This window comes from Chenopodium album, chromosome 12, assembly GCF_948465745.1.
Source record: "Chenopodium album chromosome 12, dcCheAlbu1.1, whole genome shotgun sequence".
Lineage (NCBI taxonomy): Eukaryota > Viridiplantae > Streptophyta > Magnoliopsida > Caryophyllales > Amaranthaceae > Chenopodium > Chenopodium album.
The window spans coordinates 51,836,715-51,970,942 of NC_137845.1; the positions used below are offsets into that span (position 1 = coordinate 51,836,715).

The following is a 134,228-nucleotide window of genomic DNA, read 5'->3' on the forward strand; positions in this document are numbered from 1 at the left end:
ACTATGTGACTGGACAATTTTAATCTTGACTGATATTATTTAACCCCTGAAAAAAATCACTTAATTCCTAACAAAAATTCAAGTACATATGTATCAGGTTATACAGTATCAAAACTTGAATAATAAACTTTACAAAATTAATAAAAAGATGAGATTTTAAACTTACATCAATATCCATCTTGTCAATCTCATCATCAGTGGGATAATCTTGAGGAATCCTGGACATTACATATCTATCTTTCTCATCTTCAACTTTCAAATTAATGCTAGCGGATTGTACACCATGGCCTTCCTTCTTTTCATCAAAATCTTCATCATCAGTATCTTCAAGCTTAAACACAATGCTCTTAATATGAAAAGCTTTTAAAAGAGCATGTTCACTTTTGCCAGCATATTGTTTTGGTATAGTCTGAGGATACTGTTTTAGAGTACCATAATCCATATTTTCTACAACAGACTTAATCCTCTCATTCAGACTTTCACAAGTCCAATTCATTATAAATGGCTTCCTATCTAAAGTGGTCCCAAACTCAAACTTTTGCAAAAAAGCAATTACAGACACAACCAGACAACCATTTACTGTTCTTGATTTAGTTTTCCCTTTCTCTTCTGCCTTCCTCTTCAAAACAAATGCCTGAAAGTCTGCTATTGAATCACATAACCAGCCCAGTTGTAAGTTTTTATGAAACGCATATCTTTCAAAAACTTAATGATGTTAAAATTGGGGGACTTATCACCCATTGGAGCCAAAAAATTAGATACAGCAAACATAACAAAAAGTTTGTTGAATTCATAACCCCCCTCTCTACATTTCTCAAACAACTTTTCATAAGTACCAAAATTGACATATGTCTTCTTCTTCTTACTTTGAATAGCTTTTTCAGATTCATCTCCAGTTTTCTTCTTCTTTTTCTTCTTTGTTTCAGATTCATCTCCTTTTTCAGATTCATCTTCTTTATCCAAACACAAAAACTTCTTCCACTCTAACTTCAAACCCTCATCAGGATTAAATCCTTTCTTGATTTTAGAAATCTCTTTCACAGCTAGATCGGTATAAGGAATACCCAACACATCAGCAATATCAAAACTATCAATATGAATGGCATGTTCCTTTTTACCAACAATCAGATTTCTAGCCTTAGGATTATATGAGTTACTACATAACTGTACAACTGATGGCTAATATTTTCCCTCAAATTAATAAGCAAACCACCAAAACCAATTTCTATTACATCCTTCTTTTGCTTCTCACCTAAATCTTTCAGAATTAGACAAAGTTGATTAGCACCAAAATTATTAGCAACTTCTAGGTCTGAAATATTATCTTCAGTAAGAGAACTGAAAAATTGAAAAGTAAAAAATCACATTAAAATTGTAAGCTGACTAAAACATTCTTATTCCTGACAATAATTATCTTATCCCTGATAAAAGTAATCTTATTTCTGACTATAAATATCTGATTCTCGACAAAAATAACTTCATTTCTGACCAAAACAATCTAATTCATGACAAAAATATTGTATTGTAAAAAAAAGCTATCTTATTCCTGATAAAAGAAATGTTATTCCTGACTAATGTAATCACACATATATCTTATTCGTGATTAAAGTAATCTTATTTCTGATTGAAACAATCTTATTCCTCACTTATGTAATTTAACTTCTGACAAAAATAACATAATTTCTGACCATAATAATCTTATTCCTGACAAACATATAATATTATCAAAATAAAATAATCTAATTCAAGACAATCTAATTTTCAAATATGATTTATCACAGAATAATAAGCTAATTTCTAATACAAATAATTTAATTCCTGACAAAGTAATTGTGAATCCTGACAAAAATAGTCTATTATCAAATTACAACAATATAATTACAACAACAATAAGCTAATTCTACTCAAGAATATTCTACATCAAAACCAGAAAAGCTGTGTTTCCTAACAAAAATATTCTATAATAAAACAACAAATACTATATCCAAACAAGACTTTTTGCGAAATAAATTGAATAGAATTTCACACCTAACAGCTCGACTTCATGTAGAACCAGGTTTAGGACCACGCTTCTTCGATGGAGTTTCAGAATGATCCCTACAAAACAAAATAATAACTTAAAAAAAAGGATTTCAAAAAAAAAAAAAAAGTATAACATAAAAATAATTAAAATATAATAAACCTTTCAGCCATTGCAACTGTCTTCTCATGTTTTTGTCCTTGTTTACTTCATTTAAGATAAACTTTTAAGGGCGAAAAATCCTTAATCGACGAAACGTCAGGCATTAATGGAGTCGAGAATGACGAAAGTTAGGGTTTATATATAAGAACTAAAAATTAAGTACATGCAAATAAAATTAAAGCTGAAAAATGAAGCAGTGATGCGAATTATTCGGGAAAATGGAGTTAATTCGATAGTAATGGGGTGTAACTGACGAAAATAGTGTGAAAATGCAGAAAACGTGGGTAAGAAGAAGAAGGAGAAAGGTGGAACATTGTGTTTGATTTTGATTTTTTTTTTTGTATAAAAAAATTCATAGATATTTAAAGTTCGGGCTGCGCACAGGCTAAACTTTAAGTAAACGGGCTGAATGCGGGCCAATTACTAGAACGGATTCACGTGAGTCCCTTCTACACAATATTTTTCGTTTTATTAAAGTTCCAAGATTTGTGCGCAATAATTAAAAGGTAGTCTATAGGTCAATCTGAATTGTTACTAAATGTCATATGAATAACTTCTTACCAACCCCCCCCCCCCCCCCCCCCCATTTATTTATTTATTCACATATAAATATATATTTGAGTAATAATTACTCTGAAATCAATTTGATAACATGTTAAGCTATAAAAAGCTTCAAATTATCAAACAAACCAAAATTTCTCGCCCCCTCTTCTTCTTCCTCTAAATATTCCCTCTTGTATAAAGCCTTCAAAAATTTGAACATTATTATGAGAATTTCTTTGGTTTGTAGCTTCTTGTTACTCTTCGTTCTACAAAATAATTTAAATGCCACGTTTTCTTTTGATCGTTATGATATTCAACATGTTGCGATTTACAAGAAGATTCAAGAGAAGTTATCTCCGAGGCGTAGATTACAATCGATTAATAAAACAGTGAGTTTAATTTGCTTTTCTCGCTTTATAATGAACCATTTTCCTTTCTCTGTCTCTAAATAATGTTCCTACTTGATTTTTTTTTTTCTTTGTAATGAGACAATCTACGTTAAGAAAAACATTTAGAGACCGAGAAAATGAAGTCCATCATTAAGTTCATTGATATTATGAAATGCTTGTAACTTATTCCATGTGGTTTAATCAATAAAAGGAAAAAGGAATAAAAATAATAGTCTGTTTAATGTTTTTCAAGATCATCTATTATGATTTTATTTATTTATAATTTAAGACCTTTTTATTTTTTATTTTTTTTGACATCATAATTTAAGACTATTTTAACAAAGTAACATATACAGTAGTTTACAGTTGTTTGAATATTTGAATTTATAAAATCGTGTAATATTAAGCTCACATTTAAGTTCTTAGATATTGAATTGTATTTAATTTTTTTTGAAAAATGATATTGCTTTGCTATGGAGTACTTTAAAGTTTAAATGACATATAATAGTGCATTAAAATTCTAAGTGACGCATAATACGAAATAAGTCACAAGTGTCGTATTTTTGGATTAGACGAATCTTTGTTCAAGTACTTGTATTAGGTGTATAATACCATAAATCCCATTAGAGTGTAAAATCACATTGAGTACAAAGATTATTATAGAATCCCCCAGATATCTTTATATTTGGTAAGTAATCAATTATGATAATTAATAAATCAATTAATTGATTTAAAAAAAATTAGTATATCATCAACTTAATATGATGCATTGTTATACTCGGCGTGTTGCCTATGAATAATGTATGAATCTACATTCCATAAAAAGATTATTGATATGCTAATTCGAACCAAATTGACCAATTTAATATATATAAGACTAATAAGACTGGTCTTCCATAGAAAATTGTAAAATGTAGGACAAATGGCACAATGCCCTTCTACTATGTAATATAAAGGGTATAATCCACACATCTCGCGTAAAGAAGTTACACAAAGAAAGTTCACATTACAAAACATGTGATGGATACATTTTTCATAATACAAGTGTAATATTTACATTCAAATATAGGATGAATACTTAGAGAAAAGAGTGGCCCATTAAACTGCCTAGGATGGGCCCATCTAAATTTAATTAAAAGTTGTTAACTTATTTATTACAAAGTTGCAACTTTATTTGCATTTTTGTTTATCTCATTAATAAACTCGGAAATTTTGTGATGGTAGGAAGGAAGAGTGTTCTATCCACAAGGGTATGGTGCGGACCCAAGTGGAATAGAAGACAGTAGTGATGCTATACTTAAAGCAGTATCGGATGCATTCCAAGTTCAAAAGGGTCTTCGTTTGTTGCCTAATGTTAATGATTTGGGCGGTGTTGTTATTGATTTCCAAGGTGGGAATTATGTTATCAACCAACCCATTCCTTTTCCTCCTCTTTCTGGCAATGTTGTGGTAATTCACTTTCTCCCACTCTTTCTTGCTTATACATCCATTTATTATGGAATATGCGACGTTTAGTTCTTAATTTTTTGAACAAAGAAGATCTTATATGATTGCATTTTTCCTTATGTGTAAATCACAAAAGATGATCATGTTAAATGAATGATAAACATAAAAGTCTAAATGATGTAATTGTTTTAGGTAACTTTGATCTATATCAAATCATGTTAACGAAAGTAGAGACTTCGTAAATCTATTTCAATATATACGAGACTATGACAATCCAATACTAGTATAAAACTTAGCACTGTCAAAACGGTTTGACAGTTCGATTTTGGTTCGGTTTGAAATCGGTTCGGTATTAAATCGGGTCGGTTTGAAATCGGTTTAAGTGTCACGCGGGTCGGTTCCAGTTCGGTTTAAATAGTTATCGGTTCAATTCGGTTTCGGTTTATTCTTGAGCGGTTTTAATTCGGTTCGGGTTGTAAACAGTCCGGGTAGTAAACGGTTCGGTGCAGACGGGTTGCAGTTTGTTAACGGTTCGGTGTAAACGGTTTTTATCCCGATTCAAACAGTTTCGAGTTGGAAACGGTTTCAGGTTAGAAACAGTTCGGTTCTTTTTTGGTTTAGTTTATAACTAGTTCGGTTTTTTTTCGGTTCTGTTTATAATTGGTTCGGTTCTTTTTCGGTTCAGTTTATAACTGATTCGGTTCTTTTTTAGTTTATTTTATGGCAGGAGGATTTTTAGTGGCAGGAAGATATTTTATACTATGATAATAATTTGGCAGGAAGATATTTTATACTATGATAATAAATTTTCAATAAATATTAATTTGGCAGGAAGAATTTTTGTACTATGATAATTAAATTTCATTTAAAACACCTTTTAACTTGATTTTAATATTCTCTTTATAGTAAGCAGTTTGTAGCCGATTCGTTTATAAGCGGTCCGGTTCATAAACGATTCGGTTTGCAAGCGGTTCGGTTTATATACAGTTCGGTGCAAACGGGTCGCTGGTTGTTAACAGTTTGGTGTAAACGGTTTTTATCCCGGTTCAAACGGTTTCGGGTTAGAAACAGTTCGGTTCTTTTTCGGTTCGGTTTGATTTCAATTCGGTTTAAAACTGGTTCGGTTCATTAACGGGTTCGGTTCTTATACGGTGTAACGTTATTCGGATCGGTTCGGTTTCGGGTTCATTCACATACGGTTCGGGTCGGTTTTCGGTTTAAAAAAACGGTTTTTAATCAGTTCGGTTCTCATTTGGGTCGATTTGTTTCGGGCAGTTAAACGGTTTCGGTTTGAAATTTGACAGCACTAATAAAACTAAACCGAAAGACTTATCACCTTACAGAGTAATATAAATTGTGTTTGGCACCACTTTGTCATAAACATGTCTAGGATCTGTGAAACAGAACGCTGATTTTAACAATATTTTCAGCCTAATTTAAAACATAATGATAAGTTTTCTTGGAAAATGCTCTTGTGCATACTATTTCACATAATCACACAAGATAATGATGCCACATTCCAACGGCTAGCTTTATATTTGGGAAAGAGTAAATATTAATTGGCTGACACATACAAACATTTGCACAAGAAACACTTATGTACTGATACTATCAAATTCCCTTCCTTAATCCAAAAGCCTCCTTTAGGGCTTGTTTGACATTATTTTTAGTTTTTTGCTTTTATGAAAACCAAAAACCAAAAACAGGAAACAAGAAAAAGGTGTTTTTACTTTTCTGTTGTCAGTTTTTAAAATTATTATGATTTTAATAAGTTTATATAATTTTTTATTCATTATAAGACATATATCATATACTTTTAAAAACCAAAAAAAAAAAAAAAAAAAACAGAAAACCACATCAATGCCAAACGAACCCTTAATAATTAGTTTTAGACTAGTCACATTTCTTTTTTTTGAAAGAATTTTAGACTAGTCACCTAATTATAAATAACTTGATAAAAATTGCAATTACTCTGTATTACATAATATCTAAAATAAGTAAAAATATAATTGTGTTCACAATAAGGATATTACAACAATCAATACTCACATATAGTCACAATCCTAGGCTCCTAGCAAGCTAAATATAGCAAATTTTCCTTTATCACGCATGTATATTCAAATTGTTAATCTTGCAAATTTTCCTTTATCACCCATGTATATTCAAGTTTGGTTAAAATTTTTTGATCTATTTTTATTACCGCATTTAACTTATATTATCTAATCTGACTTGTGAATACATAATTACGAATGAACATATTATTTACAAATGACAAATTAAATTATCTCAAAATAAGAGTATCTAGTATATGTAATGTACATGTTGCAATGTTGCATCTACCTCTTGCCCATAATATCTTATATTCATATGAAAGCTGAATCGCAATATTCACAAATCTTATGCGATTTAATTTACATGAATTCCCAAATTTCTCCTATCTTTAGGTGATGTGATTAGGTTACTTAAATGGTAGATGAATTTTTTTATTTTGAAAGAACTCAAATGGTAGATGTATTGCACTTGTTAATTTGTTGTACGTTACTTCAAATCAACATCCTTCTACCACTCCTTAATACTCCATATAAATTAATTACTCATCAAAATATTTCAATAATGTGTTCTGTACATGTGAAATTATGGAGCATAAAAGGTAAATGGGTAATTTTAAAATAGAGTAGCTCATGCTTTGCTTAATACTTTGCTTAATAAGGATACCATTTTGGAATAATTTTATACTAATTCACTACTATATTTTAATTAGCTCATAGTTGCTTAATCAAATAGACATTATAATTTTTGTAATTTCTTTCCTTACAATTCATGATGGCAAGTTGGTGTTCTTCTCTTTTTTCATACTCCTCCTTTCATTGTATTTATATAATTAACTCTTTCAATAATCTTAAGTGACTCAAAGAGCAAACGTACTCAAAATGTTGAAAATAACTTAAATTTCTCTTAAATATAAAGACATGCATGAAAATTTCTTTAATAACAAATGAATCAATTCAATTCAAAGCACATTATTAAATTGTTATCCCGTGTTGGCTAAATAATGTACTTGTACGTAGTTAGTTAAAATTTGTCATTCTACATTATTTAAGATATAAGATTAAATTCTGTGTATGTAACATTGATTTTACGATTTTGTGTCAACAATACTAGGTACGAGGAGGAACAATAAGAGCATCAAATACATTTCCAGGAGACCGCCATTTATTTGAACTTTCTTCTAAGCCTTCCAAACACCTCCATATAAACTCCACCACTAACACCCAAAACCAAATCAGTGGTATCCAATACGTAGACATCACCTTCCGTGACATACTCTTCGACTCGAGCTTCCGTGGTGGTGGTCTAACCATCGTCGACTCAGCTCGAATCCGAATCACAAATTGCTACTTTCTCCACTTCTCAACCCAAGGTATTCTAGTCCAAGGAGGCCATGAAACCTTCATTTCCGACACTTTCCTAGGACAACATGAAACCGTAGGCGGTGATCCAGGGGAGAGGCAATTCACAGGTAATACTGTAACCCTAGGGTTGATTATGTAACGATTACAGTTTTGTACCTCTGTTAATTTTTAGTTGCAACAAAAGAATTTTTTATGTCTCATAAATATTATCTCTTTATTGCAACTAAAAATTAACAGAGTTAGTACAATATGAGTGTTAGCGATCCCTAATTGAGCAGAGACTCCTTTCATTACTCACAACAGGCACCGCCATCGACGTTGGCAGCAACGACAATGCCATCACAAACGTGGTAGTATTCTCGGCAGCTGTTGGAATCATTCTCCGAGGCCAAGCCAACATGATCACGGGCGCTCATTTGTACAACAAGGCTACAGATTTCGGCGGTGTAGGTATATTAGTCAAGTTAGCTGGATTATCACAAACAAGAATTGATAATTGTTACTTAGACTACAACTCTATTGTCATGGAAGACCCTGTACAAGTCCACGTAACGAACGGGTTCTTCCTAGGCGATGGTAACGTGGTGGTGAAATCGGTCCAAGGCCGAATTTCAGGACTAAACATTGTAAACAACATGTTTAGTGGCGACCCGAGTAATAACAAGGCTATAGTAGAATTACAAGGAGAGTTTAACAAGATTGATCAAGTTGTTGTCGAACATAACAACGTAATCGGTATGAAATTAAAATCAACCGTTGGTAAATTGAGTATAAAGGGAAGTAATACTACTAAATGGGAAGCTGATTTTTCGAAAATGTTGCTATTTTCGGATAGGATAGCTCATTTTCAGTATTCTATTTATAGTAAGGGAGGAGTTTTGCCTGTTCATGGTGTTACTAATGTGTCAAATAATGTTGTTACAGTTGAGACTGATAAGCCTATTGATGGGGTGGTGTCTGTATCAGTTGATCAGTATAATGTTGTAGGAGAGGAGATTAATTAATTGAATTTGTCATGTAATTTGGTGATTATGCTTTAATACAATGATTAATATGCATATTTTAATAAAGTTTGTCCAATCCGCCATTTTTTTAAGTATTGACCATGGTTGTTGTTAGATCGTGAAAACTCTTTAAATTGGAATAATGTTGATAAGTATACAAAATATATTCATATATATCCTAAATTTGTTACAAATATTATCATTTTATAATATCTATCAGTTATTCTTAATTGTTATGAGTTATTTGGGTCGGAGTAAATTAAGTACTTTCATAAGATGACATATTAAATATTAATTATTTAATTAATTGATCAAAATTCATAGTCAATTAGTCAAAGTTCGTATATGTTCGATTAATTGCCCATTAAACTTCAAAAAAAAAAAAAAAAAAAAAAAAAATTATCGCAATCATATATAGAACTTTATAAATTCTATAAAAAAAGAAATTAAACATGAATATTATTGATGGAAAGAGTATTTAAGTTTTTTTTTTTTTTTTTTTTTTTTTTTTTTTTTTTTAAGGATGGAAAGAGTATTTAGTTTGCATAACATAGTTTTTGGGGTCGGGATTAGAATCCTGTTTTTAGGGCTGCAAACGATCCGGATCGAGTCGAGTTTTAGTCTGTTCGAGCTAAGCTTTATAAGAATTATTTGTGCTCGAACTATCTCGAGCTTGAACGAGCTTTTAAAAATCTTGTTTGAGCTGGGCTTGTTAAAAATTTGCCTTGTTCGAGCTTTGTTCACGAACATACTCGTTTGCATTTCATGTATAAGTTCAAGCTTGAACGGGTCTAAATCGGGCTTGATTAAATAAACGAGCCGAATTTATCATTAAAAGTATGGTTTCTTTCAAATTTTAACACATCCATTTAATTTTATATAAGATATTTATATTCTTTCTATAGAAAAAGGTAATGGCGGAGTTTTCATGACTTTACATGATGAAATAATTAGTACATTTTACAAATATGTATGAATAAAAGATTTATAAATTTTCAAGTTTTAATTTGCCGTGAAAAAACTTATAAATGGACTTAAACGAGTTGTTCATGAACGCTACCGAGTCGAACATGATGTTGTTCGAGCTGTGTTCATTTATGTGACGAGCTTAAAATTTTTGTTCAAGCTTGTTTGTTAGCTTAACAAACGATTTTTGACCAAGCTTTGACCGAGCTTGTTCGCGAGTAGTTCACAAACGTATTGGCTCATTTACGCCCCTACCTGTTTTACACACGGGTTTAGGAATATTTCCTTAGCTCACTAAAATACTTAGGAAACTTTTTCATCTTATTAAATTAAAGTAATAAGAAGACAATGAATGAGAAATTGCAACCAAATATTATTCCTAATTCTCAAAATTTTACCATGGAAGTAAAATTACGAAGAAAGAAAAACCAAAGAATCAATGATCTTCCAAAAGAGATACTTGCTAACATACTTGCGAAACTCCCCGCCAAAACCATCTTACGTTGCAAAACAGTTTGCAAAGAATTCAACAACATAATCATAAACCCGAAATTTGCCGAATTATACTACCAAAACTCTCACCTTAGCCTTGTAAGTCTCCGAAAAAACCCTCAATTTAATCATAACTTACGTAGTGATGATACTAATCAATTCTTCATGATGGAAGGCTACGACAAGAGTACTAATAAACACGTTAATTATATGTTCGAGTCTTCTAAATTCGAGCATTTGGGTAATTTCATGTACAACGAATGTTACAAGGTTGTGAATTCTAGTAGAGGAATTCTTCTTCTAAGAAAAGAAACTTGTAAGGGTAAATATACTGGCTTAGAACACTTTGTTAGCTCGTTAGCCATATGTAACCCCGTAACACGCGATTTTATGTATCTTGAAGATCCCTATTTGGCTAGCAAAACTACATCTTTATATGGTATAGGGTTTAGCCCTAGAACTAAACAATACAAGGTTGTTGGATTGTTGCACATATTTAATGGTACTAAAACCCATATTGATGTACCAACACTTTGTAGTGATCGTAGTGGCAAAAGTTATTGGAGACCAACAAACCAAGGTCACTTTGATCATAAAATAGGGGCTACAAATAATCCTCCTTTCGAGTTGGATGGAGTTTTATATTGGTTTGCTCAGGAGAGAAAATCGCGTGTTTTGACCTTGACAAGGAAGAGTTTTATCATCTCCCCTCGCCGTGTAGGGGAGATAATAAGAAACTAATTAGCATTGGGGTGTTACATGGATCATCACTAGGTGTTGGGGTTACGGGTATAGGAAATTATCGTTCAAGGCTCGAGTTGTGGGTGATGAAAGAGTATAGAGCAAGTGATTTGTGGAGGAAAAGTTATGTGATTGAGAATATGCTTGATGACAAGATTAATGAATCCGTTGTTAGTTTGAACATAAAGTTTGTTGAAGATTATGACAGTGGGATTTTTTTAATTCAATTGGAAGATTCATGTCACTTGATGACTTATGATCCTAGAAAAAAATGCGTCAGAAAGGCGATAACTCGTTGGGTTAATTCAAGGATGGATGTGCAATTTTATGTTCCGAGTTTTTTTCCTGATCTTAGAAACATCCGAAAGAGTACCTACATGTGAGTGACCATATTGTATTGTACATCAAGTCAAGTTTCTCTGATCTAGTCTAAGCATTCAACCTTCTCCGATCCGATTGAGGGGTGTGATGGAGAACAATATACGTACTACTAGGATACTCCCTCCGTCCCAAATTACTCGCAACGTTTTGACTTTTTACACTATTCACGCATCTCACTTTGACCATCTTTTTAGCTATTATATGAAAGCCAATGTAGTCGTGTAAGATGTTGTTGGGTCTATTTTAACGTATAGTCTCTAAATATAAACTTTTTATAACTTTTATAAATATATATTAAAAGATATCAACGGTCAAATATGTGCATCGGCAAGCGTGTCCAATCAAAATGTTGCAAGTAAATTGGGACAGAAAGAGTATATTTTTGTAACATAATATAATATTTTTGTTTATTTTTTTTTAGGGAATATCTTTGTGTATCTTAGATATTTTTACGTATATAATTAGTTAATATATGAAATCTTTTTATAATTCTATATTATATGTTTTGATCAATAGGAAATACTCTAATTGAGGAGTTTCACAGTATAATCTTACATTTAGCAACAATGATCAAGTGTGGTTTTTGAACATGAATGTGACGAAAATGGAGTTGAAATCAATTGCTGGTAAATATGAATGAGAAATACAGAGAAATATTATTGAGACCTAGATTTAACATAAATAGACTTGTCGATTAATATTAAAGATAAATGACCAAAATTTAGACTCTATTTATTATTCAGATTTACTACAAATTCAAGAAAAAATAGATCAGGTTAAGGATAGTCGTTCTGTTATTTGTGTCTATATGAACACAAAACTCCTTAGAAATTTAGTAACTAATCTTCATCATATCAATAGGTCTTTTCCCAGAAGGAATGGATTGAGTGTAAACTTGACCATAGTCCTTGAGCCTTTTGTATAATTGTGGCCTCTCTTCATTGATTAGTTCTTCTAGTGGGCCGATCTCTTTGTCTAGGCTTGGGATGAATAGCATGGCTAAGGACATTCGATCGTATTGTGGGTTTACCACTGCCTTGTGGGTTGGGCTCTTAAAAATACCTCGATATCTGTAAAAAATTAAAGTGAATATGACGTCAACCAGATAAATATTTTGAAAATCGCGAACATTAAATTAATTTTCTAATAATCAATGAAGGATGAAGGGAGTATTAATTTGTGGATAAAGGAATTGATTTTCTTAAAACTTAAAGCAAGGCATGTATATGTCAGAAAGACCTGCGTGGACCTAGTCCACAATAATGTTATTGTGGAACTCGAGGATTATACACACGCAACTGACATTATATTGAACATAGTGACCTTTAATTTTAAGATAGTAACCTTTATTAAAACTAGTATAACGTTTAATATTATTGTGAACTTAAAGTATAACATTAAGACCCTAATTTTAACATAGTGACCTTTATTATTCATATTAACCAGTATATAAAATATTTCATTAAAAAAATTCACCTCTTATAGCCTATATATATATTACCAAAATGACTTTTATTTCAACATAGAGACCTTTTTTTCTACTATAGTAACCTTTTTTTTTTACTAATAAAACAACCATAGTTTCCCTAATGTTAGTGGTCCACAATAAATTAGTGTGAACCATGTGCATTTAAGAATTTATGTGTATATGTAGTTAGTTTATTAACCCTACCTCCATCTGATCACCAACAAGGATGGTGAGGGCATGAGGGATGACAGGAACTAAATCTACTTAAATCATCAGTGAAAGTAATGAAGTAACTAAATCCACCCCTAGCTTGTGAACTCATTGGTCCACATACATCCGTATGTATGAGTCCCAAAAGGTCACTAGCTCTTTCACCTATACCCGTAAAGGGTGCCTTAGTCATTTTACCAAGCAAGCATGACTCACAATTTTCAAATGATTCATAATCAAATGTTAAAAGGAGTCCATCCTTATGTAACTTCTGGATGCGCTTTTGGTTAATATGTCCAAGCCTACAATGCCATAGGTAAGTTGGGTTTGATCCATCTATTCTTTGCTTTTTATGATCTATGTTGTAGACATGAGTTGTATAATCTAAGACATACAAGCTATTAAACAATTTTGCTTTAGCATATAACATATTTTCTTTGGAAATAAAACAACACTTGTCTCTTATTTCAAAAGAAAAACCTTCAGTATCTAAAGTTGGAACTGAAATAATGTTTTTGGTAATTGATGGAACATAATAACATTTATTAAGCACCAAAACAAGACCAGACAGAAGTCTCAAATGATAATCTCCAATAGCAAGTGCAGCAACTTTTGCTCCATTTCCTACTCGGAGTGTGACTTCCCCTTTTGCGAACGTCTTACTCCCTTCTAGGCCCTGCATGTTATTAACAATGTGAGCACCACAACCGGTATCCAATACCCAAGTTGAAGAAGAAGTAAGATTAATTTCTACAACAAAAACATTAGGTAACTCTTTACCTTCCGTTTTCACTGGTGTGTAATGGGGACACCCAAGTATGTGGCAAGACCACCTACCGCAATAGAAGCATTGGCTTCCCTCCTTCTTCAAGTACTCCTTTGAATGGTTGACCAAAAGGTTGACTAATGTCACTGTCGAGCCTTCATCATCATGAATAAGCTTGACTAGATCAAATCCATCATGGAGCGAGAATAATATAGTGTCATGCGCAAAGTCATCATCAAACGGCCTCCCTAGGATATCCTTCTGATTGAGTAATCCAATCAGTTCATTGACATGGAACCTAACTGACTGACCAGGCATGAGTTTCTTAGCCATAATCTTACAGTGGATACTGTAAGTCTCAAACCTTACACTGTCAGTCCAGGAGTAGTAAATCTGAGGGATCGAATTAACGACCTCTCTTACATTGTGGTCGTTGATGCCTCCACTTCCTAATGCCCCAAGGGCACCTCGACAGATGATACGAAGACATTTATGCATATTGGTCAACTCATAGTGCCTAAACCTTCTTTTCCAACAAGTTGGAATAGATTCTAAAATGAGATTCCTTATTTTCTCTGCATCCGAAACATCTTTCGCATGCCTTTCAGGAGTAAAACCAATAGTGTATCTGCTCTCAATGGGTATGTATAAATGAGCTTCAACCCTTTGACTTCTGAGAACATTTCTCAACTCGTTTTCCCATTCCCTGAAGTTTATGAGATTTAGCCTTAATTTCAATTTGTTTGGCAAAATAATGTTGTCGTAAAGGTTATTCATCTACAAACAAAAACAAAATGAGGCAAAGTTCAATAATTATGTTTAATAATTTTAAAGTACCATAAGCGATATAAGATTGGTAACTTTAAAGCATTTATTCAATATTAAATTGATCCCTATTGAATTAAATGATTCCAAGACCCTTTATTTGTGTAATAGTTGACCGAACTGAGGCCCTACCATCAAGCATTACATTTTCAAGGTGAGTAAACTCTTTACTGATTACAACTCTTGTAATTCTTGGTTGAATAATTAATCATCACATGTTTAATTATTACCCTTAGCTTCAAGGTTCTAAACGCTTTAGGTAACCTTTTTTAGTACAACCAATTAAATGTGTAGAACGTGATCTACCCCACAATTACCTATGATAACAAGTGACACTCTGCGGAGGCCGACCTATCACTCATGATCTAAGGATTGTTGGGTATTCAATTGGAAAAGCAACCTCAATATTACTGGGACGTAGATTTATTATGTTGTGATTATTTAGTGAACTCTAGCGCATCATCAATCAACATAAAATAAATCTAACATGCATAATCTACTAATGCATAAATAAAATATGACATAGTATGGCCCCTTAATCCTAAAAAAACTAATAAAGCAGAAAATGCTCCTACTTGAATCTTCATGGATCTTATCCATCTTATTCCTTTGGGCCTCCACTCCATTGGCTTCTTGGATCAACTGCAACCTGTAATATTATTCTATTCTATCTACTACTTAAATAAAATAAAATAAATTACAAAAATACTTAATGGTACGCAAACCGTATTTAGATTACAAAAATACGAAACGATGCGCATATCATATTTAGAATCTATGGGTCATACTAGTCTATATATAGCAATAAATAATATCATAATTATAAAGTGCCACATAATAAATCACTCATCATGCTTTCCTAAACTACAACATCGAATGTTCATAATTAAGGAAACATGGCTCTAAATATCTCATATTTTAATTAATTACTGCAATTAGATAATATTCACATATTATTTCTAACCAACCATAAAATATCATATATTTTATTTTAAGTAAGAAATAGAATCAAATCATATTTTAATTATGGAAGATAAATCATATACATTTTCCATGATTATCCTAACTAATTTAGGAGATTCTATCCTAATTGCTTAGCCAATCACATAATTTTGAATCACTTATTATCCAAAATTAATAATGGGATAATCTCATTAAATCAATTACTATCCAAATAGAATCTTTTGCTCCATAATTATCCTAACTTAACAAAATTAACAACTTTAACTTTGTTAATTATCTTTTCAAAATCAAAACTTATCTCATTAATTTTAATTTTGAAATCTGATTTTTATTAAAATTAAATAAAATAATTTTTTTTTTGAAATCCGTGCACCAGCCACCATGGTGTGGCCAGTTGAAGCCGGCCACGGTGGTCGTACACGGTGAGGTGTACGCTGCTTGCAGCAGTGCACAGTAGCAGTAGCAGTGTTGCGCAACCCTTGCACGGTGCTGCTGTTGTTGCACCTCCCTGACCCGCTTGCTGCCCCGCCCCGACCTCCCTCTGGACCACCTGCAGCGGCAGCCGCCGTGGCTGCACCACCCAGCCGCGGTTGCCGCTGCTAAAACCCCTTTTTTAATTTTAATTTAAATTTTAATAATAACAAAATAAATTTTTTTTGTTAAAATTAAATTAATCTTAATGTGGTCCAATTAATTTCAAAATTAAATCATATTCAATCTTGAAATTATGGTTCTTCATGAAATTAATCCCTAATTTAATTTAACTCTTAAATTAAATAATTTGATCACAAAAATTCATAATTTAGCATGAAATCAAATAGATTAAATTCTTTAATCACATAACTATCGAATTAAATCAAAACCAAAACACAAATTTCACAAATTAGGGTTTAGGGTTTCGAAATTTTCGAAATTTAGGGTTAGGGGATTCGAATTTTTCAAGTGGTTTAGGGCAAAAATCGGATCTCTTGATGGCTAAATTAGAGCAAATTAAACAACTTTTAATGATTCTATATTGTTAAATCACATTTAAAATAATAATTGACCCATAATTAAATTATTCTCCCTCCTAATTGAATTAAAATTTTGGACTATCAAAGAATTAATATTCAATATATGTTCATGCATAGGCTAACTGATACCACAGTAGGAGTTTATAGGTACGATTGCGAAAAACATGAATCATATTCATAAAGCACCTAATCCCAAGATCATGCATAAAACATAAAGAATTAGAATTAATACCTTTGTAGCGTGAATCACGTGTGATCGAACAAGAACAAGGGAGACAAAGAACCTCAAACATGATTCCTCTACTTGGTCCATGGGCACGGATTAAGACCTCCACTAATGCTAGTTAGTTGCAATTGAATCCTTCAATTAACCTTCTAAGGATAAGAACGAGCAACGAACCAACCACGAACCACCACACGCGCCACTAGGGGTGGCCGGCCGTGAGTCCAAGGGGAAGGAGAGAGAGAGCCGAGGGTTAGAGAGAGAGTGAGAGGGTTTTGGGATTTCTGGTTGCTTAATTCACAATTAACTGTTAATTGTTATGTCATACAACCCTAGGCATTGATCTTATTTATAGATCTCATCTCTAAATAAGAGTCCATGACAAAGCCCAAAACCTACCTCTAATCTAACTATGCTAACCCAATCCAATTCATGATTAGTTACTTGCTCATGAGGCCCATAAATGGGCCTCTAACTTGCTTAACCCAATACCCTTGTGTGTGACCTCATAGGATCCCTTCTAGTGGGCTTTGGACTATTTGACTAGCCCAAAGATCATTGATCATAGTCTAGCAACAGATAATGACGACCCAAAAGAACGAACTTATTATCTCCATAATAGTGATCCTTGATGTATCTAGTAATTGCACTTATTGAAGGCATAACTCCTTCATAAGTGCGCATAGAAAAGTAGAGTTTTAAAACCCTGGTACACGCACGAAGTAGTAACAACTCACATTGGGGATCATCAAGCTTAGCAACAGCATCCATTATCATAATGGTCTTTGAAACTCTCTGCGAAACAAGCTCACCACAGAAGGAGGAATTCGCACTGACAGGGCCACCCATCAACTTAACACCATGCCCAGGACGACCAATATCTGGAGGAAAGACACTGACGAGACGGCTACGAGGGTCCTCCGATGGCCAGAAAAGTTTCGTTTCTCCAACGTTGACATGGAGGCCGAGACGAGGTCCCTCCGCCAAAAGCAACTCTAAAACCTTTCCTACCGATAAGGTTTCACCAATAATAGTGTCGTCATCTAAATACCAAGCTTGCAAACATAAGTCAAAAGAATCCCTGATTTGGCACACCAATGGATGAAGAACCAGAGCAAAAAGCAAAGGGCCTAGAGGATCACCCTGTTGCACTCCCTGACATGACCATAAGGTATGCTCTCCGTAAAACAACTTGGCTGGAGTAGAGTAATAGAATTCAACCCATCGCGAGAGAGCTGGATAACGGAGACGAACCTCACGTAACAAAGCCGAACAGTCAACCAAATTAAAGGCATTCTTGAAATCCACTAACAACATAGAGAGGCTAACATCACCACCACGAGCCTCAATTAAACGATTAACAGCATGAAGAATAGCTTCACCATCCGCCGGCACCCCTACACCAAACTGAAGACCTTTTAAATAGCTTCCAAGACGCGTACCAATTAAAGCAGCCCCAACCTTTGAAACCAGACGCCTCCAAACGGTACCCACAGCAATAGGCCGAATACCACCACTAGGCTTAACAAGTGGCGTAAGAGGAGCACTAGAAATGTATTCTCCCAACTCAGGAGGACATTTTCCAGCAAGAAAAAGATCAACCACCTGCGTAATAGAATCAACCAAATCACCCGATCCGAAATAGCAAATGCAGCACCACTCAAACAATCCATAAGGTGTTGAGCATGCAAGCCGTCTCTACCGCATGAAGTGCCTCGTGGAAAACCCCTAATCTGATCCAAAACGACTGCAGGAGTAGCAATAAGGTGCTGATCAATGAATATCCGGTAAGATAGGAGCCGGAAAGGAAGGGTGCTTAGCTTGCAAATCTGCAAGTGTAACATCATTGTAAGGGGCAAAACCAGAAGACGAAAGAATCCTAACAATTATTATTATTATTATTATTATTATTATTATTATTATTTTTATTATTTTTATTATTTTTATTATTATTTTTTCTCTTTCCTACTAACAATCAAATACATCATCCGTTTTTTAATACTTGCAACACTTCTCTAAAATAAAAATGTCACAATACTTGCAACATACTATATTTGAAAAATTGTTTTAGAAAAAAAGTTTTACTATCTCCCTTATTTAAAACACATGACTCACTAAATTATGCTCCTAACAACCTATCCCCCCAATTTAAAGTATATTACATCATGTGAACCCCATTTTTCTTATTTACCGTGAAAAAATGTGTGTTGCAACTATTAAAAACAAAGGAAGTATATCCTAACTAACTATGCTTTATATAACTATTCAAAAAAATAAAAAATAATATGCTTTAAATTATAAAATTCATATTTTGGTTCCACCCTACAATTTTCCTAAAACTTTGTATAACATATGTTATTACGGTTATTACAAAACGAAAAGAGTAGTATGCAATATTAATTAAAGATATCTTTAGGTTGTACTAGGCGAGCTCAAAATTTAAGAAATAAGGTCGAAACACGGCCCAATACATAGCCTTCGAGGGCGGGATATTCTTAGATGCACCCTTGTGCATTTAAGTTGGTTGCACCACTCATCAAATACCCCCTTTTATACACCAAAAACACATATATACTATGTACTACTGGAGTATTGGTATATATTAGTTCATCTCCTTCCTTCAATCTTCTTAGCTTCCTATTTTATTTCTTTCCTTATTTCTTAACTTTTACATAAAGTTTTCTCTCTTTTTCCAAATTCTTTACTTAATTCTTAATTTTGGTTGAAATTTTCTCTCTACACTGTGTTTGGCATTTTCTTTTTATTTTCAGATTTTCTCTCTCCTCTATTTTTTGTATTTTCGTTGATTCGTGATGGATTTATTTGGAATCTTGAAGACATTGTTAATATAAGTTAGTTTATGTTATTGATTTATAATTTAGTTTAATTGGTTATATATTCCGAATTTGTGATTGATATTGCATATATAATTTTCGGGTATTTTGTCAATTTGTAATAGGTGATGAACACAAATTGATTGTAGTACTTTTCTCTTAACTTTTTTTTTCCTATAAAAATATTAATCAAGATTTTCATCAAAATTTAGATCATAATTTTCATTAAAATTTTATTCTCCTCTGTTTTTCCTCCTTCGTTCTTCATTTTCTCTCTCCTCCGTTTTCTTTATTTTCCTCTCTTGTTTCACTTTTTCGATTGATTTTGTTGCTCATTATTGAATTAGTTGTTATTCTCGAAGAGATCGTCAATGTAGGTTAGTGTTTTGTTTTGTTGATTGTAATTAGGTTTTATTTAGGTTATATTCAATTATAATTGTATTTTGTTTAATTTCTATCAATTTGATCTATGTATGAATTTTGATTTAATTTTTTTTTGTGGCGATTTTGTAATGAATTTCGATCAATTTGATTAGGTTTGTGAGCATGTAATTCATATGAATTGAATTTACGGCCTTTAATTATGAACATAAGATAATAGAAGAAATAAAAAATAAAATGATTATGAAAATATGAACGTATGCATTAAAAATATGAATATATGCATTTTAGAAAATGAACATACGCATTCAGAATATGAACATATGCATTGGTTCATTTTTTGAATGTGTGTGAACATAAGTAAGCATTTCAGAAGGTGAACATATACATAAATAATATTATGAACTCATGGATCTCAGAAAGTGAACATGTGCATTTTAGAAAGTTTACATAAGCATTTCAGAAAGTTTACAAAAAGGATTCAAAATATGAACATAAGCATTTAAGAAAGTGAACATATGCATAAAAAATATGAACATATGCATTTCAAAAAGTAAACATAAGCATTCAAAATATGAACATAAGCATAAACAGACAAATTGAGAACATTTTATAAACATTAAAAATAATTATCATATGAACAACAAATAATAATATTATGAATAATTTCAAAACATTTTATGAACATAATGTATCTGTTTGATTTTTCTAAATTTTTTTTAACAATACCAATAAAAATTTCGAACAACAGAGTATCGAACAATATTCAAACAAAATTCAGTGATATTCATATAAATTCTAACAAATTAAGTGAAATTTACATAAAATTACCTTTTCTGGGAGGATTCGTTTGATTTTTATCTCATCTCAATATCCATAGTTGTTTTAGAGGAGAAAGTGAATTGTGTTTGATAATAAGAGAGATTAAATCAAAGAGAGGAGGAATAAATTTCCGAAATTTAAGTTTGAGAGACGTTTTTTTTTAAAAAAAAAAAATTATATTTTAAAAGAAAATAGATGTTGAAAGTATGGTTTTGGATAAATAACAATTGGGTGGGTTGCGTTTTAAAAAATATGTTCAGTTTTCTGAGTGGGCTCGTTTTGGTTTGGGGCTTTTTTTAATGGGGTGCGTTTGAAATTGGGTTTGTGGGCTGGAGCTAGAATAGGTGCACAAGGGTGCAGCTTACAACAATTGCTCGGGGACTGCATTAGGTTGGCCCATGGGGTGGTCCAATAGCCGATTCATGGGTTGGCATGGGGATCTTATTTAATTTTTTTCAAGAAGGAAATGCACTACTAATTTTTTGTTAATTAGTATGCTAATTTTTTTTTTTTTTTTGAGAAATATTATGCTAATTTATTAGACTGATTTTTTTTTTCTTCATATTTACTGTCACCAATAACTTTACAAGTACAAAACTGAATACAAATTAATATAATAATTGACACAGCGGTAAAACGAAACTAAGAATAGTTCAAGTGGGCCTAAAATGGGCAAAAGGTTCACAAATTATAAGGTACACCATGGTGTACCTTAAACTGTGTGCACCACCAATGAATTGATGCCACGTAGTTATTAGTTGCCAGTTGTAGCTTTGTTCTTTTAAATTATTCTATCTCGGTATTTTCTCTCTCCTCAATATTTTCTCTCTCCTCTGTTCTCCTCACTCACACTTTCTTAATTTCTGGTTTTTTTCTCCTCCATCTTCTCTCTCTTCTATTTTTCTCTCTCTTAAATTAATTCATTAGTTTGTTTTTTATTTAATTTCTTCATCATCATTGACCATTGTTGATCACCATAGATTGAGATCCTTCATCTCCTCCTCTTACAATTCATAATTTCTGATTTCTCTCTCCTCTATTTACTTAAATTCATTCATTATTTTGTTGTTGGTTTAATTCCTTCATCACCATTGTTGATCATCATCATCATATATTAATTTCAAAGTTCGTTTTCTTCAACCTTCAATTTGAAGCTTTATTAATGGAGTTTTTGTAATGAAGTGAAGTTAAAAATGGAGGATTTGACGTGGAGAAGGTGGTTAAGCGGAGATGATTATTTTCCGACGAGACTCCATTATCTAAATCACTATGGCTGGGTTTGAGTTTCGAAATATGTAGCTTTTATATTATTTTGATTTTTTAGTGATATTTGTGTATTCTATTATGAACAGTTCTGTTTTTTTGTTATATTTTGATTTTTGAACATTTTAAGTTTAAAATATGAACGTAGGATACGTTTCCTATAAATATTTTTTTTTACTAACATGTATTTTTGTATTTATGAACATCTTAATTATAATTCTGAACAAGTGATACATTACTTATGAACTATTTTTAGATCTATGAATTATGTAATCATTTAAAAAAAAATGGCATTTTGTACTTTATAAGGAGAGTGTAAAGGCCGAGGAGCATTCTCAACAATGTCTTCAGGTGCAGAAGTTTTTAAAGGGTGTTCAATAGTTTGTGGTTGGGGTTCATAAGTTTTTATAGGGAGATCAGAGATATTTGTAGGGTGTTCTATGGTTTGTGGTTGGGGTTTAAAAGTTTTTATAGGGGGTTCATAGGTATTTATAAAGTGTTCAGTGGTTTGTGGTTGGGGTTCAGAAGTTTTTATAGGGAGATCAGAGGTATTTGTAGGGTGTTCTATGGTTTGTGGTTGGGGTTTAAAAGTTTTTATAGGGGGTTCATAGGTATTTATAAAGTGTTCAGTGGTTTGTTGTTGGGGTTCAAAAGTTTTTATAGGGAGATCAGAGGTATTTGTAGGGTGTTCTATGGTTTGTGGTTGGGGTTCAAAAGTTTTTATAGGGGGTTCATAGGTATTTATAAAGTGTTTAGTGGTTTGTGGTTGGGGTTCAGAAGTTTTTATAGGGAGATCAGAGGTATTTGTAGGGTGTTCTACGGTTTGTGGTTGGGGTTGGGGTTCAAAAGTTTTTATAGGGGGTTCATATGTATTTATAAAGTGTTCAGTGGTTTGTGGTTGGGGTTCAAAAGTTTTTGTATGGGGTTCAAAGGTTTTTGTAGGGTGTTTAGTGGTTTGTAGTTAGAGTTCAAAAGTTTTTGTAAGGGGTTCAAAGGTTTTTGTAGGGTGTTCAGTGGTTTGTAGTTGGAGTTCAAAAGTTTTTGTAAGGGGTTCAGAGGTTTTATAGGGTGTTCAAATGTTTTTGTAGGGTTTTCAGTGGTTTGTGGTTGGGATTTAGAGGTTTTTGAAGGTGGTTTAATTGTTTTTGAAGGGTGTTCAATGGCTTATAATAGGGGTTCAGAAGTTTTTGTAGGAAGTTCAGCAATTTTTGAGGTTTTTTGTGTTATCAGAAGTTTCTGGGGGCTTTTGTGTTGCTTCTGGTGTCTCATAAGAAGTTTTTAGGGGCTTTTCTATTGGCTCTTGTGTCTCATCAGAAGTTTTAGATAGCTAATTTGAACAATAAATTACTTATACATTTTCATCCTCTTTTTTTTTTTTTTTGACATCATATTTCCAAAAAGTAGAAGTAGATAATTTCGATTTTCTACCAAAAAAAAAAATTGAAAGAAAAAAAAATCAAAGAGACAATTATATCGTAGAATATAGTTTTAATTTTACAATTTGTTCATGAGTGATGTTTTTGTGTGTTTATCGTCTTTTGCCATGGTAGATTGTAGTTTTTAGAGAGAGAAAAATGGTGAGAGGAGAGAGAAAATACAAAAGAATTAATTGAGAAAGGGTTTTAATTTGTGAGAAGAGAGAAATTTTTTAAAATGAAATAAAAAATAGATATGACAGTTAGAGAGAGGAGGAACATTTATTTTTTTTAAATAAACTGAACTCCAAGTGGGCTTCTTTCGTCTTGGGCTTCCTCTGTTGGGCACAGATTGGGCGTGGTGCACCTATTTCTAAACATAATATTGCAAAAGGTTAGGCTGGGCCCAAATAAAAAATAGGCTGAAGCCCACTCCTAACATGAACGGGCGGCTGGGTTGGGTACCGACTAGGGATGGCAATGGGTCGGATCTGGACCGGATCCGACTGGATCCATATCCAGATCCGTTTTTTCACCCTAGATCCATATCCGATCCGGATCCGTCGGGTATGGAAAAGGAGGATCCATATCCATACCCGTTGGATCCTACGGATACGGGTCCAAAACGGATCTTGCACATTGTACCTTTTTTTTAAGCAAAAAATTTAATTTTCAATTAAAACAATAGTTCAACTTTCAAACTGCAATAATGCAAGACAAGTTATACAAATCTCAATAATCCATTAACACTATACAAACAAGTACAACAATTTGTGAAATATGATGAGCATCCAGAGTCCATCTCTCATGAAGTCTTTGGGCCAACTACCAAGAGGGCTGAAAAAAATGAAAAAACGAACAATGAGCATCCAGAATCCAAAACATGCAATTATTGAAAAAATGAACAGTGAGCAACAACCATATAAATTCACTCATTTGGATAATATACTAACAAATAAATTATAAAGCATTAACACTACATACCACAAATCAATGCACTGTAAGTTAGTTGCGGACTTGCGGTCGTCGAAAATTGCTGTTGGAGTCACTTGCGGAGTTGCTGCGGCGGAGCCGTGGATCCGTATGGGAGAGACAAAGAGAGAGGAGAGAGGAGAGAGAGTTAGAGAGGTGTGTGAGATTTTAGGGTTTGGGGGTTTGGTAGAGTTAAGAGTCAGAGAGACATCAACTCATGTGGGGTGTGGGCTGGGCTTGTATTTTAAAATAATTTTAGCTTTAAAAAAACGGGTAAACGGATCCGGATACGGATATTTGAGTCAGACCCGTATCCAGATCCGTTTTTTTAGGACAGGATTCGTATCCGACCCGGATCCGTCGGGTCCAATTTTACAAGATCCATATCCGTGAAAACGAATATGGATCTACGGATTCGGATCGGATACGGATCCATTGCCATCCCTAGTGCCGACAGGCTCAGCCCAAAGCTATCTTTTTGGAGATATAGATTGAACAAATTGAAGTTTTTGGAGATTTTTTTAACTTAAACAATGTCACTAACTCTCTTTAGTATGGTCGGAGACTCGGAGTGTCATTCACTATAGCTAGTAAGCCTAGTGTGGACAAATTAGAAAAATTAATTACTTTATCTACTTATGTTGGTTCTTTTAAAAATAATTCGAGTACAATGCACCAAACATATTTTTTTGACATACGAAGTATATGCTTAATGAACGAAAATAAAATTACAAATTAAAGAGTAAACTCGGTAAACTACCTAAAAATATAGAAAAACATATTACTACAAGTCTATAATACATACTCGTACTATATACTTCTTCTATTTTTTTTTATTATTGCAACATAGGGGTTGGGTACAAATATTTTGGTAGTGGAAAAAAGTAAGAGAGAGAAAGGTAAAAATACAAAATTGTCCATGTGACATATTGATAAACTAAAAAGTAAGTGTGAAAAAGTAAGGGTATGTTGGGTATTTGTAGTGCGAACACAAATAATTTTTTTCCTAAAAAGGAAATGGTGTAATATTTGTGAAACTTCTTAAAAAGGCAAGTGGTGCAATAATAAAAGAACGGAGGAAGTATTTATTTTGTAGATACAAGTATATTTGCATACAAATCATTCATAGTAAGAATTATTTGGCCAAGCGCCTTGGAGAAATTGTAATATACACTCAGGTATACGATACATCTATGGGGATTTTGTTTTCATTTTGATGATTGTTTTTCATTTAATCATAAATAAAGTGCAAAAACTAACTTTGGATTAGTTAAATACACGGTAAACCTAGTGTATATAAAATATTTTTAGCTCCTTGCTCGGTGAATTTGATGAAAAATTCAACTTGATTACTTGAGTTATGAATTACTAGTTATAGTTGTTTGTTAAACTAACCAATTAATTAAAGTTGGTTAATTACAGTTGTATGAACGTTGTCACGGACCGGTATATACATTTTTAGATCTTTCACTATACAAAGTACGGAGAGTATACCTAGATTTATGTTTTTAACATGACTAGATTTTGCACAGATAAACAAAAAGCAATTTCCTATTAGCTGAAAATTCAACAGTTTGAAGTTTCTTTTCACAAACTTCACCAGTCATTATTTCAATAAAGAAAAAAAAAAATCATCGAGAAGTTTTACCATGTCAATTTCTTACATTCAAATTAATCAACTCAACTCTCACCAATTATTTTGTCCTTTTTCATTTACAAGTACTCTAAATCATCTAGTATAATTTTCTTGATTTACATATAATTCAGGAATTAATCAACTACGAGTACTATATAAAAATAGAAAATGGTCCAACCAAAAAAGTAATCCAGAAATATTCGATCAAGAAAAACACAAGCATTGTTTTTACACTACCATGTACCAACCCTATTAGGCATGCTATGTGTTACGTTCTTATTTACTCTACGTATTGTGCTATATAGTCAATGTTATCAGTAACTAAAGTGATCTGGAAGCTAAGTAAGATTCTATTGCAGAATATGTTTGATTACTTAATTATTATCTCTCAAGTTCCTTGAGTCTAGCCTTCGTTTCGAAGTATTCAATTTGTTTTTGGCCTTGGCAATACCCTGGGTCATAATATATATATTATACATGATGTTTATGAAATTATGTGATAAAATACAAATATAGACTAAATTAGTTACATTTGTTGTAAATAAAAGAGCAATCTAATACAAATGGTATGAAAATATTTAAGTAAGATCAAAAAGATAATCTCACAAACACCGGAACAATATATATCGTGTGTCGTGATACAAATCACTAACTTGAAAACGAATTTCCGGCGCAACCAATGAGCTCAATTGTATTCTCCGGCACGAAACCTATGGTTAACACACCACTTCCACACAAAGACACTTTTGGGTGGAAGGTTTGAGTTAAGTAACTTATGCCTAATAGAGAATGTGTTTTTTTTTGAAGAAATAATAGAGAATGTGTTTAGACTATTGTGCTTGATGTATTTTTCAAGTGTAAAAATCAGGAAAAAAAATAATAAAAAAACCGTATTCTATTTATAGAGAAACATGAAAGAACATAGAAAAAAAATCGCAAGCATCAAGGGAGGTGAATAATCTCCTTAAACATCCTCTTAAATGGGGGTTATGAGAGTTACTTATTAAGAGAATAATGGTGGTGATTAATCACCTTAAACATCCTCTTAATTTGGGGGTTATAAAAATTACTCAAGAAATGACATGGCACCACATCATCTACCTAGTCATGATGACACTGACGGGCTCATGTTTTCTGATTGAATTTAAATATATATATATATATATATATATATATATATATATATATATATATATATATATATATATATATATATATATATATCTTATTTCTATCCTTAATTAATTATTCGCTTATACAGAGTAATATATACAACCCTTATGACGGTATATCAATATTGAAAATAGTATCCAAAATATAAAGTAAGGTTATAGAATTTATGAAAAAAATACCACATTAATTGTCATAATTGGTGTTATTAATGTTGAATACTTCTTCTACTCTAAAATACTACTACTACTACTCTTAATTTTAACATTTTAATTTTTGTAATATTTTTTGGGGTATTGTTTGTGAGATATAAAATATTTCAAAGTTGCAAAAATATGAAGCAAGGGTAGTACAATAAATTTTGACCATATTTTTAACTATTGTATAAAAAAAATAATAAAAAAAAATTGTGTACTCTGTAAGTGTAATATATAGTTGGATTAGTTTCAATGTATATTTTACAAATAATTTTAATAATAAGTGTGCTCATTAAATAGTTGAATATACAGTGTTGTACTTAATGATTTTGATGATGACACAACCTAACTTATTTACAAACTAATAAGAGCTTGATTGTTTGAGTGTGTGATCAGTTGCAATGACTAGGAGAATTGAGTGCCTTGTGAAGATTCCATGAAGAACAAGAAAGCTAGGAACAAAGAAATCCAAAAGAGAAGAGTTCCTTCATAGGAACTGATGCTTCAGAAATGAAGACTTGAGAAGAAAAGTTTCCCTCAGGGAACAGAAGCTTCAGAGTGGAAGCTTCGCTAGAGAAGAGAAGTTCCTTCCAAGGAACAAAAGCCTCGGAATAGAAGCTTCAGCAGATAATCATGAACACTAAGATATTTTTATATTTTAGGATTTATGTAAGTATAAGGATAGAATTACACTCGAAAATAGCTGTGTGGAATTGGTTTAAAAAGATAATATTGTGCAAGCATGTTTTTAGGAAAAACAGTTGGTCTCTAACGTTTATCTATTTTTATGAAAAGAATTTTATTTTATTTATTTTCGAAAATCTATTAAACAAATAAAATCTGTTTTGTTTTCCAAAACTTGCGGCATACTCCCCATGATCTATATCTTAAGTCATGGTCTTGCACATTGAGGAGTTCATGTTCCTTGAATTTAGGACATGATCTTCTTAGTGGGTCGGAGTAGTGGCGTTATGGATTTGCTGCACAAAGAAATTTTTCCTAAACGAATTTGGTCTATAAATAGTCATATGATTTCAGTTGGAAAAACTCATTGTTGCTCAAATAGACTTCAATCTTTGCTTTCTTTAATCGAGTTAAGAGTCAATTCCACACTTGTGAAAAAGAGTGTTCTAATGTCCTTATACTAGAGTTAATCTTTTCAAGTTGTATTTTGGGGAATTGGAAAGTTTGAGTGAACTTCTATTTGTGAGAAAGAGAAGAGAAAGAGAAGTGAGAAAGAGAAGTGAGAAGTGAGAAGTGAGAAGTGAGAAGAGAGAAAGAGAAGAGAAGAGTAACAAGTTGGGTGACTTGTTCCTCGGGGCTTTGAGTTCGTTGAGGAACTCAAAGTTAGAGTCTTCAGTTTGTAATAGGTCCATTTGCCCTATTCTAGTGAATATTATTTTCCTAAAATCTCAAGAATTCATGGTTTTACTCCTTGATCTTACTTATTTTTAGTTCCACAAAAAGTTTGACAAATCTGTCATACTACAATTTAACCCCCCCTTCTTGTAGTATTAATTGAAACAACATACAGTATTAAAGAATAATGAGTAAAATTTAATGTATATCCTTTTAAATCTTTTATATGTGATCATAAGATAGCATGTATCATTTTCTTTTTCATTCAAGTCATACATCATGGTTAGGATCTAAATAGAACTATGATTTTTTTTAACGCAAACTATTGGGTGCGTCTAACGGTTCGTGCGGCTACCCCTTCAAACAGAACTGCTGTTGAAAACACCCTCATAATCTCCCTTCCCCACTCATCATTAAACCCGTATACTTCCCATAACCCTCAAAGTATTGCTTTTGATGATGGATGTGCGGCCGTTGTGGACGATGGTGGAGCGGCGCCGTTGATCGGGTGGCTGGGTCAGTTGGTTGTTGTGTGAGGGAAGGAGGTGTTGTAGGCGACTGAAATGCACAACAGTAATATCGATTCACTGGTGGAGTTAGCTAGCTAATGGTGGCTAGTGGTGGTGCTGCGATTTTGGAGGTGTTGCTGCAATTTGTGTGGCTGCGTGATTGAGCTCTGGTGTTTAGGGGTCGTGTGTTGGTGGTGGCTGGTTGATAGTGGTGTGAGGTTAGGGTCGTGGGTTTGGGTGGTGGGTGGGATGGTGGGTGCTCAATTGTGGGCTGTGAGGAAGTGTATGAGATGGAGTTAAGGGTGGCGTGAGGAGCCGAAGAAGGAGTGAAGAATTGAGGATGGCGTGAGGATATCTGCTAACAGAAGAGAGAAAGGAAGAGAGGAAGACGGGGAAAGAGGATTGAGATAGAAATACTTTCTACTTTTATATGCATTGTATATATTTTGTATATAAGCCAATAAAATAACATATAATTAGCTTATTAATGTTTAATACCAGTTAACATTAGGGACATATCAAACATTAATAAAACAAATCAGCCAACAAAAGATATATATCAGCTAATAAGAGGAATATATCAGCCAACAAAAGATACTTATTAGCCAACCGAAGAAATATATCAGCCAACAAAAGAAGCATATCAGCCAATAATAGGATGAAATCAGCAAACAAAAGCAATAGTAGGTAAGCTAACAAAATAAACGTATCAACCAACAAAATGAAACATATAAGCCAACAAAATAAATATATTAGCCAATTAAAGAAACATATAAGCCAAATGATGTCTGATATCAGCTAACATAAGGAAAAAAAATAAATAAAAGGAATATTAGTCAACACAAAAACCATAATCAGCCAACAAACAAGGGTGGAGCCACAGGGGGGCTAGTGGAGGCCCGACCCCTGTGGCCCAAGTGTCAGCCCTTAAATTTTAAAGGCTGACACCCAAAGTTTTATTGAATAAAAAAATTAAGTTTTGTAATAGTTCAATCTTCCAATGCATAGATTAATGGTTGAAAGATTTCACGTCAAATTCATGCACACTTCTAGTCTCATGTTCGATTCCTCTAAGCAAATTTTTTTTTTTACAGTCGTACACAAACCCTTCACCTTAATCAATAAGGCAAAACCTTATTGGTTGTGTAATATTCTATGTACCATAGATCATTTTGACCAAATATTTTTTTGTTGTTTTATAAAAAAATTTAGTCTAATCTAATTTATAAAATCGCAAATAACGAAAAAGAGATAATTGAACAATGATAAAATCATAGAAAATATAATACAATTTTACTTAATAAGACTCGGCCCCCCTATATTGTAATTCCTGGCTTCGCCCTTGCCAACAAATGAAACATATCAGCCAACACATGAAACATATTGGCCAACAAGTAAAATATATCAGCCAAGTCTCCTGCACTAAACACTTCGTGCATCCATCTGCACGCAATACCTTCTCTTTTTTTAAATGCTATAATTGCATTTTATTTGATAAATGGACTACTTTAAGCTATGACCAAATATTTGAAACATTCTTTCAGAGAAAAAAAAGGAAGAAAGTTTTGGAATGATCACTTAGGTACGAATAATAATTAAACGAACTTCTTTCCACCAAAATTCTAAATAGACGTTGAATTATCGTAATACCAGAGTTTTATTATTATTATTATTATTATTATTATTATTATTATTATTATTATTATTATTATTATTATTATTATTATTATTATTACTTTATTTTATTTTATTTTATTTTATTTTTTTATATATTTTTAGAATTCAGATGTTTTTGTTAGTTGTTTCACTTGGATTGGACTAGTTTTTTAGTTCATTATTAATTTTGACTATTAACATTCACTTCATAAATTTTTAGTTCATAATTAAGGGCTACATATAAAATAAAATGACCCTTTTTTTTATTAGTAAATAAATACTTTGTATAAAATTTTAACATTTTGCAAATTGTGACAAATCAATTGCTGTCGTAGCATTTTACTTGATAACAACTTTATTTTGTAAACAAAGTGCGTGCTTTTGTGAGACATACAAAATAATACAAGAATTACGGATAATTAAGTAGTAGTCACAATATATTAAAAAGCCAAAAGGTTAAAATGAATCAACTATGGCGAACTATGGAAATGAATAGGATGATTTTATGGTAGTCGTCCTTAAAATGACTATCATTATACTAATTTTTTATTAGCTTATTTTATTTAGTTTTTAATATCAAAATTAATTATAAATCATCTATCTAATTTCAAAAATTCATTTATTAATTTTGAAATAAGCTTATTAGCTTGTGAACATACCTACCTAGCTCAGGAGGTTACAAATTCAATTCCCCCTATTACAAAGAGTAAAAGTTTTCATTTCACTAACAAATTAGCATACTATCGAAGCATGAAATGAATGTCAGTGATCCATTGCTAGTTGCATTGTATGAATAATGTATCATATCATCTATGGAAACGTGAAGGAATTAAAGAAGTTGATGATAAAGTCCATTTGGTTAAGTAAACTAAAAATTGAAAATGTATGAAATATTGCATCTTTTATTGTGGATAAGTTCCATTTTTCATATTTTTGTAGGCGTCACTAAAATTAAGTCGTCATTTAAAATGCATGATTTATATGTAATTGTTGCTTATTACTTTTTGGGCAGCTTGTCAACACAGCTTATGTACACAGCAGGTTACCAACAAAAGAAAATTTAATTAGAATCGAAAATACTACCTCCGTTAACATTTACTTGCAACTTTGAAATATTTTATGTCTCTCAAATAATACCCCAAAGTTGCAAGTAAATGTCAACGGAGGTAGTAATAAGTACAAAATCTCATAATCATAATCGTCCATCGTCTTAATTTTTTTGATTGTTACATCAATAAATGTTGTACTGTTGTGACATATGCAGGAAAATCAATTAACGGAAAATAATAAAAACACCGTACTCCACGTACATGGGATATTATAATACGGAGTAATAAAAGAGCATGTCTATATACATGAGCTATGTCCAGTATCACTTGAAGTTTACTAATTACTCGCATAATAAGATTTTAGCAATGTTCTATACAATTATCGTTAATCACAATAGAAATAAATCCAAATAATATATATTTTTTTTAATAACTATCGCAGTAAATTAATGTGCAGCTGGATCGATCATTCATAAGCAAATAAATAAACTTGGTTTAGCAAATTATGAGCAAGGATTATCCATTGATGAAGACAATCATAAAGGGAAATTGACAAAGATATATTAAAGAAAAAGCACACTTTATTGATGATTTTGATTCACTAATAATTCATGCATAATTAAAATAGGCTAGGTAAAGGACCATATAGTTGTGTACGTAACTTGTGTCTCTAAGCTAAGAACACAAAACACTTTAGAATAGTCTAACTTAGTTAATCTTCATCATATCAATAGGTCTTTTCCCAGAAGGAATGGATTGAGTGTAAACTTGACCATAGTCCTTGAGCCTTTTGTATAATTGTTGCCTCTCTTCATTGATTAGTTCTTCTAGTGGGCCGATCTCTTTGTCTAGGCTTGGGATGAATAGCATGGCTAAGGACATTCGATCGTATTGTGGGTTTACCACTGCCTTGTGGGTTGGGCTCTTAAAAACACCATTGCTCGCTATCTGTAAAAAGTAAAAGTGAATATAACGTCAACCAAATAAATATTTTGAAAATCGTGAATATTAAGTTAATTTTCTAATAATCAATGAAGGACGGAGGGAGTATTAATTTGTGGATGAAGGAATTGATTTTATTAAAAATTAAAGCAGGGCATGTATATGTAGTTAGTTTATTAACCCTACCTCCATCTGATCACCAACAAGGATGGTGAGGGCATGAGGGATGACAGGAACACGAAACCAACGATCATCTTTGACGACTTGAAGGCCTTCAACCTCTTTGTCTTGCAAGAGCATGGTAATGGCGGTTCCATCTCCATGAGGTTTAAGTCCAACAACTTGATCCGACATTGGGCATCGAGGGTAAAAGTTGAATCTTGCATGAGTGTTATCTTCATTTTCATCCCCCCATAGCTCGAAAAAACGCTCTTCTTCTAAGTTTAGAGAACGCGCCATAGCCTTAAGAAGTGTCCTAAGTATCATTAGGTTCTTCTTTGAATATTCATGTAAGGTTGTCCTACATAATTTTAATTTGACAACAAAAAAATTATTTAGTATATATATAGTCAAATGATCTAAGGAGGGTATATAGTCAAAGTTAAATTACCTAAAATGTTGAGGATTTTGAGGCCAAAATTGAAGTTGGCGTTTGTCCTCGGGATAAACTTGGAGATGAAGCTTATCATTCCAATTGAGACTTCCACGTTGAACAGCATTCGTGTTTCCATAACCTTCCAAGTCCTCTCCTTTGGAGGAGTACTTTTCTTTTTCTTCTAATGGCAGTTTGAAGAATTGCTTGCTCATTTCTCGTACCTCGTCTAGCAGTGAAAGTGGCATACCATGGTTCACTAGCTATAACACACATACAATATCATATTATTAGCTTGGAATTATGTTATATTTTACATATTGTATATATCATGCTTATAAAATAAATGAACAAAACATGTTATTATTGTAAGGGTGTTGGTTTGAGGGTGGCTAACCTGAACACAGCCCCAAGAAGTGAGGGCAACGCGAAGCTTAGCAAGCTCATCGGGGGATGATGAAGATAAGAGAGAAAAGTCGAAAGTCGGAGCGTCCATCAACGAAGGAGGGCCGTCGTTACCAAGTTGGTAGTCATCCTTGGTAAGTAGGTAACCTTTGGGCACAACACCACTTTGGAGTATTTCTTGAACAGGCATAAGGGTGGGTGCCATTGCTAGTATAATATATGTTTTCTTTAAAACAAAATGTTAATGCAATTATATAATGTGCTAATTAATACTGATTTAGTAATTAATCAACTAAGCAAGGCAGTGGTTTGTAAATGGGACGTAGGAGGTCCAGCTTATATAGTAAGGCTGATCATACTAAAAGGTCGTAAACTTATATTTGACTAAGATTATTATAATATGATTAGCTTGAAATAACCTAGTTGTCCAAGTTGTAGATGTCGAAACTTCTAGATAAACTAAAATTTTGACTGAATTAGGGAGTGTTTGTTGTGGTTGACTAGAATTCAGCCCGTATAATTTTCAACCAAAATAAAGTGGAAAATTAAGAAAGTTTCTAGTATGTTGATACGGTAATAATTTGAAGTATACAAACATTTAGGACTACTATGGTCCATATTGTAGCTTAGCTAGATTTAAGTTTTGTGTGATAATGTAAAAGGAATACCCCGTATTTTTTTATTGATACCTACTATATCGTCTACATCAATGCAATTATAATAACAGTTTGTGTGCGGTAAGTTACACCATGTGACCTGTTAAAGAAAAAACTAATCCTTATAACACTTGTTTTGGGTTTAATTAGTTTTGGCGCTTGGTGGGTGCTTCTAGTCTGGACCCTGGCTGAGAATAATCCCTGCACAAAGAACGGAGGTTAATGCCCTCGGGGTGGTAAATGTGTGTTATGAAGTGAGTGATGATATGTGATTGTCTAACCTCTGTTTCATTATATTTGGTTTGTTATATATAGCTGTACGATTCTCTCTGTTCAGGCATTTAGACATGGTTTCCTTTCCTTCTCTTTTTTTTTAATTGGGGAATTAATAGAAGGAGGCTGTTGCGTTGCTGAAGCGGATTCAGAAGTTCTGAACGACTCAAAACATTGAGGCTCGTGCTACTGTTCATATTTTTTCTAGGATAGACTTTGGTATAACTAAAGGAGCGGGGACACACATTGTATCTCGGCTTCCCACTAATTTTTTTTATAGGTTGTATAACTTTGTCTATTTTTAAGATATAATAATAATAGAGAGAAGATGAATTATTTGGGTTATGTAAATAATAATACTGCCTCCTTTTCATATTATCTACAACGATTTGACATAAAGTAGAGAGGAAAAATGTCTAATTGTTGCAAATAATATGAAAAGGAGGTAATAATAATAATAATAATAATAATAATAATAATAATAATTGATATATTGCAATTATATGATGTGTTGTCGAATCTAACAAACTATAGTCAAATTAGTGATAAAAGCTAAGTCAACACGTATGTGTCAATTTGAAAAACGAAATAATTATGAATAGTGATTGATTACAATGGCCAGATTTTCTATAGTTTAATAATGATAATTTCCTAAATAAAACAAAATCACTACTTAAGAATAGAGAAAGGCCCCGAATAAAATGATTAGTGAATCCCCACACCTAAAGAGCTCCTCAATAATTTTTCCACACGACAATTTCACGGGTACTAAACTACTAATATAAAAATGGAAAAATTGGTAAAAAGTCCAACTTTCACGCATTTGTTTTAAATAATTCTAATTTTGGATTGTTATTAAATAATCCAAACTTTAGTATGTATTCACTTTTATTTTTTTTTTATCCCTAATCATTTACTAACCTGTTATAATAAGTTAAGGTGACATGTATCACCATGTGATTGGTTGAAAATTTTTAAAAAAAAATTACAAAAATTGAAAAGAAAAAAGAAAAAATTAAAAAAAATAACTGCCCAGCCTCCACCCTTGAACCACCTTCCCCACCACCCATGAACCACCTTCCTGACCACCATCGCGGCGGCCAAAACCCTCTCCCACGAGCCGGCCAGAACCCCCTCCCCCGCGCCGGTAGCTCCGCTTCCCCCAAAACCACCAAACACGCCCACCTAAAACCCCCGAAATCCCACCCACGACCACCTAAAACCTTAAATCACCCCTCGCACCGCATATAAACCCCTTACTACGGCTGGGGGTTTTTATGCAGTGGAGGAGGTGATTTATAGATTTTGAGGGGGTTTTGGGTTGTGGGATAGGTGGTTTTGGGGAAGGGGCACCGGCTGGGACGGTGCCACCAATGGGGGTGGGGTCTGGGCGCAGCGGACAGGGGGTCGGGGACTTGGGCTAGGCCAGTGGGAGGAGGGACACCGAACGTGGGTGGTGGCGTGGTTGTCGTGGGTTTGGTTTTCTATTTTTAGTTTTTTTTTTAATTTTTTTTATGCATTTTCAACCATTAATGCGAAGACACGTGTCACTGAACTCCACAAAAAATTTACTTGTTTAATAGGTTACCGGTCACTACGAGTGAACCCCAAAGTTCTGATTATTTAAAAATAATTCAAAGTTGAGATTATTTAAAGCGAATATGTAAAGTTGAATTTATTTTTCCAATTTTTCCTATACAACTCTGTATTTCCACTCCATATCTCCGCTAAGCTTTACTTTGTATGAGTATATATTTATTCTCCTATGTTAAACGATCGAATATGCTAATGGAAAACATTTTTATAGTATACGAGTATACAAGCGTGAAGCCAAGGGGTTTTGACAGGGATCCAACCACCAATGGCCCAATTCCGCCCATTAAAGAAGAAGGCAACGGCCAGGTTGAAATTTTGCTTACCTACAAAGTAAGGGAAAAGGCAACCTCGGCCCCGCCTAGCTTCGCTTCTGTGAGCGTATAATATTTCGTAACAATAATGTAATTAAGATGAATAACATATAATACGAGTAACAGGAACGATATCCTCGTGGTATGGACTTGAATAATTCTTCAGTCAGTCCATGCAAAAGAGTAAAAAGAGGCGTCATACTTTTCAATATCTCAATAATAAAGATTTCTTCTGTCACCAATTCAACATATCATACTACGTAGTAGATTATATCACATAGTTTAATAATTATTTCGATATGTGAAGATTTTATGATCGTAACAAACATTAAAGGTCGTATTTTGTGGGCTAAACAAAACTATTGTAACCCCTAAACCTCATGTAAGAGTAATTAATTCTTAATGAGGTAAATTAATTATGTAGCCATAATTTGTAGAAATAGATGTATAGTTGGTAGATGATTAATTGCAACCAAGGATTATTCTCCGCAAAATTTCACCTAATGTGGTTGACTCTGATGTTTAAATAATTAATACTAAGATTTTTAGAAGGTTCTATGTGTTGTCGGGCTATAACCTAGAAACCTGTACACTACTCATCAACTTGATTGTGAACTACTTGTGTTTGTGCTTTCCTCATGCATGCTTCACAATGAACAACATAATATGAAAAAAATCAAATAAAATAAAGGCTCCATCTGTTACATAATTATTTTCCACTTAATACAGATCTAGACACCAAAATAATACTACTTACCTCGGTTTTTAAATAATTATACGTTATCCACGTCTTTATTCTAATAGCCACTTTCATGTTATTACACTCTCTTACTTAATAACTTAAACCACTTTTTCCTTACCACCCATTCACCAAATTGTGCTTTTTAGTATGTTTTAATTAATATTTGTTTTTTATTTATTTATTTATTTATTTTTTTACAATAGTTATTAATATTTGTGTAAATGTTACGGAGTAAAATAATCAAATAGGAAGAGGCATTATAAGTGTGACAAATAAAGCAAGACATGATAACAGATCTGAAATCTTACATAGCGTGGGTCTTGGGTTATTATAATATCTTAGTTTTTATTATTATTATTATTATTATTATTATTATTATTATTATTATTATTATTATTATTATTATTATTACCAAAATGTGATAAAGTAAAACATAGAACCATTTTTTTAGTAAAGACCCAAATTGAAAAGTCAAAAAAATTATAAAATGGAGGGATTAGTATTTTCTCTGTTCTCATTTAGCTACAGTCTAATTAATTTTGTTTCATGTAAAAGATTTTGAAGGTAGGTAGGTTAACGTTAAGAATTTAACAAATAATGTACTTTAATTTAGTATGAGATTACTTAAAAAGTTTGTAAAAGAGAGTATCGATTTGAGGTATTATACGTAGCATACAAAATGTGTATATACTTTATACTATGTATAATTGTTACAATATGTCTCACGAGGCCATGCTAATGTACTTTGATTTCATTTATGGAGGTGATACACAATGTACGTAAAGATGGGCATCGTGCCGTGCCATATCGTCACGGGCCGTGCCTAGGCATGCCGGGGTGGAGGGCATGAATTTTCGGCGGGCCGTGCCGTGCCAACTTTTGGCACACTAGCCCACGGCACGCACGACCCATATGCCTGGCGTGCCGGGCCGCGGGCCAACCCGATTTTTTTTAATATATGCATATTAAAAAAAATCGGTGTATAATTTTTTTTAACAGCTTAAGTTTATATTAATAATTTTATTAATTACTTATATTAATGTTAATATATTTTTTTTTTGAACAACCTTAATTTAATTAAGATTATATTAATAAATTATGTTTAAGTTTATAAAAATAATTTTATTAATTTAGCAAAAAAACAATAATGCATATAATTAAAAAAATTTACGAGTGCGATAAGCCGATAATACAAAAAATTGATGAATAACTTATTTTATTATATGTCGGTAGTCGGTACGATAAATCAATAATACAAAAAATTAATGATAATTAAAAATCATATAAAATAACTTATTTTATTATATGTCGATACCGGGTCGTGCCGACCCACGGGCTCGCCACCGTGCCGCCCGCCGTGCCCGTGCCAAAATTTCATTTTTGTGTCCACGACAAAGCCCACGGCCCACAAGTGGACCGCCGGGCCTTGCTGGAGTCGTGCCACCCACTTGCCGGCACGGCCCATGGCCATCTTTAAATGTACGTTCAATAGCAGGTTATTCAAATTTTAATTATGATAGAGATGTTGACCGCCGTAAAAGAAAAGATCTATGGCAGGTAATGTTCACTATTGGTTCATAGTTCCGATGTTAGTTGGAAAGATATTATACTAAGCAACCTACAGTGACGTTGTCCATTGTAGAGTAATGACTAGACCTGGTTATTGGAAAAGTTGGGTCAGGGTCGATGCGGGTCAATTGCGGGTTAGGTCAAGGAGGGTACCATTTTATAAGATTAATAGCGGGTCAGGCCACTACGGGTCGCAGGTTAATAGCGGGTCAGTAATTGGGGGGGGCAACAAAATATCAATTAACATAAATATTGAACAAAGTTATTATTCAGTATATATATGAATACAAATTTATCTATGTAATTATTTATATATTATAGTATCTATTTTATTTGTCTATTAAATTGGAAAAACAATTTGACCCTATATTGACCCGACCCAGTAAGAGCCATGTCCATTAAAGGCCCTGTTTATTAAAAGCCCTTTAAACTTAACCCTGACTCAATTATCATTGGGCAACCCTACCCAATAACTAGCTCTAGCCATAATGGAAGCAGCAAAAGAGGGGACTTGATTGAAAGGATTGGTTAGTGTTTTGGGTTTACATCAAGATCATTTTATGGAGAAATGTGATAGTTTGAGTACAATATATACTTATCTTTGACCAAGAATTAACTTCATCATGGGAGGACTAATTACACTATATGATGTGAGATATGATTTCCTAAGAAATGAGAAAAGGATTATGGCGAGCAGAGGTGGGTATCTGATAATCGTCCTCCTAACTTGTTCACCAAGCTAGTTCCACAACCAAGTTTCAATATTTTTTGGACTAGCTTAGTAGGTGCTAGATGTTGTTAAGTGCCTTTAGGGGTAACACCTACTTAAGTTGAGTTACGGGAGTACGTGTTTATCATATACAAGAGTATTATGTACGCTCTTTAAGTTTCAATCTATCATTATTGTACTAATTTTCTTCTTGAAGATCAATACGTACAACTTCCTCTATGGACGTAGCTTACTCATTGATAGTGAACCACGCACATATATCAGTGTGTTCAAGCTTGTTGACTCACTCTTTGTGGATGTTCATCAAACACCGGCCTAAATAGTTACCATTAGAGTACTAAACTAGCTAGCTAGTATTGCGGGGAAGCCTATGATGGAGAAACCACGAATTGAAGGTAAGTAGACATATATAGAATTTTTGCACGATTTTGCACGTACTTTTTGGGCTAGGTATGTAAATATTTAATTATTTGCCTCCCCACAATTAACCACGACCTCAAGAATCAAGATGAATAGATGATGTATAATAGAGTAGGACTAATCCATTATTACAAAAGGAGGATAAAGTAGTACATACCGATTACAATTAATAGCAAGAAAACAATAATATAAAAACCAAATCAAAATAAGACACACTCACAACACAATTTAAAATTAAGTAGCTCATCGTTGTGACCAAATCAACACACAATGATCCAACATTCCAACGTGATTAATCTAGAAATTTTTAGTGATTAATCTTCACAATACTGATAGGCCTTTCTCCTGAAGGAATAGATTGTGTGTAAACTTGGCCATAATCCTTGAGACTTTTGTATAACTGCGGCCTCTCTTCATTAATAAGTTCATCTAATGGTCCAATCTCTTTATCCGCGCTTGGAATGAAAAGCATGGCTAAGGAGATCCGATCATATTGTGGGTTTACCACCGCCTTGTGGGTTGGACTCTTGAAGATGCCGTTACTTGTTATCTGCAAATAAATATAAATATTTGGTAATAGCTAGTCAAATGTCATATTGTGTGTTTTGGAAGTGTAAAAAGTTAATGTTTCAATTGATAATGAAGTCAAATGGTTAATTTATAAATGAAATAGGTCACATCTCTTCACCTTTACAAAAATAATATTCAATAAAAATGATTTTAGTTTAATAAAAGTAATTTAATTTTGGCAAGATAATTTCAGTTCAGTAAAAGTCATCTCAGCTGAGTAAAAATAAGATGGAGTGAAATAGGCCTTACGTTATAAATGCAATAAATAAGAAACACTTGAAGTTGTTTTATGATCCTTACCTCCATCTGATCACCAACAAGGATGGTGATGGCTTGAGGGATGACGGGAACACGAAACCAACGATTATCTTTGAGAACTTGAAGACCTTCAACCTCGTTATCTTGCAAGAGCATGGTAATGGCAGTTCCATCACCATGAGGTTTAAGTCCAACAACTTGATCCGACATCGGACATCGAGGGTAAAAGTTGAACCTTGCAAATGTCATATCTTCATTCTCATCTCCCCATAATGCAAGAAAACGGTCTTCTTCTAGATCCAAGGAACGTGCCATAGCTTTTAAGAACGTCCCAAGTATCGTTCGGTTCGTCTTTGAATATTCATGCAACGTTGTCCTGTGATTTATTATTTGATTAATTTTCAATGTAATAAATTGTTAGTTGCTTCATATCTTTAGTACAATAAAACATATAAGCAATTTCATTAAAGATTAGAGTAACATGAAAAGTAATTTAGTTATCAAAATTCTTACAATAGCCTCTAGTATAGCTTGAAAAATGACAATCAAAAGGTTTGATACATGAAGCTTTATGATTGGTTATATTTTCCACATAAGCATTTTTTTAGCTTCTTATCCTCAATATTTATCCTCAATCGGTGTAATTAATGTTAATTTATCCTTAATATTTCTTTTTTTAGATTCTTAGCCCTAAGGGTTATGTTTAGCATTTTCCTTTTCTTAATGTTCAAAATATATAAAATTCATTTATCTTAGTTTTTTAAAGTCTCGATTTAATTAAAAGATTAGCAACGAACTAAAAATTGTGGATTGATATAAAATTACCTAAAATTTTCGGGATTTTTAGGCCAAAATTGAAGTTGGCGTTTGTTTTCGGGATAAACTTGGAGATGAAGCTTGTCATTCCAATTGAGACTTCCACGTTGAACAGCATTTGTATTTCCATAACCTTCCAAGTCTTCTCCCTTTGAGGAGTACTTTTCCTTTTCTTCAAGAGGCAGTTTGAAGAATCGTTTGCTCATTTCTCGTACCTCGTCTAGTATTGAAAGTGGCATACCATGATTCACTAGCTATAACACACAAATTTAAACACATAAATTTCATATATATTGTTCCACATATATAGATAGCGAGCTTATTGATATTAGTCATTCTACTTTCTAACGCAAGGAACCTAAAATCGTTTTTTTTTTTTAATTTAAATTATGGAAATTGAAAACTTACAATGATAACCAATAAACCCTTAGTAAGGGTGACGTTAATCATATTACGAAGTACTTCTTAAATCTTAATACAACATAATGTTTCCTTTATGGTACGTATTATAAAGTGGCTATTACGTAGACATCGTCAATGAAAACATCTAGTATCATAAATACGTATACGAAAGATATGCTTAATGAAATTAATGATGAGCCAAAACTAAAATGAGCAAGTGTTCAAGCATATATTAAAGGCAGGCCAATTATTAATTAGGGTACGTATATAAGTGGCAAACCTGAACACAGCCCCATGAACTAAGAGAGGAGCAAAGCTTTGCAAGCTCATCAGGAGACGACGATGAGAGGAGAGAAAAATCAATCGTCGGAGCATCCATCAACGTAGGAGGGCCATTGCCAACTTGGTAGTCATCTTCGGGCTGTATGTAGCCCTTAGGCACCACACCGCTTTGGAGTATCTCTTGCACAGGCATAAGAGTAGGAGCCATTTTATGTTAAAATTGGAACAAAAAGTTTACGCAAATGAATTTAATTTATAGGACTATGATTTTGAAAGCTAAGGCTGTGATATGCAAATGAGATGTAAGAGGCTCAGTTTATATAATATGGTTGATTATATACTGTAGCAATTAAAGTGAAAAAAAAAAAAAAAAAAAAAAAAAAAAAAAAAAAAAAAAAAAAAAAAAAAAAAAACTTAGATTAGGTAGTATGAATTCTTTTATCATTAAAATTCCATTTGATGACTAATTATAAATTAATTATATGATGGTATGCAAAAATTAACTACAGTAATTTATGTTGCCTTGGGAAGCTAAGTTGTCACTTTTTTTTTTTTTTTTTTTTTTTTTTGCATATATTTGTATTTTTTAGGACAAATAATATTAATAGCCATAATTCACATTTTTCCCTCATCATCCAGGCCTGTCAGCTCTAAGGAGAATCATGCATATAGATTGTTTATAAGGAGAAACTCTCAAAGTTAACAACTCATCTTAAAAATTTCTCAAACTATTAGCATATATACGCACCCATGCTATTGAAAAGACAACCTTAATAGTTAATGGGGGGTAAGCTAGTAGAGTAGATATGTTAATTTTACGCCAGTGATTTATGCATGTAGTGTTGTTTAATTTCTATCATCTCGTTACTCAATTAAGTTAAAAGAATGTACCTATATAATTCTACACCAGTAATATATGTAGTGTCATTTCTATCTTCTTGTTACTCAATTAAGTTAAAAGAATGTACCTATAAAATTCTACACCAGTGATATATGTAGTGTCATTTCTATCATCTCGTTACTCAATTAAGTTAAACATGTATTGTTATGCTATGAAACATCCTAATCCAATATGGATACTATTACTATTCTTTAAAATGTTGCGTGTATTGTACATCTAAAATAGTACGTACTTCATATCTCATCAATTTCGATCCAACTTAGGGAGTACAAGTGTACATCACTACTACAGCTTTAATTTATCATACGCTGATACGTAATTAAGCCATCTTTCGCTTCCATGTTTTAGTGTTCATAAATAAATACTTGTATATTGTTGCAATGCCAACAAGAAGAAAAAATGTACGTCGAAACAAAGAGTATGTTTTGGTAGATCGGAGAAGAATTCAACTCGTATAGTTTTCAGGAGGAAATCAAAAGGCTAGTATTTGCGTAAGTAAAAAGTGGAAATTGTCTCTTATGGTATACTTGCTACTTTAATTTGTATTAGCTTAATTTCAATTCAAACTTAATTGTGCTATGACTTTTTTTTTTTCTTTTTTTGAAGCCTTTTTGTGCTATGACTTTAACTCCTTTATTAATCTAAAACAAGTTTCATTCCAAAAACTTATACTTCCCTCAACCTTTATTAAACATTTTATATTATTTTGACATAAAGTAAATTGGAAATGTCAATGATTAATGTATCCCCGTGACATAGACTTGAATTAATAACATATTTTTCAAGGAAGATTTCTTCAGGCACCAACTCAGCATGACATAGCGCTTTCGATAAGTAAGGATTTAATGAGTGTTTAAAGGTCGTATTTAGTGTGCTAAAGCTGCTAATTGCTAAACTAAATAGTTTGTCATTATTGTCAACCCCTAAAACCTCATGCATGAGTAAATACTTCTTAAATTGGCAAAATTTTCTAGCCATAAATTGTAGAATAATTATTCATTCCATGATTTTCCATCCTCCGCAAAACTGAACCTAATATGTTTGACTTACAATTTTTTTAAAACTTCGGTTTCATTCATAATACTCTATTTTTGTGGAATTACTATAGAACAAATTTAAATAAGATACTGGTAATATTTTTGTTACGTCTGTTTCATAATAATTGTAACATTTTTTCATTTGCTAAGGATACACTACTCTTTTATTATTTCTCTCTCACACTAACCTCATTTTTATAAATATTTTATTACTTTTCTCTCTTACAAATTCTACTTACAATATATTATTATATAATTTCTCTCTCCAACTAACATTGAAATATATATCAACTGGCTAAACTTTATATTATAAAATTCTCCTTATAGTTCAATTCATACCCTATAATTTTCATAAAACTTTACTCTTTGTACACTATTATAGGCATGGACTTGTTGGATGAATTAACATGTACTTCATTATTTTTAATCTGAACATTTAAAATTTTAAATTATTCACACATGTATCTGCCTTTAACTGTCTTTTATATGATTTACACTTTAAAATTGATATAATCATACAAGATAGTATTAAATTATTAACGGTATGAAATATAATGCGGCATGCTCAGCTCATATGTAAACTCCAAAAGTATGTTGCAATTCTTTGGAAAGGCAAATCAAATATAGAATTTTAACTTTTTTTCTTTCCACACTCCATCACCTCAAAATATAATGGATAAGAGATCAAGAATAAACTCTATACTTATTTCATAAAAAAAAAAAATAAATAAAAGAACAAATATCAATAATATTTATCAACTCAACAACTATATACTAAAAGACACACCAACAATGACATGTGCCATCTCCTAGTGTGTCGTTGTTTTTTTTTTTTTTTTGATAAAATTTTATAAAATAAACAAATCTTATACATAAATAATTTCATAATCTTATACAATATAATTATTTAAAATAGAAAAGATTTGTCAAATCAAACATGCTTATTAATTTAATCAAACAAATGCCCTAATTTATTTTTTATTTTAAAAAAAAATTCAGATATTTTTGTTGTAGATGGAGTCATTAGAGATTATCAGCACAACAAAGTGATTGAATGGATCCAAAAACATGGTTAGTTGAAACTCTTCTACTCGTCATACCTCCAAAGGCCAACATTTCATAGGCTTTTGTACATCAAGATGTCATTGATGTAGCGGTTGATCAGTCTGATGCAGCCACTACAGAGGTTGCTGCAACCACTGCACAACATGCTAAAGAGACTGCACAAGCCACCGAAGAGGCTGTTGTAGCTGTTCCAGGGGTTGAGGTTGCATCTGTCACATTAGAGGTTTTTTTTTAAAAAGGAGAATTTTCTAGGGTGTTACATTGTAGCTCAACAAACCACTGTTGTAGAGGTGTTGGGAGCTGCTGTAAGGTTGCTGGAGTTTTAATTTATGTCATTGTGTTGAAAACAACCGTATTTCACTCGCTTAGAGTTCGTTTGGCATCATTGTGGTTTTCTGTTTTTAGGTTTTTTGTTTTTTAAAATCATATGATATATGTCATATAATGAATTAAAAATTAGTCAAACTTATTAAAATCATGATAATTTTGAAAACTGACAACAAAAAAATAGAAACATCTTTTTCTTGTTTCTTGTTTCCTGTTTTTGGTTTTTGGTTTTCAAAAAAACATAAAACTAAAAACAAAAAACGATGCCAAACACGCCCTTAATTGACTGTTTTTATAATGTGAATTGTTGTTTACTTTCTAATTTGTGGTTTTTTATACCTGATTTTTATTAATAATTTCACTAGTCTCCTAATTCTCTCAAAAACTAAATTAGTCAACTTTTTAACTCACTTTAACAAAGTTAGAACTTACGTTGTAGAATTCCCAAATATAGATCAAAATAGAATTTCTAGAGCATCTTGTCATGTTCCGACTCATTTTCTTAAGTCCTTTGCACGCAGCCTATTAGTCGACATTTCGACAATGTCTTTTCAAAATATACTTTTGAAGAGAGATTACAAAATATACTTTTGAAGAGCAATTACAAGTGTTTAAAGGTGTTGGTTAACTATACAAGTGGAGAATGTTTTATTTATAGGCATTCATCCATCCTTCAACCTAAATCTAGAAGGTTCTCTAACCTCTTTAAATGGAGAACTCTATAAACTAACCTCTTAGAAGGTCCTACACTGGGCTACTCTATTTACTTACAAGGAAGAGCCTAGATACATTCTACTATATACAAGAACAACCTTGAGTATTCAAAAGACATATATCCCCTCTAGAATACTTTACATGCGACCCTCCTATATATTTCCGAGAACCTTGCTTCTAGAACCAAACTTGTATTTCTGGACATCCTCCTCTTAGAAATCTATTACCACCATGGTTTTCCTCAGCCAAAATTCAATAGACTTAATAATTTGGGCCCATTTAGAGCTTATTTGCTCCTCTAAATGGCCAATTATTATGTTGTTGTAAATGTAAATGGATGTTCACTATGAATACAATGCAAATGCAATGTAAAATAAAGCTTTATAGGAGAAGATTCTACCAAGGCACCCATAGGCAACCCCTAGCCATGACTACAATATGGTTTTCTAGTGATCCATTTGACGTCTAAAATTGATTATCGAAGGAGACGATCCATGACAACCCGCAAACAATTTCAATATGTTGGTTATTTAGTTAGTGAAAGAGTTTATTAGGGTTGCACTAATATGATACCATATTGGGTTTGTTTAATTTTGCATTTATTCTATTCAAGAAATGAAATGGTCAGAGAGAAGACAAAACAACAACCTCTTAGGAGGACATATAAGTTCATTAGGCTAATATATGAACAAGTATTGTTTATCAAGAAGTGCGATTTTGTTATCGAGGTTTAGTGAGGGTAGTCAAGTAATATATATTCATACGTATTTGTTGTTGATGGGCTATTAGATGGCTAATTTTGTTGCCAATTATTATTAATCCATAATAGTGGACTTGATGTTTTTTGTTAATTGGTGCATTAGCTAGATGCACGCGGAGTACGGAGATTGCGGTTAAAACTAGTTTTTTTGCGACATAGTTATTAGAATCTCATTTTTAAATCTTAGAATTTTACAATTCATAATGTTTATATTTCGATTTACATTCTATTAAATTTTACATATTTCTCTTAACCAGTGAAAACCTTATGTTGTAAAAATGGTGTCTAATATAATAAGAAAATTCGGTGTTGCTTGATTAATCACTACCTTTGAAAACGAATTCCATCGCAACTGGGGTGCACGCACAATTGTAATCGCTAGATCGTCCCATAAACTTACACACAACTCTCATACTAAGACACTTCAGAGTAGGTGGAGTCAAACTAAACTTATGCCTAAAAAACAAAATGTGTTTAGCCTATAAAGTTATTTATAAGTATAAATTGCCAATTATTGGTGTTTAGTGGGCAAATAACCATTTTATGTTAATAATTTGACTTTTGACTTATAAATTAAAGGTTTTTTTTTTTTGAAAAACTACCTTTTAAACTTCGAATTTTCCGAAAAACTACCCTAAAAACAAAATGTTGTAATTAACTAGCTACCTTATAAAGTATAAAATGTTGTAATTGACTACCTCCCACTATGATTACACATTTGACTTTTATTTCCTGGCATTGACCATGTCACGTGAGGGTCACGTGACCCTTTAATAACTTAATTCCCCCCATTTCCCCAAATTTTTCCGCTTTACACCAACTCTTTTCCTTAACAATACAATTACTCATATTTTACATTGCTTATTTGCAACCCCTTTGATAATTATAAAGGCTAAATTGGTGTAAAGCGGGAAAATTTGGGGGAAAAGGAGGGAATTAAGTCATTAAAGGGTCATGTGACTCTTACGTGACATGGTCACCCTCGAGAAATAAAAGTCAAATGTGTTAATCTGGTGGAAGGTAGTCAATCACAACATATTATACTTTATAAGGTAGTTAATTACAACATTTTGTTTTTAGGGTAGTTTTTCGCAAAACTTGAAGTTTAAAAGGTAGTTTTTCACAAAAAAAAAATACTAAATTAAATATATTCAATAAAATTTGAATTTGAATTTTGGAGTATGCATGTTTTGACATCTGATTAGGAATAAGATGGAGGCGGTGACCATATATCTTTTTGTTAGCAGATCTAAATCTACTTAAAAGGGATGTCTCAAATAATTGTCAATTCCTCACGAATTTCGGCCGTAGCTTAATAAGTCAGAAATGTGTTATTTTGAGCTTTAATGGAGAAAATTAATAAGTAACAAATCTAACCATGGATAATGCTCCAAATTGCAAAGGTGCTGGAGAAATCATTGAGAGTAGATATCCATGGATCTATTGGACAACTTGTGTTGTCCATACTTTAAACCTTGCTTTGAAAAACATTTGTGCTCCAAAAAATTTAGATTCTAATCAAGAAACATATGATGAGTGTCATTGGATTACTGAAGTTGATGAGGACGCTATTCAGGTGAAAAAACTTCATTATGACTCATAGTATGAGATTGGCCATATTTAACAAATACTGTTCTTTGAAGTTACTTGCTGTGGCTGATACTCGTTTTGCCTCAGTGGTTGTTATGCTTAAGAGATTTAAGCTTATTTGTCGTGCTCTTGAAACAATGGTAGTAAGTGAGGAATGGACGAGTTATAGAGAAGATGATCAAGGTAAGGCTAGGTTTGTGAAAGAATAGGTAACAAGTGATGCATGATGGGAGAAAGTAGATTACATTGTTGCCTTCACTGGACCTATATATGACATGATTAGGATTTGTGATACTGACAAACCAACTTTGCATTTAGTGTATGAGATGTGGGATACTATGATTGAAAAGGTGAAGCTTGAAATTTATACTCATGAAGGCTTGCAACATGATCAACAATTTGACTTATATGAAGTAGTTCTTAAAATTTTGGTATCACGTTGGGCAAAAAGCAACACCCCTCTTCATTGTTTAGCTCACTCATTAAACCCTAGGTATTTTACTCCATTTATTACTTTAATTATTTTTTTTATCTTTAAATATTTTGTATTGCATTCATAACACTATGAAATTGATTTTATTTTCAAGGTTTTATAGTGATGCGTGGCTTCATGAGGATCCTAATAGAGTATCACCTCATAGAGATGCAGAAATATCTGAAGGGAGAATTAAGTGTTTCAGAAAGCTTTTTCCAGATCCTCAAGATTTTAGACAAGCTATGGAAGAATTTAGTATGTTTTCTTTCAAGTCAGGAACATATACGGGTGGAGAGAACTTATATTGTAGAAGCACCATGGATCTTATACTCTGGTGGGCAAGTTTTGGTTCATCTACTCCTATTATACATGCATTGGCTTTAAGAGTTCTTGGACAACCTTCTTCATCATCATGTTGTGAGCATTGGAGCACATACAATTTTATTCATTCACTAAGAAGAAATAAGTTAACTCCACAACGAGCTGAGGATTTGGTTTATATTCATAACAATCTTCGACTTCTATCAAGAAACACAAATGAATACAAAGATGAGAAAACACGGATATGGGATATAGGTGGTGATCAATTTGATAACATGGAAGAAGGGGGATTTCTTGAGTTTGCCGAGCTTTCTCTTGATGAACCAGAATTGGAATCTGAGTTTTGTTCGAATGACACTAATTAGACCAATTAGATTTTAGTACTTTTATCTTTATCATAAGCTTTTCAGACTTAAAAGATTAAGTATTAGTTTGTTTTTATTTCTTGCAATTAGTTATTTTATTCTAATTAAATGGCTTTTTAATTATTATTTTTCGTATCCCCGTTTCCCATAATTTTAAAATTTTCGTTTCCCCGTTTTCGTTTTCCGTTTCCGTGCAACCTAGATGGAGAAAAACAAGCTCAATGGAAGCTTTAATGGTGGACATGGTCACCCTTATCTTTTGGGATTGATCATGCCCTAAAGTCCAACCTTTTTAACAAGTTTTTTCGTTTGATTTGATGGTGGTGTTAGTGTGTCACCAATGGAGACGAAGGAAGAATATATATGATGTTAGTGGAAGGTGGAGTCAGAGAAGATAGTACTCCGTTTCAAAAATGGTGGAAAAGGTGGTGTCGGTCGAAGGTCGTAGGTGGAAATCAATATGCACCCATATCCCTATGGCCTATGGGTACCAAGTACTTTGATATATAATTTTACTAGATGAATCCCGTGCGATGCACGGTTTGTTTGAATATATATATATATATATATATATAGACACATACACACACAAACACACACATATTTAATGTATGTGCTAAAATTTGTTATATATTTAGATAAAATTCATAATATTTAAAGATAATATTTTATATTTAATTAATATAAACTTAAAAATCTCATTCGCCAATTTTGCTTACATGGCATTTGAATTATTTAATTTTAAAAGAAATTAATAATCTCTTATTTTAATGTCTACAATTAAAATTTATAATCCTACTTTGCGCATTAAGAAAATTAAATCCTACATGACTCTCTAAACACTCGGGAAAAAACTTCCCTTTATATATATATATATGTAATACCCCGTATTTTTAAAACGTATTTTTTAATAAATTAATTTGTATTTCTCTTAAAAAGGGTATTTTAATAATTTATTTCACTATTTGAATTTTGGAACAAAAATGATATTTGAATTTTGGCGCCAAAAGTATATTAAAAACTCAATTATTATTTTTTGGATTTTGGATAATATTTATCATCCATTTATTTTATTTTAAAAGCAGGATTATTTATATATATTTCGGATATTTTAACTAATCAAAAATATATTTTAATTATTTAATTAGGAGGTCCGAATTTCCTAAATAATAACCTATGATTTTCGGATTTTCTAAGTGTAGAAAATCTGATTTTCTTAGTGAATTTATTTAGTTAATAATTGGTATTTTCTTAATTAATTATTTTATACAATATATTTTATTTACACAATTATTTTTAATTCCTTAAATCTAGCAAAATAATTTCCTAAATTCTACATAAGGGGTCCTAAATTTTGAGCTATGGAAGCTCAAAATATTCGGCCACCTTGGTTGATTTATGGGTGATTTATTTTGGTAATTTGTATTTTTAATTATTTCCCTTAAATCTATGGTTTTCCTTAATTTTTATTTCCCATCTACTAAATATTTTATCATCTTATTTTCCTACCTTATTTCATCTTTGATTATTCCCATGTAATCTCTTTTGCCATATTATTTTCATGACAAACACACCTTCCTTAAATTAATTATTCTTAGTCACCTTAATATTTTACTTTCCATAATTCTTTAACTCTCTTCTCCAAGTAATTTCCTTATACCATAATTCTTCCTATATTCTCCTACCATAATTCTTTCATTCATGAGCCTATAAATACCCCTTCATACCTCTCATATTCTTCACACCAAAACTCCATTCTGTTCTTCTCTCTTATTCTTCTTTTCCCTAGACCTTTTCATACTTTTCATCTCCTCTTTTCATATAAATATTATCCCATATACCTTTGAAACCAAATTTCGGGCACTTCTGTTCAGTTTTTGGGGTATTGATGTTTCATAGAAGAGTGTTCCTCTTGAAACATCCTTGAGGTTAGACTCAAGAATCACCCAATTTGGAGTAATATTGAAAGAGTTATGGCCTCTGCAAATTCTGCCTATTTTTTCCAACAAAAATTTAATTCTCTTTAATCCTAATCCTTTATCTTCTTCATGGTTAGTTTTCTAAAATACAAATACCTATTTCAAAGCTGTAATTTTATATTAAAGTATTATTTTAAAAGATTTTTATAGTCCATGCACATTAGATTCGAGTTTATGTTGTGATAACCTTATGGTTATGTTATTTGCTAGGTGTATTCATGATTGAACTTTGAAAGTGCGAGGTGTTGATTGATATTCGGAATCAAGGTTCTTGAGGTTCTTTTTGTGTGGTTTTTCTAGCAAGGATCAAGATACGTTTAGGTGGATAGATACCTTTGAAAGTGATTGGTTTGAATAACATGTTTTATATGATCTGATTGGTGATTGAATTAAATTGATTTGAATTATGATTTTGAAATATATTACGTTTGCAGGTATTGATTTTAAAAGTTATTAATATGAGATTTTATTTTCAAGTATTTATTTACAAGGTTTGATTTTGAAAGCATGTGGAATTAATTAAAAAGGATTTTGAATTATTTTGGAACTATTGGATATTAAAAGGATTTATTGAACCATTGAATTATTTTAATGCTTTATAAGCATGTTGGTGATCCCACTATGCGGATTTGGTTTATTGATAAGGTCTTGGACTTTGTATGACCGGGTCTTTCCTCAGGAATAGCCTTGTAATATAAGGAGACTAGCTTGGGAGATGTGCACACTTGAGTGAGGAATTGGATTAAAAGAAATTGGTTCTTAATAAATAAATTGGTTTTATTAACTATTATTTTGAATTTTTGGAATCATTGGAATCAGTTTTGGAATAATGAGTTTGAAATTATTGGATTAATTATTAGAATTGATTTTAAAAGCATGTTTGCAAATAAATTGAGTTTACATTATCTTGTACTTATCATACTTAGAGCATATTTTTCTAATCCGTATTTCCTATTTGTTTTGGTTCGCCCTGTTTACCGTAATTATAAGTAGTGTTGACTATTTTTTGGTAGAGTCATGAATTAGCATATGGGAGTCCCGGGATTTGCTTCACCTAGTTTAGGAATGTTGGTCTTATCTTTATTTTGAGTACGCATAACAATGTTACTATTTTTATTAGTACTAATAAAAGAAAGTTGAGTTTCGCTGCAAGTTTGTTATTAAGTTAAGTATTTTGAGTAGCCTTGTGTAATCACGCGGCGGTAATACGCCCAAGTCTATCTCTACGGTATAATTATATGTATTATACTATTATTTTCATAGAGGGAGATTTGGGGATGTTACAATATATATTAGATTATATTTTTTTTTTTGAGAAAATACAAGTTTATCTTGATGATAAACAAATTTTATTTATCTAATGACATTTTCGTAAATAAATCAACAAAAAATCTTAGTCAACATGACATTTTCGTAAATAAGTCAACATTTGTGGGTCCCGCGTATTAATAAAAGTTGTTCACTTATTTACAAAAATGTCATGCTGACTGGGATGATTTGTTAATATATTTACGAAAATGTCATTAGATAAACAAATTGTGTTTATCATCAAGATGAATGGGGGCTCCCTCTTTTTTTTTTTATCAAAAATTTGTTATATATTTTGAAAATATTATTTTAACAAACTAAGTTTTAAATTTATTCAATTTGATGAATTTTTGAATGATTTTTTCTTCTTCTTAGAATATACAAAGTATAAAGTAAAATTTAACAAATACTATAGAAAATTTCATAAAATATTTTTAAAGTATATATATTATACCATACTTAATTAACCATACCCGTATGTAATATAAAAGAACCAATAAATCATATCATATAACTAATATATAAAGCTAAACTTTTAGTCAGGTCACGAGGCAGCGACACTTGGCATTCTAACTTTTCGCGCCACTTTGGATATTTAAATAGACTTCATAAGATTAAAAAAAAAATAGTTTAGAATTCTATTTGGATAGAATTTCAGGATAAAATTGTTAGTTTAGAGTTTTATTTTCGATAAAATACCAATATTTTAGATGTACAAATTGAATTATAATTTTATTCAAAAAAAAAATATTAGATTATAATTCTAAATAATTATCATACAAATTTATTTTTTATATCATAATATATTTTTGAGCGAAGGAAGTAGTTTAAAGCGTAAAACATCTATTTATATTATATACAAATCGGTTAAAATAATATACTTCACAATCTAATAGAATTTTATTACTATGTAGACCTGTTAATTAGGGTCGGGTCATGAATCATCTCGGATTGGGTTACTTCAGGTTACGAGTCAAGAAATGTTCAACCCTTGTCCAAAGTTTTGGGTTCGGGTCAACCCGACGGGCTTTGAACATTTATTTTATTTAATTTATTTTTTGCTAATTTTTTTATTTTTTTAATGTAATAAATTAAAATCGAAAATTTCCACCAACATTATTATTAGTCATTACATGCCTACTAGATAACAAATCGTAACAAAAGCACATCAATTCCTAACTAATTTTGTATCAATTGTATATTTTAAAATTTGATATAGATTGAAAATTTATCTTAAAATTCAATAAACAATCTGGGCATCGCACAGGGCACAAAACTAGTCTATCATATAACACAATAACATATTTTTTTTCCTTCCGAATCTCTCCATTATTTCTCATCTTCAACTTTAGTTATTGATAGATTGTTAAATTTCAAGACAATATGAAATGTGTCTGGGCAACCCAAACAAGGAGGATGAGAGTTTGGTCCATAAACGGGGCTTAAGAGCTTCTATACTAAAAGCAATTGGCAATAGTAGGAGGTACTCCTCTACCTTATAAAGTAAAATCATCTCTCCTCTTTGTCTAATGTGGGATACTCACAAGTGGACAACAATAGGTTTCAATATAGATTTTGCAAGGGGATCGACAAGTGATTCAACCCAAGGTTGTTTAGCCGGCAACATCAGATCATCTGGTAAACCCAAATCAATCTTCTTACTAGCTCCGGATTTTAGCTCACAGTAAAACACACTTTTTACTGCTTGTAAGGGTATTCTCCTATTATGATTTATGACTACGTTGTGTGAGTACTACAATAATAGAACTCCTATCTTTTAAACAAGCAATATTCAAACCAAATTTCCAATTTCGAATTGCAGCATAACTATTTTGTGATACCGTACAAAGGTTACAAAATATTTGAGACTTGCTGTTGCTATACTCTTTCAATATCCATATATCTAAATAGATCGTCACCGGACACAATTGACGTGTGTCATCTCCGAGTGTGTCCTTAGTTATATTTGTTTTTTTTTTCAAAAAAAAAATCTATTAATTAAGAAAACAAATCATTTACAAAAATCAATAACTATATACTAAAAGCGAAAACACATGTCATCTCCTGGTTAAAAAATTTCCCGCCCATTATACTTTTAGTTTTTACGCAGATTCTTTAAGGAAATTATTTTATAATAATCCAAAATATCTTTCTTCCAATTAAAATTCTTAACAATAATAATTCTCCCTATAAATCTAAATGTTATATTTTTACATATACGTAGTATTTTATATTAGGTATTTTTTTTTGTAAAAAAATAAACATATAAAAGGTAAATATTAATAAACTATAATACTCTATATTATCTTAGTTTTCGATAATATTGTTAACTATTTTTTCTTCTAATTTTGTTACTTTTGCAATAATGTTTAATCCAATTAAAAATAAAATCATTTTGTTAACACACACACACATATATATATATATATCCATAGAATTTTATTTTTTAAAAAATCAAGTCTAAGTGTCACCTATCTTGACATTGGTATAGGTAGGTATAAAATTAAAGTTATATTTAATTTTGAATTAGTACTATGAGTAATTTTTTATAAAATTCAATGCAGTAACTCTTTATAAAATTTAATAACAACCGTATATTACACGGGACTTAAACTAGTTCAATTCATATAAGGGATGGGAGAATTGAGAATTGACTAGTACCCATTAGTCCCATTACAATGTATTTGGATCCACTAGAAATCTATTGACTACATTTGGTAAAAGCCCAAAATACAAGCACACAACTCATCTAGAAAATTTTAGTGATTATTAATCTTGACTTTAATGATAGGCCTTTCCCCTAATGGAGGAATGCATTGTGTGTAAAGTTGGCTATAATCCTTAAGCCTCTTATATAATTGAGACCTCTCTTCATCAATTAGTTTATCTAGTGGCCCTATTTCTTTGTCCCTACTTGGCTTGAAAAGCATTGCTAAGGAGATTCGTTCATACTGTGGGTTTACCACTGCCTTGTGGGTCGGACTTTCGAAAATACTGTTACTTCTTATGTGCAAATATAAACAACATACTTGAATCTCATATGTGTGTTTTTTAAACGAAAAAAGTACTTACTCCGTTTTCTTTTTATATTTACAACACTTTGACTTTTACACTACTTATATGTCTCACTTTTACTAGTTTTAACGATTTATACTTTAGTAAAAATATAGTCATGTGGGATCTTATTAGATATGTCTCGATTTATACACTTTTAATATCTAAGGTTTATAATTTTTACATATTGCTAACTAAAGGTATTAACGATTGAAAACATGCATCGACAAACGTGAAAAGAGAAGTGTTGCAACTATATAAAAAACAGAGGAAGTACATTAATACGAAGTAAGAGATTATTACCTCCATTTGATCACCAACAAGAATGGTGAGAGCTTGAGGAAGGATTGGAACATGAAACCAAGTATCGTCTTTGTTGACTTGAAAGCCTTCAACCTCTTTGTCTAGCAAGAGCATGGTAATGTATGTTCTATCTCCATGAGGTTTAAGTCCAACAACTTGATCCGACATCGGGCAACGAGGGTAGAAGTTAAATCTTGCAAATGTCATATCTTCATTTTTGTTGACTCGAATGAACAATACAAGAGGGGGATGAATTGTATTATAGAGGAACTAGGGTAATTTTTGCGGAATTTGTGAAGAAACTCAAACAAAAAACTTAAAGTGCAAGAGAGATTTTACGTGGAAAACTTCTTGACCCTAATCAAGAAGAAAAACCACGACCACAAGGGATTTTAAACTCAACTCTTAATAATAATAGGGCAAACAACCTATTACAAACTAAGACTTTAAACTCGAGTTTCTCAACGAACTCAAGTTCCCTTTCAACTATTCCCTCAACTAGTTGAATACTCTCAACTCTCTCTTTCTCCTTGCTTCACTCAAAGCAATAAAAACTCTAGAGTTTACCCAAACTCTAACCCAATACAACTCAAGATTAAACTCTAAATGCTAAGTATTAAGACACTCAAGGACTTAAGTGGATTATGACTCTTTTCGAAAGCTAGAATATTGTAATGCTCTAGTGTGTTTTGCTTAACAGAAAACCAAATCAATTTATAGAAAATAGAGGAAGTTAAAACTGTCGCTGTCTCAATCTCCACTAAGCCACAACTTCCTTAGAATTAGGAAGTGCAAGTAGTTGGAGCTTGGGCAGCAAGCAAAACCGATTTAACAGGAAGTAGTTTTACTGCTTCCCTAAATTTCTCAACCTCTTTGACAAAGTAAAACACACGTTGAAAGAATTATTTTCCAAAATCAGATTTTCCAAAAGATAAGCTTAAGTAAAAACAGAAAATCTTTTTAACAAAAAGATATTTTAACTAAAAGATATTTTCGAAATAAACAAGTTAAAATATGGAAAATAAAATCTTAATCATATAAAATAAAATCCACTTTAATCGTATCAATAATCAAAGTACTTAGCATGAACATAAGAAGCCTAAAATACAGAATAAATAAATTAGATTTCTTGAAACTCTTTGAAGCTTCGACTCTGGAGCTTTAGTTCCTCACTCAAGGAACTCGTCTTCTGATTGTCTTCTTTATCCCTTCCTTAGCAGATCTAGACCTTGTTCCATGCTTCATTCTTACTCCAGAATTTCGTAGCATAAACCTGTCATCTATCACAACTAAAATCGAAGGTTAAACTAACATGGATTTGCTTAGGTTCCTTTGAGTCATCATCAAAACTTAGGGTCAACAATTTTCATCTCCTCATAATTCAAGAAAACTCTTTGGTTCTTCCAAATTCAAGGAACGTGCCATGGCTTTTAATAGCATCTCTAGTATCATCTGGTTCCTTTGTGAATATTCATGCAAGATTGTCCTGTAACTTATTTACTTTGGAGTATTAGTTATCAAATTATGAATTGGTATAAACAATTCACACAAACTATTTGCTACCTTATATAATTTCTTTGGCATATGATAACCTCTTTATTCAAACTTAGGTCCGGTTCACTTCACCTTATTTTTGTTAGATAGAAATTATTTTTGCTAAATTAAAAGTATTTTTAATAATACCCTATTATATTTCTTCTTTGAAATTACTTATTTTTATTAAACTGAATTAATTTTTACTAAACAAAACTTATTTTTACTTAACTTAAATTATTTTTACTAAATATTACGGAGTATTTTTTTTAAGGTGAAGTGAATAGGACATTAATATAACCTTGCTAAATCCATTCATAGAATTCAGAAAAAAAAAAAAATCCATTCATAAAATGTTACCTAAATTGTTGGGGTTTTTCAGGCCAAAATTGAAGTTGGCGTTTGTCCTCGGGATAAACTTGAAGATGAAACTTAGGCCCTGTTCTTTTGAGCTTATGGGCAGAGCAGAGCAGGGGTCAGCAGAGCAGAGCAGATTAAATTTCAGCAGAGCAGAATAGAGCAGATTTCAGGATAGCAGAGCAGAGTCGAGCAGAGCAAATTTCAACATTATTATTAATACTATTATTAATGTTATTATTATTAATGATGTTGTTGTTGTTGTTGTTGTTGTTGTTGTTGTTATTATTATTATTATTATTATTATTATTATTATTATTAATACTATTATTAATGTTATTATTATTAATGTTGTTATTATTATTATTACTATTATTATTAATACTATTATTAATGTTATTATTATTAATGTTGTTGTTATTATTATTATTATTACTATTACTATTACTATTACTAAGTGCATATACCATTGATTTAGGTGAGTGAAAACATAAATATATGTATACCACATTTAACATATGTTAATAGTAGAAAGATAAAATACAACGGTTTACTTATATTTATTTCACAAAAATTTTAAAATAAAATGATTTAATGAGTAATAATGATTTTACTTATAAATTTTTCTTAATCATATATTTTATACCCTAAATATAATAATGATATACAAAGTACTAATTGAAAACAACCTCTCTTTTTTAATTCTTAAATTGTATGAAAAGATTTGAAAAATAATCCAACCCAATGAACTAACAATCAATACCCACATACATATAATGTTTCTACACATTGTGATTCTAATATCAAATGTTTATAAAAGAAATTGTTATTAATAGTTATTATTATTATTTATTTTTTTGAAAGAATTTTTATAATTATTAGAAATTATTAATTAATAATTTTATTAAATATTAATTCTTAATAGTTTGAATTATTAAATATTAATAATGATAACTATTATTATTAATTATTATTATGATTAATAAATATTAATTATCATTATTATTAATAATTATTAAAATTATTTTACTAATAATTATTATAATTATTCAAAATAATAAATTATTATCATCAATACAATATTAATTATTATTATTATTGTTATTATTAATTATTATTTGAAAATAGAGTAGAGCAAAGCCTAGCAGAGCAGAGCAGATTTCTTTTGAGCAGAACAGAGCAGAGCAGATTTGATTTGAGCAAAGCGGGGCTCAGCAGAGCAGAGCAGCTCTAAAGAACGGGGCCTTTGACCATCTCCAATTGTGAGACTTGAGGTAGTTTCTTAAGGAAAGGGAGAGTATTTTTTGCAAAGGATACCAATAAGTTGGTATCTAAACTTAGCAACTCCAAAAGAAAGTTGTTAAGTTTAGATACTCAACTTTGAGTCTCATTTGACAAAAAGTGTGGGCCCTTCTTATCAATATTATAATATGTTTTCTATTTTATTTAAGTTTTAATTTTATTTTTTTTCTAAAAAAAACTTATAATATGATTTGGAATGTCATAAATTGAAAGTGACATTAGTTTATTTTAAAAAGTCTCACCATTAAGAAATTAGACTTTACATGAATTGCTAAATTGAGAAGTAAGCTGGGTATCACCATTGGAGGTAAAAAAACAATTCATTTTCTATTTCAATACTCAAAGTTGAGTCTCACCATTAGTGATGATTTTATCATTCCAATTGAGACTTCCACATTGAACAACATTCGTATTTCCATAACCTTCCAATAAGTCATCTCCTTTGGAGGAGTACTTTTCCTTTTCTTCAAGAGGTAGTTTGAAGAACTGCTTGCTCATTTCTCGTACCTCGTCTAGCAATGAAAGTGGCATACCGTAATTCACTAGCTATGACACAGTACACACCCACAAAATTATACCATTAAGGATTTAAGGTTATTAAAGTGGGAATTGGAAGGAAAGTCACCTAGGATTCTAAAAATAAGGAAATTTTGCGAACAAATACCGCAAAAGTTCTAACTTTTGCGAACAATTACCTTTATTTTTTGTTTTTGCGAACAACTACCACAAACTTTGTATTTGTTTTGTTACCACTACCAGTTAACGTTGGTCGTATGCTTGCCGTTTGTGGGGCCCACCTTTCGTCCTTTTCCCTCCAACTTGCCTTAAGACTTGAAATGACCAAAAAAAAAACTCCATATTTACTCCCTGACCAAACCCCCTTATTTTACCCATTGAACAAAAACTCATTCTTGTAGTTGTCAGCTTCTATTCATTCAATTCCCTCTTAATCACTTTCATCAATCTCTCTCTTCTTCCCAACCACTCAAATGATTCATAAGGGTTTAGAACTTTAAATTCGTAAAAAAAAAAAAAAAAAAAAAAAAAAAAGTAAGCCATTTGCATAGTATTTCTTGTAATTCCAGTAAAAGGACAAACAATTACACAATGCAAGAAGACAATGGCACGACAGCTCATAAGGGGGTTATGGAAAATATTTAAGAACGCAAGGGTCATAGAAGGTATTCTAAATTTTTATTACATTATTATCATCAAATGTTGCTAATCGTGACCCCTAATAACTTAATTTTTTTTACTTAATTAAGGATTTTTTAAGTACAAATATTTAATTCAAAAACCCTAATTTTATAATGTTAAATTCCTTGTATTTGTTTGATTCGAGCAAAATTATTAAATAAATGTGTACTGAATTGATTAATCATGTGGTGCACTAGTTTATTGGTTTAGAATTGGGGTGTAATTTTGTTTTTATTTGAATTTAATTGGATGTGGGTGATTATTTGGTTTTTCTCTTTTTACTGTGTTGTAGGCCATTACCAAAATATGTAGATATGAACATTTGGGTAGGTGGAAACTTTGAATACAAGAAAGGTAGAACTGATTATGTTGATGGCAAAATGTTGACGAGATTGCATGTATGGTTGACAGAGTTAAATTTGTCAAGCTTGAGAATACTTGTGAAGAATGCTATGAGTATAACTTTAGGGGAGGTTTCAAATAATTTTAGTGTTTGGTTTGGGATGCGTGGAAAGAATTTGACTGATGGGAAAAAGAAAATAGAAACTGAAGTTGATCTAGCTATGTTAATTGAATCCAGGGATTCAATTGATAGAGTTATGGTTTATAGTATAGATGAATTGTTGACATACAAAAGTAGGTCTGCTTACATAACCAAATACTCATCTTATGTCCAACCCAAACCTATGACTAGGCCCAACTATATGTTGTCTACTCCTTCTGTTGGGCCTTCAAAGCAGACAATGCCCCAAAAGAATGTGAAGCTGGAAAAAACATCCCCTGCTAAAAGAACCAGTAAGACTGTGAAGTTGGATACAACATCTCAGTCCTCCCTCCTCACACAAGCCGCTCTTTCTACACCATCCAAACCACAACCTAAAGCTAGAGAAGGAGATCAAATTGAACCTTCTCCTCAAGCTGAACCAAAGGCCACTCCTAAGAGATTTAAAATTGTTGCAAGTAAGGGAAAAAATCAAAGAAAGAAGTTAAGCAAAAGATTGATTTTGGGAAAGGGAAGAGGGTAAGGGTTATAAATCTATTTGAGGATGAGGAAGGCTTGGATGGAGAAGAAAAGGATGTTTTTGATTCAGAATTGTCAGATCTGAGTGTAGATTTTGACATAGGAGAAGAAGATAAGGATGTGACTTACAGGGATGAATTATTTCTGAGTGAGGGGGTGTTACAAAACAAGCTAGGAACACAAGCTAGTGAGTGTTCTACCAAAGGTATATCAGCGAAAGATGTTGAAGAGGGTGGACAACCTGATTTAGTAGATGAGGTAGACTATGATTCACAAGAGCTTAGGAGTATTAATAGATCTGATTCAGAAGATGAGTTTGTGAGATCATGTACAACTTTTAATCCTGAGATTGATTTTAAAAAGCATATTGAATTCAAATTAGGTCTTTTGTTCACAAGTGTTGAGGTGGTTAGGAAGGCTATTAGATATCACTCAATCCAAAACCATTATGACTACTACTATCTACACAATGGGAGGGAGAGATTGACTGTGTTTTGTAGGTACAGAAGTGAGTGTACTTGGGATTCACATCATGGTAGAATTGTAATGTGTAAGTGTGGGAGGACAGGCAAGTGTCTTTTTAAGATTCATGTGAGGAAGAGGGCATTGGAAGAAACATATGAAGTAAGGTGTTTGAGGCTGACCCACACTTGTGGTTTTGTTCATTCTAGTTTAAAAATGACTACAGAGTGGTTAGCTAATAGGTACCTAGAGGATTGGAGGAGAGAACCAGATATGAGATTGAAAGTATTTATAGAGAGAGTGTATGCTGATATAGGGGTTCATATAGGGTATTACAAGGCTTGGTATGCAAGGGCTAGAGCTAAGCTGATTTTGTATGGTGATGCAGAAGAGGAGTATGCAAGAGTCTATGATTATGGTTTTGCAATTTTGAAGCATAATCCTGAATCATCAGCTGTTGTAATTGCTGAAATCATAGACAGACTCCCTCCCTTTTTCCAAAGGATGTATGTTTGTTACGAGGCTTTGAAAGTGGGATTTAAAAGAGGGTGTAGACCTTTAGTTGGGGTTGATGGTTGTCATCTTAGAGGAGCTTATCCTGGGTAGATTTTAACAGATGTAAGCAAGGATGGGAATAACAATATCTTCACCATTGCATGGGTTGTGGTGGAAATTGAAAATCAAGATAGGTGGATATGGTTTTTAGAGCTTCTAGAGAAGGATCTTGGCTTGGAAAAAAGAGAAGGGTTGATTGTAATGTCTGACAGACAAAAGGTTTGTCTCTTTTTTTTTCCTTTTGTATTATAATATTGTTTCATTTATTTGAGATTTTACTCTTCTAAGATGCATTACATGATCATGCAAGGCTTGTTGTTGGTTGTTTCAGTTATATTTCCCAAAGCTGAAGTCAGATTTTGTGCAAGACATATTTGGGCCAACTTTAAGTTGAAGTTCAGTGGCACTGCATTTAAAGAGATCTTTTGGGCTGCAGCTACGGCACATACCAAGGTATGAATTAAACATTATCATGTTATAAATTTCCTTTAGCTTGTTTCAACATGAACAATATATGAGCTTGTTTTACCATAATTTTGTGCATTTGCACTTTAATGATTAATCTGACTGTTTTTTAAATAAAAATTATTGATTTGGAGTGTAATGTGTAATTTATCTTGTTTATTTTTAGCATGGACATGAAGAGCATATGGCTGAAATCAAGAAATTGAGTCCAGATGCTTTTGATTTTCTGATAGCAATACCTAAAAGGCATTGGTGTAGGTTTGCTTTTTCCACAAATAGTAAATTGAATATGCTCTTAAACAATTTGTGTGAAACATTTAATGCTGTGATTAAAGAGGCTAGGGACAAGCCAATTGTAACTTGTTTTGAGTGGGTGAGAAGGTATGTCATAAGGAGAAATGTAGAGAAATGGGAGGGAATTCAAAAGTATGAGGGTAGGTTCATGCCGTATGTTGGGAGGGTTTTAGAGTGGGTGGCAGAGGCTGCCACAAGGTGTTCAGTTTACCCTAACAGGTTAGATGTGTAGGAGATGGACACAGTCCATGATAGGTATGATGTTGATTTGAAGGACAACACTTGTAGTTGTTTTAGGTGGCAATTGACAGGAATACCTTGCCCACATGCATATGCATGTATTGTAAAAAAGAGAGCTAGACCTGAAAACTTTGTAAATTCTTGTTACGGTAAGGAAAGGTACTTAGAGGCTTATACCCCACATATTAAGGCAAATTCAGTATAATAGGGAAACCTCTCCTGTTACAACCTATTATTGTTAGGTAGAAAAGTTTAAATCCTTGTGTCTATATGTGAAAAATTTATTATTATAACCATTGATTTATTGTACCAGAGATTTCAAGCTCGTAATTAGGAATATCGTGTTTATTTGCAAAGATCAAAGTATGTACAAGTGATTTATGTATGCAAATATGATGGATAATTTTTGTGATCTAGTTTCACGTAATTTGTTGATCTATAAATAATTTTAATATAATTTATTTCGTGTTGATTGAAAATCATACAACAGGAAAAATAAAATCATAGACATGTAGATCAACAGAGTAATACAAATTTACAATTAATTAAAATCACCTAACTTAAAAAACTCCACGCTTTCATAACCAGCATCCACATCAACAAATCATTCCAATGTCTATCCCAGCAACCATAGCTATAGCAATTTTAGCCCAATTCTGTAATAAAAATTAGGTTAAATAAGCAATTAATTTCAATTTAATGCAATTAATTTCAATTTAATCAAATTGATACACTAATTAAAATTATACCATTGATCTTAATGTTGTCAGACTAGAGTATAGTGGCTATGGCGCCGGCGAAACTTCAACTCGACAAACATGTCAAATAGCTAGGTGAATGCATGTTATTAAAACATTAACTATTTCAATTCACGTCAATCAAATAGAATAAAAAAAATAAAATGTTACAAATCTTAAAATAAAATCCCAAAAACACTTGTCTAGTTATTTTGAGATTCAATTGTTTTTACAAAAATAATAGCACAAACTTTTTAAAAAATCGGGTGTACAATAATTATTGTACATCCATTATAAAGATAGTTTAAAGTGATCAAAAGTTACCCCTAAAATGAATAAAAATTACCTTAATATGCATAAAAGTAAACCAATACAAATTAAAATTATCTACACTTTATTAGTAAAGAATCACATTTTAAATGATTAAAAATCAATTATTAGTGATTGAATGTCGTAATTAAATTACCTTTATAAAACTTTTCTTGTTGTCTAATTATATAAAAATTGTATTATGTTCAAAGTTATCTAAAAAAGGCAAAAATTTACCCTAAAATTAGCTAAAAGCTACCCTTATATTGCTCGATGTACACTAATATTAGTGTAAACCGGGTGTATACAAAAAATTTTCAAATAATAGTAGTATTGGCAGGGTTAGGACAGCATATCCCTGCCACATTTTGTTAAGTTGTAATGATTGAATTGCAATTGAAAAATTTAACCTTACAAATTCAATAATTCATTCAAGTAACCTTAAACTATTTTCTAGTTAAAAAAAAAAAAAAGGAAAAATCAAAGTTAGGCTATTTTGTCATTACTCATTAACTAATTTGCACATTCATAAATCATACATGAGAACCCCTGCTTTCATATGCTAGCCCCAAACCTCCAATTGATATACAAGACATGACTGTAGGTGAACTGTGGGAGCCCAACTTGGGATGGAGGTTCGAAGACTTTGCAGACTACCTGCCAGAGAGTGTGCTTGGAGAGATAGCAGCGCATGAGGTGATTGATGATGAAGAGGCAGTGGACTCGGTCTATTGGAATGGTAGTCCAACAGGAGGTTTCACATTAAAGTCAGCCATCGAGATCATTAAGAATGAGGAAGCTCCTAGCATAGAGGAGATTAAAGGGTGGAGACTGATTTGGAGAGTCCAAGTGCCTCAACGAATGCGATTTTTTGTGTGGCTTGCTGTCCAAGAACGATTAATGACAAACGCAAATCGCTTTCTTAGGACTCTCACGGACGATCCTCGATGTCTTGTTTGTGGAGAAGTCGAGGAAACTATAGAACACATTGTCAGGTTTTGTCCTGCAGCCAAGTTGGTGTGGAGAAAGTTGAATATCCAGCAACAACTAGTGCAAAATAGTTTGCCCTGGAAGGAATGGGTGCTGGAAAATATCGATGAACAGAATGGGAGTATTGGGGAAGAGTGGCCTCGTTTCTTTGTGATTATTTGTTGGTGGCTTTGGCGATGGAGAAATGAGAGATGCTTTAATGATCGTCCGGATAATCCTATAGACCAAGCAAGCTTTCTGTATACTCGATTGGGTATGATAAGAGAAGCTATGGATCGAGACAAGGGAGTTCAAGGGGCTGCTATTCGAAGTAAAAAGGAAGTGTACATTCGTTGGGCAAGGCCTAAGGTGGGTTGGGTAAAATTAAATACAGATGGAGCAGCCAAAGGGAACCCGGGAAGGGCTGGAGCAGGTGGTGTGATTCGTGGATGTGATGGTGAATTATTCGAGTTGTTTGCCATGAATTGCGGTGTTTGTACATGCACCAAGGCTGAACTTATGGCAGTATTGAGGGGCGAGGTGGTTGTTTGTTTGTTGGTAGGTGTTACACCTAACAACTCTCCTTATTTTCATATCATTAGAAGAGGTAAGGCCCTTATCCATAGAAGGGGGTGGGAAGTCTCAATTTTCCATTGCTATAGGGAAGCTAATCGTGTGGCAGATTGGTTGGCGAACTATGGTGTTTCTTCGTCGGATAAGCTGGTGTTGTTTGAGGCGGTCCCTCTGGACCTTCGTGCTGTTCTATTGGAGGAGTTGAGTGGGGTGGCTTGGGCTCATCAAGTTAACTCCGTATTGTAAATTAAAAACGTTAAGAGATTTGAACTCCTAACCTCATGGAATGAACACCACATGCCTTACCATCTTAACTATCAATAATTTATGTTTTATTGTTCCACATGAATGTATTTAAATGCTAAATACAAGATTGCATCCAAACTCAAAAACAAAGAGTCACATATCATTCTTTATATTCTCTTCAATATTCAACATTACATCCCAAATTAGTAATACTTCAAACACTTTATTAAAAAAAAAAAAAAAAAGAAATTACTCAAAGTGTGTATTGGTACTTTGCTTGGTACCAACGACTCCTAAATTCTAATTAGTACTTGTTATAACAAATGGGAGAGAACACAATTACACAAGAGAGAGCCATTAAATCCAGCGAGATTCCATCTTAAAATCAATTTGCTATAGGAGGAGTATCTCGCTTGGATTATGAAATGAAAGCCCTTTACTTTCTTTTTCAATGTGGACTGTACATACACTCACAACGTCTAAAAGCTAACTCCAAATTAGACCCAAAATAACCATTAAATTTTCAAAAAAATAAAAAAAATTTGATATTATCGGTTGTAACTATGGACATTCTTTTTTAAAAGGTCTCAACCATCAATTAACTCATAATGATCCCAATTTTGGGGGTTGTCCTTATAACAGTCCCTGGCTTTTTATGACCGGATAAAGCAGTTAATATTGTCACGTGTTGAAATTTTAGTAGTTTTTTTCAGAAAAAAAATAAATAAAGATGGTGAAAGTTGGTGTTTAGTGTGATAAAGGATAAACTTTTTTAAACTATGAGACGTGGCACTATTAACCGGTCAACAATAACAACAACTATTAATCGATCAAACCGGTTAAAAATACGTTAAGGGTCATTTTAAGAAGGATCCCCACCCCCCTTGAGTTAGGTTTACTTTAAGTTAATCAATAGTTGAGACCTTTTAAAAAAGACCGACCATGATTGGGACTACTGTTGTGATAAGTTCTTTAGTTTGATTACAATTCTATGTTTGTGCTTTCCGAAAGTAAAAGATATCATCCCCTCAAAAAAAAAAAAAAAAAAAAAAAAAAAAAAAAAAAAAAAAAAAATTAATGTTGAGTGTAGGTCCAATTTCCTATTGTTGATAGCAAAATAATACAATTATAACTTTAGTATGCATATACAACATATCAACCTTTTTCTTTTTGTTTCGACAAATTTACCTTTGATGATTTTTTGCATTACATTCTTCACTTCTGCCCCAAGAAAATAAGATGTAATCATATTCTGAACTTGTACATGTCTAACAAGAAAGAATATGATATCTATGTATGCTGAATACAACAATATATATTTTCTCATACTACTAACTAAGAGTGTACTTGAAGGGAGTGTGTAAAAGAGAGTTACTGCGAAAATGGCCGAGGGAATTCTTTTTGACATAGCCAAAAATCTCTTGGAATCATTGGGAAAATCAGCATTCCAAGAGGTTTCGTCGTGGTGGGGGACAAGGAATGACTTGAAGAAGCTAGAGCAAACCCTTATGACGATCAAAGCTCGGGTTATAGATGCTGAGAAGCGCCATGAGGAAGAGCGCAGTGCTGTTATCAAAGAGTGGCTTCGTAGGCTCAGGGCTGTATTCTTCAAGGCAGATGATCTGTTTGATGATGTCTTCACTGCTCAACAAAGAAAGCGGCGTATCAAAGGAAACCTGGCAATGAAGGTACGCTTGTTGTTCTCTGATTCAAGTCCCCTTTTGTTTAGTATAAAAGTGGCGCGAGAGATCAAGTCTATTAGGCAAGAACTCGATGCCATCAAGTCGGATATGGATGGCCTAAACCTGAGTAATTGTGATCATAGAGATGATTTTCACCTTCCTTTTGCTAATCTGATGAGCAAAAGAGAAACCACCTCTTTTGTTCAACCAGATGATATCATTGGTAGGCATGATGATAAAAATGAAATAATTAGTATGCTCTTTGATCCTGTTTTTACTGAGGAAAGAGTTTCTGTCATCCCAATTGTCGGGTTTGGGGGAATTGGCAAAACAACTCTAGCTCAATTGGTTTTTAATGATGAGAAGGTAAAGACCCATTTCGACCTCATGAAATGGGCTTGCGTACCTGAGGTAGATAATCAGAATGAAGTGATGCGCAAAATTTGCAACTCCTTGACAGGTTTGAACTGTCATGGTCTCTCATTGGAACAAGTTCAGTCAAAAATCCAAAAATCAATAAGTAACAAGAGGTATCTACTTGTGTTGGATGACATATGGGATGAGAGTCGGGATAGATGGCTTAAGCTTAAGAGCTTGTTGGATTGTGGTAGCAAGGGAAGCAAGATAATTGTGACTACGCGTTCTAATGTGGTAGCAAATGTTGTTGGGACGTGTCCAGCCTACGTTTTGGGACTGCTAACAGATGAGGAGTCTTGGGAGCTTTTCAAAAGATTTGCATTGAAAGAAGGGCAAGAGGAGAGCAGTCCTAGTTTTACTAGGATTGGAAAAGATATTGTTGGTAGATGTGGAAGAGTACCGCTTGCTATTAGAGTTATTGGAAGCCTCCTTTACTCTAAAGACACTGAGCAAGAGTGGTTGTTGTTTTGTGATGACCGCCTTGCAAAGACAAAGGTGACCGAAGATGACAACATTATGCCCGTTTTAAAGTTGAGTTATGATTTCCTGCCATCACCATTGAAGCAATGCTTTGCTTACTGTTCGTTGTTTCACAAAGATTACGAATTTGAGAAGAATGAGCTGGTTCATCTTTGGATGGCCCAAGGGTATATTGAGCCATCCGAAGAGAGTATCAGCCTTGAGGAAGTTGGGGATATTTACTTTCTAGAGTTGCTAAGGAGGAACTTTTTTCAAGATGCCAAAGAAGTTGATGGGACGAATGAGGTATATTGTAAAATGCATGACTTACCCTTGCATGTAGCTGGTGATGAGGATGAGCTAGAGGTTAAGACAACCAGTTGCTATACACGTGAAGACCGGTTTCTAGTAAAGAAGACAATGCGAACATGTCTATACCCTCATAAGTTAGTTTTGACACGGATGATTTCCAGATTGGAATCCTTACGTGCCTTGAAATTTGTAGATTTTGGTAAGACACTGCCAGATTGTATAGGAAGGTTGAGACATCTGAGATACCTTAATCTTAGATACAGCAGCATTAAGTCTCTTCCCGATTCCATCACAAAGTTAGAGAACTTGCAAACGTTGAACCTGGATAGCTGCTATTCTCTTAGACAGTTGCCAAATGGTTTTACCAAATTGGCTAACCTTAGACACCTGGTAGTTCCAGAAAACCACTATTTCAGAGAGATGCCTTCAGGATTTGAGAAGATGAGATCTCTCCGAGAGCTGAACATCTTTATGGTAGGCAAATATAACGGTGTAGATGCACTGGCTACTTTGGAGCTCAGGGGAAATCTAGAAATTAGATTTAATAGATGGCGCAGAAATACAGTGTTAGAAGCCAGAAGGGTGGAATTGGGCAGACAAACACAACTAACTGGTCTCACATTGGATTTCCAAGATGGTGAGTATGACGTGACTCCTACATGTAATGATAAGGAGGAGTTGTTCGAATGCCTGATGCTTCCTCCAAACCTTAGATCTTTGAAGGTTAGACAATTCATGGGAGAGAGGTTTCCGATTAGGATGGTAGAAGGGTTACTTTGCTTACTCCCTAGACTTGTTCATGTTACTATTGAATGTTGTATATACTGCCGGCAAATTCCACGCTTCAGCAATTTACCTCATCTCAAAAGCCTGAGTCTTGAGTACATTTCAGTGGAGTACATAGAAGAATGTTGTTGTGATGATGATGCAGAGCCTTGTTCTGCAACATACTTCCCTGTCTTAGAGTATTTGTGCCTGTCATCTTTGTCCGAATTAAAGGGTTGGTGGTCGAGACGAAGAGTGATGAACGAAATTCAAGCTCGGCAAGGAGAAATGATAATATCGGAAAATCACCAAAACTTAACTTCACAGCAGCTGCCATTAATACTCTTCTCCTGCCTATCTCGAGTTAGAATATGTGACTGCTTGCAGTTGATGTCGATTCCTGTAATACTACCAAGGGTTGAGTATTTAAGTTTAGATGTGATCGATGAGAAGCTGCTAGAATTCCTTCTGACATCACATCAAGAGGCACCATCGCCATCATCTTCTTCCTCGACTAATCTTTCTACACTTAAGACTTTGGAGATTCACCGAATTTATAATCTAGTTTCCTTTTCTATTAATTTCTGTAGTTTAGAGTCTTTATCTATCAGGTCCTGCAAAGAGCTCACCAATTTGATCGTGGTATCTCCAAGTTCTTCCATTCGAGCTCTTAATATATATGAATGTGACAGCTTGAGACACGTATATGATGTACTGCAACATCTCCCAGCCCTTGAGAAATTGAGCATCTCCAATTGTGAAGAATTGGATTTGTGGGACACCAGAACATGGCCAGAATTGAGAAGCCTCTATTTCCTAGAAGTCTCAAACATCTCGAAGCTGCAGTTGTTCCCCAAAGCCATTGGAAGTCTACAAGCACTGAGGGAACTTAAAGTGGAGTCTCTCAAAAATTTGACGAGCCTACCAGAGGAGATTGGCCGCCTCTCCCAGCTTCAACGGCTTGATATTTACGAATGTCCAAAATTGGCCTCGCTTCCACAGTCGTTGCGCAGCCTTTCTTCTCTACAAGAACTTACAATAAGTCTTTGTAGTCCACAGTTGGGGAAAAGATGTCGGGAACCAAATGGTGAAGATTGGCCACTTATTCAGCATATCCCCTATCGGACTTTTATTGGTCTTTAGTAAATTAAACCGGGTGTCTAATCTTGTGTCCGAAGGTTATCTCCAACTTCAGGCAATGTATGATAACCAATTGAATACTTTGCATTTTTTCTGACTTCTGGTTATCGAATACTTGGGGATAATGAATCTCCTGTATTTTAAAAATTTGATTCACTTACGCTGTTGTATGCAAGTTACACTAATACGGAGTACTATCTTATATGCACAAATTATTTACTCCGTATGCTTTAGTTACTTCATACGACGTACTTCATAGTAGTAGATTGAGGAGCTTTCTTGGAGCTCAATCTGCAGTCCTACTATCAGACAATTTAGTCACTTCATAGTAGTAGTGAAAGTATTGTACAGATAAGGGGCTCATTTGGTTGAATGTAGGAATTGCAAATTCCTTGAAAAATTAATTTCCCATGAAATTAAACTTTCTAGGAAATTCTATAAATTGTTTGGTTAACTAAGAGAAGTGGAATTTCCACTTACCTAGGTCCACTTATCTAGGTCCCCCTACATAATTAACTTCCCCTATTTTGTGGGAATTTCTTTGAGCTCAATCTGCAGTCCTAACTTTCAGACATTTTTTTTTTTTTTTTTTTTTTGAGAAGAACTTTCAGACAATTTAGTTACTTCATAGTAGTAGTGAAAGTTTCGTACAGAAAAAGCATTTTATGGCTTAATGCTGCTATTGTTTTTTATTTAACAAAATTTACTCAGAAATTAACTACTACAGCATGTAAATCCTGATCCTCTTAACCAACATATGTCAAATATGCAATGGATGCTCAATACAATAGCTGGAGCCATTAAACACAATTTCCACACACCGAAAGTAGAATTTTGGTATAAATATTTAGAAATGGTTTTACAAGGTTTTGGAATATGGGAGAAAGTCAATAACTCCAATCATGGATTGTTTCCAAAACATATCAAACACCTTAAGAACCTCTGAAACATAATGATCATCAACACAAGTCACAACATGGACCAAAGGATTGCCATGACCATTAAACTCGAGTGCATCACTAAAGTATCAAAAACAAAATATTATCAGATTTGATACCTAAGTGATGTCCACACAACACTCATTAAGATATCCACACAACACATCCTGGTTAAGCACACCCCAGGTGTGAAAAATATTCGCTCAAAAACAAAAGAATATTGATTTGCTTGATCAGTGTCAATTAGGTACGAGTACTTTGGTTAGCAAATTGGAGGACATAAAATAAAGATGCATTTAACTTGAATAAACATAAAGATTCCAACACAAACTAAATGCCTTCATAGTGACAAAAATTACCAAGACATGCAAGCAAATCTCCTTTGTCCTTGACAGTACTTACTAAGGAAAAACAAAATTTCTAATCATAATATAAAACGATATTATACTGGTTGTAGAAGTCCACAAAGCAAATTGGAACACGACATGCCCAGCCTGAATATAACATTTCTTCTACTTCAATGGATCCAAAACAAAACGGATGCTTAAGCCACAAGAGTGCTGGCAGTTGTAGACTCGCTGCAGAGATAATTCATATATGCAATTAGTTATTTTCTAGGCATACTGACAACAATATTAAATTTACAGATAAACTGTCTAAAAGGTACACTTAACATGAGGAACACAATCTTTCATAGACAACGCAAAGATGCAAGGTAAACTTACTATTTCCAGACTGGTGGGAGCTTCTTAGTCTTCTTGTAGTAACGAGCAAGTCTGTGGATCCTGCTCTCGACCAAAATCAACCTGAATTTGGAATCCTTATCCTTTCTGTTCCTCTCCAAATGCTTCCTGATAGCCACTGCCTTCTTAATAAGATGGTAGAGATCCTCTGGAATTTCAGGGGCCAGACCTAAGCAACATAACCAGTAAACAATTAGAAAAAATCTTCAGTCGATACTAAAACTGATTGAGAATAAAGAGTAGTCAAGCAACCGCAAGGTAAAGACAAAAGCTGAATACACTACGTCCATGTGAAATAGTACCGACCAAAACATATGATACAGTTAACAAGGTTATTGTTGATTTCCAAAGTCCAGTTTACAAGAGCAAAGTTAATTTTCTTCTAGATGAGTTCAGTACCCCAGTGATTGTAATATAGTATATTTGTATGGCATGACATTACCTCTTGGTACAACCACACAACTGATAAAGTTTGTAAATCAAATATAGATAAATAATACGGGGAGAGGAGTAATGTGACTGTATTGCTTGACAAGACGACAATACCTCTTGGCACAACTAATAAAGTTCATAAATCCAATATAGTTAAAGTTATTAGGGGAGAAAATGGTCAAAGTTCCACCTAATGACCCCAATCCAAACAAGAGAATATTAATAACAGGTTTCATGAGCCCAAGCAACTATTTCAAACAAATAAGATTCAAACAACTATACATGGACATGATTCTTTTTCTTGCAAAGTAAGATTCAAACAAATTATTGACGGATATGATTCTTTTTCTTACAAGGTAAGATTCACTTACTCATATATTTAGTGTCTAACAGAATTAAACATGTTAAGAATACGTAACTTAAGAGCTTATAAACCCAACTACAGCTTGGACTCAATTTTAAAGGCCAAGCTCATTATGCAGTGCATACTCATGTCAGTCAAGTCATAGCTCATCTAAAAACTCAAAAGTTCCGAAAAGCAGATTCAACTCATAGAAGTTAAAACATAACAAATGGTTTCCTGTTTCCATATCCTTAAAACAAATTCTAAGATCTCATGTAAATATCATGCCCATCTTTCTATTTCCGGCCACTCTCAAAACCACAGAATAAGATATACGGGTCAAAAACAACATATTTAAGTAATTAAACCAAGCCAGACAGGTAAACAAAACACTACACAAAAACAAAACTAAAACGTTCCAATATCAATTCCAATACCCCAACAAAAGTATCGTGATATTTCACTACACATTGAAAACGCATTCAACTTTCCAGAATCAATAGTTTAAATGAGCTTCCATTATAGAAATTGAGAAACAAACTGTATACAAACTGCCCGGCAACACTCCCTGTTCTTCCCAATATACATCAGTTTCTCTACCACAATTTCAACACTCAATTTCACAAAATCAAATCTAAAGCAAACGTTTGAGAGAGTTTAGTGGACCAGAAGATATAAAATTTACCGTGAGCCTTGAGGATACGAAGGATCTTGTTACCAGTAACACTCTTAACTTGAGCAATACCATGAGAATCCCTCAATATCACACCAATCTGAGAAGGTGTCAAACCCTTCTTTGCAAACTTACAAATGTTGTCATCAACCTACAACAAAAAACACCCAAAAAATTATCAATACTTGTAACCAGATTAAAATAAACATGAGTTTATTCAATCAATTTTTTAATTCACACCACATTGCTCATATCAAAAATAATCCAAAAAAATTACACATTTACGTAATAGAGATAATACCCAAGTAAACAATTGTAAATGGTATGTGAGTCCTTTAAAAATTCTCAAAATTTCTGATTATATATGCAAATTGATGAATAAAAACATGGGGTTATACCATCAAATTCAAAACCAACTAAAAAACATTAATAGGAACAATCAACTAAATCGATTAAAAACAAAAACAAAATCAAGCAAAAACTTACATCTTGAGCAGAGATCTTGAGCCAGGAAGGAGGAGTCCGCTTGTATGGAATGGAAGAAGCGGACATACCCTTACTGTAAGAACATCAGAGAAATGGGAAGAATGAGAAATCGACGCCATTAAAGAGAAAGAGGAGAGAGAAAATCAGAAAAACGGAGAAGAAGTACCCTTTACTGTGCATACGACCCATGGTGACGGCGTAGGAAGAGGATGTTCTTCGGCGGCGGCGGCGGCGGCGGCGGCTGGTTCTTCTTCTTCTCCTTGCTGCTAATGAAGCTCACTCTAACAAAAAAAACCCTAGAATTTAACCAGCATTTCAGTGGTTTTATGTGATGGAGTTGGATAAATGTACTCCAAATGGTTTTAGGGTTTTTGGGCTTGCCTTTTCAGGGTTTCATTTTCATACTTGTGGAGAGGCCCATATACGTAAAAAAAAGGTTTTTTTTTTTTTTTTTTTTTTTTTTGCTATGGGCAAAAGCTAATACTAAAACAAATTATAATACGATTTTGTTTTCATTAACTTATGACTTGTTCTCTTCACTTGATTTTGTGCAACTGAATTGTGTTGCCTCGCTGAAGGATGAGGGTTGGATTGGCTTGGGTGCTATGGTCAGGAATGCATATGGTGAGGTCTTGTTTGCGGAAGTTCGTCGCCCTAGAGGCTATTGGTCACCGGAAATTGCTGAGTGTAAGGCTATTCACTTTGGGATCAAGCTCGTGCGCCGCTATGGTTACAAGAAGATTGTGATGGAATAGGATAATGAAGTGATTGTTTCTCGTCTTTCTAAAGCGACTACTTTCCTCACTAATCTTGATTCAATTGTAGATGATGTCTTTTCTTTTTGCATTGATTTTGATTTTATTTCTTGGTTTCATGTGAAAAGGGATGGGAATAACGTAGCTCATCACCTTGCTAGTTTAATGCCTTTTGGAATGGAACAAGTGTGGGAAAACTTTTGTAATTGCTCCGTATGTAACTATGGACACATTGTCCATTAATATTTAATAAAGGTATAACTTGGTTTCAAAAAAAAAAAACAACTAAGTACTTGTTCTCTTCATCGGAAACAAAGAGAAGGTTTGATCTAGTCTGATCTGAATTTTTATTATTTGATTTGGTCTAATCTTATTTCATAATTTGACTAAACTTTGACCGTATTTTATACTAATCTATAAAGAAAAACATAATCAAAATGAATCTTGTTAAAGTCGTCCCATTATAAACTTTTCAAGTATGTAATTTTCGTAATTTTTTGTAATATGCAATTAACAATATTTAACAATACGTAAATGATAATTAAAAGTTCTGATCTGGTCTGATCTAAATGATTCTGGTCTAATTTGATCTAATCTGAATTAAATCCTTATTTTCACTTATTTCATGAAAATGGCTTCTATTAAGATCGAGTAAAAATTAAGTTTGAAAAAATAATTGCTAATAAGTTCTAATAAGGGTTATCTAAGTCAATTTACAATTATAACAAATCATAATACTTATTAATAAGTTCATACAATAAGATAAGAGGAGTAAAAATTAAGTAAATAAAACACACTTAAATGGCAACTTATGCTATACAATTGTTTAAGTATATAATAATGTGAATCCGGGACTTCCAAACATTCAAGTTTTTGAGGTGTAATATCTTCTTATACCGTTAACAAGCCATAAACACCCTTACGTCTAGTAATACAAGTTATTTGTGTAGTTAGGGTTTTAAGCAATACCGCAATTCAGATCGTAGAATCGTACGATTATACAATCCGAATCCACCCAAACGATTTAAATTGTTGGTAGAATCGCTCCAAGAATCAACAGAATCAGTTAGAATCGGACCAATTCCAAAACGTTTCTAACGATTCCACTGGGGCACACAGTCTGATTTTTCGAAACCCATAACTTTTTATTACGAAGTCGGAATTTGGCTTATAGTATATATTTGGAAAGATCTTGAGGTCTACTTTCTAATACAATTGGTCCCATACCCATATCATATATATATATATATTATGTTATAGCCTAAAGAGTGTTAGGGTGTTATAGGTGAGCCTAACTTCAGCCAATGAATTATACATTGTTGAAATAAATAATAATTAAGCTTATGAAACATCAAAGAAAGTTTAAAATTACATCCAACCATTTAAATTTTTTGGGCAAAAGAATATATTCATGAGTCTTATACTCTCGTATGCACTCAATTTTGGGCATATAAAAAAGGAAAAATGGAAACTAATAATCCCACCTTTGTCTTTTATGCTCAAAACACTACTACAAAAACTATAATAAGAAACGCAAGATACAAAACGGTTAACTTAGATAGGCGTTCTCTAGAATTATATAGAACGCCTATCTAAGTTAACCAATCTATTTGATTTATTTAATTATTTTTATTAAATTGTGATTTTATTATATAGAATGCATTTCTTAGTTAATCGTTCTATTTGATATATCCAAATTTTAAACTTGTAATATAAATCGTCCCTCTTAGTTAACCATTCTATATGTTTAACATTATTTTTTAAAAAATAAAAAAAGAAAAACTAACATATCAAAAGCCCAAAATTTTAACCCTAACTCCGCAGCCGTCATTCACTCATTCTCCTTCATAACTTCCCCTCTTCATTCCCCTTCTCTCATTTCTTCCCTCCTATGAAACGCTTACTTCTTTCCCTTCACCTTCGTCGGTCAATGTTCTAAAAACTCCGAGATGATGTTCGATTAACCTCCTCTCCGTCGTCTTCTTCCTCTAGTTTAAGTAAGTCCTCGGAACACAACCTATCAGCGCATTAATCATATACTAGCTACGACTAAAGAATACAATTCACTCCTTCAAAATATTCGCCACTTGATAAAATTTTGCGGTGGTGGATGTTGTGGTACCTGGTTTTTAGTGGACAAAGATTAGTCTATAAAAGGTTTCACTTAAGTGTCTAATAAGACTTATAATTAAAGACTTAGAGTCGCCACCTTATTTTTATCCGAATAAGGACGGATTTTAAAACAGTCAATAAAAAAAATCAACTGTTAACTCCATAAAAAGAAATAAGGCACAGGGTTCGGGGTTTAGGTTAAGAGAATCGAACGTCTGGAACTCGTCTTCCCTTCCGTTCTAAGGAACGGGCTCTTACTATTGCGTTGTTAAGAATCAAGTTTTAAGACTTATAAACCACATAAAAAAAAATTAATATAAGGTAGGTTTGAGCACCAAAGTTTCACTACGTACCGATCATAGCGAGATTTTAAATTCACTCACGGATCAAAACCTTTGTAGTTCGGACATAAGCAATGTTTTAAATAACCAATTCCATTGGGTTTTTAATTTGGGTTATTGACATAAATGTCATTTTTGTAAGTGGGATTTTAGTGATCTTTGACGAATTCACTCATAAAAGTAAAATGAACCACCTTAGTTGAGGAAAATCACCCCGATTAGTGATTACCAAAAATGTCTTTTGAATAAGACAATTCAACAAATGCGTCCCAATTGACGACTTTTAGTGGATCAAGGTATTTTTGGGAGTAATACTGTAAGGGTTCACTATATAATCTCACTTTGGGTTTCAAATTCACTCGAAGGTAATTTTTGTAAGGTTTTAAGGGTTATGTGTTTAGGCTTAATGGAATTAACCAAATAAAACACGACACCTGTCAAGGCCTTACTTCCAAATAAAAAGGGAACAATAAACTATTTAATTATATTCGATTGTCAATTAATCCATCGGGTAATTATAATGGGATATAAGCTTATTTTTATGGAGATGGATAATTGTTACAACCTTATACAACTAAATAATTAATCTTAACCTCATGTTTGGAAATGAGGCCATAACTTATATTAACTATCATTAATTATTAGAAATAAACAAGCAAAGTTATGATTCATTCTTGTGTCACAAAAGGGTTTGAAATAAAAAGGTTCACGAAATTATAAAAGAAAATAATGTTTGTTAAAACTTTATTTCTGAAGTCATCTTAAAATAAAATAAAAGATTCTTAAAATAACACTTAGAATTAAGGCTGGTTAAAACTCTTATTTCTAAAGTCATTTTTTAAAATAAGATTAAAGACATTTTAATTAAAACTCCATAAGTTAAGAAGTATATATATAATATAGTGTAATATAGGTTTCATACCACCATTAGTTCTTTAAAAATAAATTAATACAATTTTTAAAAAGCAATTAAGAGAAAACGTGCATATTTCATCTATTTGATAGCTTGAACTAAAAAAATCATTAAAAATCATTAAAAAATCGAAAAAATTATTGTGAGATATGGTTGGAAAGCTCTTGAAAAGTTATAGCACTTGAGCTAAAAAATGGAACTGATTCTGGTCGTAAGGGTTGTTTCACAGGCCATCTTTGGGTCGTGGTAAGTAATTCTTTACTCTTGAACAACCTTTGCTTAAACTCTTAATTCCTTAGGTCTTTAAGCTCACTTTAAGAAATAAATCATTCTTTAAAATATATATTAGGCAGTCACATGAATGTATTAACCTTTCATATTTAAAATGCATTATAAAGAGATGCAATGCAAAATGCAATTAACCCCCCTCTTTGTAACCTATCACCTCACCAATAGGCTTGGCTTTCTAATGTGGAGTAATGAGAGATTTAGGGCTAATTTAGCACCTAATATCGTCATTACCCCTATTGGTAACATCACATGAAAACAAACACATTAGTTAGCATAATAATAATAATTAAGGAAATTAAGAAAGGAATAAAGATAATACCTCGAACTAGATGTAGCAATTTTTTGGATAACCCTTCTTACTTATCAAGGATGAAAAGATTATCACTCCTTAATTAAAGTGCAATAAAAGAGACTAAGTGAATTTTTTTTGGAGTTTTGAGATATTAAAGGAAATTAATGCAAAAATAAAGCTAAAGAACTTTTTTTTTTTGAATTTTGATTAGAGAAAATAAACTTGAAAAATAAAGCTAAATCTTGAGAAACAAACCCCCTTTTTTTTTGGTTTTTAATATAGACTTACTAATATTTTTTAATAAGGATAATAAAAAAAAATAATGCTTGAACTTGAAATATTTTTGTGTTTTTTTTTTATAGGAATTAAAGATGATAACAACTCTTAAATAAAAATAACAATATCAAATTAATTATAAGATGCTTTTAATAAGCTAATAATTTAAGAATAAATCTAAATTAGAGAGATTTTAACTAAAGCAAAGATTAGAGGAGAAAATTTTTTAGAGAGAATTTTTAAAGAGAGAATTTGTAGGAATTTTTGGTGTCTCCTAAACTTGAAAATTAGGGGGTATTTATAGGAAAATAAAGGGATTAATTTGTAAATAAAAAAAGGTAAATAAATTAAAAAAACAAGGATTATTTTGGTAAATATCAAGATTTTGGTAATAATGAGAATCTTGATATTAAGTTCTTTCGTTTTATATGTAACAAACTTACTTAATCTGTTTTGCAACACTTAAACTGATAAAATAAAGAAAACCGTAATAAAATCAACTATAGTATTCACATAATAAAAAGGCTCTAAAATGCCATGGTATTAAAAAAAAGAAAATATATGATCAAGTTATGTCACAACTCAGTAATACTCACACTGTATACGATAGCAGAGTGCCTAAATTTATTCAGTGACTATTATACTTACCAAGGTATTAAAACAACACTTATAAAATAAATATCAGCTCTGAGATGTCAGCTCTGAAAGTTACACAAAGACATTAGGTTACAATATTAATAGGATTGGACAAAATATTACAGAGCTTATATAAAAAAAAGTAAAAACAATAACCCCTGCCCTTATTAGATAGTGGTCTTTTATAGGTCTGGGCTTTTGCGCCTGTGTACATGTTGCGCTGAACCGGACATATAAATTTACCCAAGAACATCTAAACATACGGAAAAACCTTAAAAGTACGAGCATTACAAATAATAACCCTTACTAAAAGTATAAAGTAAGGTAAATCATATAAAATCATAAGATTGACACGGTCAAAGTGAAAATACACCATGTAAAATCATACAATATTAAGTCATATGACATAAATTTCAGGTAGTCAAGAGTATACTATATTCCCTTGACCGAATGACCTTAAGAAAAAAAGGTGAACTCTTATCTTGCTTTACTCTACTAAAACACAAACTTATATATATCATAGTCGTAAAAAAAAGATAAAAGATACAAAACTAGATCAAAACAACAGGAAAACAAATAAAACAGAAGACCAAATTCACGTCGGCAACGTAAACCAACGTAACGAAAATTACTATTTGGAATAGTGTCAAATAGTGTTTGCATAGTGAAATGCAATATATGACGTGTATGAAATCCAGTTGTCCTAATTAGCGTCAGATTAATATTGATACAATTGATCCAAATTGAAATTTATTGGATACAATATTAACCGCGGGGGGATAAAAAAAAAGGTAACGTTAATTCACTATTGATGATTGTACATGAAAAATTGACAGAAGAATACACTAACTAGACTGAATAAGCAAAACAGAATGATTGAAAAACAAAATTAAAAAAAAAAAAAAAAGGGAATGTCAGAGCCATTAAGTATGTGGAGAACGAACAGAGGTAAGATACCAAATGTGAAGATAATCATGCAACATCCTTCACAGAAACTCGATACACGATCCGAATTTTCAGCTGTCTTTACTATTCATACATACTTCATTACTACGCGTTGTATCCACAAGTATTTCCCGTTTACTCTCACCCATACAATACTCAATTATCCTTAGATAAATATCGATGGGTTTGGTCCGAACTTATATTTATCGGATCAAGTATTAACTGGGGGACAAAAAGACAAAGACATTATAACAAGCGTACATAAAAGGAGGTCCCTTTAGCACTACAACATATAGTACCCATTTAGGTGTGGGGATGTTTGTCATTTCCCTATATTGGTTGGGCATGAGTCTTTAGAGTAGTGGATTTTATAGATTAGGTAAACTGGTCATATAATAGAGTAGTGCACAAATCGCAAAAATCACTAGATAAAATAAAAAGAATAAAACTTACTCTAGCCGTCTAAGTGAACATACGAATATACTTATTATACTCTAAAGGAGTAAACAACACTTGTTTATAAAGAAAATGACATATTCCCCTAGCGAGACAAAAAATATTGTACTTTATACTATACGATTATTATACATATACGTATAAAAATACAGTCTAAAATACTCACTTTTTACTATAAAAAGAAATTACCCTTATCCAAAATCTCCACTCACCACTTAATTCTTATCTTCTTCCATCTTCCTCCTTGCCCGAAAAAACCAAACAAAAAAAAAACCATTAAACTCGGCCACCATGTTTCAAGAAAACCAGGAAGATCAGCCTGTCTTCACCTTTGAGGAAGACATGAGGATGATAAGGGTGTACTTCAGGTACATTGTGGGGCTAGTGGTCCTCTTAATGGCTGTATTAATTTACTTGTTAATCCACAAGTAAATCCCGAAAATTACTTCGGTGGAGTAGGGTAAAAATACATGTAGTGTTAGTTGTACTTCTATATTTTGTAATTTAGTAGTTTAGAAGTACAAATTGTAACATGTATTTTGGAAATTATAAATAAAAATCATTATTATTACTTGTTTTCTTTGTTTTAACTAATAAAACAAACGTCATTAAGTTTATAAAATATATTTAGCAAAATAATAATAATTATTTGCAAAAAACGATAACAATAATAATAAAAGATAATTAATAGTGACAATTACAAAAGTAGGATCAAAATTTGGTGTCTACAGATGTCGTCTTCTTCCTCCTAGAATACGAATGAAATTAAATAAAGCTCCCGCTGAATCTTTGTTTTGCTCTGTTTATGGTCACAAGTTGTTACAGGTTGATTGGTGTTTAACATTATAGAGGTAGCTTGTTTGCTTCTCAATTATAAATTTTAGATCTATAATTGTTATCGATTGAATTTTATGTTACGATTTGGATTATATTTTGATTTTTCATCTTTTAATTTGTAGGTGTTTGGTGCGACGTCACTATTTGCGTGCACTATTGGTGGAGGCGGTGCGGCGGTTGAGCGAGGTTGGTGGAGGTGTTGCGGTGGTTGAGGTTGGTGGAAGCGCTACTGGTGGTTCGGGTAAGTGGGAGCGCCGCTGGTGGTTCTGGTTGGTGGAAGCGCCGCTGGTGGTTCGGGTTGGTGGAAGCACTGTGGTTGAATTAGATTATTAAGGTGGTTTCAAATGTCAAGGGCAATTCAAGTTGGTGCACTTCTGAAGTTGTTAGCACATTGATTATTATTAAGTTAGGTAGGTTAGAGAATTGTATCAAAATTCAAAATGTATTTGAAATGTAATTAATTGATTATAAAGGATAATAAATTTTGTTTTAATTTGGCATCAGACTCTGACTTTTACAATTTCTATTTGAGATGTAGATTAGTATATATGAAACTCCCATGATGCAAAATTAGTATTTTTTTTTTTTAAAAAAAATCATCAAAGAGAACGGTTATCTTTGCTAACCATTCACTTTTATTCATTTTTTATAAGCCATATAAAACAGGAAAGAGAACGGTTGTCTCTTTACGCCTCTTATACCCGTTCTCTTTTCCCTTGCATATAGAACGTCTTTTGTACCCGTTCTGTAAACTTTACATATCTCTTAGCAGAAGAACGCCTCTGAGGCGTTCTATAAGACCTATTTCAACCGTTTTCTATTCCATTTTTTGTAGTAGTGAAACAATCCCACCTTTTCGAATTCCCAAAACAATCCCACCTACACCAGGGGTGAGCAAAGCCGGGTACCAGGTCAAAAACCAAGGACCCGGTCTTGGAACCGCTTTTAGCCGGGTCCAAAATTTTAGAACTGGTCCCGGAACTGGTTAGCATCGAATTCGAAATTTTAGATCCGGAACCGAAACTGGTGGGAACCGGGTACCCGGTAATCATTAGTATAAAAAAAATCCAGATTTTTAAGAAAAAAAAAATAAGAAAAAATTTATACCAAAGTACCAAACATCCAAACTTTAGAACTAAGTATGAAAATCTCAGAATAGTAAGACGAAAAAAATAGATCTAAAAATTAAATGAAAAACCATATTATCATAATTATTTCTCACATTCATTATCCGAAATTCATACAAAATCAACCCAAAATACTAAACTATATGACAAATTCGTTCATCTTCAAAGCAAGGAATCATACTCCGTAATTTATTAATTCTTCGTCTCCAACCGTTTCATCATCACAAAAACAAATGTGTGGGAAGGTGGGGGAAAATGGATTTTAGATGTAAGAATTTGAGAAGTAAAAGATTTGAGTTTTAGATCTACAAAATTGAAAAGAATAAGTATCTATCATAAGGTGATAATGTGAAAACTCGTGAATATGAGTTTATGACGGCTAAATAAAAGAATATCAGGGTAAGTTTAGGGTAAATAGTTCTTATAAAGGTTGGGAAACTAGAGTAAGTGAGTAGTGGGCTAGAGATTCTAAAGCCCAATGTTAAAATTATGTTCTAAAAGTCCAGGAATAACTAATTATATAATTGGAACCGAGTACCCACCGGGTACCGGGTCCAAATATTTAAGAATTGGATCCGAGAATTGGACCCGGTACCGGTTGTAAACAGGTCCTGATTTTTGGATCCGGAACCGGAACCGGTAGGACCAGTTCCAGTTCTGGATCCGGTGGTTCCTAACCGGTTCCAAATCCAAGATCGGGTACCCACATTTTTTGCTCACCTCTAACCTATACCCCCATCTTCTTAAAACAGGCCTTTTAACCTATAACCTGTTAATCAGGTTTTTTTTTTTTTTCCTTTCAAATTCTCTTACCTTCTTCAACCTCAAGTCTTCCATGGCCACCACCATACCAATTCCCTTCCATAGCCACCACCACACTAGCCCCCCCGGACCCCCTTGAAACCCCCTAACCCCTAAACCCGACCACGCATTGCCTGAAAACCCCCTAACCCTTAAATCCTACCACCCCTTACTCGAAAACCGACCATTGCAGCCACCCCCAAACTCGACCTCCCATGAACCCCTAAACCGGACCACCCACGAAACCCTTAACCCCCCCCCACCCCACGAAATTAAACCCAAATCCCAAAAATTAAACCCAAAGCTAGAAAACAAAACTTAAACCTAGAAAACCCAAACCCATAAAACCGGAAAAACCCAAATCAAAATGGGAAACTCAACCCAAAAATCCCCAATAATGAAACGTTGATGGCAGAGGATTGGAGGCAATGACGAGGGAGGAGCTGAAGAGGGTTGCGGTGGGAAAGGGGGCTTGGAGTGGGATTGCGATGGTAGAGAAACCGGAAAAAGGAGGTGGGGAAAGGGGAGGGGTGGTGATCAAGTGGTGTGATGCAGTGGTGGGAGCTGGGAATGCGGTGGTAGGAGTTGGTAGGGGTGTTCAAAATTACCCGACCCGTTGACCCGACTTAATTTAACCGGGTATTTTTTTAGTTTTTAAAAAATCAACGGGCCAGTACCCGACCCGAATAATCAGCGGGTCTTCAAATCGGGTCATGGGCCGACTTGAGTAAGTGGTGGGTACCCGCTGACCCGTATGAGTGATTTTTATGAAGAAAAAATATATATAAAAAAACAAACTTAGCCAGTACTTTAATACTTTTATAGAATTAGGGTTTATATTTTTCAACTTCCCTCTCTCTCTTTTAATGCACAGTCGTCATCCCCCTTTTTTGCTTTTGTTCTTCAAATCTTCAATTAGGATAGCCCCTCCATCTCTCCTCCTCCATATATCTCACGGATGATTTACCTTTTTTTGCATCTTTCTACCTCTACTCTTCGATCATTGAAGTCCGAGTTCATCTCCATTTCGGTGCGGTGCTTGCTTGCTTTCATTATTCATGCTTAGATCTACAAGAAGGTTATAAGTTTGCTATGTAAATGGAGTAGATTTGTTAGGTTGGGGATAAAATATTTACAAATCATTGTGGGTTTTAGTGTTTTACAATTCAATTATGGTGAATTTTTATCATTGTGGGTTTTATGTATATTCATTGATTTGATACTGTGATAATTATGTTGAAGTATATTCATTTCAGTTGGGATTTTGAATATGATAAAGATGTAATATTATTTTTTTAAATATATAATATATAAAGAAAAATCCATTCAAAAAAAAATATATAATACTTGTATAAAAACCTTATAAATCGGGTACCCTGTGACCCGACCCGGGAAATCCGAGTATCCGATAGCCGGGTACCCGCTTTTCTCGGGTCGGATCATGGGCCGCATCTCTAACTACCGCAATCGCGGGTACCTGCATTTTTGGGTACCCGAAAATCCGGGTACTCGGATCTGAACAGCCAGTAGTGTGAGGCGTAGGTACCTTGCATCGTACCACTGTTTCGCAAAAAGAACATATTATACAAATGTAAAGAACATGTAACTGTAGGGAAAAGAACATACTATTATAATGTAAAGAACGTATACCTAAACTAAAAAGAACATATTTGCACCAAAAAAGAGTGAAAAGAACATATGTCCATGTTCTTTTATTGTCAGTGTAATGAACTTTTATTTGTGATATAATGTTCATTGCTTATTGTGAAATGTTCATTGAATTTTGTCATAAAATTATGGTAGATATATACAAATAATGTTCATTACATAATATTTTCATGTTCTTTATTAATATTACAGATGTTCTTTAGATATACAAAAAAAACATAAAATTGGATGTTCTTTACAAAACTTCTATATGTTCTTTAAAAAATAGCGGTATGTTCTTTATAAAACAGCTACATGTTCTTTCCGCGCTTTTTGTCTGTACCAAGCAAGGTATAGGCTGTTGTACCTTAAAATTTTCAAGCTGGGAAGGAGGGAAATTAATTTTGTTTTTTTTTAAAATTAAAAAAAATTAAAATTGGACCAATTAGAAGGTGACATGTGGCAATTCACCATCTAAAACAAGTTACCAATTTCATAAATCGGTAAAAGGCATGTTTTAAGAAGATGGAGGTAAAAGGGGTGGGAATGTTTTGGGAATTCGAAAAGGTGGGATTGTTTTGGGCAGAAAAAGCAAAGGTGGGATTGTTAATTTCCATTTTTCCTATAAAAAATCACATGAGTTTGTTGTAGTTGTCATTCTTTAGCTATCTCTTTGAAATTAACTAACTTGACAATTGACACTTAGTATTCTAGTATCAACGGATTTTTTTTTTTATCAGGGGAACAATTTTAGGGGCCAACAACTTTAATTTTTCATAATTTGTCAACAATTGTCTCGTACTCTCGTGATTAAGAATATATACCGATATTTTGACTTTATAGTGTACTATTTGAGCTGTGTGTGTGTGCGAAATTACTTTTAAAACTATTTTTTGTTTATATTATTGTCGATATCATGTTATCAACAATATATAATATTACCATTCTCATTGCTTGAAAATCATTTATTTAGTCATTAGTTACATTTTGAAGCCCAATATATAGATTCTACGATTTAATTTTACCGATTCGAAACCCCCCTCACCAATCCAAGGTGGAATCTCGATTATGATAACTATGGTTTTAAGTGATCATAAATTAATAAGCAAGTATATGTGCCTCCTAAACTTGTTACCAATCAAGCTTATTTTATTTCAAGGGAGAAAAAATCAACATGGGGAAAGAAAAAAATATTATAACTCTAAAATAAGTAAACAAAATCAAAGAAATAAACAAGAAAAATTTAAAAAATATATAATTAGGGCTTTTGATCGAAAATAAATTAATAAATGGATATATTCACTAAAATCCACTTAACGGAGGTTAAGGTTCGAAATATGTATGGAGAGGAATGAGAAAGATGAGATAACTAGTTTATAAAAAAAAGCACATGAAAACGATTAATTAGCTACATCCACAAACAAATAACTAGAATTTTTTTTACTCTTGAAGATATTACATAATTATATTACAAAATTGTGGCTAGGTTAAACCCTAAAGTTGCCTTAATTTAGGGTATTAAAAGAAGGATCTTACTAACGAGCGTCTGGGAGCATTGGATAACTGATTATAAACTTATAATATATAATCTAAAATAGTGTTAATTTTGGAATGCATGCCAAAATCATGCATTTATCAATGTAATTAATATTTATTTTACCTTAATATTTTCACTTTTAGTTCTCTTATCTAATGCGTTGGGTGTTTGTTAGCTTTTGCCTTACAAAAATTACATTGTTACAATTCCATATTGATGAATACAACAATGCATCATGTTATGAAGATAATAATTCCATTTAATTGGGTTGTCGCCACGTCTTGCTAGAGACCAATATTAATTTTTAGGTTAAACCCAATGTCAACTAATGGATCCTATATATAATTTCCTATCCTCCTCTTTCTCCAAAGATGGCTACTAGTTCTCCATAAAAGAGGAGATTAATTCATCTGTCCAACTAGTATTGGTGGAGATAACTTGTGGACTAGTTATAAATGGGGCAATAATTGGGGATATAATCTCTAAAGAAAGGAAAAAAAGAAGGTTGAAAAAAGCTTGAAAATTTACGCTGTAAAGGTTAATTCTAAAATACTATTTGTACGTGATTGGTAAAAAATTGTTAATGGTTGGATGTTTCAGTGTATGTAATTACCAATAAGCTTATTGTTGAATAAACTACTTTAAAAAAAGCTCTTATTATTAGGTTTTTCTTAAAAGAGTTTTTTTATTTTTTATTTTATTTTATTTTATTTTATTTTTATTTTTAGCCTTAATAGATATTGTGCTTGCCCTGTTTTAAAGCATTTTCTCCAAACCAAGAGAACCTCCAAAGAGACCTTCTTTGTAGTCGGATCCGCTTGTGCCTGCTTTGAAGTATCGGCCGTCACAAGCACCAACTCTGCACTCGTCACTTTAAGACTTGTGCAACCTTTGAGATACCCTTGGCCCATGTTGCTTTGTACTCATGAGCCCTCTTCTACACTAGGCTTGCGTTTTCGTCGCCACAAGACAAGAGCTCACCGCATGATTCAGTGTCAAAACACTCAGACCGTGACAATAATAAGCTACATACACTCCAAAAAAAACAATGAGAATAAAGGATAATTCAAGTAGTTAGAAATTCCCCCTCCTAATTATGGGAGGTAGAGATGGAAATATCCAGTGGACCACCACTCACCCGCTCCACCCGCCTTATTGGACGGGTGAAAAACGCGGTTTAAACGGATGATAGGCGGGTGACGGATTGGATTCAGGCGGACAATTTTCACCCATCACCCGATCCGTTGACCCGACCCATCACCCGAATATTTCAAAAATATTTTTTTTTTTATATTTTTATTTTTGAAATTCACTTATAATCGAATATTTCAATATTGTGATTCTTAAGCTAATGTCCTCAATGATAAAATGTTATTACCCAAGTTCCTTTGGATTGATAAATGACAACTTCTTCCCGGGGAACATAATCAGTCCTAATTCTGATGGGTTACAAAGACCCACTAATCGCACTGCTTGCCATTTTTCATCAATTTTTTCTTCCAAAAAAAAAAAAATTAATAATTTAAATGTTCATATTGTACATCTGATTATCACCCGAACCATCCATTTCACTCGTGAGTGATGGATGGATGGATGGATTTGGGTGGATGTTGGCGGGTGGTGGATGGATCGGGTGGGGTGGGGTGGGGTGGGGGTGGATGGAGGCTGGTGATGATCCACCCACCCGGAACCTGATCTATTTCCATCTCTAAAGACTCTAATGGGAGGATTATGGGATCGGTCATTTGATTCATTTCATCGAAAAACCCAAATGAATATTTTAACCCTTAATTAAGTTGAAAGCATCGAACCGGACCGATACAAAAACGAAGAAATTGAAAACAATCGTGAGAAAGCTCGCTCATTGGAAACAGACGACTGCCATCTTTCTGCCATTTCCAGATCTTCTTCCTCTATTTTCTCTCTCCTCTTCTCTCCTCTCCTCTTTCACCTGTACAAAAGTTAAGGTTTAATTTAGGGTTTGCCCCCAAATCAATTTCAATTTACGATGCCTCAATCTGGAAAATTGATGCCAAATTTAGATCAACAAAGCACTAAACTCCTCAATCTCACTGTTCTTCAGCGATTCGATCCTTGTATTCAAGATATTCTCTTCACTGCTGCTCATGTCGCTTTGTACGAATTCAGCATGGGTTCTAATCAATGGGTTCGTAATCTGTAATCTCTATCCTTTTTTCTATCTTCTTCGTCTTCAGATTTTCTCTCTCCTAATTTTTTGTTTTGCAAATTTCGTTGATTTCAGAGCCGTAAGGATGTTCAGGGCTCCCTTTTTGTTGTTAAAAGGTATCTGAATTTGTTCTACTTGCTTCGATTTAGTGTTGAATTTGAAATTTTGCGGCTCGTTTAGTAGGCGGTAATAAATGGTGGTAATGTTAATGGATTTGTAGTGTAATTTGAGTATGAGAACATCATAGCTATTTCCATGGTGTTGTTGTTCAATGAATTAAAGAATTACAGGTTAATTATTCAATGGTGATGGATAATTGAACTCTTTTGATTGCTAATGTTGCAGGAGTAAGGATCCTTGGCATCAGTTTATTGTTATGAATCAAAGAAATACAGGTTAGATTATTCATCGAATTTCGGATTCTGATTTTCAAATTATATAGTTTTTATAGAACCTACTTGTACTGCATGTTTATGTTGTGCCAATGCTTTTATTGAATTTTAATGTATCATGAGTGTGATGGTCTGCAATGTTAAGAGATAGGAATGATAATGATTTGACATTGAATTTAGAAAATTGAACATTTCCCTAGAGTCTAGGGCAATGTTCAATTTGGCCTAGAGGCTAGAGCTCATCTAGGAAAGATAATGATTTGATATTGACTTTATAAAATTGAACCTTGGTTTTAAAAAGCGCGCCTATGCACGCCTCGCTCCCTGGGAAATGGGCTTTAGCTAGGCGAGGCTCAGTCACCTACGGAAGGCGCGCACCTTGTGCGGCTCAAGGCGCCTTTAGTAAGGCGCGCCTTTGCGCCTCAAGGAAAATAACTAATATTTAAGTTATAAATTGAAGAATGATGGACATTTTTTCAAATTCAGAATACCTTAGCTTTACATGTATCATTATTTAATTTATTATGAATCTTTTTAATTGGTATTAAGCACAATCAAAATAAAAAATAATTTGAAATAAATATATAAATACATGCGCCTTGCATACAAAAGGCGCACGCCTTTGCCTTGTGCCTCGCGCCTAGGCTGCAAGGACCATTTGCGCCTTGGTGCGCCTTGCGCCTTTTAAAACTAAGAATTGAACATTGCCCTAGAGGCTAGAGCTCATCTGGTTTCTCTTCTCGAAATGAGTTAAACAAACCAATGGAAAGTAGAGCAAACAATTAGCCTTAATTGAACTTCAAATGCTACATCTTGTTGAGTCAGGATTTTGTATCTCATCAAAGTAAATCCCCTCTGCAATGTTAAGCCATGTTTACGCTGAATCTGCACATTGTCGTCGCTGCTTATAGATGTTAGCGTGACTTGTTTTCTTTTCATTCATTTTTGATAGTATTGTCTTTGTGCTGTCAAGAAATAATGGCCAAAGAATAAAATAAGCTAAAAGAACTGACCCTTACAATGCGAAAAGGCTCCATTGTCAGAGGAGAATTTGAAAAAGATTGGATGGGTCCTTGGTTATGTGATGCATAATACCAATGTGCTGGTGGGGAAGACTTGGCACTTCCTTTTGAATTTCTTTTTGAAACAATATGATCTATGATAGTGAGGATGTATTTGTAGGCTGTCACTTGGTCTTGTTAGGGGTACTTAATATGTGTGCATTAAGGTTTTTATTATTTTATTATTTTTTTTCATATATATCAAGGATCATGCATATGCATCCATACTATTATTTTGTGTATCAAATGTGTTTGACTTAGGTATATTATGTTTTACAGTTTGTCATCTTTTCTTTCCTTTATTAGACGTAAATAGTGTTCTCACATGATAAAATTGTCGCTTATGGTTGTACTAGGGTGGATGATTTCCAATTGCTTTGCCACTGTAACCTTTGTTATTGTTAGCCCCAAGTTCAATTACTGCCCCCCCCCCCCCCCCCCCTCTTTTCTTTTTAGTGTGCACACTTCATGCATGTTTTTTCGGAGCTTGAGATTCATGAGATGTTATGTTTAACTGGAAGGGAGATGTATGACCTATCAATTCTAGATGATTTTCTCAACTCCTTACTCTTTCTCTTAGACATAGCAGGGAGCTTAGCTTTCAACACCTTAATTCTTTTCTTTTTATGCAACTTTATCTAGAAGACTAAGACACCAAGTTTCGTCCTAAGATCCGAGCTTGAATTTGACTGCTTTCCTTTGAATCGTTAATTCGGAGTAGACAAACATACAAGTTTAGGTTAGAGGAAGAAATTAATCAATAGTAACACACATTATCACAAACAATAGTCGTGGGCAATTTTTATTACCCTTTTTCACTAATCAAAAGAGTAAATTGCAAGAATAATACCCTCACACACACACACACACACACACATATATGTGTGTGTGTGTTATATATATATATATATATATATATATATATATATATATATATATATATATATATATATATATATATATATATATATATATATATATATATATATATATATATATATTATCAAGATCTTTAGATAACCAAGCTTAGCTACTTGTGGTTATTACTCTTGTATTTTCCTCACTAAACATAATTACCACTATTAGCTCTCACTTAAATTACTAATTCTCCTATTAGTGGTCTTCTCTCTTTCTATCTTGATATGAGGCTTGTTTAATCATGATGTCAAACCTTCCTTGAATGGCCTTTATATATAGGGCTACTAATCTATTACTTCCTCCAATCCAAAGTAGATGACTTGTTTATTTTTGGCACACATATGAAGCCAATTAAGAAGTGAGATAGAATGACAGAAGGCCATAATACCCTTACCCAATTACCCCTCTACTTGGCCCTTTATCTACTAATCAACTAGTCAACCACACAAAATTTACCCATAATACTATGAAATGCGTGAACCAAAAAGAAAATTCCCAAAAAAGGAATATGTGTTTGCTAATTTGGAATAAAGGAAGTACAATCTTTTTAACAGTGTTCCTAACTCTTTGGGATATAGCTTTCAACCTTCCATAAGTATGACACCTAGCATACTTAACCCTTTAGTAAATTGATCAATGGTCAATTACATTTCAGCATGTAACCTGACTTCCACACATAAATCTAAATTGCATGCGTGGGCAATTGGCCAAAATCCATGCAGTAGCTATAGATCCAAATAATACGTGAGGGCATTTCTTTTCTCCCTATTCTTGCTTCTTTGTTGTGGTCTTGCTCCAACACATAATATTTGACGCTTGTAATTCTAGCCTTCTAGGTTGGGAGTAGGGTACTAATGAGTGTCTGATCCTTCCCCCATATTTTCATAAGTGAAACGTTTTGACTTTTTGTACGGTTCACCTAATCCACTTTGACTAATGTTAGTGTTTTAAAAATAAGAAAGAATATTGTTTTGTGGGTACTTGTTGGAATTGTCTCAATGAATAGATTATTTATATTCAAATGTTATAATTTTTACTTATTGATAATTAGAGATAATATTGGCTAAAGTTTAGAATTGACATACATGCTAAGGATAAATGTTTTACATAAAATATACAGAGGAGTATATAGTGAAGGCCGTACCGGTGAATTGTTATAATTGTTACTTATTGATAATTAAAGATAATATTGGCTAAAGTTTAGAATTGACATACATGCTAAAAATAAATGTTTTACATAAAATATACAGAGGGAATATATCGTGATATCGTGAAAGCCGTGCCAGCGACTTTTTCTTTTTACTTTTTTTTTGGAATACCTTTTAATATTTGGCCTTTTAAAGAAATAATGTTGATGCTTCAGCTTGATTTCTGGATTTGGCTATCAAGATGCTTATAAGTTATGGCTATAGGGTTAGGGGTTTGCCTTTTCTCCTATTGTAGTTTGGAGCAAACATAGTCATAGATTTTCTATTAATAAGAAATAATGCCCTCACCAAAGCATTGGTTTAGAGCAAATTTGTCTTCCTATTTTAGCTTTGGGGTTTTGCTGGATAAAAATCTTGCATAGCACATCTTTGACTTACATCTATTATTTTTGTTTGAGCAATCAATGTAAACTGAACAAGTGCTTTGCTCTTTTAGTTAAGGCAAACTAGAAAACAAGCTAACAGTGCAGGTTCAAATGAGCTCTGAATCTTTTCATGTTGAATGACACTATGTGCTTTTATGTGTTTAAACATCTAGATCATGACCTTTTAAAGTGTTATATAATTATATGTGAGAGTTTTGTCGCTGTATATATAAGGTTCTTGATCTGTTCTGTTGCAGAAAATCTTGTGGAGAATCTCTCAGGCAGTTTTGAATTTGACGTTCAAGTTCCTTATCTTCTATACAAAAATGTTGTCCAAGAAGTTAATGGCATATGGTTTTATAATACTCCTGAATGCGAGGAGGTTGCTGATCTCTTTAACAGGTGATATATTATGGTGGCAATAAATTTGCGAAATCATTATTGATAAAGAACAATTTTTTTTTTTTCATTTCTTTTTTAATTTTTGTTATCATGTCTGTTATCTATTCTTCCTTGTTTTTATTCTCCGAAATGTCCCTTTTTTGGAATATGGTATTGGTTGTGTGCAGAGTCTACCACATATGATAGTATAATTTGATATTGTTCAGTAACCATTGTTAGTTGATCCTAATGTATTTTGTATAATTTTCTTGGTAAATTTTTGTTTTTCTCAATTGTGTGTCCTGCAGGATCATTGACTCATATGGAAGGAGTGCTCCGGAGCCATCAGAATTTAACCAAAGGTAGTAATTTACTTTTAGTACTTCTGTAAAGCATCAATAGGATTTAAAGAAATAACTAAGTAACTTCTACGAGTTAAATGGAAGAAGATGAAAGTTGATCTTTAATCTTTTTGAATCATTTCCATAGTTTATCATATTAGTATTTAATGTAGTTCAATAAGTGAGCTGTCTATGAAAGATGTAATGGTAGCAATTGGAAACCATTGGAACCATTTGAGCTCTCTCGGTGTGGATTTATGACTAGTGTTAAAGCTTGTTTTGGTGGTATGATTTATGACTCTTTTTATTAAGTACTGAAAAAGGGTATTGCTTTCCTTTTTATTTGGTTAGTATTTTGGTCCTAGTATCAGGTAAAAGCTTTGTTGATGATTCTGTGAAAAGTATTGTGGTGCAAATCTATTTGCACAAAGCATCAATAGTTTCAGAGTAACACTTTAATATTGGCCTTTTATTATGCAGCGAGTTCAAGGAGCTTGAACCTGTCCCATCCGCGGCAGTAATTGAAAGCCCATTGGAGCCATCACCTGGGATATCATCAGCTTCCATTAATGCCTCTGGTGTTACTGAGATTAATTCTATCTCAAATTTGTTCAATGTCCGTACTTGGAAAATCTTGAGATATAATTTTGTTAATTAGTATCACTACTTCAGCTTAGTTTTTTTTCGTTTTTGTTTTTGTTTGATTTTTTTTTTTTTTTTTTTTAAAAAAAAAATAAAATTCTTTGTGAACTTCATTTGTGTGTGTGTGTGTGTGCGCGCTAGTATAAGCTTTGTGACCTGCTTTGTCTCTAGCGTGTTAAATGTTGATGTGAGATGTTAGAGTTCATCATTATTTGTTCTTTTATAATTTTTGTAATGTTTTGATCATCTAGCATCTCGAATTCTGCTTGACATTGCTAATTGAAGGTGGGAGGGTATTTTGTTATTGATCATCTAGCATCTCGATTTCTGCTTGACATTTCTAGTTAAAGAAGGGAGGGTATTTGTATACCCTTTCTTTTTCACACTTTACACACTTTTTTTTAATCAAAATTATTTCAACCAGTTATCTTGTTATGTTTGTTCTTTCCTCTTTTTTTTTTTTTTTTTTTTTTTTTTTTTTTAAAAAATTTTTTAATTTTACAAATATGACGGTTCCTTCTGACAATTCATGTTAGCCGACCCCTTGAGACTAAGGCTTTGTTGTTGTTGTATGGATTCCATCCTTATCTAAGCTTTGGATGAGTCCATGCTTCATGAGAAATGGCCTCTTCCATGGGCTTGTATATCTGATACATTAATCACTCACCATGCTTATGATAATATACGCCTGAGATCCAGGCTTTGGAAAAAGAGTTCCCTCTTATATCTCAAGTAGCTCTAAATTAACAGACTTTTAGCTAGTTTTTTTTTATGCTTTATATATTGAATCATCTATGCTTCGTCCATTTTTTTTTCTTCTCATTGATTAAACTTTTCCTTATCTTAAAAGAAAATATTTCAGATACTTTGATTTTAAAATTGTGAAATACCTTGAAACTTATTCGCCATTGAGGCTGTAACTTAGTTTACTTGCTACTGAGGTGCTTTTGCATAATATATGGCCTTTGGTTGCATGAGTTTTTACATAATCCTTCACATATTACGAGTTTGACCATATATGATTGGCAATTTTTACTGATCTGTCAAAAGGCGTTTTTACTTGGTATTTTGCTTAATGATTTTAGAATGCTGTAATACTGTATCACCCTGTGAAAGCAAGTAAATTTGTCTGACTGTTGTGATGTGTTTTTTTCTATAATTTCAGGCGGCAACCAATATTTCTAATTCAGGGAAGCCAGTGCAAACTTATCATCCTTCCAGTGAACATTTGACATCGATAGGCAGTTCTGGTCTGATACCTGCACCTACTGGACTTCTTCAAGTACCTGCTGTGGCAACATCAGCTCCAACCTTCCATCTAATTCACCACCATGAAGGTTCTGATTCAACTTACAGAGGCAATCAGATAGCAAATCTTGTCACACCTGCTATCTTTCACAACCCCCATTCTTCATCTGCCATGTCACAGCCACCCGTTCCATCATCCTTGCCACACACTGCTCTGCAGCCTTCTTTGACTCTCCAGCGCCCATACGGAGCCCCATTTCTCCAACCTTACCCTCCACCAGCACCATCGCCATTTCTTACACCGCAGAATATTGCTGCACCAACCCATGGACCTGTTATTGACCGGGGCAAAGTTCGTGAAGCTCTTATGACGCTTGTCCAGGTTAACATTCCCCCTCCTCTTCTTCTGGGGCATTTTTTCTATTTTCCGTTTGACTGATGTGGTTTTCTAGCCTCCTATAGAACTTTGTTACTCTGATTATGTTTCATTTATCAATGAAAATTGCTGGTTAATGGTAGTATGAGACCAAACTGACACAAGTAAATGAAATTATTTATGAGACATAAATTCTTAACTTGTGAAGTTTATAAAAAAAAAAAAAAAAAAAAAAAAAGCACAGATCTCTGGGAGTGAATAGAATGAGTTTTGTGTAGAGTGGAATTCACATGTGTTACTTTTGACATATTCAGGGATAGGGATGATGCTAAAAACAAGCATGTGTTAGTTTTACAACTTGTACTGCCTCCATTCTCCCTCTATTTTGTCCACATTTAGCTAAACAGGATTGATTTAACCACATCCTCTGAGTTTGATTAAGCATGCTAGGGTCATGCGCCTTTTGTGGTCTAGCCATCTAGGCAAAGCTGCGAAGCAATTTCGATGAACCGCAGCTAAGATGCAGCTGACACAAGACACATAACAGTTTTTTTTTATATAATTTTTTTTTTTTTTTTTTTTTTTATCATATATGCCTCACTTCAACAAGGCGCAGGGAACTCTGAAATGCCTTGCTGCGCCTTGAGCTTTTGCCTTGATCAGCTATGCCTTCTAATATTTGGTTTTTGTTGTCACATGTTTTATTTTGTAGAAATTTGAACAAAATTATTTACTGTGGTAGATTGGATATTCTGTATCCTTTGTGTTACTAATTCAATAACCAGTACTGCAAATTGTATGGTCCTTGTGATCACGAAACATGATGTTTTTGTTCCCACTAACGTAGTGAATAAATCACATAAATGAAGGACTCATATTTTATGGTCAAATACTGTCAGTATTTTGTTGCTGAGCAGTTTGGTGCATGTACCAAACCTTCAATCTCTTGATATACAAAACTAGTATTTTGCCTTGGACATTATACCCCATGATAATTCGTATCCAGTTTTGTGCATGATAGATCAAACTTGTTGTAGTTTAATGGTAAGGTTTGCTCTTGCAACTTTGATGTCATAGGATCAAATTCCACTAAGAGATATTGGAGTTGGAATTCCCTTTTCTCCCCCAATATCTAGAGCGTGTACTTTGGCTTTTCTGATGGGGCTTCCTGTGATAGGGCTCCTTTCTGGCCTAGGCTTACTACATTACATTAACAAAAAAAAAAAAAAATATGAGTTATGAACTCAAGTGCTTGTTTGTTGCTTAGTGCTCAAGATTGTAAGGGGTGCAATTGTTTAAATACTCCATTTATACTTATGTTTAGGCTGATATTATCTCTGTTTTCTTTTCCAGGACAATCAATTCATCGATATGTTCTGCAAAGCATTACAGCAGGTGCACCAAGTGTAAACATAATGTATAAGTGACCAAGTGTTCTAAGGACTAAGGATGCATGTACAGGACGTGTATTTTCCATTCACATTTTGGGTGCAAAATACTAAAACAGGAAACTAATCCTACAAGGGATTCCAGCATCTCGTTGCATGTTAGGGGCTGAAATTCGCCATCCGATCTCCCGTGGGAGTTTGTTTCCGGCTTGAATTGCCAACTTTGGAAAGAGCAGTGCATAATCTATGTCAGTATGGTAACAATTTGTGGCTGTTGAAGAGATTGTCAATAACCTAGTTCGGTCCATCTTAGCATTGTTATGGGATTAGTGTTATCATATGGGTTTGTGGTCTATGTAATCGATTTTACTTCTGAACTCCTTAGGTATACGGATAGCTGAAGCTAGCTCAAAGAAGAATACAGGACAATGGAATAGTCCTTGTAGGCAGTTAACTTTCTCTTATTATGTGCACAAAAAGAGGAATAAAAAAAAAACATTTGCAGCAAGTTTTGCAAAGCTATAATATTGCTCTAATTTTATTGTTGATACTTGATAAGAGAAATGGGAAATCTGACTATATATTGGCTTCTTGTAATGCATTTATGTGTCATAAATTAATGCTTGGAAAATTTATAGTCAAGAAAATGGCCATGTTTTTAACATCAAAATTTGATTTTGGAATTCTAATAATTCTAAAGCTGTGTTTTGTTCGATTGACATAAGTGAATTATTTCATACTTCCTCCATTCTCAACCAATTGCTCCGTTTCCAGTTTTGCACTATTCAACATATTTTTTTAAAAAATATTTTACTTTGTGATTTACTATAAATATTTATTTATGTGAGAATTTGCTAAATTCATTTAAACATGTACTTTAAGAAAAAAAAAAAAAAAAAAACCTTGTACTTAAAATTGTAAATTGAGAAGTGTAAAACCTTATGGAGCAATAATCTAAGTATCGACTATCGATGGCTAAGTATGATAGAGGTGTGAAATTTCTGTGTTTCAGACTACCTAGGAATGAGGAAGATAGTGTTATGCTATGAAATCTTGCTATAGCATTGGAATGAAATCTTGGCTCCTTAGTCATCGAGCTTGATGATACAATACTAAGGCTCTTTACAGAAGAGCTTTAGTAGAGATCAAGCTAAACTAATTGGAAGATGCTTATGAGGACCTTGGCAAGGCAGCTAGGTCAAAGCCTAATAATTAGGACATCCTCCGTGAACGTACTAAAGAGGGTGAAGAGCCTAAGGTCTGAGGTAAGTAAGATCGTTGGCAAGAGGGGTGCTGAAAATTCCGTGACTCATTGAAACAAAAAAAAGGGAAAATTAGTGAGTCATCTATTAGCCTAGCGCGAGATCTAGAATCTTGTAGCGATAATCAAAGTGGTGTTACAAGCCTGGCCTTTACTAATCATGTTGTAGAGAAACCTATCCATACCCACAATGCTTATGCTCCGTTGGAGAATGAGGAGCATGGTGCAACCTACCCCCTAAACAATCAGGAATTGACACATGTAAAGGCGACGGATACTGAGAAAATCCATTATTTCTCCAATGGAACAAAAGAAACCAATCCCTTAAGATTTCCTTCTTGTCCTATTCAAATCTCAAGCAAGGGAGGACTTTGTGTTTATTAAACAAATTTGCTAATTTGTTGATGACTGTACGAATGAAAGATAAGACTACTATGGATAGACATTATGAAATTTACAAGGATACGAATTCAAAAGGTCGAATAGCCTTGTTCATGCCTACAAAGAGAATGAGTCCGGGTGAGAGGAGACGCGACAAAAAGCACAAAAAGAAAAGGGTCACGCTTTCTCTTGTGGTCAGCCATGTTGTTAGATCTGGAAAACCCTAAATTAATGCTATTTAGAAGTTAGATGATCCAATGCCCTTATGCCTAACTAATAACAGCAATGATGGTTCACATGTCGAGGATGGGAGTGAAGGTCTAGGGAAAGAATATCCTACCACTGACTTTGTTGAAGTGGAATCTGTTGGATCTAATGAAGATGACCCCATGCCTTTTGAACCTGACCAGGGTATCATCCCCACATCTACTACCTTCAAATTCTTTGCCTCGATAAGGAAACATAGAAGACCGCACATGTCAAGGGTAAAGAACAAAATAGGTGAAATTTATCCCTTATTTTATTTTTGCGAGTCCAAGAAGCGTAAAGGAACAAGCTTGCTTTGAGAATCTTATGGCTAGCATCTATGATGGAATTAGTTAATCCTCATATTTGTATCGCTTAGCATGTTATGGAAGTTGTACCTCCATCCTCAATATACTTCTTGTGTTAGTATGGTTAAGAGAGCTAAACTCTCTTCTTGTTTTACTTGTATCGAATTAGTTGAGAACAAACCTCTTTTTCTGACCATTATTAAAAAAAAGGGGGGGCTATTAAGTACAAAATAAGTTCACTTAAATTCATTCCTAAGGTTAAACCTAACAAGTAACAAACTAACAACAAAAAAAGAAAAAGAAGAAAAAAAAAAAAAAAACGGTTCATGATCTATCGCTTTGTTGAATTGATTTAGCCCATCTCTAAAACACAGTGGTGAAAAAGAGAAATGTGAAAATGGCGGTGGCGCTAATCAGAAGAATGACCAGCAACTCCGTCGGAAACCCTAATTCCTTGCCTTCTTCTCTCCTCTCTTGCAGAGGCATCGCTTCCAGACTCTTCGTCGGAGGTATCTCACTCTCTCCTCTTTATCTTCTATTGATTCAATCGTCTTCCTTTGCATTTTTTTTCGTATTTTGGTTCGTCTATGAACAAAATGATGCAATTTTGAGGAAATTTGTTTAGGAATGTGTTGATGTTGAAGCTTAACTTGTGTGAGATCATATTGTATAACTGATTTTATTTTAGCAAATTCAGGATAGGTGCAAGGTGTTGAGTGAATTGGTGATTTTTTAAGCGAAATTCGATTAGGTCTTTAGTGTTGAATGATACAGTATTCTATGAATTCCGTCTCACTTTAATTGGTCACATTTTAATCTACTATCGAGTATTATTCGAGTTAGTTGAATTATGAAGTGTATCGTGATGAGGTGCTTGTTCTTGACAATTGTATAAATAATCATAGATATTCGTGTTATTTCAAGCAAATTTCTTAAAAATGATCACCTGCGATTATTTCTTCAATGAGTTTAGTTGTTCTAATCTTCTAAAGTAAAAGATTATTACCCCGGAATACATTTCTCGACAAGATCAATGACCAAATATAGATTGAAAACGCATTACTAACTAATATCTTTGTTCTAATCTTCTGAAGTAAAAGATTATTACCCTGTAATACATTTCTCGACAAGATCAATGACCAAATATAGATTGAAAAAAAGGCATTACTAACTAATATCTACTAAAATTTAAGGATGAGAGTTATACAAAAGTAACAAAACTACACACTGCATAATATAGGATTAGGACTATATCGACAATCCTTTGGGTGTTATAGATTGACAAGCATGGACCTTTTGTAACAAGCTTTTCTCATTTTATGGTGTTGAAGAGCTATAATTTTAATGTTCGTCTTGGTGACAACAAACTCCGCCCCGTTGTACATCATAATTATACGTCTGTGGTTTCTCTTTTTGTCACCTGGATCTTCTGGTATTTTACCACACAAGCTTGATCTTTCTGCCTTTATCCAAAGCACTATTTGAATCATGCAAATAACATCAGATTATTCAGATACTCCAATCACCCAAATTCAGTTTAAGTGTAATCCATATATACCTTGGGGTGTGGAGGAGCCACTCAAACTCTAAGCTTAACTTAGTTAAACTCAAGTCTATGCTCGAGCTTTTAGTCAATCTTAAAAATTCATTTCAGTTTTGTTAGGAATTGTTGTGTTTGTGCTTGTCTTGTTTATCAATCAAGCTGAGCTCAGAACAAGTAATTTAAGCTCGATGACAAGATTTAATAGTTAGAACTTATTGAATCATAAAGCTGAAAATCACTTGCAATATGATTTTCCCAGAAAGATAACATTATAAGTCAATAACTGAACTAGTTAAGAAATCTTCCTAAACGAAAAAAATGAGCTTTTTGTCATGAACACTAATAAACGAGTGTCCATGAATGACTAAATAAGTTGTTCATGAAGATACATGAACAAGTATCCCTATGTTTGTCTTTAAGCTTATTTATCAAACGAGTTTTGAATTTTGTTCAAACTTGGTCTAATTGATTAAACCAACAAAATGAGTTCTAGCATACTTGAGCGGTGAGTTTGGCATGTTCTGAAATCTGAAATGATTGAACATTGCATTACTTCTACCCAAGGAAGTAATGTATCAAACCAAGCCTAGCCTTTTGACTCTAATGTCATAGACAACTTGATTTCTCACATTCAACACTATTGTTTTCAGTATGCACAAACAAGACTGATCAAATAGTGTACGGGCTTTTGAAACACTAGCTGATGGCTTTTGATAGTACAGAGAAGATGAAACTGTAAAGGAACAGTTGAGCTAAGAAATTGGACAAATTGAACTACTTTTGACACTCTTCAGTTCTTAGGGAAAAGGTCAGAGGGGTAAGAGTCAAAACAAGTTGAAAGTCCATTCATTCTAAAAGGAAGAAAAGACAAACATTTTTGAGGGAAGTAAGAACTCTAGGCTTTTTTCAAAGGTTATGCTTCAGATTGATGTTCTAGAGAAGGGCGTTTTGTTACAGCTTTATGACCACTTTGTTGATAACCTTTTGCCAATCAAGTATGGAAATTGCCTGCTTAAATTGTGCTTACTTGTATATTTCTCTTTTCTTGGCTGACTAGACGCCTACTTCTGATTTCTGTTCCAGGACTTTCATTTTATACTACAGAGAAGACACTGGCAGAAGCATTCTCACAGTATGGACAAGTGATACAAGGTAACTGAGTTTGAAGCCCCCTCCCCCCTCCCCCCACCAAAAAAAAAGAAAAAAAAAATGAAAGACAGTTATAGAATAAAAATCAGAATTGTAGAATTGGGGAGAAAGAAATAAATTTGGGAATGTTTGATAGATGATTGTAAATTTGTATTGCTGACGCAATTAAAACACCAAATTATATCATATTATGGGTGGGCACTGCTGCACTATCCAATTAATCTCATCAATTTATATCGTATTTCCTATCTCCCTAGTATTCTCTATTTTTATACTACGTAATATTCTTTTCCTAATAAACTTACCTGTCTTCCTCCTCAAGATACTAGTCAGATTGCACTGCCTTCCTGATGTCTTACTCATAAACACCACCCACAACCGCCCACCCCCCACCCCACAAAAAAGGTGTGTTATGCTCATTTTCTGTTTTATGATGCTAATGTGGTCCCTTTTTGACAGCAAAAATTGTACATGATCGTGTCTCAGACAGATCTAAGGGTTTCGGATTTGTAACTTATGCATCAGAAGATGAAGCTGATAAAGCCTTGACAAAGATGAATGGAAAAGTATGTGTGTAATGTATGTTATGCTGCTCTGTGTTTCATTATTTACGACTGCAGTGGAAATAAGAACTGTTGAAAACTTGCAGCAAGTACATGGGCGCGTTATATTTGTTGATTATGCGAAGCCAGAGGCTGGATTTCGTAGGGAAATGCCCATAGCACGAGGACCACCTGCTGCTTGATGCTGAACCTGTTGGCATAAATACATCAAGTAGTGATTACATGAGTCCATCAATTTGGCTAACATGCTGATGCTGGGTACCTACACCCGATCCATAATATACCTTTGACAAAGCTACCAACCCATATAATATAGTGGTGGGATATTCTAGTAATTTCAGGGCTGTTAGGTCCTGGGCTTGTTTATTCCTTTATCTCTATCCAGTACACTATTCTTTGATCATTGAAAGGCTCAACTGCTTCATGTCAATGGAAGTTTGTTAATGTCGACTAGCAGCCAGCACTTTACATCAAAAACTGCAATGCGGCTAAGTTGAGAGATTGATGAAATTTCATCTTTCAAAGCGCCTGTAGTTATTGTGTCAGCTGTCAGTATAGTTTAATAGATGAATAAGCTGAAGCTGATCAAGCTTCCATATCTTTAAGTCCAGGTAAGAGAGTTGTATACTTTATACAGTTTCTCTGCTGATTGATTAATTAATTATAGTCAAAGTTATTTCCTGTTTTCAATGATATTATTCCTGCTGAACTAGCCAATGGTAGCAAGAAAAGGCAATCAAAGCTTGCATGATATAAAATTGTGAAGCAAATGATTAGAAGTATAATATGCCATTTAACACAATATACCCATGTATTGTACAGTTATATAGCTGTTTAGCTACCTATCTACTGGGGGCTCCATCGACGTTTTCTTTGAGAAGAGTCTGGGTTAGATGGCTGTTTATATGTTGTTTCCATGCCTTTGTCATTCATCTGAAATGACTTAAACCTAATTTTGCTTCCAAGGAAATTAAAAACATTATAAAGGCATACCTTGCAAACTGCATGAGCAAAGTATAACTTACAACCTGCCCCTGCCCCTGCCCCTGCCCCTGATATGGGGCAGTGCACTTTGCATGGATTTTTTGTTGAAAGAATAACTGAGAACTTATAACTAGTAATACTTATAATTTTCTCATGCAAAATTTTAACCTTAAAAATAAGTTACTTGTTACGGATGTTACCTGTATGCCGTAGGTACGAGTGTTAGATACTTGGATGTGTGTATTATTCAATTATCTAGCAGGTTAATGTTGAAATTTTAAATACGGGGATGCTGCCCTTAATTTGGACAAGGATAACGAGGCATATACGGAACAAATTTTTGTTTAACAAGACGCTTTGTATACATTTATAATGACTTGATTCTTAATGCTTGTATTTGAAGCCTATGATTGAGCTCATGTCGCAAGTTTTCTTCTTTTCCTTCTATCTTTACATTTTCTTGTACGTGTATGAGACTGGGTGTTATAGCGCCGAGCTAGGATTTTAAATGCTTATTTGAATATCGAAAATCCAACACGAGTATGAAAGACAAATTGCAATTCCATAACTACGGAGTAGTATATACGTGATTGTAAATCATAAAAATTCAAACCTGCAATATATAATTAAAGAGGTAGAAAAATATACGGGAATAATTATTTTATTGATAATTTGTGGGTTACAACTCTCGTAGATCTCTTTTCCTCTCTCCAAAGGGCTAGGATTTTGATATTTGTTTATAGTATGAGGCCTTGTCGAGTTAATCCATACTATGTAACTACAATGTTTGGTAGTAGCGAGGAGATGGGTCTTTGTGACTTATTCCATCTAAAGCTAATTAAACCCTATAAACGACTCTTTTTATATAGAGTGTCATAGAATAGTAAACAAGATATCTATCAAATATTCTACGAGATTGTGAAGATAATATCTTATATTTTTTGATATTATCTCCTTATTTACATATATCTGACACCTAATAATTAACAAAATTTTGGTGTCAACAGTGATATAAGAGGCTAGAGTAATTGGCTAGTTTTCTGACATTCAGTCGTGAGGTCAGGGGTTGAATCTCACCAAACACATTTTAGAAGAGATTTTCCTTATATTTCCCCCTTCTAGAATAATGGACCTTCTTCTTACCAAAAAAGGAAAAAAAAAAAAAAAAAAAGAGTTATATATACGTAGTATAAATAAATATTGTTTATGCATATTATTGGAGCAGAAATACAAGTGTAGAATGAGCTGACTTCTTGATCATAATTTGATCGTAACACCTTAAAGGGCGTGCCCTATCTTTTTGGAAATATTGCGATTATATGTGGTGCCTTAAAGTGAGAACCAGACAAATAAACAATGTTTGAATACGGTGTAAGTCATACGGGTATTTTTTTAATTGGGAAGATGCAAATCTGAAATATACTGATAACTACCTCTTTGATAGTTTAATTTGCGGCAATTTTTTAGAATTTTCTGATGCATTTCAATGATCTAATCATATATGAAGTACGGAGTATTTGGTTTACGTAGTTGGTTTTGAAATAACATGCCAATTTTATTAGTTAAAATGCTTCGTCATAAAATTAAAAATTACAACATTGTAATTCATCTGCCCTTAAATTTTTATTCCATCGTAAAAATTTAGGTCTAACTTTATAATCTTTGGCAGTAAAATACTCTTAACGTAACAAATAATATAGTCACGTGGGATCTGGTTGGATTCGTCTCATTGTATATTTTATTAATATTTATTTTTATAATTTTTACGCGCATAAAAATGAAAATAAAACCATAATGAGATGCATCTTAGCGACCACAAAAGGTTAAATAAAGCAAAATTTTAGGAACGGAAAGAGTATTATTTATCTCATTAAATAATTGAATGATGTTAGCAAAAGTAACAAAAAATTTTGGATACTTCTATATAATGTGATTGATGAATGACGGATTGACCTTGTCTTTTGAAGATTTGCACCATGGTTTCTTTGTGATTATGACCATTAGTCTATCAAGATATACATCTATAATTCAATATTGTTATTTTATGTTATTCCTATTTTATAAGATCAAGATCAAAGTACAGTACTTAAAGAAAATATATTCCAAAGGGAGGAATAAAACAAAAATTTGAGCACCCTAATACAATTCCTCAAATTTGCTAAAAACTTCATTAACTAGTTTTTTTTTTTTCTTCATTTGTATGTATATTCTCATTTTTCATCGTATGTCCTTATATAGCCACCCAAGGTCTCCAAATAGACCTTACAAATAAGGGTGACAAAACATGTACAAAAACAAAACAAATTAGCAATTTGGCTGATTTTCAGCAATTACAATTTTGTATGATATCATTGGATGAACTTTATCTTTTATGATTTTTTACATTGTAGCTAGTATAGGAAATCACAGTAAGACGAGAAAAGTGATGTAGACAGAATGCAGTTAAAATTCGTGTTTAATGAGCTAGTCTGATCGAGGCTAAGACTTATTATCTTGAAGAAAAACAAACCATGTAAAGAAAACTAACAAATAAACACACACTAATTCCTACACACATGCTATCTAATCTACCTTCTCTTCTGATCATGTTCTCTCTCCTTTGTCTCTTTCTTTCCAAAAACTCCAAGTATCTCTTCCTACCTTCATCTACTCTCCCCTTCATACCTCCTTTACCATACAAATTCCCCCTTTTACCCTCCAACACCCTTTGCAAAATTACCAAACTATCCTTCCCATTCAAATGGGCCCCGTCAATCCCTTCCATTTTTAGACAAGCCTCGGTCACGTGTAACACGAGGCCACCAGGACCACCTCCCACGCACGTGACCTCCACACTACACATAACTTGACCTCCTACCACGGTGGCGTATCTCACGTGCACCTCCCCACTCAGCCAGTGCCGCTCCACCGACACGGGGCGTAAACTCGACAAATTAACAGCCCTTTTTGACTTGGGGTCCACCACGATCCAACTCAGCTCCAGGTCAGCATATAGATCTCGACACGTGTCATCATGACTCGGCCTTCTTATAGGCGTAGGAACAGACTCCTTAGGTCCCACCAGGTCAACTCTCAAGGGCGAGCACCGGAACCACCCGGTCACGGTTTCCGTCTCTTGAACCTTAGAAAGAATGCAATTTCCACGGTAAAAAACGTCAACGGCTGAGATTAACTGCTCAGGGAGCTTACACGATGATAATGGAGGGTGATGATTAGGAGAGAGAGTGGAGGGAAAAAGCGGGAATGAGAGGGAGAAGAAACTTCTAGAACCGCCACCTGGAAACGAGGAGATGAGGTTGCGTAGACGTGGAGTAGTAGTAGACGGCCACATGGAATGACAAATGTGAGACCAAAGTTCTTCATCGGAGGAAAGAGAGCGGAGTTCCGGTGTAGCGCATCCTACCGCCGCTAAGGTACACCCGTCTAAGCTAGGGAGTATGTGGAACCGGATGACGTCCGCCGGGAGGAGAGAGAATGGAGAAGAAGGTTTAGTTAGTGTATCTACATTGCTTGTGGTGGAGACGGCGAGGGGTGGTGGAGACATGGTGTTATAAGTGTGAGTTTGGGTACGATGAGAGAAAATGGGTTGAATGGAAATATTTGTGAGTTGAGAGGTTTATATAGGTGAAGTATTTAAGGAGTGAAAATTTGTTTATTTGCTTAATTATTTTAATTAGATGGGATAATAAAATATAATATGTGATTATTTTGTTATTTTATGAGATGATATCACATTGTTTGACTAATGTGGGATATTAAGTTGAATTACTCGGTATATCGGTGTAATTAATACTTTAATGAATGCATAATGTATATTGATTAAATAATGTAGTTTTAGATATGACTATATGAGTACAGAATGAGCAAATATTTTACTCATGTGATAATGCAAGTCATACAACTATACAAGCAAGTAGTACAGCATAAATGTATTTTTTTTTTATTTTTTTTTTTGACGGGATAACAAAATGGAGTCAAGGTAAAATACAGTCTCTAAACTTTGATATTTGTAACATTTTAGTTCCTCAATTTTTAAATGAGGCAAAATGGTCCCTCAACCACCAATGACTCACTTTTCAAGTACAAATTAGCTGACTAACCATATTTTAGAGATCTTAGTGCACATATGGCAATAAATTTAAAGATTTTAAAAGAAAAGTTTGAGGACCTTCAGATGATGAGTTGACTTTAATTAAATTAGAAATGAAAGTTTAGGGACCTATATGGTGAGGTGGCTAATATAATTATTATTGGCTAAAGTTTAGAGATCTATAGGGACACATGACGCTCCCATATAAGAGTGATTATAAGTTTTAACCTATAAGTGTAATTTAGTTCAATTAATTTAATTTGATTTCAACAAAATAATCAAATTAATTTTAGTAAAAATTATTAACTTCATAAAAATATATAAGTAAGAGATATTTTAAGTGAGAAATTCATGGTCACAATCCACTTTCTCTCACTAAAATATGTTAAGAAATCTCGCTAAAATCTTGCTATAATACGAAATTTGTTTGTGAAAGAAAAATTCCTTCTTAGTTCTTACTCATTCAGTTAAATATATTTAGTTAATAATATAGGGCAATTATTATTTTCTCTAAGATATTAACACCAAAAAAAAAAAAAAACCCTAAAAAATGTCACACAAAATAACCAAAAATATTGAAAATCATTTAGAACATAAACACATAGAATAATAAAAAAAAAAACATTGAAAGTTGACACACAAAACCCAAAAAAATTAAAACCCTTTTAGAAAGTAAACGCATGAAAATAAATTGTCAATTTGAAAAAAAAGTGGGATGGTATTATTTTTTATTCTAGTTTTCAATCTTTTCATATTTCTGTTTAGTTTATATTACAAAGTTTGGATTTTGCCTTACTCACTCACTTTGAAAACACATTACATTTTTTGGTTTAATTATTTTTATTTTAATTTTTTTTTTTTGGTGTGTCAAATATATAAGGGGTAAGGACTTAGGATTTGAGGATGTGTGGTTAATGAGTTTAGTTGATTGAAATATATTATAAAAAATTTGTTCACATTTACTGAACTGAACTGAACTGATTGGAGCTGAATTGAATATTTTATGAGAGAAGGAAATTAGGAGCTGAACTGAATTGAACTGAAATTAAGTTGAAGTAAACTGATTGGAGCTGAACTGAACTGAAATTAAGCTATAATGAACATGCCTGAAAAAAGGGTAAGAAGAAAATTTATTATAAAACATATAAAATATATCATGATTATCAAATTTTATTAGCAATTTTTAATTCTTGTCAACTTACTTTATAAATATTTAATTGGTAAAAAAAAAAAAAAAACTTTATAAATCCCTAAGCTTTAGTTTATATTTAATTTAATTAATTGACTTGTGATCTAACAAGTCCTTAAACTTTTGTTTTAAAAAAAAAATAGAAATAAATGACACATCATATTCAATGGTCCCTAAACTTTGCTTAGTTGGCTTGGAAGTCTCTAAACTTTGCTGATTAAGCTTTTCCTCCACCGGAAAGGGTGAGGCTTGGGTGGTTGAGGGACCATTTTGCCTCATTTAAAAGTTAAGGGACTAAAATGCTACAAATACCAAAGTTCAGGGTTTGGATTTTATCTTAAACAAAATGTATATAATTACGTAGTATACTAGTAATGCACGTACTCCGTATTAAATGTATTATCATGTTGGATATTTTCAGATCCTAGTGGTGATTTGTAAATGATTTTGTGTATTTGGAAGGTCGATCTCTGTTAAATGCTCAAGATTTTATTGAACAAATCTCAAAATATTCCTTTAATTTGTATCAAGTATTCTGTAATTTTTTTAAAATTTTACTGATATATGGAATAATACACGGTGTCAATATATCTTTGTGTGACCCTACATGCTTAGATAGGGGTTTTACTGTTTTAGTTTAATACTTTAAATAGTTTTTGGCTTGTAGGATGTCCTGGGTCATTTCTTCTATTTTGATTATTGCTATTTTTTGTTTAAAAAAAAAAAAACTCGTCAATTTGATTATTAGAGGAAGGAAACTAAGAAGTTTATGGTGGGAATATTTGATGTCCATTGACGGTTACATAGGGATGAAATAAAGTTGAAATTAAACAATGAATTTATTGTTGCTTATTAATTAATGTAATATATTTAGTACAGTAGTCAATACAAAGTTGTGAAATACAGACCGTCACGACAAATTAGAAAGCCACAACGTGTAGTTTAATCCATTATATAAAGCACAATAAGTATTAAGAGGCATTAATAGTTTGATAGTAAATATCGTTCTTAAATTATGGTTTAAATTATAACTCAATCATACATGTGTTTGCATTATTGCATTGATTTTTAGTGTCCAGTATAGATGAATAGGTCTTGACATATCATTGTTCACGTGGCGCCAAATACACTAAATGAATGCTGACACATGGCGATATCATGCTATACATCCCTTTGAGTTTTAATAATATTATATATTATAGATTATAGATTTGTGAAATTTTAATACTCACAATATAAATTATGGGCACGTGGCATACATTAGTTTCAAATGAGTATTCACAATAGCCTTGACGTTCGAGATACTCTGTTTAAACAAAAAAATATTCTATACTAGCATAGTGCCCGTGTGATGCACGGTTCGTTTATAAATTAAATTACTAATCCCGTAGGAAAAAAAACAAATATAATTCAATTAGTAATAAAAATCTCATTTACTAATGATCGATACAAAAATAAAGGAACATAATTTGAATAGGATTTTAAGTTATTTGTATTTTTTTTTTATATAAATTCATTTTATAAATTGAAAAATAAATGAATATTGCTCCACATAACTATGTAAGAAAAGTTGACTCATTCATTTCCTATCTCCCATAGAGAATAAAACTAAAATTTTCTTGTCATATCTTCCGCTTCAGTAGCTACAATCTAATACGAAGTACATGTTTTACCTGTTGTATTCACAAACATCTTTTATTATTATTATTATTATTATTATTATTAAAATTATTATTATTGTTATTATAAATTTAGCATAATGTTTCCTTGGAAAATATTTTTTAACTTTTAGATGTATATTTTTTTATCTACATTAATTTAATTTTATGTTAGTTTTGTATAGTAAAAGTTTGGAAACTCTATATTTATTTAATATTACATTAGATATGTAGTCTAAAATTACATAGAATGAAAAATATTAATTTCATAAATGGAAAGTATATGAATTCAATATAATCATAAATATATTATAATGATTTGGTGAATATGTTTTGTATAACACATAGTAGTTAATTAATGTCATTGACTAAAAAAAGAAAAGAAAAAAAAGGAAAAACAAGGGAGGGGATTTTGGAGGGAAAAAACAACACCAGGAAATGACACATGTCATTCCCTGTGTCTGTTTTAGTATTATATATATATATTGATAACACATTCTAAATATATAACACATGCCCCTTTTGTAACCAACAAGCGGAATCCATGAACCATTTAATTTATTTTTAAATTGACAAATCTTCCTCCTTTTGGCTTCATCCTCTTACCTCTGCTTGGTTCAACTGCACCCTTCCTGTGCATGACCTAATCGATGCCCTATATTATCTCAAAAAATATTCGTCCACCCAACGAGAATTCATTTTCTTACTTTGGAGCATTTGGAAATAACGGCAGTGGCGTATCCAGGAACATGAATTTTGCAGTAAGGGGCGGAACTAGTCTAGGTCCTGGTAGGGCACGTGCCCTAACAGCCAAAAAAAAAAAAAAAAAAATCAAATCAGTTTAAATTTAGTTAAATAAAATACATTGCACCTAATAATGTTCTGAGTAACTAGTAGCCTAGTGGTAGGAGTATTACTCTTTTTCCAATGGTCATGGGTTCAATTCTTCCTCCCAACAACATACTTTTTTTTTTTTTTTTTTTTTTCTTTGAACAATACCTAAATTATTAGACCTAAAATAATTTCATATAATTTTATTGTAGTTTGTTTTTCTAATATTTCTTTTAACATGTACACATCCAAATTATTACTTATAATTTGTACTCGTATTCATTTTGAGGAAAATTTGTATTTTAGATCATGCTATTTTTTATAAAGAATGCATTTAGTGATTTTAACCTATAAGAAAAGTTTTTAAAAAGAAAATTAATAGAATCATTGCTTATAAAGGCTGGAATTTGGGTGTAACAAGTAAAGGTTTGACAAATATGAGTATTAAGACTTTGTTTCATGGTGACTATGCGGTACGTAGATGTTATTGTAGGGGAATGATGAGAGAGCTTTTAGATAGTCGATAAGGCGTGTCCTACCATTCTCAAAATCCTGGCTCCGCCACTGTTTGCAGTATCAGGACGTATCGATGTTCGTGGTGTATCTAATAACAACAGTGGCGTATCCATGAACATTTTTCACTCTAGTCTAGTTTTTCCTCCGTTTTTTTTTTTATTTGCATCACTTGGGATTGCATGGAGTTTTAGGAGAATAATATAATATTTGTGAGGGGATGAGTAAATTTTTATATTAAAAGTAAGATGGGAATAATGAAAGAAAAAGTATGTGAGTGAGAATAGATATTTTTATTATTTAAGTGGGGTGCATGAAAGAGAGAAAAATGATAAAATAATTTGAGTGGGGTTTAAAGTAAGAGAAAGAAATAATAAAATATAGTATAAAGTTGTTAAAATAGAAGTAATGCATTTAGAAAACAAACACCCATAAAAAGGGAAGTGATGCCAAAAAAAAAAAAAAAAACGGTGGGAGTACTTCATCAAGGTGCCATGAACATCGAAATTGAAGGTGACAACTTACTCATTGTCAATGCAATTACAGTCAAGTGGTCCATCCCTTGGCAAATCCAAAACATCATCAAAGACTTTTGCATTCTATTGACAAACTTTGACAGATGGAGCATCAGACACGTATATAGAGAGGCAACCCAAGTAGCAGATTAGATAGCAAATGTAAGTTCATTTAGTAACAGATTATATGTTAATTAATGATTGTACTAGCTCTAATCTAGCTTCTATAGTTCAAACTAACATATTAGGGATTTCCCTTGTAAAGAGGGTTTCCTAATGTTATTTCTTCTTACCTTTAAAAATAAATAAATAAATAAATAAAAAGTTTCATTTGATGAAATAATTTTAAACTTATACTTTACACCCATAAGATTTTCTTGGTAGGATTTAAAAGCCTATCCATTAGAGAGGTGGATTTCATTTCTCTAGGTGTCAAAATTAAAGGTATATTCATTCTTAAACCAAATTAAATACTACCTCCGATTTTTATTACTATCTCTGATTTTTTTTAGTTACAACTTTAAAATATTTTATATCTATCAAATAATACTCCAAATAAATATCAGAGGTAGTACAAGAAAATATGTATTGATTTTCTATCCATAATCCATATTACCTTCGTACCTTGGTATTAATTTCGATATAAAGGCCCTTTCAAAAAAAAAAAAAATCGATATAAAAGCAATACGGAGTATCAATTAGCAAACTCACAAGAAGTAAAATTACACTTCCTCTGTTTTTTTATACTTGCAACACACCTTTTATCATGCTTTTTGAGGAGGTGATTAAACTAGGTAAACGAATGAATTAAGCTATGAAATTTAAATCGTAGCAACTTATCCCTTTCTTCTTAGAGGAGGTAATATTTTATAAATTAATTTATCTGTTTACCTAGTTTAATATCTTCCTTAAAATGCGTGCCGAAGGGGTGTGTTGCAACTAAATAAAAACGGAGGAAGTACTTCATTATACGTAATAAGTATAAATATAAATTTATACTTCCTTTGCTTTTTATTAGTTGCAACACTTTTTATTGATAGAGTATAAAACATATTCCTGGGTTTCAACCATCAGTTTAAGCTTTTGTTTGAGTTGATCCTTTAATATGGTATCGGAGTCAGCGTGACACAAAGGTCACACTTTCAAGTGTAATATTTTGCGCAGAAAATGCGGAGGGCTCATGTTGCATAGCCTAAAGGGCTTTCATGTGAAAGGACGTGATAGAATATAAACATAACTTTTTATCTTGCATGCGGATATCCTAGCAAGGCGGACTTCAAGTATTTATGGATATTGGACATCTTGCTTACCCGAAATATCTTAACTTGTCGAGGAAAAATTCTGTTTCCAGAAAAAATGTACAATATATTTTATTAAGCTTAAATAACTTACAATAAGTTATAGTAAGGCCCTATTCACTTCACCTTAAACAAATAATATTAAGTAAAAATAATTTTAGTTCAACAAAAATAAGTTCAGTTCAGTAAAATTAATTTCAGTTCAGTAAAAAAATTTCAGTTTAGTAAAAATAAGTTCTGTTCAGTAAAATTCAGTTTTCTTAAAGAAGAATTATAATAGAAAATCAGTAAAAAATAATTTCAGTTGAACGGGGCCTTACACATATTGAATCACAATTACACATTTACACTAGGTTCATATAAATCCAGTAAGGTCCCGTTCACTTCACCTTATTTTTGTTGAACTGAAATTATTTTTATTGAATCTCTATTATATTTCTTCTTTACATTTACTTATTTTTACTGAACTGAAATTATTTTTACTGAACTAAAATTATTTTTGCTGAATTGAACTTATATTTAGTTAAATGAAATTATTTTTACTGAATATATATATGTTTTTTAAGGTGAAGTGAACAGGGCATTAGGTAGGTGAAAACATATTGTTTAAAAATCAATAATTTATGTAATTTATTGTTGAATTATTTTGATAGCGAAAATGTTTTGGAGATTGTAGCTTTGAAGATGAATGAAGATTGCATATATTCTACCACTTGATTGATTTCTCATTTGCGAGCACAAATTATAACAAGTCTAATTATAACAAAGAAAAATTATAACAAAGAAAAAAAATAACTCCATAAAAAAAAACCGAAAAATCAACTCTCTAGAGAGAGAAAACCTAGTGAGAGAAACACTGTCTTTTCCTCGTTAAACTCCAACACTAAAAATTTTCATTCCTCTGTTTCTACTCTAAAACTTTCATTCCTCTGTTTCCAACTCTCACCCAACTCTCTAATCATCAATCATGTCTGATAGAATTTCACCTAGGACGTTTATTTATCCACATATTACAGGTACCTACCAATTTCCGCCCCAATCTTTTCAAGATGATTTCGACTGGCAGTGTACTGTTATCGGGAAGTTTTGGGACTCTCGAAAATTTTCAGTAGCTTTGGTTCAAAGATTAGTCTCTAGATTCTGGCATCTTAGAGGACCAGTTAAGGTTTATCCTTATGGGACAGAATTCGTCTTTTGCTGTACTAATGAATTTGATGCGGATGATCTTGATCAGCTTGGTTGGGTTCATTTCAAAGGGAGTCTCATGGTACTACAGCGTTTAAGAGGTCATGAGGTGCCAGAAAATATGAACTTGAATTTAGCTCCGATGTGGGTTCAAGTTCAAGGGCTTCCAATTCGATATTCTGTTCCACAAGTGGCGTCATCAGTTCTCCATCATGTAGGCGACTTGCTGATGGAAGAAGATCATAACGGTCAGTTCCCTATCCCGCGACCAAAAGTTAAAATTTTAGTTGATTTGTCGTTACCTTTAATTGTGGGTTGTTACTTCCCTACTTATGGCAATCATGTTACTTGGGTCAAATTTAAATATGAGGGAATATTCCGCTTTTGTAAAAAGTCAGATTTGTCGGACACGGTCGTCAAACTTGTCCCAAATCATTTGAATCAAGTAAGTTTCTCTTGGAAAGCCGCTTTCGTAAGCTACACGAAGGCGGCGCACGTGTTTTATTTGGCCCAACGGATGCTTCTTTATATACTAATGCAATTCGAGGAATAGCTCCTAATCCGGATAATTGGACCACCGAGTTATGGTTCGGTAATAATAATCAAGATTATCCGTTTGAATACCCGGCGGATTCACATCCTTCGGATTAGGATTCTTTAAGTGACATCATAGACACTTTCTCAACAGGGGCTGTTCCTTCACCACCACCGCCACCTCCTTCGGCTTCTATTCCGGGTTTATTTCCCGGACCTCCGTACACTGGATTTCGTAATAGTAGAGATGAAGTATGGCGCCGCGACTTGGGTGTTAACAGGTGTATCCGGGAGGATTTGGAGGTTGATGAAGTGCAGCCACCGCCACCGACAGGTTTTACACGTGGCCTTCATGCAGCTAATCCTCGTCAAGGCTGGAGCTTTCTTGCTAATTGGGAACATCCGACACGTGCTACAGCAGATATTCCTCAAGGTGATGACACTCAAGCTTCCTTAAATCCACGTGCATCCTTCATGTTACCTCATCAGATTTATCACGGCAATCCTTCTCATCCTATCTCAGACACGGGTCAAGATATTGATATTGTTCAAACTGGGCCCAATTTCTCAAGTCAAGTTGAACCAGATCCATATGTTGCTGCTTCCTCATATTATGGGCCATCATCTTTTGGGCCTCGGGTTGAACCGACTTATAGAGGGGTGTTATTTCAAGATTTGGGCAACTCTAATTTGGATCCAATTCCAATCTTTTCTCCCCCACCTTTAGGTCCGTCTGGCCCAGCTTTCCATGATCCATTTGGGCCAGGCCCAAGCAATTGGATGGGTGGTCTTTCTTGCAGCCCCTCTGATTCTCAGCAGCAGCAATTAGAGAATTCGCCAACTCCTTCTCTTGGCTCTTCCTTCCCGACCCATACTGCTGAAAGCTCGGGTTATTTACCAGAATCATCTACAGGGGGTTTTGAATTTTCTCATTCACCTCCGCCACCTGACAACGTCCTAATTGAATTATCCAGTGACTCTGATGCAAATTCGGATGGTCCAATTCCAATGGACTGGTCTCCGCAACTACCTCCCTCCAGTCTGGCTAGCTCTGATGCTTCGATTCAAGCACTTTCTGTTCACTCAAGTTCAAAGAATTCTGGAAATTCGTCCCCTCCTTCAGCTATTGAATTAAGTAAGGGTGAAATTCCTCTCCGACTCCGAATGACTCGTGGTAAGGGGAAGATCTGGAAATGGGTCAAGCGTTCTTGTCCATCTAAGCGTCCTGCTTCTCAGCTCGAACCTGATACTCCTCCTTCAATTCCTTCTTCTGGGTGTTTTGCTTGCCTCAAGCAACTGAAGAAACGCAAGGGCTCAAAGGGTCAGTCACTTTCAAGCTCGTCCGCGACTTCTCCTTCTGACAAAGGTTCGGTGGCTCACCGTCAAGAGTCACCAAAGTCTCCATGAATGTTGGTGCTTGGAACTGCAGGGGCATTGGAACGGCGGAATCCCCTAAAGTTCCGTACTTGAGTTCTCTAGTCCGCTCCTTTTCTGTAAATATTATGTTTCTCATGGAAACTTTAGTACAAGTAGATGTTGCTGTAAAAAAATTAGCTTCCCTTAAGTTTGATGGCTTTTGTGGTGTAGACTCTCAGGGTCTTAGTGGCGGGTTGGTTGTTTTTTTGGTTTGCCCCGCTTAGTGTAGTTCCTATCGTAGTCTCCTCGAATGTAATTTTGTGTGAAATTAGTACTCCTCATGAAGTAATACAATATATTTTGTTTGTGTACGGTTCGCCTCATCCGTCGGGACGCCCTTCTGTTTGGTCTGAAATTTCTGCTATTTTACAGAATTATCGAAATGTGGTTTTAATAGGAGATTTTAATCAGGTTGAGTATAGTACGGATAAGATAGGTGGTTCAGTAACAATTGTTGGTCAAACGGAATTTCAAGATTGGAAGTTGGATTCTGGACTTTTAGACGTCCCTTTTACAGGCCCTACCTTTACTTGGACTAATGGTCATAATAACGGTCAGCCAACTTTTGAGCGTCTAGATAAAGCCTATGCTTCTCAAGATTGGTTGCTGACCTATCCTCAGGCTTCTCTCCTGCATCAGCCAATTCTTTTTTCAGATCATGCTGCTATTATTCTTCGAGAAAAAAGGGATTTGGAAGGTCGCAAGCCCTACAGGGTCGACAATTGGTGTCTACTTTCAAAGGAGGTGGCTTCTATAATTAGTTTATCGTGGTCTTTGGATATTTCGGGTTCTCCTATGTATGTTATTTCTCGAAAATTGGAAAATTTGCGGTCGAAATTGCTCAAGTGGTGTGTTTCTCATAAGCGGTTATGGGGTATTAATTGGAAGGAACTACACGAATCCCTGACCCCATTAGCCCAAAATTTAGAATCCAAACTTCATCGACATCTTTTCCTATCCTTAAGAGATGAGAAAATCAAACACTCCCAAACAGCCTATCTATATTGGAAACAACGGGCTAAAGTCAAATGGGATGCATTAGGGGATTCTCATTCTCATCTTCTCTTTTCTCATGTTCAATATTGTCGTCGGAAAAATGAAATTCGAGGTTTACAGGATTCCTCAGGTGTTTGGATTCATGATCAAGGTAGCATTCGATCTATCATCTTTGATTACTTTTCGGGTCTGTATGAGCCTCAGCAACTTCTTAGTTCAGCTCCTGAGTTCGATTGGTCTTCCTTGGATCTTCCCCATCTTTCGGATGAAGATGCTGTGAATCTTATGAAACCTTTTTCTGCTGAGGAAATTAAGAAAGCTATGTTCAGTATTGATGATTCAAAGTCGCCGGGTCTTGACGGTTACTCTTCGGCTTTCTTTAAATCGCACTGGTCGGTTGTTGGTTCCTCGGTTATTAGTGCGGTTCAGTATTTCTTTTTACATGGTCATATGCTCAAGGAGTGGAATCGTACATTTATAGTTCTCATTCCAAAGGTTGATCATCCCCAACAACCCTCGCAATTCCGGCCTATTGGTTTATGCAACGTTCTTTACAAAAGCATAGCCAAATGTCTTTCGTTCAGGCTTCGCCAAATCTTACCTTCTCTTATTTCAAACTGCCAGAATGCTTTTGTTCCGGGAAGACTTATGTCAGACAACAGTTTACTAGCTCATGAAGTATTATCATATATGAATCGATCTAGGGGTCGGTCATTATCTGCCGCTCTTAAGCTTGATATGAATAAGGCGTATAATAGAATTAACTGGAGCTTTTTGTGGCAAGTTCTTCAGCATTTTGGATTTCCCCCCTATTGGATTCATATCCTTCAACAATGCGTGTCGACGGTTTCATATCAGATTTTAGTCAATGGTAACTCGACAAAAGTGTTCAGACCTAGTTGTGGTCTTCGTCAGGGAGATCCTCTCTCGTCTTATTTGTTCGTCCTCTGTATGGAAATTTTCTCAGCTATGATTCGACGAGCAGAGAAGAATTGTCTCTTCAAAGGAATCAAGGTTTCCCGTTATGCTCCCTCTATCTCTAATCTGTTTTTCGCTGATGATTCTCTTTTGTTTTTTCAACCGTCTCCTTCTGCGTGTGCCAATGTTTTACATGTGATAGAACAGTTTTGCAGCTTGTCAGGCCAGATGATAAATCTACAAAAGTCTTTTGTTCGTTTTAGTTCTAATATGCCAGATGATTATGGAGAGTTCTTAGCTTCCTCCCTTCACCTGAAGGTTCTCCCTTCTTTTGGTACTTATTTGGGTCTTCCTATGGATATTAGGAGAAGTAAATGTAAAGCTTTTCAGCCTATGGTGGATAAAGTTGTGTCTCGTCTAACTAACTTCGCCTCTCTGCATCTTTCAGCGGCAGCTAAGTTAGTTGTGATTAATTCTATTTTAGTTGCTTCTATCAACCACGTGTTATCAGTGTTTAGTATTCCTTCCACCATCGTCGACAAAATTAATAATCTTCTCGTCAGGTTTTGGTGGAAGTCTGGCAATCATTCCAAAGGTTTAGGTTTTACCCCTTCCTCGACTTTGTTTTCTCCCAAAGGTATGGGGGGTCTAGGCATTCGACATCTGGGCTGTTTCAACTCAGCCCTTTTGGCTAAGCAGGCTTGGCGGATTATGCAAAATCCGCAGCTTCTTCTATCACAGGTTTTCAGGGCTAAGTATCCTTCGCTCTTAGTTCACGACTCTGCGGGTCGCCTTTCTGCTCCTTCATGGGGTTGTCGCAGTATTAAGCATGGAGTTCAGACCTTAAATCTAGGTCTGGCTTGGAAGATTGGAAATGGTTCTACGGTTCGCATTCTTCAGGATTCTTGGGTGCCTAATTCAGTTGTGCATTTCAAAGATTCCACTGCTGGATCGGTTCCACCGACTCTGGTGTCTTCTCTATTGGATTCCAATTCCAATAATTGGAAGTCCACATTGATTCATACTCTGTTTCCTTCTTCCATTGCTGTTAAGATTCTCAGCCTTGAACGGCCGCCGCAGCCTATGGACGATTTTGTATACTGGAAATTTACTAGGGATGGGATCATTTCTACCAAATCCGTCTATGCTCAGCTGGTTCTTTCCTCGGAGTGGCTCCCTCAAACGTTACCATCGATTTCTCCCCTTCGTTGGAATAAGGTTTGGGCTCTACCTATTCTTCCTAAATGGAAGATCTTTCTTTGGAAACTTTTTCATAATGCCCTTCTGGTTGCTGTCAATTTAAGAGATAGGGGTCTTTCGGTGGATTCCTCTTGCTCCTTTTGTCATTCTGATTCAGAATCTATTGACCACATCTTTCTTAATTGCCCTTTCACTCGACAGCTTTGGGTTTGTGGTCCTTTGGGTGTTCGTCCTCCATCTCAAAACAGACCTTTTCATCAATGGTTCATCGCCCTGTTACTATCTGTTATTTCTCTTAAAAACTGGAATGGGTTGGATTCGATTCTTTCCTTCACCTGGGCTATTTGGATTCTCCGTAACAACATCCGGTTCAGACAGGCGATCTGTTCCCCATCTTCTGTTTTCCAAATAGCTCAGTAGTGGATTGCGAGGAGTTCAGCAGCCAGGGAGTTATTTCCTTCTGTTTCTTCTCCACCTCCAGGTTTTCGTTCTCGTCTGAATTCTCTTCATCTGGCAGGGAATAGTTGTATCCTTCCTACTGTCGTTCTTATTGTTGACGGTGCTTGGAGTTCTCAGGATTGTCGGGCAGGTTTTGGTTGGTGTTTTTACTCTTTAGATTCCAATGTTAGCCTTGGTGGTGCAGCTCGTGCTTGCTTTGCTCTTTCTGCTCTACAAGCAGAGTTATTAGCCTGTCTTTATGGTTTAAGAATGGCTCTTCATCGTGGATTCTCCCGACTTCTTATTCGTACCGATTGCCAGTTGTCTATCTCTATGATTCACGACTCCTCGGCGGACATCTCTACTATTTGGATTCAGCAGCAAATTCGGCGCATCCTTTCCTCATTTCAAACCTGTGTTATCCAGAAGGTTCCTAGAGATGGTGTTCGCCCAGCTCATCTTTTGGCTACTTCAGCTAGACGTCGTCAGTTAATTAGTTTTTTGTTTTAATTTGTCTTTTGTTTCGAGTTGTCCTTTGTCAAAAAAAAATAAATAAAAAAATAAATTATAACAAGTCTTAAAACTAGGCATTATTTGATTATACAGAGTAATATAATACAAAGTAGTACTCTACACACTTTGTTTACTCCGTATAAAAAACTCTAAAAGCATCTACTAGACCAAGCCATTTTGGGATTTTGCAATCTTGATTGGTGTATCACAATTATATATATATATATATATTTTTTTTTTTTTTTAAGTATCACAATTATATGTTGACCACGCATACTACGAAAAAAATGTGTATTTTTCCAATTAGCAGTAGACGGCCTAAATAAATTATAACCAAATTTGGGGAAAAACACCATTTTTTCCCAAAAAATAAAAATACAATTACACCATTTTGGTCTTTTATGTTTTTATTGTGCATTAGTACGTGGAGGCAATTTTTAAGGGTTTTTTTTTTTTTTTTTTGTTTGTTTGTTTCACCCGCTTTACCCTTTGGGCTAATCCGGATTCGGGATCAATTCCGGATGGTTAGGTTCCACTCTCCTCCCAATTATTGTTGCGGGAGATCGAACACGGGTCCTTCCTACCAAGTGTAGTCCCAATCACCACTACACCAACAATCAATTGGTATTTTTAAGGTTTGATAAATATGAGATTATATCATTCCCGCCCTTAAAACAAAAATGAAAGTTTTAATATAACTGGCCTGTCTTATGAGTGTGTTAAAACAATTCACAAATTATATCCGGCCTGTTGTACCGTACGACAGGGAACACTTGAGTTTATCGGTCAGGGGTTACTCGGGTTTTTTGGTCAAGGGTTACTCGAGTTGTCGGGGTTACTCGAGTTTCTCGGTTAGGGGTTACTTGAGTCATAACTTTTTGTATGCGGCCTGACCGAGAAACTCGAGTAACCTCTGACTGAGAAACTCGAGTAATCCCTAACTGAGAAACCCGAGTAACCCCTATCTGAGTAACCCTTAATCGAGTGAACCTTTCGAGTAACCCCTGTCTGAACCCCTCAAGTAACCCCTAACCAAATAACTCAAGTAATCCCTGATTGAAAAACTCAGGTAACTTCTAAAAAAAAAAAACTCGGGTAATCCCTGCTTTATGGTGTGGCCTACTGCACCAAAAAGTTGTTGATAACAATTAAAATATGAAAATATTTAACTTATTTAGTTATTTATCATATTTTTCTTACGCATAAAGTACTCCGTATGATTTAGCTTATCGCTGATTATTAAATCGAAAATTTTGTGTTGTAACGGAAAATTATGCTGCATCACCAATAATCTCTTTCAAAATCTCTAATTGTTTACAAAACTCAGCCAAGAAACATGATTGGAAAGCTATAAAACATTAAAATAACAAATAGGAGCATTAAATTTGATTTTTTTTTTTCTTTAGATTCTTTAGACCTTCCTCCGAATCTTCCACAGTTCCACATGTTGTCTCATAATCTTTTTTGTATATTTGTATAACGTAATATGATATGCCAAAGATATTTTGTTCTAATCTTAATACTAATATACTTCATATAATGTTGTCGTATAAAGAAAATGGACAGAACGGTAGATATGTAACCTCGTGGTGCACGAGCTCCATTTGCGCATATGTTACTCGAGTAAGGCCTGGATTATTAAATCCAAACCATGAATAATCCTATCATTTGATTCATTTCACAAAGTCAACTTTTAATTAAGGATGTTAGAAATATGATATCACCACATATATTTTTCGATATTGATGATATCATATCTCTAACAAAGGAAGAACATGGTCACTTATTGGCCTGGTATATATGTTTACAATAGTATTCTCTCGACTTCACAAAGATTGTTCCATTTGAAAGTTAGCATTATTTACAAACTTTACTTTGACCTATGTTTATATTGAGTGAAATGTTAATTTTAAATTGCAATTATATACAAAGTAAATTATGCCGGTTATATATTTCATTATTAGAAGGTGTTTTTTTAGTTGCAAGTGATTATTCTTTTTGACACATTAATTATGAATGTCTATTTCATGTTAGAAATTTTTTCTATTATTAATAAGAATAACTCATTAATTATGAAGATTCAAGAAATTAAAAATCCCCCTTCGATTATTGTAGCATACATCTTTAAGATACATTGTGTGCAACGGATTACTTTTACGTTTATATTTGGCTACATCATTATTGGTTCTAATAACATTAGTGAGTCCGTTTTCACCCATCCATTACATATAATTCTAAAAATTGATATATATGCTCAGTAATAACTTATATAAATTTAAAAACTATGTACAATGTCCAAAAACTTATATTTAGGTTTTAAAAATCAAAATGTTTAAAAACCTTATATCCGTCTCATCATGAATTTGTGAATCCGGATTTATACAATACTCTCACACACATTTTAATTTTGAATAGTACTTTCTCTATAATATAACTATTAACTTTGAAAAGAACATGTAATTTTAAATAGGATTCCATATCGTCAAACCTTACCAATTTTGAAAGGTTGTCTACTTGTCTTCCTTCTCTTTGTCGTGCTACGTTTTGTTTTTTTTTTTTTTTAAGTAAGAAAAAAAGGAAAAACATTAGAAAATCCTCCTCACGAGAGAGTCGTGCTGTGCTAGTGCACTTAATTTATTAGAGTTTAATATCTTTAATACGAGTCGTACTTCTAAAAAATTCTATAGGTGCACATTAAACCATGTGAGATTTGCTTGCTTATTAAAATATTTATTAGCTTAGAGAAATTCCAAAACAAATAAAGCAACTTTATGTTGACTTGGATACTCAATCCAATCATCAATAAATTAAATTAAATTAAATTAAAGGCACAAATTAAATTACAATAAGTTAGTACAAAGAAAATACATACTCCGTCCGTAATAAAGGATTACATTTTCATTATGTTTTTTTGTAGATTTGATTAATGTGGATATATTACGGAGTAGTAAAAAAGTACAACTATGAAATACATAGTAGTAGAATAGTACGAGTTGGATGAAATCGTAAAAGTTATGTATTATTGTTTGTTTAATGAACAACTATTGAAAGTTAAAAGTAAATGGTACCGAGTAATGGAGTAGTATCATTTTAGGTAGCTGTCTAATGAGAGAAGATAAACTTAACTTATTTTCGTATGTTTTAATCAATAAAAAAATAATTGAATTGTTATACTTTAGTTTTCAGTTGATATGATAAGCGGGAAAAACTTTTGAAATTATTAGGAGTGATTTATATTTCCTCAATTTCCACAGATTTTCCATTTGAAGGGAAAACTATGAATAGACTACTAAATGAAAAAACTACAATTACATCATATGGAGTATAAGGATTTCCTTACACAATTATATGTTTAAGTTCCATTATTTTCTCTTCCATTGAACAAATACGATAAATTTGAGGATATATACAATTTCACACTTTTACTTACTTTTGCTCATTAGTTGGTGAAGCTTAAAGGTTTTGATGATGATGAACTCAAACTAAGCAAATTTTAACTAATAAAGGTTTTTCTAAGTGTTGTAATTAGAGCAGGTGAACTATACTTGGAAGTGGAAGAGTAACCTAATCTAAGAAGACATGAAGGAATTCCAAGGAAAGGTTAAACAAGATAGAAGAAGAGTTCTCTAACAAGAACTATCTGAGTTCCCTAACAGGAACTTGAAGACAGCAAGTTGAAGTATTGGCTTGGTCTGCGTTGAAGACAACAAGTTCTATTGGAACTTGGCCTGCGAAGTTCCAGTTCAGAACTGGAGTACAAGTGACAGTAGGAAGTTAGCCCTGGATTGCATGAAGCCCAAGTATTCTAGTTTACAGAATATTGGCGAAGAAAATTAGTTTTGTTAAGTTTTTATTTTTTAGATTTGCTGTAAATATGATTGTTAGGGTTATGCATGAGACTTATTAGAAACGTGACAAATGAGCTTGGCAAGCTTTAAAAATAGGAAAGTTTATAAAGGATAAGTTTTTAAGAAAAGTTTTTCTAAAACGATTTATTTCTTAAAAACATATTATCAAAAGATATTATTCTTTTGGTGATTTATCTTTGATAAGTTTTCTAAAAAGATTCTCTTTTAAAATGATTTACATAAAATCGTATTTTGGGATTTTGGTATATTAACATATTTTATCTTTTGAAAACCCTACTTTCTATATGAGCAAGTCTTGTATAAATTGTAGAAATCTCATTTCATTATTTTGTGAGTATATGCGTGAAGAAATTGAAGTGTGCTTAATTGTGTAAGTTTGCCAAGTTCATAACTTTGTCATATTAGTTCCGGGTTTCATGCGTAGCTTACCTCTCATATACTAAGGGTCAATAATTTGTATTGGTTGGGTTCTTGGGGTGTGTGTGATTTGTCTTTGCATATAGTGTTGTTGGCTTCTAGGTTTGAAGCTAAGTGAGAAGTTCTCAGGGAGTACGAGTGAATCTAAGTCAGGGACTTAGGTTGGATAGGATAGGGTCCTACTGTGTAGCAAGTCCAGTATGGAACTTGTGAGTAAAGGTCTGAATATAATAGGTTGTAACTTGTGTGTTTTCCCTATTATAGTGGATTGGTTAGTTTTGGAAATCCCTAAGAGGGTCGATGTTTTACTTCCAGTTGGGTTTTGGAAGATTTCCTCGTAAAACATTGTGTGCTTTGCAAGTTCCTTTACATTAAGTTTTAAATTCCGTAAGATTGTCACTAGAAACTCACATATAATTCACCCCCACTCTTGTATTGTTCGTCTCAACTAACATTAATGTTAACAAATCTTAACATGTTAAGTTACTAAACACGTTCAACGTTTGTTATTAGCTAGGGAGCTGAGCAAGGAGCCTACATAGACACATAATATAATACATTGAATTTAAACCTAATCAAAACTACAATGATAGTTTAGTTAGAATTTCAAGCTCAATAACTCCACATTTTTTTTTCTATACGTACACTTACATTTAATGATTTAAATTAAGAGATCGAGTACGAGATAACATAAAATAATTACTCCCAATTCAAATGAACAACCCATATTGGCCGCTAGTACGTACTCGCCTTGGACCAAATACATAACCTCAAGACATTGAAGAATGAAGAACATTCGACAATCATATTTGTGTATGTACACTTTTTCCTAGCCATTTGCTATTGTTTGTTTGTAAAAAGCTTGATTAAGCTTAAAAAAAAAAATTAAAGATGACATAAATGGTAACGGCCTTAGCCGACCCTTAGCTTTGCATTAACGTAATTAAACCTAATTTATGGCAATTAGCCAATTATATAGTGTTATATTATAACTATATTATAAGTTTTAGGTAAACAATTAAGTCATTTATGTTGAAAAAGGGAGTTAACCAGTGGATCATACACTAGCTAGCTAGTAGCTAGAAACAACTTGGTTCAAAATTACGCTCTAATTAAACAATTAGTTGCTTAATTTTCAACATAGATAAGATATTATAATTATGTTAGTCAATAGTTAGTATGTAGTATTGTGCATGATTATAGTAATACCAAGCAATGTGACGTGATTTTTAATCTGTCTGAAAAGGACTTAGCATGGTGATGACGGTGTTAATTAAGATGTGATGTTAGTTGTCATTTGTTGATGTTAATTAGGATCTTGTTATTGTTCAAAAGTGCATTTTTGAGTATGCAAGAAAAATTAATTGGATTTTGGCATGGGATGTTGTCTCACGTTATATTAAGATGACATTTTATTGAGAAAAAAATTGTCAGGAACTACTCGCTTAACATGTCAATTTGTGAACAACTTCTCGCTAAAAAGTTTATCTTAAAATTACTCCAAAATTAAAAAGTTTGGGTATCACTACCTATTTCATTTTCCGACTACTAATTTCGGTGAGTGAGGCCCATTTGTTATTTTTCCTTCAAAAAAAATCACCGTCCTTGTATATATTAGCCAATCTTCTTCTTCTCTACAAAAACTCAATCCAAGATACCAAACATTTGTGAAAATAATTCAAATAAACCAACTATACACTTTGTTTGGATAGAAAAAAAAGTAAGGAAAGAAAGGGGAGGGAAAGAGGAGGAAGGGAGAAAAGAAAAGGAGGGGGAGTTGAGCTCTATTTTTCCTCCAAATCTGCTTATTAAAGAGAGAGGGAAAATGGATCTCTCCATCCTTCCCTCAATCCTTTACTCAAACAAGAGAGTTTGTCCCATCTTCTTTTTTCTTCCCTTCTTTTTCTTCTGTTTCCTTCTATCCAAACAAAGCTTAAATGTAAAAGTTAAAAAATATTACAAAAACAAAAGCTACTGATCGACATTATTATTAGAAAAAATAGAAACTAATAATCCCACATTTGCTCCATCTACCATAAACAATATCACCTTTTGAAATTTAAGAAACAATCCCACCTTTAATAGGGATCTTCCATTAACAATCCCTGACCGACTGGGTTGTTTTGGTAACCAGTTTTCTTAGGTTGTTTGTCACGTGTCGGATTTTAATAGGTTTATTCTAATTTTTAATAATTAAAAAAAAACCAAAAATAATACTCATAAAAAATAAAAAAATAAAAACCCAGCCCCCCGCCACTGCCACTGCCTTCCCGGTCCTTCCCCATCTCTGCTTCTGCTTTCCCCGGCAACCCATCCCAACCCCAGTCTTTCTCTCTCATCTCCATTCTTCAATATTTAGCTTACTTTCTCAAACATTTATCTCAATTTTGCAGAAAAATCATCACAATTACTAATATTAGTAACACCAAAATCAACGTGAAATTTCCGAGATTTAATTCAACTTCTAACGCTTTAACAATCGAAACACTAGAATTTTAAGATTGTTCTCCCAAAATGTCCGATGATTTGAAGAATTCTGTCTTTAACTTCCTAAACGAAGCGCCACTAGTATCATCCGTCAAAGTTATCGCAGTTTCGAGTGGGGGTTGTGTTTCGTTGATGGGATTGGGTGGTGTCAGGTATGTGGTGCTAGTTCAAGTGAGGGTGATGATCAATTGAGGCGGGATTAGGGGGTTTGGTTTCGTTGATGGAGGTTGGGTGATGTTAGGTCTGTGGTGGAGATTTTGGGTGAGGGAGGTTTAGGTGAGGGTGGTGTTTGGTTCAGGTGGGGTTGGGGGCTTTGGTTTGTTGATGGAGGTTTGCAGGCGTCAGGTCTATGGTGGAGATTTTGGGTGATAGTTTTGGGTTGGAGTGAAGGTAAGGGGTTGGTGGCGTGGTTGAATTTGGTGAGGGGGTGGTGGTGTGGTTTAATTTGGTGGGTTGGCAGTTTGGTGGTGCTATGGTGCCATGGAAGTGAGGTGGGAGGAGATGTATTGAGGATATATTTTAGGAAATATTTTGTTAGTATCTTTTGGGGCTAGTTAATATCTTTTGATATCTTTTCCTTATTTTCTTAGTTTCCTAATTCTATCATATTTCATACGTGAATCATGGTGGACGGAAGCAATGCTAGTTTATGAGTGTAATCTTAGTGCTGCAATTGCCAACAATCAGTTTATGACTTCAAGTGGTCAATTATTTCCATGTGCACAATGGCATACAATTACAAGTTTGGTGGGTAATACCAAAATTTCCGAAAATTGTTTGAATAATAAGTTTGATGATACCTCTTGGATTATTGAAAATTGTTTGAATAATAAGTTTGATGATACCTCTTGGATTATTGATATAAGAGCCACGCATCATGTTACAGGAGAATATTCTTGGCTTTTTTATACAAAGAGTTTTGAATGTCCTGTAGGGTTACCGAACGGTGAAACAGTGTTGACTTCTCTTATTGGTTCTGTTCGTTTATCTGACCAAATCACTCTAACTGGGGTGCTCTATGTCCCTAATTCGAGTTGTAATTTACTTTCTGTTTCGCAACTTAATGATGAGCTTAATTGCATTGTCCAATTTAACTAAAAAATGTGTGCTATACAGGATCAAACGAAGGAGTTGATTGGAATGGGAGTTCGGAGAGACGGATTGTACTATTTTAGCAAATCCGATTCTGTGCATCATGTGGGTGCTATTGACGCAAAGCCTAATTTGGAGCTATTGCATCGTCGTATGGGTCATCCTTCCGAGAAAGTAGTTAAGTTGCTTCCTACCGTTAATTGCAAAGATAGTCTTGATAAGGGGTGTGAAGTTTGTATGCGTGTGAAACATCCTAGAGATAGATTTCCTTTGAGTATTAATAAAGCGTCTAGAATATTTGAGAAAGTTCATTGTGATTTATGGGGTCCATATCGTCATGTGGAGCTCGTTATTTTTTTACAAATGTTGATGATTATTCTAGAGCAGTGTGGATATATTTGTTGATTGATAAAACTGAGGTGTTTCATATGTTTTTGTCGTTTGTTGCTATGGTAGACAGACAATTTTCCCAGACAATTAAAGTTATGCAAAGTGACAATGGTACCGAGTTTAATTGTTTGCTTGATTATTTTAGTGCTACCGGTATTATTTTCCAAACCTCTTGTGTGGGGACACAACAACAAAATGGGAGGTGTAGACACCCATTTGTGTCTCCCCAAAACCAAACCCAGTGATGAATACCTTTCGCGTCGAACCATAATTGAATGAGGTGAAAGTGGTTGAAAGTCAAGTGTTGCGGTTAGTTTTTATTTAAAAATCTTTCTTTCTGTTTTCGAAAACCCACTCTATTTTATGAAAACGTCCAATTCAGTTTATTTTGGTCCATGATAAGGGTCCAATAATAGTGTAGTTGGATGGGGCTTGAAAAGACCTTTTCAACGATATATTATAAGCCCAATTCCGATGAATAGTGAGGAAGTTATGGCCAAAATACTAAACTGGGCCCAAACCGGATTTTACCTACGACCCAATGATCATGAGGAGGGTCCAAAGGTTTAATCCTATTCCTAAACTAATTAGGATTGATTAGAATCTTCTATAAGTTTCTAAAATATCTTAATTATCCTTTTTTGAAAAGATAAGATCATGCAATTTGATTTGAATATAAACTTTCCTTCTTTAAAACTTTCCTAATTCTATTCGGATTTAAAGATGTTCAAAGACAGTCAGATATTATTTTCGTGCCTCATAATTTTTATCCAAATTTTATATGGTTGGATAGATCTTGAAATTATCTTTCCAATGATATATTATAATAATAAATCCGAGCTATAACGAAAAAGATATTAAAGATATACGAAACTCTATTCAAAGCTGACACTCTTTCACTATTTCGGCCATATCTTTTTATCGGAGGGGCCTGATTTACAGAAACATCAGCGTGAAACGGGGCAGCAAACCGAGAATGAAGCCTTGGGTAAGGGCCACCGTGAGAAATTTCCATCGGTTAAGCTCCGTGATTATGTGACTCACTCCGCTTTTGCTAATAATCTGTCTCAGTCCTCTTCGTCATACAACACTCCTTCAGGTATGCCTTATCCTTTAGCACACTATATAAATTGTGACATGTTTTCTGTAAAATATCAAAAAATTCTTGCAGCCGTAGTTCAGGAAAAGGATCCTAAATCCTTTAAGAGGCCATGAAATCAGAAGGTTGGCGACAATCTATGAAAGAGGAAATACGGGTGTTGGAAGATAATGGGACTTGGACATTAGAGCATCTTCCTCCCGGAAAGAAAGCTCTAGGTAGTCAATGGGTGTACAAGACAAAATTTTTGTCTAATATTGATATTGAACATCTCAAGTCTCGCTTGGTTGTCTTTGGTAATCATTAACAAGAAGGTATCGATTATGGTGAGACTTTTGCTCCGGTGGAAAAAATGACTACAGTTCGCGCTTTTCTTACTGTAGCAACTTCTAAAAATTGGGAAATTCAGCAGATGGATCTTCATAATGCATTCTCCATGGTGATTTGGATGAGGAGGTGTACATGAAACTACCTCCCGGTTTTGAGAGCTCGAATCCGAGTCTGGTGTGTCGTTTGAGAAAGTCTTTGTATGGGCTGAAACAAGCTCCGAGGTGTTGGTTTGCAAAACTAACTACGGCTTTGAAAGGGTACGGTTTTATTCAGTCTTACTCTGATTATTCTCTTTTCACATATACTAATGGCAATGTTCTACTTAATGTCTTAGTTTATGTTGATGATCTTATTATTTCTGGGAATGATTCCACTGCAATGATTGTATTTAAGGCTTATCTTTGTGATTGTTTCAAGATGAAGGATCTTGGTCCTTTGAAGTATTTTTAAGGTATTGAGGTAACTCGTAGTAAATCCGGTTTGTTTTTGTGTCAACGCAAATACACTTTGGATATAATTTCAAAAGCAGGGTTGTTAGAGGCCAAGCCAAGCGGCTTTCCGATTGAGCAAAATCACAAGCTTAGCCTTTCTAGGGGTGAGTTACTTGCGAATCCTGAGTCTTATCGCAGACTGGTAGGACGATTAATTTATCTCTTGGTTACTAGACCAGATTTGGCGTATTCTGTTCATATTCTCTCGCAATATATGCAAGAGCCTCGCATTGAGCACTGGGAGGCGGCTCTGAGAGTAGTTCGTTATTTGAAGGGTACCTCAGGATAGGGTATTTTGTTAAGTGCAGATAGTGATCTGACTTTGTAGGGTTGGTGTGATTCAAATTGGGCGTACGTGTCCTCTTACTCGTCGTTCGTTGACAGGTTGGCTTGGGTTTCTTGGTCATTCTCCTATTTCTTGGAAAACCAAGAAACAACCTACAGTATCTACATCTTCTGCCGAGGCTGAATATCGTTCCATGACATCTATCACAAATGAGTTGAAATGGTTAAAGGCTTTACTATTGAGTTTGGGGGTTCAACACCCTAAGGCGATCAAGTTGTTCTGTGATAGTCAATCTGCCCTACATATAGCCAGAAATCCAGTTTTTCATGAACGAACAAAGCACATTGAGATTGATTGTCATATTGTTCGTGATGCTATTACAGAGGGATTGATTGCTCCATCCTATGTTTCCACCAGGGAGCAATTGGTGGATGTTTTTACTAAGGCACTTGTGAAGATTCAGTTTGATCACCTTATTTCCAAGTTGGGCATTTTCGATCCCCATGCTCCAACTTGAGGGGGGGGGGGTATTGAGGATATATTTTAGGAAATATTTTGTTAGTATCTTTTGGGGCTAGTTAATATCTTTTGATATCTTTTCCTTATTTTCCTAGTTTCCTAATTCTATCATATTAGGTTAACTTTTTTTTTATATATTGGGGTTGAAGCCATCAATGAGAATTAAGCTATTCAATTCTATTTTCTCTCTAATTTAGCAAGATGAATTCAATTAAAAAAAAAAATTGACCGGTTTAACTGGTTAAGAAGATTAGGGTAAAAAGGTGGGATTGTTTCTGGAATTTTAAAATGTGGGATTGTTTATGGAAGATGGAGCAAAGCTAAGGTGAGATTATTAGTTTCCA

General features: G+C 33.4%; 9 protein-coding genes and 2 pseudogenes across 9 annotated transcripts; 6 read left to right on the forward strand and 5 right to left on the reverse strand.

The window, feature by feature from the left end:
* Positions 1-2,949: 2,949 nt before the first annotated feature.
* On the forward strand, positions 2,950-9,010 carry LOC145572570 (polygalacturonase QRT3-like). Its single transcript, XM_081631536.1, has 4 exons — positions 2,950-3,114; positions 4,339-4,563; positions 7,723-8,080; positions 8,277-9,010. The coding sequence occupies exons 1-4, from the start codon at positions 2,950-2,952 to the stop codon at positions 8,975-8,977; spliced, it is 1,449 nt and encodes a 482-aa protein (XP_081487662.1). The 3' UTR covers positions 8,978-9,010.
* Positions 9,011-10,291: 1,281 nt separating this feature from the next.
* Positions 10,292-11,559, forward strand: LOC145571318 (F-box protein At3g07870-like). The gene is made up of 2 exons (XM_081630375.1): positions 10,292-11,015; positions 11,093-11,559. The coding sequence occupies exons 1-2, from the start codon at positions 10,292-10,294 to the stop codon at positions 11,557-11,559; spliced, it is 1,191 nt and encodes a 396-aa protein (XP_081486501.1).
* A 21,437-nt stretch (positions 11,560-32,996) lies between these two features.
* On the reverse strand, positions 32,997-34,502 carry LOC145572571 (jasmonate-induced oxygenase 4-like). Its single transcript, XM_081631537.1, has 4 exons — positions 34,220-34,502; positions 33,841-34,085; positions 33,417-33,750; positions 32,997-33,236 (listed from the first exon to the last, which is right to left on the reverse strand). Exons 1-4 carry the CDS (start codon positions 34,430-34,432, stop codon positions 32,997-32,999), a joined length of 1,032 nt encoding a protein of 343 aa, XP_081487663.1. The 5' UTR covers positions 34,433-34,502.
* Positions 34,503-40,831: 6,329 nt separating this feature from the next.
* LOC145572572 (jasmonate-induced oxygenase 4-like) lies at positions 40,832-43,464 on the reverse strand. Its single transcript, XM_081631538.1, has 4 exons — positions 42,851-43,464; positions 42,178-42,422; positions 41,395-41,728; positions 40,832-41,074 (listed from the first exon to the last, which is right to left on the reverse strand). Exons 1-4 carry the CDS (start codon positions 43,058-43,060, stop codon positions 40,832-40,834), a joined length of 1,032 nt encoding a protein of 343 aa, XP_081487664.1. The 5' UTR covers positions 43,061-43,464.
* A 5,570-nt stretch (positions 43,465-49,034) lies between these two features.
* Positions 49,035-50,407, forward strand: LOC145571319 (uncharacterized). Its single transcript, XM_081630376.1, has 4 exons — positions 49,035-49,232; positions 49,300-49,439; positions 49,530-49,739; positions 49,834-50,407. Exons 1-4 carry the CDS (start codon positions 49,035-49,037, stop codon positions 50,405-50,407), a joined length of 1,122 nt encoding a protein of 373 aa, XP_081486502.1.
* A 6,046-nt stretch (positions 50,408-56,453) lies between these two features.
* LOC145571321 (jasmonate-induced oxygenase 4-like) lies at positions 56,454-61,737 on the reverse strand (annotated as a pseudogene).
* Positions 61,738-68,675: 6,938 nt separating this feature from the next.
* On the forward strand, positions 68,676-72,089 carry LOC145571322 (disease resistance protein RGA2-like). Its single transcript, XM_081630377.1, has one exon. The coding sequence runs from the start codon at positions 68,694-68,696 to the stop codon at positions 72,087-72,089; it is 3,396 nt and encodes a 1,131-aa protein (XP_081486503.1). The 5' UTR covers positions 68,676-68,693.
* Positions 72,090-73,303: 1,214 nt separating this feature from the next.
* On the reverse strand, positions 73,304-76,021 carry LOC145570606 (small ribosomal subunit protein uS15-like). The gene is made up of 5 exons (XM_081629731.1): positions 75,868-76,021; positions 75,702-75,774; positions 75,228-75,366; positions 73,750-73,936; positions 73,304-73,602 (listed from the first exon to the last, which is right to left on the reverse strand). Exons 1-5 carry the CDS (start codon positions 75,888-75,890, stop codon positions 73,569-73,571), a joined length of 456 nt encoding a protein of 151 aa, XP_081485857.1. The 5' UTR covers positions 75,891-76,021; the 3' UTR covers positions 73,304-73,568.
* A 14,412-nt stretch (positions 76,022-90,433) lies between these two features.
* On the forward strand, positions 90,434-99,772 carry LOC145572573 (mRNA-decapping enzyme-like protein). Its single transcript, XM_081631539.1, has 8 exons — positions 90,434-90,834; positions 90,931-90,971; positions 91,201-91,250; positions 95,057-95,201; positions 95,489-95,542; positions 96,002-96,137; positions 97,329-97,793; positions 99,141-99,772. The coding sequence occupies exons 1-8, from the start codon at positions 90,676-90,678 to the stop codon at positions 99,195-99,197; spliced, it is 1,107 nt and encodes a 368-aa protein (XP_081487665.1). The 5' UTR covers positions 90,434-90,675; the 3' UTR covers positions 99,198-99,772.
* Positions 99,773-101,725: 1,953 nt separating this feature from the next.
* On the forward strand, positions 101,726-105,236 carry LOC145572574 (small RNA-binding protein 11, chloroplastic-like). The gene is made up of 4 exons (XM_081631540.1): positions 101,726-101,880; positions 103,998-104,066; positions 104,523-104,629; positions 104,713-105,236. The coding sequence occupies exons 1-4, from the start codon at positions 101,769-101,771 to the stop codon at positions 104,806-104,808; spliced, it is 384 nt and encodes a 127-aa protein (XP_081487666.1). The 5' UTR covers positions 101,726-101,768; the 3' UTR covers positions 104,809-105,236.
* Positions 105,237-108,098: 2,862 nt separating this feature from the next.
* Positions 108,099-109,154, reverse strand: LOC145571323 (putative F-box protein At2g36090 pseudogene; annotated as a pseudogene).
* Between the last annotated feature and the right edge of the window lie 25,074 nt (positions 109,155-134,228).

Coding starts and splice junctions, on each gene's coding strand:
- LOC145572570 (XM_081631536.1), top strand. CDS start 2,950: ATGAGAATTTCTTTGGTTTGTAGCTTCTTGTTACTCTTCGTTCTACAA. Junction 3,115..4,338: donor TACAATCGATTAATAAAACA/GTGAGTTTAATT, acceptor TTGTGATGGTAG/GAAGGAAGAGTGTTCTATCC. Junction 8,081..8,276: donor AGGGGAGAGGCAATTCACAG/GTAATACTGTAA, acceptor TACTCACAACAG/GCACCGCCATCGACGTTGGC.
- LOC145571318 (XM_081630375.1), top strand. CDS start 10,292: ATGAATGAGAAATTGCAACCAAATATTATTCCTAATTCTCAAAATTTT. Junction 11,016..11,092: donor TTGGAGACCAACAAACCAAG/GTCACTTTGATC, acceptor TGGTTTGCTCAG/GAGAGAAAATCGCGTGTTTT.
- LOC145572571 (XM_081631537.1), bottom strand. CDS start 34,432: ATGGCACCCACCCTTATGCCTGTTCAAGAAATACTCCAAAGTGGTGTT. Junction 34,086..34,219: donor CTTCTTGGGGCTGTGTTCAG/GTTAGCCACCCT, acceptor TGTGTGTTATAG/CTAGTGAACCATGGTATGCC. Junction 33,237..33,416: donor TTGTTGGTGATCAGATGGAG/GTAGGGTTAATA, acceptor TACTTTTTACAG/ATAGCGAGCAATGGTGTTTT.
- LOC145572572 (XM_081631538.1), bottom strand. CDS start 43,060: ATGGCTCCTACTCTTATGCCTGTGCAAGAGATACTCCAAAGCGGTGTG. Junction 41,729..42,177: donor AAAAATCCCGAAAATTTTAG/GTAATTTTATAT, acceptor AATAAATCACAG/GACAACGTTGCATGAATATT. Junction 41,075..41,394: donor TTGTTGGTGATCAGATGGAG/GTAAGGATCATA, acceptor ATTTATTTGCAG/ATAACAAGTAACGGCATCTT.
- LOC145571319 (XM_081630376.1), top strand. CDS start 49,035: ATGGATAATGCTCCAAATTGCAAAGGTGCTGGAGAAATCATTGAGAGT. Junction 49,233..49,299: donor TTGATGAGGACGCTATTCAG/GTGAAAAAACTT, acceptor TGTTCTTTGAAG/TTACTTGCTGTGGCTGATAC. Junction 49,440..49,529: donor GATGATCAAGGTAAGGCTAG/GTTTGTGAAAGA, acceptor TGACATGATTAG/GATTTGTGATACTGACAAAC.
- LOC145571322 (XM_081630377.1), top strand. CDS start 68,694: ATGGCCGAGGGAATTCTTTTTGACATAGCCAAAAATCTCTTGGAATCA.
- LOC145570606 (XM_081629731.1), bottom strand. CDS start 75,890: ATGGGTCGTATGCACAGTAAAGG. Junction 75,775..75,867: donor GGTCGTATGCACAGTAAAGG/GTACTTCTTCTC, acceptor ATGTTCTTACAG/TAAGGGTATGTCCGCTTCTT. Junction 75,367..75,701: donor TCAAGATCTCTGCTCAAGAT/GTAAGTTTTTGC, acceptor TTTTTGTTGTAG/GTTGATGACAACATTTGTAA.
- LOC145572573 (XM_081631539.1), top strand. CDS start 90,676: ATGCCTCAATCTGGAAAATTGATGCCAAATTTAGATCAACAAAGCACT. Junction 90,835..90,930: donor GCATGGGTTCTAATCAATGG/GTTCGTAATCTG, acceptor CGTTGATTTCAG/AGCCGTAAGGATGTTCAGGG. Junction 95,543..96,001: donor CCATCAGAATTTAACCAAAG/GTAGTAATTTAC, acceptor TTTATTATGCAG/CGAGTTCAAGGAGCTTGAAC.
- LOC145572574 (XM_081631540.1), top strand. CDS start 101,769: ATGGCGGTGGCGCTAATCAGAAGAATGACCAGCAACTCCGTCGGAAAC. Junction 101,881..103,997: donor TTCCAGACTCTTCGTCGGAG/GTATCTCACTCT, acceptor TTTCTGTTCCAG/GACTTTCATTTTATACTACA. Junction 104,067..104,522: donor GTATGGACAAGTGATACAAG/GTAACTGAGTTT, acceptor CCTTTTTGACAG/CAAAAATTGTACATGATCGT.